Source organism: Balaenoptera acutorostrata, chromosome 15, assembly GCF_949987535.1.
Source record: "Balaenoptera acutorostrata chromosome 15, mBalAcu1.1, whole genome shotgun sequence".
NCBI classification, from domain to species: domain Eukaryota; kingdom Metazoa; phylum Chordata; class Mammalia; order Artiodactyla; family Balaenopteridae; genus Balaenoptera; species Balaenoptera acutorostrata.
Window position 1 is genome coordinate 45,338,244 of NC_080078.1, and position 120,700 is coordinate 45,458,943.

General features: G+C 50.5%; 1 protein-coding gene across 9 annotated transcripts; it reads left to right on the plus strand.

Moving 5' to 3' along the window:
• The first annotated feature begins 754 nt into the window (after positions 1 to 754).
• Positions 755 to 117,774, plus strand: SYNDIG1 (synapse differentiation inducing 1). Of its 9 annotated transcripts, XM_057529825.1 has the most exons (8): positions 755 to 881; positions 21,523 to 21,643; positions 22,388 to 22,479; positions 24,187 to 24,284; positions 24,393 to 24,550; positions 61,213 to 61,773; positions 83,626 to 83,763; positions 116,576 to 117,774. In XM_057529825.1, the coding sequence occupies exons 6-8, from the start codon at positions 61,291 to 61,293 to the stop codon at positions 116,732 to 116,734; spliced, it is 780 nt and encodes a 259-aa protein (XP_057385808.1). In that variant the 5' UTR covers positions 755 to 881; positions 21,523 to 21,643; positions 22,388 to 22,479; positions 24,187 to 24,284; positions 24,393 to 24,550; positions 61,213 to 61,290; the 3' UTR covers positions 116,735 to 117,774. The 9 variants fall into 9 exon arrangements, with proteins under 9 accessions (XP_057385808.1, XP_057385812.1, XP_057385813.1 ...); XM_057529829.1 differs by lacking the exons at positions 22,388 to 22,479; positions 24,187 to 24,284; positions 24,393 to 24,550 and adding exons at positions 35,559 to 35,733; positions 44,386 to 44,433; XM_057529830.1 differs by lacking the exons at positions 22,388 to 22,479; positions 24,187 to 24,284; positions 24,393 to 24,550 and adding an exon at positions 35,559 to 35,733.
• Positions 117,775 to 120,700: the final 2,926 nt, after the last annotated feature.

The window sequence follows — 120,700 nt, forward strand, 5'->3', positions numbered from 1 at the left end:
CTCCCGACAACCCAGTTTTCCTCTCAATTCCCACTGCCCAGGGCCAGCCCTGCACGCACATCAGACCGGTGTGACACTGGGTCGAGGTCCCGGAGTCTGGGCCCCGCGCCTGGTTTCACGGGGTTGATTGGCTGGTCAGGACCCTAGGAGATTCAAGCCTATAAAGTGGGTCCTTGGGAACCTCAGAAAGAACGAACCAGAGCCTGGGGAGGCCTTTAGGACCGAGGGGAGCCATTTCTTCTCCGAACCAGGCGGCAAATCCGCCCTCCTAGTCCCCAGTGGATGCCCCCTTCCCCCAGCCTCTGTCACCCACATTCCCAGACACCGGGCCCGGGCCACCTGCCAGACGCGATCCCCCGCGGGGCCCGGCGGCCTGGGGCAAAGTTGGCGGCGCCTTCGCGCGGAGCCATTCCCTCCTCCTCCTCCTCCTCCTCCTCCTCCTTCCTGCCATCCCCAGAGCCCGTGGCCGCCGCCTCCGGCACGCGTGTCTCCAGGCTCGGGAGCCGAGACGAGCGGCGAGCCCCGGGCGCCCCTCGCCCACCCGCCGGCCGGGTGCGCGCCGCGGGAGTCTCCTCTCACCCTCCTCTCCTGGTGGCCGGAGGGCCGGGCTCCGCCCCGCCGCCGCCGCTAGCTCGCTCCAGCCGCCGGGCCGCCGCCGCTGCCCCGCGCCCGGCGCTCCAGTACGCGCGGGGCAGCCGGGGGCGCGGGCGGCGAGCGCAGGGCCGAGCGGCAGGGAGTGGGCGGAAGGGAGAAAGCCGGGCGGCGTGGGAGGGAGCCGGGAGCAGAGGCGGGCGCAGCACACCCCGCGCCCCGCGCGCTCGCTGCCTCCGGAGACGCGCGGGCCGCCACCGGGCGCACTAGCGGGTCACCTTGTCCGGGAGGTGAGTCCCGACCGCCACGGCAGCGCGGGCAGCGGAGGGGCCGGCGGGAGCGGGGCGGGGGCCGCGGGTGGGCGGCGGGAGGGCGGGCGGCAGGGAGGCGGCCCCCGCGCGGGAGGGCGTCCTGGCTCCGCCTCGGAGCGCGCAAACCGGCGGCGTCGCGGCTCCGGGGTGAGTTCGGGTGGTCCGGGCGGCGGGACCGGGGAGGCGCGGGGTCGCCAGGCGCCAGGGAGAGCGGAGCGGACGAGGAAGATGTGGAGGAAGGGGCCGGGCGCCGGCAGCCCGGGCTGCAGCTTGGCGCCTCGCCACCCCAGGCGCCCCGGCGGCGCGGAGGCTCCGCTGTGCAAAGTCGGAGGGAGCTGCTGAGACCAAAACCCGGGAGCCCGGCGGAGCGGGGCTGCCCGGGTCGGTGGAGGCGCGCGGCGGGCATTGGCTCTGAGGGTCCGGGAGACCCCCTACAGCGACCCAAAGGAGACCGACTGGGGCTGGTGAGCGGGGCCGCCGCGGAGCTGGGGTCCGAGGTCCATCCGGGACAGGGAAGGGAAGCGGGCTTCGATTCGCCGAGCGGAGGGAAAAAGGAAGGCGAGGGTGCGAGCGCGCTGGGGATGGGGACTCCTGACCGACGACCGGGACGGAGACCGGGACGGAGACCGGGACGGAGACCGGGACTCTGGGAGCCCCTCGGTTCCGCGCGCTGTCTGGTCCCTGGCAGCCGCGACAGCCCGCAGCCCTGGGAGCCGCCAGCCACAGCGCGGAGAGGGGAATGAGTGGATGCGTTTGGGGTTCAAGTTCTGGTCACAATTTCCCTGGGTATGATTTCTGCCTCTTCGTGCGCGCTCTCCAGGTGCGGGGAGAGGGAATTGGATTACAGGCAGAATGGGGCATTTTTCCGGGGAAAGGGGCTTTGATCGCGATGCGTTTTCTGCGAGCCTCCAGTGGAGTGGGCGCTTACAGCCCTGCTTTGGGGAGGCTGCCAGCGGGGTCGCTTGGCTTTCCTGAAGGACTAGAGAAAGCGGTCTTCCCGTCGCCTTCGTCTGCTTGGGTGCCCCTTGCACGCAGGGGAGTGTGCACCTATCACCCAGACTTCAGGTGCGCGCAGCCCATCTGCGGCATCAGATGCGCTGGCGCCGCCAGGCTCCTGGCCGGACTCCTGTCTGCGCCTTCCCGGGCCACCTCCCGGGTTCGGGTTTGGTGCAGCGGACACTGGCTGAGGGCTTGGCAGATTTAGGGGCTGGGGGTAGGTGGCTCCGATTTGCAGTTAGAATCAGGCTCAGGCAGTGGGGCGAGCACCTTGGTCAGTGTATCTGTGGGTCCCCCTCCTGCTGGCCAGTGTGTTTGGTCAGAGCCCAAAGGGAGCGGCTTCTGCCCTGCGCAGAACTGCAGCCTGTGGGGCGAGCGGCCTTTAACAAACCCCAGAGCCAGCCAACTTTTCCTTGCTGAGGAGAGATTGCTGGGCAGTCGGCGCTGGTGCTGGGATGTGGTCTCCTGAGGGGGTCTGGCTCCCTAAATGCTCACAGCAGCCAGAGTGGAGAGCCAGCCCGGCGATGGGGGCTAATGTCCGTTCTGGCTAAGACAGGAAGTGGCTGGAGCAGATTTTCGGATGAATTATCGCATGCTGTGTGCCTGGTGGTTGCGTGGAGTGTCTTTCTGGAGATCAGACCACAGGTGTGGGCCTGTGAGACATTTGAGGGTGAGCCCTCCACCTCCCTCCCACCCTGTCTCCAATACCCCAGGGCCCCTTTGCCTAGAGCAAACGGTGGTTTGTCACTGATCTGGTGCCCTCTCCCACCCTGCCCCCACCTACCGCATGAAAATGGAATCGTCATAATCAAGAGGGCCTTGTTAAATAAAGGAAAAACTGGGGAAATCTATGTCTAAAGTATTTTACAGTGGAAAATGTCAGTGGTTGACAGAGGTGGGAAGAACAACGCACTGACCCTGCAGTGTGCCCCTCATCCACCCTGCTGCCCTTCCCTCCTGTTTACCACCCTCCTGCGAGTTTGGGAGGCCCGTGTCTGAGGAAGGATTTGGAAACTTATTCCCAGCTCACTTCACTGCTAAATGCGGCCCATGAATCTCCAGCTGATAACATTTCATTTCGTTTTCACATAACCATCAGCAGAAACAACTTCTTTGAATGATGCCATTAGAAATAGGTGATGTTAAAATAGAAACGAAGGTGCCCCCCTGTCCATCTGGGGGTAGAAAAGAAACCTGCTAACGTTCCTGGAGGCACAAAGAGGGGGTTGAAGGAGGAGAGGGAAATTCAGACCTTGAGAAAAGAGACATCTGAAACAATTGCATTTGACTCGTGCCAGCGGACGTGCAGGGGAGAAACAGATTCCAGCTGAACCGATACAAGCAAAAGAACATTTCTTTTTTGGTAGAAAAAAAACAAAAAAACTTTAAAACTCAATTCCTAAATCATAAGCAGTTCATTTCTTCCACATTTCGCACTGGCAGAAATTTAAAGTGCTGCACTGACTTGCCTCCCTCTCTCATTAGCTCTAACGCGTATTTTCTCAGGAGTTATTACTATTATAAGAGAATAAAAAGATATTTTCTTATGTAAGTTTTCTATGGGAGACACTAGTTGGTGCTATTCTGAGGCTCGTGAGAGTGCTGACATTTCAACTCTCAATGAGAGAACGTTTGATCATCACCTGGTCACATCTGGAGACTCTGCTCCCTCAGATGGGTTCCGAGTGTGGAGTCTCTTGGCTGGAGAAGGGAGCCTGGGACCGGCCTCCAGAGACTGTGGGAGCGGACCCCCATCCCTACGTGCCCCCCCCCTCACTCTGCACACCTCCGCACATTCTTTTACAGAAAAGCTGCTCCTAAAAATTGTCAACAACGTGCTTGGAGGATTTGGCAAACTTTTGAATACCTTGATAAGGTGCACTCTTTAATGGCATCCTTGGCCAGCCTCTTGTGATATGAATAACCATCCTGTAGGCCAGCACCTTTATGTTCTCCTTCCCCCAGATAAAATCAGCGTGACCCCTAGCTCCTCCTTTTGGCCTTTGTGGGGCCCGTGCACACTGGGGATCCTCACGGCCAAACGGGCCGATCGCAGGGCTGTGACCTATAGTCTCACCAGACTCACATCAGCAGCAGCACCCTCGGACTGAGGGGGCAAAGGTGCAAAGACTGAAGCATGGGGTGTTGGGTTGTCAGCATAAGCACAGCCTGGGGCTAATGAGAAGCAGAAAGGCCTGGTCCTTCGGTGGGAAGTCACATGAGGCCGTTTGGGGGGAAAGGTGCTCATAGGGAGCGACGCTAGAACCACAGCTTTGGCCCAGCATCCCTGCACTGGAGGCGTTGTGCCAACATGTCAAAAAACAAAACGTGAAAGGTGTTCAAATATTAAATATTCTGAGCATTGACCGTAGGCTGACCCAGATCCTGCCCATGTCAGCAGAATTGGAGTAACGTAGGTAGTAGTCGGTAGTTTAAACAAATGTGATTTTTCTACATTCTCTGTGCAATTTCAGATTTTTCCTGAGAGCTTATAACCATGTTTTAAACAGGAAGAGCTGTAACTCTTTTAGGCACTGGGCTACAGTTCAGTGCCCTCAACATGGCTTAGTTTAGATCAGGCAGCCTGAGGACCAAGGCTGGGAGGGAGGAGGGAGGGGGCAGGGGGGAGAGAGTAGGGAGGAGGAGGGAGGAGGAGGGAGGAGGAGGGAGGAGGAGGAGTCTGGAGACACAAGTGGCTGCCACGCCCCAGGACATCGTCTGGCATTCCCGTGCCAAGACAGGCCTCCATCTCCGGGCTCTTGCTGCTTACCTGTTGAATGATCTGAGACCACTTAACTTTTCTGAGATTCTCTTTCCTTCCATCCATGTTCCTTCCAGGATTTTGAAAACAAAATGTTTATGGTTGCCCCAGTTTTTAAAACGGGGATGACTCTGGTTTAGGAGCACTTTAGTTAGAGTCTTTGGATGTCTCCCTGGGTGAAGTTTGTGTCCCCATGGTTCTCAGGACACAGTGTGGGCCCCGGCCCATGCTTGCCCCTGCATCCCCCAACTTCTTGTTGGCAAGAGTCAGGGTAACGTCAGGGGCACCTGTCCACGTGGTTGTGTCCTCACATAGGAGCCGCCTGAGTGGTGTCAGCATTCCCCTCAGGTGGGTTCAGAGGGCATGTGTGGGAAAAGCTTATGAAAGATATCTCTAACACGACTTGATTTAGACTCACATCACATTATTAAAGTTACGTGATGCATGTTGTTTAGGATAAAACGTTTTAGAGCAGGTTCTCAACAAACCACAAAGCACCACTTATAATGCATGACGTTTTAAGTTACAAACGTTGTTTCGATCAAAAGTCTGAGTCATCTTAAACCGTGTTATGATAAATAACCTACTAAATTGCACAAAATGAAATAAAATAAAATACTTAAGGAAAACAAAAACAAATAAGAGAACCGTTAGAACTAAGAATAACACAACCAGGAAACAGTATACATGTGTAGAAAATAATAAAAATAAAAGCTGCTTCCTAAAGATCAACCCAGGGGAGAACTCTGCATATTGGCTTGCATAAAAGAATTTACCGAGGAGTTCAATTAACATTATTCCAGAGAGGTGGAGGTTTTGCTCTTGCGGGTCAAATCAACGTTCAGTGTAAAACATTTTGAGTTTTTAGTTCCCAGTTGGATCTTATGGATCTCATCACAGTCATTTTTAAACATAGTTCCTGATAATGCTGCAGTGACATTTAGGGGCTGTGACTCTGAAGGAGGGAACATGAGTGTTTATTGATTGCAAGTTGAGTCTTTCATGGAGGGCCTGCTTAGTTTAAATTCATAGTTTTAAAACGTATTACTTCTCAAACATTGGACCTCATGGAGTAACCACTTTTCAAACGTGCCTCCCATCTGTTCCTTTCTTAATCTTTTCTGTTGGGAAATGTCAGTGTCCAAAACAAAAGCAAAAAGCAAACAAACATTTCAGGCAATTAGAAACATAAAAGTTTTATTCCATTGCCTCAACTTTAAACCAAAGATACTTCTGAAGGGGACAAAGAATCTTACCTCAAATATGTCGAGGCTTCACCCCTGCTCAGGGAAGCAGAAAAATGAGCATGTGACATAAACTTCCCATTCTGCCTCAGGTACAATATGCAGTTTTTAACCGATTCTCCTGACCCTGGTCCTCCCACCTCGGTGCCACGGGCTCTCAGCTGTGCAGTGTCTGAAATAAGAGGGTTTGCTTTTGAGGATTCCAACGTGATTAAGTCCTAGGTCAGGGCTGGGAAATACAGCCCTGAGGGCTGGGCTTAGGCTCTGTTTAGCATCAGAGGGACTCCACGGATGCCCAGGTCAGGCCACCAAAGATTGCTACCGATACTTCTGTTTCTGCAGGGTCTCAGATTGCCTTTAAATAAAGTATGTGCATTTCTGCAGCCAACCTTAGTATCTGAAATCTCTGCCTCGGCCCTTTCCCAAGTGTTTCCCTTAGAGGGAACATACCCGTTCCAGTTGGGGTAAGGGACTACCCCTTAGATAGTCCTGTGGGGTAGCAGGAAAGGAGAAATGAGGCAGGTCAGCCGTGTACTCTGGGTCTGAGACACTGTCTGAGCACAGGGTCTGGCCCGTGCCTGTGGCTCAGGCATTGGTAGATGTGTTTTAAGAGCCAGGCGTCTGCTCTAGACTGTGCCCCGTGTGCACGCTGATGGTGGAGAGGGCCCCGTGCTGGGCAAGCCCACCCCTCCCAGCCCAGCCCCGAAATGCCTTCCAGGGCCTCTCGCCTGCACACGACCCCATCCCCACTTCTCTCTCCTACTCTCTTCCTCTCCCCTCGTGTCCTCCATACAAGCAGCTTCAAAACACGGGCCCTGAGCGGATGAACTAACATGCTCACTGCCTCACGGCTTTGCTTTTCTACACTAAACCCAGAGACACAGAACACCCGGCTCCGTTCTCCGTGCAGGGTCGTAGCCCCACTCCATCACCAAGATGGATTTCTGTTAAAAGCCAATTTTAAGTAAAGGGAAGTCATCTCTTCTGTTATTTCTAAGTTCATTCTCTGCCTTTCACTCTTGATATTTCTAAAGCTGTGGATGGAATGTGCCACCTGACACGTGGGCACCCACTTCCTTGTTCCCTTTGCTCAGAATGAGATCTCAAGACTCTTGCCGGCATCTCTCCTAACATCCTTTGGACTCAGCATGTACCTCCCGAGCGACCCAGAACAGGAGGGCTCCTGATGTGACCGCATCCCAGACCTTCTGTCGTCCCCTTTAACCCCACTTGTCGAGTCCGCTGCACAATATTCTTGGCAGGATTGCTGATCTGAATGTTCTGGTTACAGGTGCATTACCTGTGAATAGGGACATTTGGGTATATTTGGGGACATCACATTCTGTTCTAAAACCATGGAGGAAAATGTATTGTGGACTCAAAGTGTGCAGAATAATGCCCTTTCCTTCCCTGTTGCTGGACTTGAGCAGTGATTTGCCAAGTCCCTTTCCAGGAAGAACACATACTTCAGGCTCTTGGGTCACAGACATGAGTTTCTTCCCGGATTCTAGCCGTCTCTGTGTGTGTGCAGGACAGGCCCGCCCGCTGGGCGAGAGGCTGCAGTGCAGCTGTGAACGCGGGGCTGTGCCCTCCGCCCGCAGGTGTTTGATCGTGGTCCAGAGCAGGGAGGTTTTCACGTGTTCACGTACCCAGCACCAGCGCTCCATCAGGAGAGTGGACGCTTTGGAGGCACCTCCGCCCCCGCTTCTTGTTCACCTCTTTGCCCCCGGACTCAGAAGCTCCTCGGTGGGCGCAGGCTGCATCCCGCTGGCTCTGAGCTCATCCCCACTCGGAGCCGCTCTGCCTTCTCCGGCTGCTCTGTGTACCCAGGACTGCGGCAGCCAAGCTTCCAGACGTGCGAGCAAAAGGGCTTCCCGGTGACCTTGAAGAGGGTGGGCTCCTGAGCTGTGGCCCATATAGTGCTGCCCACGTCTTGAGCTCCAGCTGCTCCAGGGCTCTGGGCTCCCACACAGGTGTCTGGTGGCCTTCAGATAGTCCATTACCTCGTCCAATTTAGAAGTGCAGCCACGTCCCACTATGGGCTGGAGAAACGCTGCCTGGTGGGAGGGACCCTGGTCTGTCTGTCATCAGCTCTTCTGTTCTGCTCGGGCGCTGGGACATGGGGTGGGGGAGGAGGAGGAGGAGGAGGAGGAGGAGGAGGAGGAAAGGGGCCAACAGCTTTTCCTCATTGGAGCTATGGTTGTTCCCCTCTCTGCTGTCAGAGAGGCACCGGCAGATCCTTCCCCAGGGCCTTCCCAGGGCACAGCTCCCGCCTCCAGCCCAGGTCTCCCCACCAGCCTTGAGTGTCCCAGCTCTGTCTGCAGAATGGGAGTGTGGCCTCTGCTCCTGCAGCCCCCCTGACCTCAGGATCCGTGCTCCTGACTTATCCGCTCAACTTCCGGGAGAAATCGTATGACCTCTCGGAAACGTGTCCCCAGACCTGTGGGCGTCTCCCCATCCTCGGGGCGAGGGCCTATGGGCATGTGGGTGCATGCATGCCAGAGGCTGGGGGCAGCATGGGGGTGACATGGGCCTGCTTCAGGAGTGGGTGAGCACAAGAGGAGAGGGGCACTTGGGGTGACCAGGAGTTTCTGGACCATGGACATGGCGGCGGCAGAGCCCTGACCGGCCAGGAGGTCAGGGACGGTGAGTCCCATGGGCTCCTGCCCTCCTGGCCGCAGTGGGTCCTGGATGCCGGGGGAGCTGGCAGCTCTTCAATGGAAACGGGGCCTGTGGGATCAGAGGTGAGCGAGGCCAGGCCCAGGGAGGCCGAGAGCTGGCAGGAAGGACCCCTCCTGCATCACGGGTGGCAGGGGCTCCAGGCCCCTGGGGTCTGGACCCACCTGCAGGGACGCGGTCCTCAGCTTCCCTTCCCCGGGCAGTGGCCCAGCTCTCCATCCTCTCTCAGGTGGAGCTGCTGTGCCCATCTGAGCCGGTGCCTCACCCCAGGACTGGCCTGGCTGCACCAAGGGGACCCCACTGTCCAGTTTCCAGGTGAAACGAGGCGAATTCATGAACTTGGAGGAGTCGAGTCTGAAGGGCCGGGCTGAAGCTTTCACAGGTCATCTGCAGCTTCTCCAGGGCTTATTCCGGGAAACCCACAGGAGCTTCTCCTGTTTGCCCCATACTGCATCTCCCTCCCAGGCAGGAAGGGAGGATAATGGTGGGAAATGTGTATATCATTCCGTTTGATTGCGAGTCCCGATCAAACTTGATGGGGTGAACCCCGGGGGTTCCCAGCCTGATCTGCAGCCTCATGTCGCCAGAGGAAGGGCCCTGCGCATGGACCCTTCAGGGATCTGTTCGTTTAGTGTTTGTCTCAAGGTCACGTTTGCCCACCCCCAACCTGGCACTGTGCTTGGTGTAAAACTCAAGACAGCTGCCCGTCCTGTGTCATCACTGGACAGACACGCAGATGCAGACGTTCCATTCTGCAATAGAGGCCAAGTGGGACAAACGTAGCTGGGTCATCTGTCCTTCTGTATTTTGTGGTGGTTTCCTGGGAGGAGAGCGTCCATGCAGGTCACCAAACAGTGACCCAGGGTGAGCAGAAAGCCAGCTGTGGCCCAGCTGGGATGATGTGTGCCTGCAGCTGTCCAGGAGAATAGAAATCTCCTGCATGACACACCGCGGTCAGAGGGGAAACTGTTTCCTCTAATGCCACAGGCCCCGGATGGCACAGAGAACATCCAGATATATTAAACAGGATGGCAAGCTGCCCAGCGAGACCTCCTTCCCGCTCTGGGCACAAGGCTTTTCCCAGAAGATAGAAATGTCCTTAGATACTGCCCAGAAATGCTGGTCTTCCTGGAATTTGTATTCAGAGCTTCAGATATTTCAAAAATATATTTCAGTGAGTTAGACTCTGCCCATTGCTTCCCTTTCTCCTTAAGACTACACTGGTGCCTTTCTTGGAGAGTAAAGCCAAGATGAACCCAAGTTGTTTCTTGGGGGCACAAATCAGAGGTACCCTGTCTCTACTGAAGTTCAGCTCAGCCCTAGAAAACATCTTGGGAGCACAGTCCTGACCTACACCTCTCTCTCCTCTGAATTCTTCTTCCCCACCCTGACCTCCTTGTATTCCCCACCCTCTTGGCCAGGACGGGTGAGCCTGGCAGGAGCCCACTGTTTTCACCCTCCTCGTACTCTGACCAGCTGAACTGTCCTGGAAGCATCACGGTTCTTGACTTCAAACTACATTACAAAGCTATAGTAATCAAAACAGTATGATACCGGCATAAAAACAGACACATAGATCGATGAGACAGAATAAAAAGCCCAGAAATAAACCCATATATATATGGTCAATTAACATATGACAAAATAGTCAAGAAAATGCAAGGGAGAAAGGACAGTCTTTTCAATCAGTGGTGTTGGGAAAACTAAATGGTCACATGCAAAAGAATGAAACTGGACCGCTATATTACACCACACACAAAAGTTAACTCAAAATGAATCAAAGATTTGAATGTAAGACCCAAAACCACAAAACTCCTGGAAGAAAACATAGGTGGTAAGCTCCATGACATTGGTCTTGGCAATGATTTTTTGGATTTGACACCAAAAGCAAAGGCAACAAAAGGAAAAAAAAACAAATGAGAGTCCATCAAACTAAAAAACTTCTGCACAGCAAAGCAAACCATTAACAAAATGAAAGGGAACCAACCTACTGACTGGGAAAAAATATTTGCAAATTATATGTCTGATAAGGGGTTAATACCCCAAAATATATAAATGACTCATACTACTCAATAACAAAAAAAATCTTATTAAAAATGGGCAGAGGTTCTTGGGGGCTTCCCTGGTGGTACAGTGGTTAAGAATCCGCCTGCCAATGCAGGGGACATGGGTTCAAGCCCTGGTCCGGGAAGATCCCACATGCCACGGAGCAACTAAGCCCATGTGCCACAACTACTGAGCCTGTGCTCTAGAGCCTGCGAGCCACAACTACTGAGCCCACGTGCCACAATTACTGAAGCCTGCACACTCTAGGGCCCATGCTCCACAATGAGAAGCCACCACAATGAGAAGCCCGCGCACCATGACGAAGAGTAGCCCCTGCTCACCACAACTAGAGAAAGCCTGCACGCAGCAACAAAGACCCAATGCAGCCAAAAATAAATAAATAAATAGTTTTTTTTTAAATGGGCAGAGGATCTGAATAAAGATTTTTCCAAAGAAGACATACAGATGGCCAGCAAGTACCTGAAAAAGTTCTCAACTCACCAATCATCAGGGAAATGCAAATCAAAACCACAATGAGACATCACCTCACACCTGTCAGAATGGCTATTATCAAAAAGACAATAAATCAGGTGCTGTTGAAGATGTGGAGAAAAGGGAACTCTCGTGCACTGTTGGTGGGGATGTAAATTGGTGCAGTCGCTATGGAAAACAGTATGGAGAGTCCTAAAAACATGAAAAATAGAACTACCATACGATCCAGCAATTTCACTTTTGGGTTTATCCAAAAAAAATGAAAACGCTAACTCAAAAAGATATATGTACCCCGAATTCACTGCGGCATTATTTACAATAGCCAAGATATGGAAGCACTGATAAATGGACAAAGAAGATGTGATATATATAGCTGTAGAAATATACACATATATACACAATGGAATACTATTCAGCCATAGAAAAGAAGGAAATCCTGCCATTTGCAACAACATGGATGGAACTTGAGGGCATTATGGTAAGTGAAATAAGACAGAGAAAGATAAATACCATAGGATCCCACTTGTATGTGGAATCTGAAAAAAACACAAACTCTGAACTCACAGATACAGAGAAGAGATTGGTGGTTGCCACAGACAGGTGGGGCTGGGGTGGGGAAAATGAGTGAAGGGGGTCAAGAGGTACAAATTCCAGTTACAAAATGAATGTCATGGGTTGTAATATACAACATAGTGACTATAGTTAACAATACCATATTGTATATTTGAAAGAGCCTAGATCTTAAAAGTTCTTGTCACAGGAAAAAAGTTGTAACTGCACCTGGTGATAGATGTTAGTTAGACCTACTGTGATCATTTCACAACATATACAAATATCGAATCATATGTTGCTCACCTGAAAGTAACATAATGTTATATGTCAATTATACCTCAATAAAACAAAAACACAACTGTGGAAGGGATTGCTTTGCTGCTTCTGGTGCTCAGGAGAACCCCATCTCTGGGCACGAGCTGTGGGGTGGGTACCAGACGACCCAGAAGCCTGCCATTCAAGAGCCCAGGGGACGCGGGTGAGGCCACCCGACTCTGGTGCTTTCCCATCTGTAAAATGGAGAAGATACCTACCCACCTCTTGGAATTACTATGAAAATGCAAATAAAGGATGAAGTAGAGAGAGAACTTATGTAGGGGAAGCGGGGAGGTTCAGTCCTAAAAAAGAAATGAAGTTCTGGAGATCTGTTTCACAACAATGTGAATCTACTTAACAATACTGAACCGTACACTTGAAAATAGTCCATGTGGTAAATTTTATGTCGTGTAGTTTTACCACAATAAAAAAAAAAAGTATATTAATTGGAGCACTAAGGTTCTAATTACTAGCAAATAATTGACGTGGACTTTTTTTTTTCTTTTTTCTTTTTAGTTTATTTATTTAATTTACTTTTGGCTGCGTTGGGTGTTCGTTGCTGCACGCAGGCTTTCTCTAGTTGAGGTGAGCGGGGGCTACTCTTCGTTGTGGTGCGCAGGCTTCTCCTCGCGGTGGCTTCTCTTGTTGCAGAGCACGGGCTCTAGGCACGCGGGCTTCAGTAGTTTGGCACGTGGGCTCAGTAGTTGTGGCTTGCAGACTCTAGAGCGCAAGCTCAGTAGTTGTGGCGCACGGGCTTAGTTGCTCTGCGGCATGTGGGATCTTCCCCGACCAGGGCTCGAACCGGTGTCCCCTGCATTGGCAGGCGGATTCTTAAGCGCTGCGCCACCAGGGAAGCCCAACATGGACTCTTCTGATGTAGCCTCAGGAGTAACTCCTGCCACATCCCATCAACTATGTGTGAGTCACAAGTCACATTGTTTCTCAAAAGTATATTCTAGAATGTGATGCTATCTTAGGGCCATAGTCAGAAACTGGGGCATAGGTTAATAGCGCCAATTTTGCACAACACGTGTGTACATTAGTTATTACGTGAGTGAATTCTAGGTCTTGGGAATTTTGTTCAATTCCATCATTCTCCAGTGTTTTCGCTGAAGAGATAAAAGGGACAACTGAGAAAAAATGGAGAAGTTTCATGTCCTCGCAGGTCTATTAACTTCTCCAGATTTACATAGAAATCAGTGGCAAAGCTGATTTGGATCTAACTTTTCTGCTTTTTCACTTCTTATTTTCTTCTTTTCCTTATTTGTGTGCAAAATAAAAAGGCCTGTTTAAGTCTACGTTAGAACACAGGTTCTAACCTATGAACCTAGAAGTGAAACAGCAACAATGACAAAACCAGGAGCATGGGAGCTGAACTATGGGGGTTATTTTTCTGACACGATACGAGCCTGGAGGTGGGAGGTGCTGAGTCGGCACCTCAGTGGGGTCAGGGCTGCATCTCTACCACCTCCTGGTTCCCAGATGGCTGCTGCAGCCCTGGACATCACATCTGAGATCAAGGCAAGAGGTGGGAGAGGTGGACAGAGCCCTTCAGAAGACATTTGCCCACAGCAGTCTTTGGCCAGAGCTGTGTGTGTGACCACTCTTGGTTACAAGAAAGCCTGGGGTGAGGAGGAGGATTTAACTTTTCCAGCCTCCAGGTGAAGGTGGGCAAAGATGATATCCTGTGGTGGGTTCTCCACTCAGCCAGTGACTGTTGCCCACCTGTCAACGAGAGGAGTTGACAGGGATAGGGGTGGGATAGGAAGACCAGATCATGTGTACTTGTGAACACAAGAGAACACGGTGGTTTGGTGGTGATAAGTTGTGTGTAGTGTGTGTGGGATGGATGGCAGGCAGGTGGGTACAAGGGAGGTGGCAAACCTTGGACTTGAGCCAGGCAGCCAGGACTGAGGCCAAGCAGAGCCACTCAGCTTGAGTGACCACGCGCATCTCCTGGGGGCTGGTAAATGCAGGTTCTGGGACAGCGGATCACGGCAGGAGACCCTGCGTCCCCGCCAGGCACCAAGCTGTTGATGTTGCCTCACTTTGAGCGGCCCAGGTCCAGGTGCTTCTCAAAGTTGGCTGCACAGTAGATTCACCAGGGGATGTTGAAAATTGGTTTATACACAAATAACGTAAAGAATACAAATTGAGCTTAATAATGTTAAAGGAGCAGCTGAGTTGGCTTTTCTTGCTGAAACACCTGTTAAAGCCATGCTTGCCAAACTGTAATGCACACAAAACACCTGGGGGTTTGCAGATGTTCAGACCCGGGCTCAGCAGGTCTGGGTCGGAGCCTGAGCTCTGCATTTCTAACAAGTGTCCAGTGATGAGGATGCCGCTGGTCCCAGGGCGCACTTTGGGCGGGCAGGTAATGAAGGGCTGAGGTGGTGGGAGAGGGTGGGGGCGTGGAAGAGGAGGACGGTACCCTTTGTCCCTGGTCTGAGCCGAGGGAGGGTCCCCGCTGCTTAGTGGGAGATGCCAGCCTGCCGACGACAATTACCTGTCGGCTTAAGCACCTTAACGTAAACTTGCATAGCCTGCATTTGGGGTCAAGAAATAGAACGTGCTTAAAGTTTGTCTTATGTAATATTTGTTAAAAACCAAGTTCTTAGTGTCCCTTTAATTTACACACTTAGAGGTAGAAAACAAATGCTAGAGTTGGCGACTGCTGTGCCTCTGGGTTTCCTGGGGTGAGTGTTGCAGGGGTCGTAGCTATGACCTGGGCTCAGAGGGGCCGTCGAGGCCATCCTGCCATCTCTTACATTTGTGCTCTGCTCTCTCCACTTCCAAATTCAGACCAGTGCTGTTTTCTCAAAGAAAGTGATAGAATGTCTCACAAAGGGTCCAGCGCACCTCTTAGCAGGCAGCGGGCATAATAAACACATGAATACATGTCCACATGTATAGACACACATAGTGTGCCTGTATCCATGTATGCATGTGTGCACACGCAGCAATCATGCATGTCTCCTTCCTTCCATAATATTTTGCCCAGTGGGAGGTACAGTAGCTTGTTTGCAAACATGGGCGACAAGGTTCCTCTCATCTCCCCACACCCCCCATTTGCACAGTGACACCCCACCCTCCCATCAAGAGGGGGAGTCTATTTCTCCACCCTTGGATGTGGCCTGGCCGCCTGCCTGACTTTGACCAACACAGTGAAGTGGGAGGGTGATGTGCTGGTTCTGAGAAGCCCAGGCTTCTTCTGGACTCGTTCTTCTGGACCTTGCCAGGCTTGTGAAGGAGCCCAGGTCAGCACATGGTCCAGCCAACAGCTACCAGGAGCCACCAGCCATGCCGGTGAGGCTGTCCTGGGCTCCCCAGCCCCAGTGGAGCCCCAGTGACTGTAGCCTCATGAGTAACCCCCAGGAAAGGCCAGCCAAGAACCAAGTGGCCAAGCTCAGCCCACCTGCTGACCCAGAGGACTGTGAGCAAATAAAACAGCTGCCATTTTAACTTGCTAACTTCTGGGGTGTTTGTTACATAGCAAGTAATAACTGACACGTGTGGCTAGAAAAGACGGGCTGAAAATATCTCCACATAAAAATATGTTTGTACTGAATTCAACACTGCAGCCCTTGAGCAAACGTCGGATGGGAGTTCAGCAGGCCGTTTGCTCCCCTGCAGAGAGGAAAGGTGGGAAGTGACTCAGCCGGGAACCCTGAGCCCCTGCGGGGGACCCTGCCCCACGTGAGCTGCTGCCTTCTCGGCACCAGACCTGGCAGCCGGGCAGACGTCGCTCCTTCTTCACTCACACAAAGTGCTCAAAACAGTGCCTTGCCGAGCGACCTCCCCGTCGTCAGCTCTCCGTGTCCCTTGGTGACCTAATTGTGGCCTCACTGCCTGGAGCGGGTTGAGAACAGGTAGACCAGATGGATTAGCACTAGAGCGCGGTGGCAATAATCATCCAGGCTCCAGACCATCCCGCGGGCTCTGGGACCAGCTGAGGGGGGGGCCTGGCATCCTCTGTGCTGCAACCTGTGGACGTGGGTGCAGAGAGCCCACCCCGTGCGCACACTGGCTCTGCTTAGAGAGATGGATCCCCGCTGAGTCGGCCGTCGCTGAGGGCTTTGTATTCTGGGCCCAGGTGCCTTATCGACCAGCTGAGTGGGAGCAGATGTGAGGGTTTGCAGAACAGGAGTTAAATATGGAGGAAGACCCTCCACCAGGATTCTCAGCTAGAAGCACGGCTCCCGCGTTGGCCAGGGATGCGCCAGGGTGCTGCCGGCTCTGGGACGAAAGGGCCAGCGTTTGATCCCCGGGTAACATGTAAAAAGCCTTTCCCTGTTAGTCATCGTTTCTCCTGCAGTGACTCAGCCCTGTTCATGGTTTTGGCAAGTCTGAGCTGCCTGTGGAGGCCGAGACCCCTGCAGGTGCCCTGACCTAGAACTGGAGATCCAGCTCCTCTTAGAAGACAATATTGTCGGCAGACGAATGTCACGTTCCTTCCCCATTCCTTCACACACACGCACGCACACACAGACGTATTCACATGGACAACACTCACATACATACCAACACACACACACAGACATGCATGTGCACACACAGACATAGACACACTCACATACATACCAACACACACACGGGTATATCCACTTATAGAAACACACACACTCACACCCTGAACAGTAAACTCTGCCGCCATGAACGTCACTTCTGGAAGGAGCTGCTCCTGGGGGCACCCGGGGGGACAGCAAGCCAGAGGACATTTCTGGGGACACAGACAGCCACGTGCCTGGACCGTGTGAAGACACCTCGTGGAATGCTTTATTCTTCGCTAGGCGGCCCTCCCTCTAGTGCACCGGAGGCCCCGATTCGTCCAGCTGGCAGATCTGAACGTGGTCCCCAGGGGTGGGTCCGCTGCCCCTGTGCCCACAGATAACAGCAGAGGGGCGGCAGGGTGGGAGGTGGGCAGCCAGGAGCCTGAGAGCACATGTCGGGCGAGGACGTGGGCAAATCTGGGGCCCAGGCTTTTAGGTAAGCAGATTCTTTCCGTTCTGCTCCCGTGATGACCAGTGGCAGGCGGAAGCAATGGGGTTTCTTCTGCTGTGCTTGGTCCTTCTGTGGGTTGGTCTGTTTCCACATGGGGGGAAGAGAACAGTTCCTGGAAGAGTTTATATAAGGCTTGTCTTTGCAGCTTCTTGATTTTTATTTATAGAGTTATTTTACCTAAAATAGCAGTTATGCTTTGCCTATGAGCCCTCGGGATGGGGTTTACTTGTGGCATTTGGGGAATGGAGAGAGGCTGGGCCGGAGGGACGGTGGCAGGGAGGTGGTGGTGCAAAGGGGCTGTGCTGCGGACTCCGTTGTCCGCCTGCCCGGGTCTGAGCCCTGGCCTACACCTGGCCCTTGGCAAAGTTATTCAACCTCTCTGTGCCTCGGTTTCCCTATGAATGAAGAGGAGGCACCAGTTGCCCCCAGTGTTGTCTTGACGATTACCTGAGCTGAGACGGGGCAGCGCTCAGCGGTGTTAGCCGAAGTCGGGCCAGCTCCCGGGGGCTGGCGCTGCCTCTTATGGGGCCTTAACTGAGAGTGGGCTATGCAAGGGGCAGCCAGGTGATGCTGGGAACCTGGGCAGCCGGGGTTCAGGTGGGCACAGAGGAGGGGCAGGCAGATGCCAAGTCAGCAGCCCCACCAGACACTCTGTAAACTTGGACCCTCTGTGTGGGGCAGAGCCAGGGAGGAGACAAATCCCAGGGGATCCCGGACCGCTTCCCTGGCCCAGCAGAGGGGGCCCAGTTCAGGCGGTCCTGGACTTCCTCAGGGCCTGACTGCCGTGCAGACGAGGGTGGCCGTCAAGGACAGGTGCCAGGAGAGGGCAGGTGGAGCCCTTTGTAACACAAGGCTATGGAAGCACAGAGGTGTCCTCACAAAAGTTAGGGAAACCCTGACTATTTTGCAAAAATCACCCTCTTTCCAGTTGCTGTGAAATCAGTTTTGTTGGAAGAATTAATTATACCAGTAAACCTGACCACGCAATCATCCCTGCTCTGAGAATTCGCACATTCATAATTATCTGTAAACCTTGTTAAAGGTTAAATGAACTCACTTCCTACGACGAGTTCCCTTTGGGGCATGAAACCCACGTGTGTACACACTGCCGTGAAAGTTGGTTCCTGGTTTAAGTGGATTTATTTTAACTGGATTTTCCCCCAAATCAAATATCCTTTGGAAACAGTAATCTCTTATATTAAAATAAGTTCTGGAGGTTTTCAGACGGCCTTTCCCTAGAGTGTCCGTGCAGGGCTGAGGTTGGTCTGACCTCCTTGGTCACTTCTGTTGAGCTGGCACTCTGTCCTGGTCCCCTCTGAGTCCGAGGTCATGGACAAGTTGAAGCCAGGGCCCCATAGCAGAGGCAAGATGCCCACTCACAACCAGTCCAGGATGAGCAGTGACCAGTGCCTCCTTTCAGGCCCAGCAGTGGCTGGTGTGGTGGTGAATCGTGAACGAGCAGATTTAGGCAAGTGCTCAGGTGTGAAGTGATTGTGGATGTGAATCAGTCACCTGGGACAGTGTGGGCTGGAGCCTTCCAGAAAGACTGCTTTTTCATCCTGCCAAGAGCTGAGCGTTTTTATGAGCCAGGCTCTGATGTGAGTGACCTCACGTGGCCTCAGCTGTCAGGACGTGCATTCCTGGGTGGCGTGGGGACAGGCAGGCAGTCTAGACCGTGGAGGAAGCAGGCTCACGTGACAGGCAGACGGGCCATTGGAACGATCTATGTGGTGGACACAGTTGGCATCTGTAAGAAAACGACTTCAGGGCTGAGATCCTAAGGACAGGAAGGATCCAGCCGAGCCAAGACGTGCGCAGAGGGTGTGGGCACAGCAGCCGAGTTCCGATGGACCCACGCAGAGAGCCGGCCATGCTGAGGGAAAGGCGGGGCCGCAGGGCATCTCCAGGCGGAAGGGCCAGGGCCAGGCTGTGTTCTGAGTCCATCGGGACCCTCGCAGGTGGTTGGAGCAGGGGCAAGAGGCTCTGGTTCCTGAGGGGTCCGACTCTGCTGTGTCTGTGAAGGGGAAGCAGGCGGGCAGGACATGGCCAGGGACTCCTGGGAGGGACTGGACTGCTGGGGTCGCGACAGGAAGAGGCGAATGGAGGACGGCTCAGGTCTAGGACCACGTGGCTGAGGGGCTTGGATGCCCGCGAGGCAGGGCTCCTATTCGCTCACTGCTTGGTGTCCAGGGCCCAGAAGTCACCTGAATCCCAGCGGGCACTCCGAGCTGTGCAGAGCTGGGTGAGGGGTGGAGGGAGGGCGGGCTCTGCCTCGAGGCTCCGGGAGTCGGGGGCTTGGCCCCCCTGGGAGTGCCAGGCCAGCCGCCCGCTCAGAGGGGGCATGGTGGGTGCCACTGTGGACACCACCAGCATGTGGCGGGTACTGAGCCTGAGGACTGGCTGAGTCCACCCAGGGGAGAGGCAAGAGAGGGAAGATGAAGGTAGGCTCAGGAGTCATCCTGGCTTGTGGAGTCTGGAAAGGAGACTCGGGATCAGCCCAGGAAACGGGAATAAAGAGCAACACACACCGTCGGCTCGGCCCTGTGAGCTCTCAGGCCATGGAGGCCAAGGCTGGGGGGTCTCAACCACCTTCTTCACTTACCAGGTGGGGGGTCAGGGAGGCTGGAGGCGGGCAGGGGCTTCGCCAAGAAAGCACAAGGGCAAGGGAATTGTGTGTGTGAGTGTGGGATTGTAACAATGGATCAGAGATCACACTGTGGGATTGGGGTGTGAGGTGATCAGACAGTGAGAGATGTCAAGGTCCGTGGGTTGGAGCTCAGTGCTGGGGGCAATGGTGGAGGCTTGATGCTCCGGCAGGTGAGTGAGGAGGGGAGGGAAGCCCTTGAGAAGCCGGGGAGCTGGGTGGACCCTGAAACCACAGAACAGTGACATAAGAGGTGGCCGGTGGAGAGACGGTGGCAGGTGTGACATCGCCCATTTGTGAACGGTTCCTGCAGGTGGCAGGAGTGAGTGGGCAGGGCAGGGGCTGCCAGGACTGGCCACGGGGAGGACCAGGGGCCCCAGTCTGGTCGCTGGCCCCTCTGCTGTACAGAAGGCCAGAGTGGCTGTGCAGGGGAGCCCCCGCGTGCTGGAGAGGGGACCCCAGCGTGGTACCACGTGGTTCTGGCTCTCTTGACGCCCCTGGTTGGGGGCACATGGCAGCCCTCCTCCCCCTCCGAGGTGGACCCACAGATGCCCTTTATCCCACGGGCAGGTGGGAGGTCCCTCCCAGCGTGCTAAGTTTCTGTGTCTGTCTAGGTGCCCCTGTTAGGAATGGTGTACACTGCTCAAATCAAGGTCCCAGAAATGCCAGTTCTCATTTGCTACATAACACCGATCGGTTAGAAAGAGTTTCTATTTATTGGAACAGTCACTCATGCACCTACTATGATTGTGGTCATTGACATTGTACTGACTACACTTACACTGGATAAATTTAAACTAAGACAAGGATTTGACCTGGCAAAGGACCCATGTATCCGGGTCCTAGCAACTCCCCTGCTAGGATGGGATTTGCCAACTCAACTCTTTAACCTGTGGAGAGGGAGGGGGGATCCCTCTGAGACGCTGCAGATGACAGGCCTGCGTCTGTGGGCAGGAAACGTCCTTCAGACCCCCCTGACTGCTGCCCAACTTGCTGGAGTTCAGCTACTTGACCGCCTTTTGGGGTCCCCTCCCCATCACCTCCTTTTGGGGAGATACAAAGCACTCATCCTTTGTTTCCCCCACCTCCATTTATGTTCCGGGCATAACCCAGTTTATAATCTGAGCCCACATCTTTCCATTCCCCTCGGCTAACTGGTTCACTGAGGACAGCAAGCCTGGGTGTCACCTGGGGTGGGACCAGGAGGCAGCTTGGATGAGACTCACCCCATTGACAATCTCAGCCTCAGACAGTGTCGGTCAGGTTGGAAGAAACACGGTAGAGAACTTTCCTTTCTGACAATCTAGTGGGGATTTACTCAGGCAGAACTAGGGCCAAATCCTAAAACCTGACCCTCACTTTCTTCAGGCGTAAAATAGGAGCAATTCTGTGTAATCCTAAACTTTTGGGGGGATTGATCAAGATCACCTTGGTGAGGTATATGAACCCCTAGGCTAACAGTAACTGCCCGATAAATGGGATTGTTACTATTTTATATTCAGTAACCTTTAGGTGGACCTATGCTGCAGAAGCAGCAGGAGAGGAACCCTGTCTCTTGCATTTCTGTGTGCATTTTAGGGTAAGCTTGTCACTTTCTGCCAAAAACCCAGCTTTGTGTTGATGGGGTTGCATGGAAACTGCAGGCTGACCTGAGGAGTGTGGCCATCGCGACAGCGCTGTTTCCAATCTGTGAACGTGAAATGCCTCTGCCTTTACTTCGTTCTGTAATTTCTTTAATGGAGTCTGATAGTTTTTGGTGTACACATTTCAGCTTCTTCTGTTAAATGTATTTTATTCTTCTTGATTCTAAGAGTGTGGTATTTTATGTGATGGAATGAGGGTGGGCTTCCAACAGACCTGGGTGTAAACTCTGCCTCTGTTCCTGACCAGGTGTGTAACCAGCTTCTCTGGCCATCTGCTTCCTCCTCCATAAAGTGGGCATCATGTCCCATGCTGGGGTCGGCGAGGTGATCACCTGTTAATGAACGTGAGAGAACTCAGCACAGTGCAAGTAAATACTAGTTTTACTCCTTCCCTTACTGAACCTGCAGTGAAAATGATGATTTTTTTCCACCTATGACATCTTGTCCCCATACACTAAGTTAAAATACCCCCAACAGAGTCAAGGAAAAAATGATCTGTCTGCTTTTGTACTTAAGATATTTAAAAATATTTTTCACTCTTTTTTCTTTTTGTTGATTAAAATTATTAATGAGGTGGTTTACATTTTTTTAATTTTTCTTTTTTTTTTTTTTTTTGGCTGCGTTGGGTCTTTGTTGTGGTGCGTGGGATTCTCATTGCGGTGGCTTCTCTTGTTGCGGAGCACGGGCTCTAGGCGCGCAGGCTTCAGTAGTTGTGGCACGTGGTCTCAGTAGTTGTGGCTCGCGGGCTCTAGAGCACAGGCCCAGTAGTTGTGGCGCACAGGCTTAGTTGCTCCCCAGCTTGTGGGATCTTCCCGGACCAGGGCCCGAACCCATGTCCCCTGCATTGGCAGGTGGATTCTTAACAACTGCGCCACCAGGGAAGCCCTCACTCTTTTTTTCTTTTGAGTGATATAATTTTTATCTATTTCTAATTTTCAATTTCTCCTTATCCCCTACCCCTGAAAAATCCCTTTGAGTTTTTTTTGCCCTAGATCCAGCTTTTATGGGCTTACTAAAGAATCTTCTCTCTTCCAAGTAGCACTAATATAACTTTCGTCATTTACTATCTCATTGCTGGCTCATATTTTCTTAGAAGCATGGAATTTTTATAGGATGTAAGATCCAAGGCGGCATCCGTGTCCAGGCCCCGTGGGGCGTCATGCTTCAGACACGGCTTCACCGTCTGGCTCCGTGAGATGCTTGGGTAAGCACCGCTTTAAAGATGCTGACTCGTAACAGTGTGTCTATCTGAACATCAGTGCTGCTCCAGGAGGAGCACAGGACAGAGGACGTGGGATTTCTATTTAGAAGCCGCTGCTGAGGGAGATGCATTTCCCACAAAGCGGAATAAATTACACTCGTGATCTGCCGCTGCCAGTCGGGACATGTGCTCAGGACCCCCAGGTGGGACCCACAGGAGCATTTTCTAATTAGTGAAGAAAATGGAAAGCAGAAACAGATGGCTTACCAACTCTACCACACAAACAGTAAAAAACTGAAAAAGAATGAGATTTCCTCAAGCTAGCAAACATCTGGAACGATTTGGAGCTTTTAGGAAGAGAAGTATATGTATCTACTGATCTAGGTACATAGTATATTTGCAGATTTCATATATTTAAGTATATTATACATTCTATTTTATACTTTATGGAGTACTACCTATGCTTTGCTTTGAATATGCTTTTATAGATAATATACTAAAACTCTTCAAAATTATTATTTAATCGTGTTACGGGCTGAGTGTTTGTGTCCCCCAAAATTCATATGTCAAAATCCCAACCTCGATTGTGATGGTATTTGGAGGTGGGGCCTTTGGGAGGTGATTAGGGTGAGATGAACCCTCATGATGGAATTAGTAGCCTTGAAAGAGGAGGAGAGAGGTCTCCCTTCTGCAGTGCAGGCACCCAGGAAAGGCCGTGTGAGGAGGACACGAGGAGGAAGAGGCCGTTGCAGACTAGGCAGAGACCCCTGCCGGAAATACTGGCCCCTTGGTCTCGGATTCCAGCCTCCAGAACTGCAAGAGGATAAATGTCTGTTGTTTAAGCCGCCCTGTCTGTGGTACTTTGATGGCAGATCAGCTGACTTTGCGTCATCCTCGGCACCGGCCCTGGGTGACAGCTAAGATGTCGTCTGTGTGATGCAGATTCCAGCCTTCAAGTTTGTTCCAGGCCCTGAGCCATGCTGTAAACAGCCCAGCCGTGTCCATTTCTGTGCCTGGCTGCCTTCCTAATGGGGAGCTGCACAGAGCAGAGGTTGGAGACGGGGCTCTGAGGCCAGATGGGCTGGGTTCAAAGTCCACTTCGCACTTATCAGCTGTCTGACCATCAGACTTTCTGCCTGTGCCCCTCAGTTCCCTCTCCTGAAGGGGGTGGTGGCAATAACAGCGCCCACTTTACAGGATGGTGGGGACAGACCAAATGTGAGGAGCTTGCCCACCTTGCCCCCCTGTTATCACCCATCACACTTCGAGTGTACCCACGGAGGTAAACAAGACGGCCTCGCGGTCTCGTCCAGGAGTCTCGTGTGCAGGTGCCTCTGCACCCTCACCTCTGGGAGCCCAAGCTCCTTACAGCAAACACCTGCCACTTTCTACCCACCGCTCCTGTCCAGCAGTGGAAGCCCCCTCAGCCTGCACCAGGGCCGGGGAGTGAGGGCTGGGAGCGACCCTTGACCAGTGGTGGATGCGGGTTGGTGTACAGAGGCCCCTCGGGTGGGATAACTCTGCCTGCGGGTTCCGCACGGTCCCAGGGCTCCCCGGCAGGATGGGGCCAGGCCGCCAGCAGCAGAAGCGGCTTAATAGCACACACCTTCCTGGCTCCTCTCTTCCCCCTGCCTTGCTACCCACTACCTGCCCGGTGTTTCTGGAACCACCTCCCAAATAAACTGCTTACACTCCGGTCCTTGTTTCCAGCCTGCCCGGCAACCTTGGGCATCGCCATAGATGTGGAGTCGCAGCCCCACTGAGATGGTGGCACTGCTGGGATTATGTGCTTGTCTCCTGCTCACGAGGTGAGCTCTGTCCCAGGCCGGCGAGGGCAGGGGCTGGGGTGTCACTGGGAGGCAGTGTCCCCTTGGGAAACGGCCTTGCTTGTGCATAATGTCGCCGCTGATTCACAGAGCATCACAGCCTCTCAGGAAGAATCATCTCCCAGGCACAGACGGCAGTGAATCTGGAGGAGACAGAACCTCTCCGGATGCTCACAAAGGAATCTTCTCCTGCAGAGCCAGCTGGGAAAGAATGTGACTTTGAAACAACTATTCACTGGCCTCGGCAGGTATTTTAGTGACTTTTAAGAGAAAGCGTCAATCCATGGACATCCCATCCAGAATCTCTTAAGAACATGTAACTTGCATTTCCAGATCAAATGTACATCCCCACGTACAGCACCACTTGGTCAGGAAGGCATGAAGACCTGCCGGGCTGTCCTTGGCCATTAAAGGTGACAAAAATCAAAGGTCATAGAAGTAAGAAGAGCGTGCCAGCAACCGTATTACAAAGAAACATGCTTCTGGGGTGTCTGGAAAGCACCTCCAAGAGTTTTATCAGTATTTATATTTATTCTGCTTTAAACTCTGACTAGTTAGGGTCTTCTCTGGATATTAAATTAACTCTGATAAAGCTTGTTCCATGCTTCTTCAGAAGTCAGGGCATTAAGCATGTCACACTTGTGCTCCAAGTTTCAAGGACCCTTTATACCGGATGCATGAACCATCCTTTGCCCCAGATTCATGGTCAGGGTCTCAGAAACTCTGTGGCCTTGAAGCAAAGCTGGTGAGCAAACCACACTGTCCCCTCCTCTGAGCTGCTCCTTCCTGCGGGCCGTGGAGCGGGGCTGGCTTCCCTGAAGGAGGAAGGGCTGCTGATGGCTGGGAATCTACAGGATGGGTTATGCGTAGCCTCAATCACCCAGGGCATGACAAGGATGCATGGCAGTTAACAAGACTGATTTGCCAACTATCCAGCCCATCCATAGGTGATACTAATGAGGTGAAGAGAAAAAATTAGGGAAAAAATGAGACAGGACCAGGAGAGAGGTCAGTGCCCCAAATCCTATCATGGTGTCCAGAGCTGGCCGAGAGCTCACAGCAGCAGTGCAAAGAGGGAGACACCGTCAGCAGCATGACTCACGGTGTCCAAGCGGTAAAAATAGCCCAGGCTCATGCGCAGCTTGTCTATTTCTGCTCCTGAGATGAGATGCAAAGTTTTCCTGGAAGCAACAATGCACTGCCACGTGCAGTGTCCACCACACACCCCTGGGTGCCTCCCCACCCCGCTCCAAGGCCCCCTGCCCTGCTCCAGCCTGTCTACGGCTCCCACCCACGTCACTCACATCTGCCTCCCATCCTCAGGTAGAGCGTGGGCTTCACGAGGACGTGGCTTCCTCACGTGGCCACGACATGTGTCCAGCACCAAGGACAGCGTCCAGCCACCTGTGTTCCTGGCTGAGTGGATTGAAGAACTCTTCCTTTCAGCAGGTCTGATCCTTGCAAAGAAGAGACCGGCCTCCAGCCCAAGCAGCTCCTGCTACAGACATGCTTGGCCTGTGGGTCTCTGGTGGCCTGTTTAGTGCAATGCAGGCTGTGGCATTTCTAGTCCAAGGGTCAGATAAAGATGCCATATATAAAGGGACCACATAAAAAAAATGTTCAAGGAAGCCCATGGAAGGAAGCTAGGGAATAGAGGGAACTGAGACAAACTGAGGAAACCCATGCAGACCGCCTGTGGGCTGACCAGTCTCCACCTGGCCCCTAGGTCCCCACCTATGGCTGTGAGGCTATTAGGGGGCTGGTCCTCGGGGGGTTATTTTTCCCATTGTGAAGCATGGAAATTCTTAAGTTTGCAGTTTTCTTCAGAGTGGATCAAGACCCAAACTTGAAATCTGTAGTTCATGAAGAGTAACTTTTACTCCAAGGAAGTGAAAAAAGGCCAGTGGGGCTGGAGCACGGAAAGCTGGGTTTGGTTGGAGTTGAGGTGGAGAATTAGGGGTTGGCATGTGCTGGGCCTCTCAGGCCTTGGTCTGCATCCGGGAGTGGTGTCACTGGCGGGACTTACACAGGGCATCACCAGCAGCTGCCCTGGCCAGGAATGGGTATGGGAGGAGTTGGGAGGTGGCGGGGGTGGCCTGGGTCAGAGATGTAATCGCAGGACGGCTCAATGACTTGATTTTGACTCAGTGAGGAGCAGATGGCGGTAAAATAGACTCCCAGGTTTGGGGCTCGTACAGGTGGACAGATGGTGGCTGTTCACGGACGCAGGTGGGACGAGAGCCAGCAGAGGGCTTGGTGTGCATTGAGTCTGATGCTCTTGAGCGGTCCTGCTGGGGATTCTAGGGGGTCTGGTGGGCAGTGGCACGTGGGTGAAGTTGACACCAGGGGCGACAGGGAGATTACAAAGGAGGAAGGACTTAAACCCAGCATTTAAGGGCTGGAAGGAGGAGGTTGGCCTGGCAATGGGGGTGGGGAGACCTGGGGGTGGGGACAGAGCAGGAGAGGGGGCCGTCAGGGATATCTCGGGGAGATGGTCTGGAGGAGAAGAGGCTGTCGGGGGCTGTTTCTGGAGGTGGAGGTGATGAGGCATGAAAGCCTCTTCTTGGTCCATGGTGGGGGGGGGGCAGGACCAGCTTGGTCCCTGCACATCCATGCCCCAGATCTGCCCCCTCGCTCAGTCTCCCAGCTGGATTCGGGTGGAGTTCAGGCGGCCAGATGTCACACCTTGGGCTTTGTTTTTTGGCTGTGCTGCAGCATCATTAACAAAAGCTGAGTTCAGCGGGATCCCAGGCGGCCCCCACCCATTTTGTTGTGTCGCCCTTTGCCTCACTGAGCTGGCTGGGGTGGTGTGCTGACTTGCAGGACTCTGCGTTCTCCTAAGGGGAGCAGGTCTGGACATGAGAGCAAAGTGGGCTGGGGCTTCTGAGGAGGTCCGAAGGCCCAACATGGGAGGTAAGGGCAAGCCTTACCCGCAGCACCTGAAGCAAGGTTTTAGGCGTCTGTGGATGGTGACGTGTCATTCGAAGTTTCCCTCCTGCTAAATGCTGTGGCACAGGGGGAGCCAGAGGCTGGGTCTAAAACAACATGGCTAAAGGAGAGGCTTCCTTTATCGGTCCAGAATATGTGTCCCAGGATGGCAGAAATAAAAGAGGGGCTGTGACATAGTCTCAATGCTGATTCTGAGGGGGTGTGATTAGTCCCACCTGTCGAGCCCTGGCCCCAATCTACCTGCATTGTTCAGCGTGACACACCAGGCTCCGCTGATGGGTCACCTCCGGGGGGAAATCTTTCTAGGTGATGCAGCCGCGCTGGGGGCAGGGGGTGGGGTCTGTCAATCCAGGCAACTTGTAAGACCAAGGGCACGTGGGATGAGGTAAAGTTACACTTTTATCCTGAACGTGCCCAGTGTCCGAGGAGCAGTACTTCCACGGCGCAGGAAAGAAAAACACAAGCAGGGTCACAAGTCAAGTTATCTGGAAACCAAGCCAGGTTTAGGAGAAACAAAGTCCCCGGAGACATGAGAGCATGACAGCAGCTCTCCCTGATGCCACCAGGGTTAAGGGGGCCAACGTCCTGGTGTAACATCACTTTTTCTCCTAAAAGCTGGAGAAATAAAATCTCAAACTTAAAACTTCCCAAAATTCGGCCCTTGCCTCGTGGCTCAGTGGTTGAGAATGTGCCTGCCAATGCAGGGAACACAGGTTCAAGCCCTGGTCTGGGAAGATCCCACATGCCGCGGAGCAACTAGGCCCGTGAGCCACAACTACTGAGCCTGCGCGTCTGGAGCCTGTGCTCCGCAACAAGAGAGGCCGCGACAGTGAGAGGCCCGCGCACCGCAATGAAGAGTGGCCCCTGCTTGCCACAACTGGAGAAAGCCCTTGCACAGAAACGAAGACCCAACGCAGCCAAAAATAAATAAATAAATAAAGGCGGTCCTTTAAAAAAAAAAAAAAACTTCCCAAAATTCAAGTTTCTTGAAGTCGTGTAACATTAAGGGCTGGCAGGAAACGTCCTGATCCAGAAGCCCCAACGGGTCATAGCTGGAGAAGAGAGCAGTCCAGGCGTGGCCCTGCCTGCAGCAAAGGTGCCTGGTGACCTCACTTCCAGGGAGCGGCTCTCCCCGGACCCACCCAGCTCATTCTCAAGAGTCAGCCCACTGGCAACCAGGTCCAGTGTGCGGGGAGGTCACGGCACCTCGGTCCACGGAGCTGAGGCCACTCCTGGGCCACTGACTCCTTCCGCAGCCCACCAGACACCTGGACCAGAGGGTACCTTCTGCTGCTTGCCGTGATGAGCGCCTCGGGCATACGGGCAGGGGCCGTCCGCATCTGCAAATCCAGGAACGCAAGAACTTTTCCTGATTCTTCATCTTTATTTTCCGGTGGCTCCTGAGGGAGAAGCAAATAGAGGCAGGGTCAGTTTATCCCTGGCCGCTGAGAGCCTGGGCCTTTCTGAAAGATGCTGTTCAGAGCTCAGGCCTTAGGCCCCCGCTTTGTATGAAGGCTGCTCCTAGCCTGGCCCTCTGCACCAACAGGAACCCAAACTTGCCACGATCGGAGGGCTGTGAGCATGGGAGCCCCAGGGGAGGGGGCCACGGGGCCCAGAGGAAGCCCCTCGCTGCACCTGCTCAGCACACAGGGCAGGTGTCAGCGAGGTGGCAGGTCCCTCCTGTGGCTTCTGGGGACCCCTCTGCCGGAGAAAAGAAAGTGAGCCCCCGGCGGGTGTGAGCAGGGTGCCCACAGCCAGGCCAGCCCTCTCCACCAGGAGGGAAGCAGCCTGCGCTGGCCTCCTGCAGGCCGTCTGTCTCCTCCTGGTCTAGGACGCACTGGGGATGGTTTGCCCAAAACTCGTGGATCCCAAGCAAGGAGCTCAGCGCCAAGAAGGGCAGGGGTTAGGCAGGAGGTACGCTGTTCCGGCAAATCCAGGAAGCCCTAATCAGGAAGGTCAGCCAGCCGTGATCCCTCATAAGAGCCGCGGCCCAAAGGGGCCGCTCGGGCATAACTAGAGAGAAGGGTCTGGGTCTCCCTGGGGCACATGTGGGCCTAAAAGCAAAGGCCAGTAAAGAAGGAAAGAAAACTGCCTGAGAAGAGGAGGGGATAAAACAGACTAGGGAGGTGAGAAGGAGGTTAAGAGGTGACCCAATGGTTAACAGTGGGGAAGTGGAAAGTTAGAATTAGGAATGATATTTAACTGTCAGATAACTTAACTCTCCAAGGAAGAAAAAAGTCAACAAGATGAAAAAGGTTGAAAATAAATGTTAAAACAAATATAAAACATAGAGGCAACAAAATTAAGAGGAAAGCCTAGAAGTTAAAGATTGAAATTTAAAATAAAAACAAAAACCAAATGAGCACACAAAGGTTAAAACAAGACTAGGAATCGGAAGCTAAATAGATACAGTTCTTCAAAATGATTAAAAAAAAAAAAAAAGACATGATTGTTCCAGCTCCCAACCCCACCTACCCACAGGCATGCTCTGGAATACTTGTGAGAATTGAAGGAAAAAGGAAATAAATAGAGGTAGAAGTAAGGAGCCTAAAGATTAATTTAAAGAGTATTGCCACCAGGCCAATAAGAAATAAAAACACAATTGCCGGGATGCCAAGTCCCAAAACAGAATGCATTCATTGTGACTTAAGAAAGTAACACGACGTAAAAAGACCATAAATAAAATGTATGAAGGATTCCAAAAGCTTGCGGTGTAAATCTCTCTCCGGAGTATCACTTTACTGTGTGATGTCCCTGGGTCCCTGTAATTTTTGCAGAAACCCCTGGCACAGATGCCAGTCGCTCAGAATTTATGACCAGCTGGGCTGCAGACATGTTTTATTCAGCCCCAGAGGGGTTCAGCGATTCAGTGCACACGTGCACACACACACACACACACACAACTTCAATTACTTGTCATTTTAAAATAAATCTGGGTCTCTGGTTTCTTGTGAACTGTTTATTCTTTTTTTCTCCCTCAACTTATTTAAAGGTATACTTTTTATTCATATTGCTAGATATGACTCTTAAGATTTTAATGTGCATTCCTTAATGTACAAACTAGAGTTAGTGCTGTCATCGTCCTTCTCCTCAATGATATAAAGATCTTAGACTCCTCCTCGTGCCTTGCATGATTGTTCAGGATTTCTGTTCCCTCTCACTTTGTGACACCAGAATTCATCATTATTGCTGCATGGTTGCTGTCATCTTCTGTAGTCAATGCTTGTTAATGATTGATCACATTTCTCCCTTCCTTATGTCTTCATCTCATTTCTGCATTCTGCAATCAATTTCCTTTGGTCTGGAGAACATGCTTCGGTAGCCTTTTCAGTGAAGGTCTGTTGGTGGTTTATTCTCAGTCTTTGGCCAAATGCAGTTTGTTCTCATTTGTGAAGAATAGTTTAGTTACTGAATTCTAGGTCCAGAGTGTTTTCGCACTTTCTCTGAGGTCTTTTTTGATTTTTTTACGGTTTCTATAGCTGTTGTTGAGAAATCTACTCTTGGTTTGCCTTTTTCCCAGAAACAATCTATATATTTTCCTCTTGTCAGGATCATATTTTTTGTATAGTTTTACTCTAAGATGTATAGGTGTGGAATCACCTGCATTATGTGCTTCTGAATCTGCAAATTTACATCTTTCACTAGTTCTGATAAAATCTCAAATCTCTTTAGATGTTGCCTCTTTCCTTCTCAACGTTCTCTGGAATCCCCAGTCTCTTCCTGCAGTATTTCTATCAGGTGATTAAGGGACCTTCTCCTTTTATCTTCCTGCCTTCTCATCTGTGTTTCATGTTTCTCACCGTATGCTGAGTACAGGCAGTAACAGCACTGCCATATTACTGTTCCTTAATTCCCTCATCAGATACGTCCAGTGTGCTCATTAACTCCTCCGTCGTGTTTTAAATTCAATACATATTTTTACTTTAGGAAATTCCAATTTGCCTCGACTCTTTTGATAGCGTGCTTTTGTCTGTGTGGGTTTAGTGCCTCCTTGTACGCCTTGAACATCTTGAAAGCGACTTACTGTATCACCTCTTTCTTACTGTCCTTTATCCAAAGTTCGTGGGAGGCAGCTCCATCCGCTGACGCAGGCACATGGTGGGTTGTTTCTTGGTAAATTTTAAATGTTTATACTGTGATCCATCTCACTGGAACTCTGAAAATTCTGGCTAAGGATTTACTGAGGGGAAGGTGCGTCTGGCAGGTGCCCCGGGGATCCCTGACTCGAGACCATTTTTAAATGTGAGTTTCTCAGCTTGAGGGTTTTCCTGACCATGTGCATGATAACATTTCAGACCTCAGTTCTGCATGATGTGGAGTTTCCAGCAGAGAACGTGCCACAGTCTCAGGCCCTCACTGTACTGATGGGCAGTGATTCTAGGCAGTGCTTTCACTGCACGTGTCATCCTTCAAGGATCCCATCTTTATGTGGGGCCTCAGTCCCTACTCCTCCCGGAGGGACCACTACGACCCAAGCCTTGTTTACCGCGACTGGCCTCTCCCGAGAGAGGCAGCAGTGTCAGCTTGGGTTTCAGACTCTGTATTTCATGTCTGTCTTTAACATTTCTGCCCCTGAATATTTCCCTCGCTCTCTTGTGAGCTCAGCTCTGCCTTTTGAAGCATCTGCTGCTATGCAATGTGGTCAGATGCTTTGTTGCAGGAGGTTACACATTGTGTGCATAGTCTGCCTCAATGGAGAAAGCAGATTGCTCCCGAGAACTGAGATGATCTGGTGACACCAGGACTGAAATAGGCTAGAAATATGATCCAGCAATTCCACCTGTGGGTATTTACCCAAAAGAGAAATGGAGAAAGCAGATTTCTCAATGGAGAAAGCAGATTGCTCCCGAGAAATGAGATGATCTGGTGACACCAGGACTGAAATAGGCTAGAAACATGGGTGGGGCAAGTGCTCTGGGTTCAGCCTCTAATCTGTCACTTGGAATATTATCCTGGTCCCTGTGCTGGTTTGTGATCCAGCCTCATCCGGTGCCTATTTTTTCTAACTTTAAGGCTCACTGCATCGAAGCCTGCCAGCTAAGACCAGCAGGAGCACAGCCTGGAATCAAATGAAATCGGCCGTATTCAGCCGCTGCCACAAGTCAAGGGGGGCTGCGTAGGCTCTCGAGAGCATCCTCAGAGGACGAGGGTCCTGAGGATCGGGGCTGGTGCTCCGTGATTCTCAGGAGCAACTGGGGAGGGGGCAGCGATGGGGGTGACACTGCGGAGAAGCCCAGACAGGAACCTGTGTCCAAGCAGCGGGGCTGGGACGGCCGTTGGTGAGAGAGGGCATCACTCAGAAGCAAAGGCGGAGGCAGGTTTGTGGCTGCAGTGGGTTTCTTGTGAAGAAACAAGAATTTTTAACAGGAATTCTCCATGTCCTGGTGGAAACACTGTATCACCAGCAGGGCTGATTTTTCCCTTATCTCACGTCTTGGGGCTTAGCTAACCTTTCAGGGAAATGCTTTCGTCAAAGAGAAACCCCTTGTTCTGAAGGAAAGCTCGGCTCTTCTGAAGCTCCTGTCGGAGGAGCAGCTGCCCCCCTGGCCCTGCCTGCGTCCCAGCCTCTGGTTCCTGCCGTGTCCCGTGTGTGACCCACCACATACACGACCTGAGCATCCCCGAACTCTGCGTCTTCACCCGTAAAGCCCCGTCCACTGAACACTGAGGAATTCACCTGAGAAGTAGCTGGTTCCCGTCTGCTGCGAGGTAACAAAATTGATGAAGCAGCCGGTGACCTGCGATGAGGTCCCCACCCCGGCCTCCTAAGGCCTTTGCCCTCTGTTGTTGGTCCAGGCCGGCCCAGCGGGCTTCCTTACTCCAGTTGTGTTTGCTAGGTGTGTGGAAGCCGCCAGACTGACAGAGGGACTGAAAATACGCAGCGGGGAATAAGTCTGAGATGTCGCCCACGCCTGGGCTGAAAGGTGACTTGCTCTCTCTAAGGCAGACCCTGGTGGATGCATTTCGGCTACTGATGTCACACGTTTCTCAGGCCGAGCTGGCCCTGTGCTTCTCACATGAAGGTCCGGAAAGCAGCTTGAGCGTTTATTGTGTTAATTAATTAGAAGGTGGGCCATGGACCCAGTGTGAGATTGTGCTTCCGTTTCTGAATCCTTGTAATAAAGAAAGTGTGTTTCTGGGTTAAAGAAGCCCTTCGTTATGGGGAAAATGTGAGGGAATGTCATTTTTCGCTTTTATGCTTTTAGTGTATTTTAGCAAATCTGAGGTTTAGTAATACCCCATTGCATGGGAAAAAGCAAACCCCTCTCCCAGTCTGTTCTTGTGGGTCCCTGAGATCTCGTGCTGCCCCCTAAGCGTCTTTTTGTAGACGGTTTACGATGTGAGTGGGGACCTGGCCGTGTTCTCTTTCTGGATTCATTTCTGTGAATTTGGGACGGTAAGAAGCATGTCATTCTTACAGCTTTCTTTTTACCCTTTTCCATGAAATGGATCCTAGCAACAGCCAATCCACAGCCCACTTCTGTTTGTGTCTTCTCTGTGGAAATGGAGGGGCTGCGGTGTGCCTCCTTTGATCCTTTGGTAACTTTATTCCTCATGAAACTCTGGTCTGCTGGGTGCACAGTCAAGTTCTCTCTCCCTCTGTCTCTCCCCTGCGCAGCCACGTGTGTGTGTGTGCATGCACGCACACACACACATCCTTACCACCCCACAAAGCACAGGATATAACTACTGCAGGTGAAGCCCATCTAGTAACCAGCCCGCCCACAAAGATCTTCTGGGTAGATGTTGCAGTCTGAGGTTCTCTTTAATATTGTATTTCTCCAGTTCTAACAGGCACGGTCTTCACACTTTAATGTTTCTGAAATTTTGAAATAGGGATGCATCTTACTATCAATGGCTACTGAGACGTGTTGAAACATGACAAAGGTTTTCCCTGAGCATATCTTTATGTATGTGAGCAAATTTAAGTGAATATTGACTGCACAAAACAATAACAAAGTATTATGGCGTTTAAATATATATACTTAATATAATTATATATTTTTAAAATAATATTTTGTATATATTATATATATATGATTTTAAATAAGGGCAATAATAGTACCAAATTGGGAGACTGTAATCTGAATTAACATGTTCTAAGGTTCTTGTATTTTCCAGAAAGTGGTAAAAGAACTAATTTATATTAAACTCAAATAGCTTCAAATTTACTGTACCTTATTGGCTTGGACGCCAAAGTCACTGCTTCCTTTTTTGAAGAAAGTCATTTTTTTAATGTGGTTAAATGCACGTTACATAAGATTTACCATTTTGACCATTTTTAGATATGCAGTTCAGTAATACTAAGTATATTCACATTGTTGTGCAATCATCACCCCCATCCATCTCCAGAACTTTTTCGTCATCCCAAATTGAACCTTATATCCATTAAATAATAATTCCCCTTCCCCAACCCCCAGCCCCTGGTAACCACCATCCTGCTTTCTATCTCTATGAATTTGACCAGGAGGTACCTCCTAGAAGTGGAATCATACAATATTTGTCCTTTTGTATCTGGCTTATTTCACTTAACATCCTGTTTTCAAGTTTCCTCCCTGTTGTAGCACATGTCAGAATTTCCTTCCTTTGTAAGGCTGAATAGTATTCCATTGTATGAATGTATCACATTTTGCTTATCCTTCATCTATTGATGAGCACGTGGGTTGCTTCCACCCTGTGCCTGTCGTGATTAATGCTCTTACGAACATAGTGTACAAATATCTCCTGGAGACCCTGCTCTCAGTTCTTTTGGGTAAATACCCACAGGTGGAATTGCTGGATCATATGCTAGTTCTGTGTTTAATTTTTGAGGAACCACCAAACTGTTTTCCACGGTGGCTGTACCATTTTACACTCCCACCAGCAATGCACAAGGGTTCCAATTTATCCACAATAAGTGATTTAAAAACTATTTTTGTGGTTATTTTGGCTAGGATAACAAAGGCACAGTAAAATATGAAGTAGTAGACAAAAATAGCAATGAAAATTCCAGACCTCTTACCTTGAGTCCTAACACATCAGTCATACCCCCATCTTGCTCCCCAGATAGCCATCACCACACCTGTACTGCTGGGTGCATCTGGTTTTTTCTTGCTTTGTTAGCTTTAGATTCTGTCCAGTGGACTCCCTGCTTTGACAGGGGAGAATTTCGCTTACTGAAGGCTAGAATGAAGATCACTAATATTACTGCCCATCTCCTTCCACCTCCCCCAACCTTTCTGGTGTGTAATTTTGAGTTCTTCTGTCTGTTACTATTGTATCTGTAAATGGATGTGATTAAACCCCCATCTCCCATCTTCCTACCAGGCAGGAGGAGGCCGTGGGCGGCACACTTGCCCACTCTCCTTCCCTCGTACCATGTGCCTTCCTGTGAGCTCGGCTGTGTCCTGAATTTACACTGGGATGAGTGCATCTCGCTTAGTGGCTGTGAGTCAGATCGTGAAATCAGGCTTCCCGGCTGTGACTCTGGCTCTGCTTGCAGGTGAGGGCAGGGTACTCAGCCTCTGGGTGCTTAGTTTCCACGTTGATGGAATGAGGATAACGGTAATACCTACCTCAAGGGGTTATTTTGAAAATTAAACAGGATAATCCTTATAAAGATTTTAGCGCAGTGCCTGGCATTTAGGAAATGCCCAGCACTTCTTGGCCAAAATGATGATGATGACAGCTTGGTCGGGACTGGTAACCTTTAAAATCTGTTTTTTAATTATGTAGATTCCAAATGTTAAATTATTAAAGCTATCATCATGATTCTATACATATTACTGACTGTAAACTCAAGTTGTAGTGATAAAATACTATTTCCTCTGTACTAGTTGCCAGTATCAGACCTCCTGTACCAGAAGAAGAAATAGTCTTTAGTGTCCAGGTCAAAGGGGTTCTGCCCTTTTATGTTCCATAGCTGCCCAAAATAGTGAGAAATTTTATTTTCTTCGTATTTAGACACATGGAACTCTTGCACAGTTTTTCTGGTTGTGTGTTTCTCCTGCAGTTTCTAAATAACCTTCTTTTAACATTGAGGGAAGAACCCTGTGCCTTCTTCCAGCATCACGGGTGTCTTCTAGCACCGTGTTTGTTCTGTCTTTCCTGTTGTTGAGGAAACAACACAACAAACATAACTTGCCTTTGTGAAGCCCACAGATGTTTGTTATAAATTAAACAGATTGCTGCAAGAAAGCTGCTATACAGGGATTTCTTTTTATTCATTTCTGGATATTCACTGTTTCTTTTATCCCTGATTACCCACTTCTTTGGTTTTCACGATCACTTTTTTTTCTGGACTAAATGTGTGAGCAACTTATTTAGAGAGGGCATGTGCGAGGTAAATATTCTGAGTGCTGAAAATATTTACCGTTGTTGTTTGGTTTCCTTTTTGTTTTTGCTCACACTTGAATGATTGGCTTGCTGGGGTGCATAACTTAAAGTTTTTCTCCCGACTTTGAGGGCACGACCCCACTGTCTTTCCAAGCTGTGTTGTTCTAATGGAAAGTCAGGTGTCAGCCTGTGTGCCCATCCCCTCAGCCACCACCCATGTCCCCTCGGATTCCAGGCTTCGGCCACCCCGTCCCTTCATTCTTTCAGCTCTACTGTAGCTTTTCAAAATTCTTTAAGTATTTGTTACTACTTTCTTTTCTAGTAAGACCTTTCTTATTCTTTTTTCTTTAATAGATCTTTATTGGAGTATAATTGCTTCACAATACTGTGTTAGTTTCTGTTGCACAACAAAGCAAATCAGCCACATGCATACACATGTCCCCATATCCCCTCCCTCTTGAGCCTCCCTCCCATACTCCCTATCCCACCCCTCTAGGTCATTGCAAAGCACCGAGCCGATCTCCCTGTGCTATGCTGCTGCTTCCCACCAGCCAACTATTTTACATTCGGTAGTGTATATATGTCGATGCTACTCTCACTTCGCCCCAGCTTTGCCTTCTCACTCAATGTCCTCAAGTCCATTCTCTATGTCTACCTCTTTATTCCTACCCTACAATTAGGTTCATCAGTACCATTTTTTTTTTTTAGATTCCATATATATGCATTAGCATATATTTGTGGTATTTGTTTTTCTCCTTCTGACTTACTTCACTCGGTATGACAGACTCTAGGTCCATCCACCTCACTACAAATAACTCAATTTCGTTTCTTTTTATGGCTGAGTAATATTCCATTGTATATATGTGCCACATCTTCTTTATCCATTCATCTGTCGATGGACATTTAGGTTGCTTCCATGTCCTGGCTATTGTAAGTAGTGCTGCAATGAACATTGTGGTACATGACTCCTTTTGAATTATGGTTTTCTCAGGGTATATGCCCAGTAGTGGGATTGCTAAGTCATATGGTAGTTCTATTTTTAGTTTTTTAAGGAACCGCCATACTGTTTTCCATAGTGGTTGTATCCATTTACATTCCCACCAACAGTGCAGGAGGGTTCCCTTTTCACCACACCCTTTCCAGCATTTATTGTTTCTAGATTTTTTGATAATGGCCATTCTGACCAGCGTGAGGTGATACCTCATTGTAGTTTTGATTTGCATTTCTCTAGTAATTAGTGATGTTGAGCATCTTTTCATGTGCCTCTTGGCCATCTGTATGTCTTCCTTGGTGAAATGTCTGTTTAGGTCTTCTGCCCATTTTTTAACTGGATTGTTTGTTTTTTTGATATTGAGCTCCACGAGCTGTTTGTATATTTTGGAGATTAATCCTTTGTCTGTTGTTTCATTTGCAAATATTTTCGCCCATTCTGAGGGTTGTCTTTTCATCTTGTTTATGGTTTCCTTTGCTGTGCAAAAGCTTTTAAGTTTAATTAAGTCCCATTTTTTTATTTTTGGTTTTATTTCCATTACTCTAGGAGGTGGGTCAAAAAAGATCTTGCTGTGGTTTATGTCAAAGAGTGTTTTTCCTATGTTTTCCTCTAAGAGTTTTATAATGTCTGGTCTTACATTTAAGTCTTTAACCCATTTGGAGTTTATTTTTGTGTATGGTGTTAGGTACTGTTCTAATTTCATTCTTTTACATGTAGCTGTCCAGTTTTCCCAGCACCACTTATTGAAGAGGCTATCTTTTCTCCATTGTATGTTCTTGCCTCCTTTGTCATAAATTAGGTGCCCATATGTGTGTGGGCTTATCTCTAGGCATTCTATCCTGTACCACTGATCTGTATTTCTGTTTTTGTGCCAGTAATACTGTCTTACTTACTGTAGCTTTGTGGTATACTGCGAAGTCGGGGAGCCTGATTCCTCCAGCTCCGTTTTTCTTTCTCAAGATTGCTTTGGCTATTCGGGGTCTTTTGTGTTTCCATACGAATTGTAAGATTTTTTGTTCTAATTCTGTGAAGAATGCCATTGGTAGTTTGATAGGGATTGCATTGAATCTGTAGATTGCTTTGGGTAGTATAGTCATTTTCACAATATTGATTCTTCCAATCCAAGAACATGGTATATTTCTCCATCTGTTTATGTCATCTTTGAGTTCTTTCATCAGTGTTTTAGAGTTTTCTGAGTACAACTCTTTTGCCTCCTTAGGCAGCTTTATTCCTAGGTATTTTATTCTTTTTGTTGCAATGGTAAATGGGAGTGTTTCCTTAATTTCTCTTTCTGACTTTTCGTTGTTGGTGTATAGGAATGCCAGAGATTTCTGTGCATTAATTTTGTATCCTGCAAACTTAGCAGATTCATTGATTAGTTCTAGTAGTTTTCTGGTGGCATCTTTAGGATTTTCTATGTATAGTATCATGTCATCGGCAAACAGTGACAGTTTTACTTCTTTTCCAACTTGTATTGATTTTATTTCTTTTTCTTCTCTGATTTTGTGGCTAGGACTTCCAGAACTGTGTTGAATAAGAGTGGCAAGAGTGGACATCCTTGTCTTGTTCCTGATCTTAGTGGAAATGCTTTCAGTTTTTCACCATTGAGTATGATGCTTGCTGTGGGTTTGCCATATATGGCCTTTATTATGTTTAGGTAGGTTCCCTCTATGCCCATTTGCTGGGGAGTTTTTATCATAAATGGGTGTTGAATTTCGTCCAAAGCTTTTTCTGCATCTATTGAGATGATCATATGGTTTTTATTCCTTAATATGTTAATGTGGTGTATCACATTGATGGTTTGCATATATTGAAGAATTCTTGCGTCCCTGGGATAAATCCCACTTGATCATGGTGTATGATCCTTTTAATGTGCTGTTGGATTCTGTTTGCTAGTATTTTGTTCAGGATTTTTGCATCTATGTTCATCAGTGATATTGGTCTATAATTTTCTTTTTTGTTATATCTTTTTCTGGTTTTGGTATGAGGGTGATGGTGGCTTCATAGAATGAATTTGGGAGTGTTTCTCTCTCTGCAACTTTTTGGAAGAGTTTGAGAAGGATCAGTGTTAGCTCTTCTCTAAATGTTTGATAGAATTTGCCTGTGAAGCCATCTGGTCCTGGACTTTTGTTTGTTGGTAGATTTTTAACTACACTTTCAATTTCATTACTTGTGATAGCTCTGTTTATTGTTTCTAATTTTTCCTGGTTCATTCATTCTTGGAAAATTGTACCTTTCCAAGAATTTGTCCATTTCTTTGTGGTTGTCCATTTCTTTGTGGTTGTCAATTTTATTGGCATATAATTGTGTGTAGTAGTCTCTTATAATCCTTTGTATTTCTGCAGTGTCAGTTGTGATTTCTCCTTTTTCATTTCTAATTATATTGATTTGCATGTTCTCCCTTTTTTTCTTGATGAGTCTGGCTAAGGGTTTATCAATTTTGTTTATCTTCTCAAAGAACCAGCTTTTAGTTTTATTGATCTTTGCTATTGTTTTCTTCATTTCTATTTCATTTATTTCTGCTCTGATCTTTATGATTTCTTTGCTTCTGGTGCTTTGGGTTTTCTTTGTTCTTCTTTCTCTAGTTGCTTTAAGTGTAGGGTTAGATTGTTTGAGGTTTTTCTTGTTTCTTGAGGTGAGATTGAATTGCTACAAACGTCCCTCTTAGAACTGCTTTTGCTGCATCTCATAGGTTTTGGGTTGTCGTGTTTTCATTGTCATTTGTTTCTATGTATTTTTTTATTTCTTCAGTGATCTCTTTGTTACTTAATAGCGCACTCTTTAGCCTCCATGTATTTGTGCTTTTTACAGTTTTTTTTTTCCTGTAATTGATCTCCAATCTCATAATGCTGTGGTCAGAAAAGATGCTTGATACGATTTCAATTTTCTTAAACTTTCTGAGGCTTGATTTGTAACCCAGGATGTGATCTATCCTGGAGAATGTTCCGTGTGCACTTGAGAAGAAAGTGTATTCTGCCACTTTTGGGTAGAATGTTCTATAAATATCAATTAGATCTATCTGGTCTATTGTGTCATTTAAAGCTTGTGTTTCCTTATTTATTTTCTGTTTGGATTATCTGTCCACTGGTGTAAGTGGGATGTTAAAGTCCCCTATTATTATTGTGTTACTGTCAATTTCTCCTTTCATGGTTGTTAGCATTTGCCTTATGTATTGTGGTGCTCCTTTTTTGGGTGCATAAACATTTATAATTGTTATATCTTCTTCTTGGATTGACCCTTTGATCATTATGTAGTCCCTCCTTATCTCTTGTAACAGTCTTTATTTTAAAGTCTCTTTTATCTGATATGAGTATTGCTACTCCAGCTTTCTTTTGATTTCCATTTGCATGGAATATCTTTTTCCATCCCCTCACTTTCAGTCTGTATGTGCCCCTAGGTCTGAAGTGGGTCTCTTGCAGACAGCATATATATGGATCTTGTTTTTGTATCCATTCAGCCAGTCTGTGTCTTTTGGTTGGAGCATTTAATCCCTTTACATTCAAGGTTATTATCAATATGTATGTTCCTATTACCATTTTCTTAATTGTTTTGGGTTTGTTTTTGTGGGTCCTTTTCTTCTCTTGTGTTTCCCACTTAGAGAAGTTTCTTTAGCATTTGTTATAAAGCTGGTTTGGTGGTGCTGAATTCTCTTAGCTTTTGCTTGTCTGAAAAGCTGTTGACATCTCCATCGAATCTGAATGAGATCCTTGCTGGGTAGAGTAATCTTGGTTGTAGGTTTTTCTCTTTCATCACTTTAAGTATATCCTGCCACTCCCTTCTGGCCTTCAGAATTTCCACTGATAAATCAGCTGATAAGCTTATGGGGATTCCTTTGTATGTTATTTTTTGTTTTTCCCTTGCTGCTTTTAATTTTTTTCTTTGAATTTAATTTTTGTTAGTTTGATTAATATGTGTCTTGGTGTGTTTTTCCTAGGGTTTATCCTGTATGGGGCTCTCTGTGCTTCCTGGACTTGAATGACTATTTCCTTTCCCAGGTTAGGGAAGTTTTCAACTATAACCTCTTCAAATATTTTCTCAGACCGTTTCTTTTTCTCTTCTTCTGGGACCCCTATAATTCGAATGTTGGTGTGTTTAGTGTTGTCCCAGAGGTCTCTGAGATTATCTTCAATCCTTTTCATTCTTTTTGCTTTATTCTGCTCCTCGGCAGTTATTTCCACCATTTTGTCTTCCAGCTCATTTATTCATTCTTCTGCCTCAGTTATTCTGTTATTGATTCCTTCTAGTGTATTTTTCATTTCAGTTATTGTGTTGTTCATCTCTGTTTGTTTGTTCTTTAGTTCTTCTAGATATTTGTTAAACATTTCTTGTATTTTCTCAAAACGTGCTTCCATTCTATTTCCAAGATTCTGAATCATCTTTACTATCATTACTCTGAATTCTTTTTCAGGTAGATTGCCTATTTCCTCTTCATTTATTTAGTCTTGTACGTTTTTACCTTGCTCCTCCATCTGTGACATATTTTTTTGCCGTCTCTTTTTTATTATTTTTTTAAATCGGTGGGATTGTGTTCCTGTTTTACTGGTTGTTTGGTCTGAGGCTTCCAACATTGGAGTTTGTAGGCTATTGGGTAGAACTGGGCCTTGGTGCTGAGATGAGGAACTCTATGAGACCTCACTCCAACGGATATTCCCTTGGGTCTGAGGTTCTCTGTTAGTCCAGTGGTTCCGACTCAGAGCTCCCACCACAGGAACTTTGGCCCAACCCCAGGCTCAAGAACCAAGATCCCACAAGCTGTGTGGGGCAGCAAAAAAAAAAAAAAGAACAATAACAAAGTAAAAAATAAAATTAGACTAGGAGACTATAAGATATGTTAAAAGAATGTAAAAATAAAAATATAGATGAATAAACTGGAAGGTACATCAGTACCACAATAGTAAAAAAGAGGAGGAGGGAAAAGAAAAAAAAAGGAGGGGGAAAGGCCGTGACCGTGGATGGCAGGGCCTAAGCAACGGCAAGATTTGGGCAGTGGGCAGGGCCAATTCTCAGGACCCATAGCGCTGGAAAAGCCCCTGGGGGCTGTAGGGGGTTGGGCTTGGGCTCAAGGAACAGACGGGGCCCAGGTGTGTCCCCCACCCCTGGTCTCAGAGGGCAGGGGACCTCACCTGGGAGCGCAGCAGGCTTCCTCGGCTCGAGTGGGTGGGGCAATCACCCTTGGGTCCTCTCCCGCTCCTCCCAGAGGGCCCCCTCCTGCCTCTCCTGATCTCCCCAGCCTCTCTCCTATGCCCCCAAGACCGACACGACCTGGATGGGGCTTTGGAGGTGGGGTACCAGCTTGGGAGCTCAGCAGGCTCCCCGACCCCAGTGGGCCAGGCGATCGCCCTCTGCTCCTCTCCCGCTTTTCCCATAGAGTCCCTCCTGCCTGCCTCTCCTGATCCTGTCTGGCCTCCACTTCTCCTCCCCCCTCAGTCCCGCTACATCCTACCAGTTCACTTTGGGGTTCCTCCTGTCTCCTTGGGCGTCAGAGTCCCCCACCAGTGGCCAGCAGGCACCCTAGTTGTGGGGAGAGGCTAACTCCATGTCTTCCCACACCGCCATCTTGACTCTGCCTCTCTTATTCTTTCAGTAGTATTTTAATGAGATCTCCATCCAGGGTCAGAAGCCTGGCTTGGTCACAGGCACCCAGCCTCTCATCAGGGCCACCAGAGGGTTTTCCAAAGAACAGACTTTGGCTTTGCTGGTTCCCTGTGTTGTGCCTCTGCTTTCTATTTCACTATTTCTGCTCTTATCTTTATTACTACCTGTCACATGTATTCTTTCCCTTTATTATTATTTTGGCTAATTTATTATTTGGATGTTGACTCATTATGTTTCAGCCTTTATTTTCCCAATATATGCATTTAAGGCTATCTCTTTTCCTCTAAGTATCTCTTCACCTGCATCACTAGGTTTTGATATGTAGTTTGTTTTATTTTTTATTTTTTTTATTATTATTATTTTTTTTTTGGCTGTGTTGGGTCTTCGTTGCTGCGCATGGGCTTTCTCTAATTGCAGTGAGCGGGGGCTACTCTTCGTTGAGGTGCACAGGCTTCTCACTGTCATGGCTTCTCTTGTTGCAGAGCACAGGCTCTAGGCTGCGCAGGCTTCAGTAGTTGTGGCACACAGGCTCAGTAGTTATGGCATGCAGGCTCTAGAGCACAGGCTCAGTAGTTGTGGCGCACGGGCTTAGTTGCTCTGCGGCATGTGGGATATCCCACTTCTGGGGCCAGGGATCGAACCCGTGTCCCCTGCATTTGCAAGCAGATTCTTAACCACTGCACCACCAGGGAAGCCCCCATGTTTGTTTTAATATGTAGTTTTTTCACTGTGATTCAGTTCTAAATAAATTTATATTTTGTTATGATTCTTCTTTGGTCCAATGGTTCTTAAGAAAGTGTTTCTTTTTTCTTCACTACCAAATGAGAGTGGTTTTTACTAAATGTATTGACTGCTATATCAACGGTGCTGTGGTTAGAGAACATCGTCTATAAGATACTAATTATGTGAAATGTGTTGGTACTTCATGGCTTAGTACTTGATCTACTTTTGAAAGGGAGGGAGGAATGGACGGAGGGAGGGAAGGAAGGAAAACTAAGGAGAAACAGAGAAAAAAAAATACATGTGCCTAGAAGAATCTATTCTTTAATTGCTGGATGCAGAGTTTTATATATGCTCATTGCTTAAAATTGCTACTGTTGCTTTTTGAATATTCCATGTCTTTTTTATTTTTGGTCTATTTCTTAACATAATTTAGAGAGTGTTTTGAAGTCTCTTGTTCTGGTGGTGAAGATATCCCATTATCTCTGTAATTCTACCAATTTCGCTTTGTAGATTATGATATGAATTGATTGTGTGCACAGAAGTTGATCATTGAGCCTGGTGAGTTGAACCTCTTACTATGTATTATCTATGTTGCTATGTAGTGGCATTTCCTACTCCTTGGTGTCTACTTTGTTTTAGATTCACTAAACTGTGCCAGGTTTATTTTCTGCTTAGGATTTTTCTCGTATACATGTTTTTCATCCTTTTGCTTTCAATACTTCCATGTCCTTATGCTTTAGGTGTGTCTCTTATAAATAACATATGTCTGGATACTGTTTTGTATATTTATTTATTTTTAGAGAGACAAGTTTACTTCTTTCTTTCCATTCTTTTTTTTTTTTTTTTTTTGGTTGCATTGGGTCTTCATTGCTGCGCATGGGCTTTCTCTAGCAGCGGTGAGCAGGGGCTACTCTTAGTTGCAGTGTGTGGGCTTCTCATTGCAGTGGCTTCTCTTGCTGTGGAACACAGGCTCTAGGCACGTGAGCTTCAGTAGTTGTGGCACATGGGCTCCGTATTTGTGGCACACAGACTTAATTGCTCCATGGCATGTGGGATCTTCCCGGACCAGGGCTCAAACCCATGTCCCCTGCATTGGCAAGGCGGACTCCTAACCACTGTGCCACCAGGGAAGCCCTGGATACTGTTTTAAACCCTGAGTAAAAATCCATTTTAACTGGCATTTTCAACTAATTAATGCCTATTGTGAATGCTGATATATTTTCACTAGTTACCTCAATTTTTTATTTTTATTTTTGTCCTGCTCTATTTTTTTCAGTCTTACTCACTTTTTCTCTCTCCTGATTTGAAATGTGTATACTATTTTTATTCATTTCGTAGTTATCCTTGAAATTTACCCAGGCATATTTAACCTAAGTCTAAAACTGAATAATTTAAGACATTTCTGCAACATTGAAAGGATCTTAGTATCACCCACCTCCTGATTTACATACTATGGTTTTCCAGTGTTTAAATTTTTTAGATGAACCTCACAGTTTAGAGGCGGGGGTCGTATATCCTCATTATTTGTTTGGATTCACGAATGTGGTGTTGGTTTCTCTGTTCACCAGTCCTTGCCTCCCAAGCTACCTGCCAGCATCGTTTCTCTTCCTCCTGAAGTGCATCCTTTAGAATTCTTTTTGGCTTAAGTCTCTTCTTTTCTTGATCTGTCTTATCTCACTTTGTTCTTGAAAGACGATTTTATTGCATACAGTTAAAGTTGGCAGCTACTTTTGATACACTGAAGCTCTCAGCCCATCTCTGTTACCTGATATCGGTTGTCATTCTGATGTTTGTTGCTGAGTAAATTATCTGCCTTTTTCCTGCGACTGCTTTTAAGGTCTCCTTGAAGTTCACGTTTATCAGTTTGACTACAGCATGTCCGTGTGGCATTTCCTGTGTTTATCTGCCCTTTCTTCTCTCTTTCTGGAACTCCTACTAGAAGTGGTTGAACCTTCTTATTCTGTACTCCACACTCTTAACCAACATTTTCTATTTTCTATCATCTCTTTTTCTTTTAATGATGCATTCTGGGTATTTTCTCAGATGCATCTTCTAGTTGTTGTTTTTTTTCAGCTGCGTCTATTTTGCTATTTTAATTCTTCTGTTGTGTTTTTCTAACACAGTAAATATTTTCACTTTTTAAAATTCAAACTATTTTTATTTTTTCTGTTTATTTCTGACAGTCTCTTGTGACTTGCTCATCTTTAAATATTTCTATTTCTTTCATAAATATTTCACAAATTATTTCAATAATTTTATAACTCTACATGTCTACAAATATTTCTGTAAATATTTTATAAACAGTTATTCTATCTTCCTACTATTCCCATATCTGAAGTCCTTGATTGTCCAAAGTGTTTTTTTTTTTTTCTATTCATTCTCACTCACAGGGACATGCAGTCTTTGTGTATGGGGAACTTTAATTGTCAGCTCATTGCTTGATCTTATTATGTGCTTAAATTTGGGGGGCTTTCCACCCTAGAGTTTTGATTCTATTTCTGCCTGTGGCCAGGGGTCATCACTTACTTGATGCTATGTCAGAATCTACAGAACAGTGGGTCTCAAAGTGTGGTCCATGGATCTGCATCCCCATCCCACTGAATAAGAAACTCTGCTGGGGGCCTGGGAATCTATGCTTGGACAAGGCCTCCGGGTGACTGTAGTGTGTGCTTGCACTGAGACCACTTCCATCAAGAGTCTTAGCCGAGAATAGGGGTCCAGTATCAACTTCATCATCTTGTTTCTCTACCAAGGCTGCATAACTCACTGTCATTGTTGCATTTGTCATCCTAAATCAGTGCAACTCTGCCCATCCCAGTAGTTCTTTACGGAATGGCAGTGATCTTTGGTGATTTTGCTTCACAACCAGCACGTCTCTGAGAGTGTTCTACTGGGTTTTATTTTGTAGTAAGAGAATCCCTTGGAGCAGCTTGTCAACTTTAATGCCAGAGCGGACAGTCTGTCCATTGAGGTTTTAATTTCAAAAAATGTAAATTTTTTTACTTTTAAAGTTCTAAGTCCTGCATTTTCAAGCACAGTAAGCATTTTTATTCTATACCTTGTATCTGATGTCAATACCTGCAGCCAGTGTGATCCTGGTCGTGCAGCGTTTGCTTGCCCCTGCTGACTGGGGCTTATTTCCTCAAGTGCTTCATCCCAGACTCAGGTTCCAGAGCATGATCTGTGAACATTTTCTGAGACCTGTCTTTAGCACATTCTTCCAGAAGGGATTTTCATTTGCTTCTGCCAAGAATCGGGGCAGGCTGGGGAGGAAGTTCCCAGCCCGAGACACTCCAAGCTGAGTGTTCAAGGCACACGGAGGGTGAGGACTCGGGGTGTGAGTGCAGGCTTGTGGCTGCAGGTTCACCCACAAGATCTCAGGGACAAGAATACTTACTTGCAAGGCTTCTGTCTCTCTCACTCACTGGTGGGGAAGAATATTCTTGCTTGATTCTGTGTCCTCATTCACAGCCTTTTCACGGGATTCTTTGACCACGTGGGTGGTCTCCACACCTTCGAACCATAAAGTGGTATGGTTGGCGGGGGTGGGGTGTCATTGCTCTTGATGGTGATGGTAGTGACAGCATCACTTGTGCTGATGGTGGTGGTGTTAGTGGTGGTGGTGGCATGGGAGGGGTTGTGGTCAGGAATCAGTCAGCTTTTCCTGTGAAGAGCCAGATAGTAAATACTTTAGGCTTTGCAGACCATATGGCCTCTTATTAAAGGTGCTCAACTCTTCTCTTTTAGTGCAGAACAGCCAGAGGCATATGTGAATGAATGGACGTGGATGGGGTTCAATAAAACTGTATTTATGGACACTGACTTTTGAATTTCTTAGTTTTCATGTATCATGGAATATAATTCTTACCTTCAATCATTTAAAATGTAAAAATTTTTCTTAGCTTGCGGGCTGGATTAGTCCTGTGGGCTATAGTTTGCCATTTCCTGGTGGTGGTAGTGATGTGATGATGAAGAATGTGATGATGAGGGTAGAGATGTTGATGATGAGAATGTTGATGATGAGGGTGCTGGTGGTGATGGTGGAGACTATGGAGATGGTGGAGATGGTGGTGATGGTGGAGATGGTGGTGATGGTGGAGATGGTGGTGATGGTGATGGTGGTGATGGTAGAGATGGTGGAGATGGTGGAGATGGTGGTGATGGTGGTGATGGTGGTGGTGATGAAAACCTGGAGGTTGTGAAGGTGGACATGGAGGTGCTATTGGAGTGGAAGGCTCTTCTCAGGACATCTTTAAGACTGAGATGGAGACCCATAAAGCTAAAGGAAGTTGACACAACTTTCACAGGCAGCAGAGGCCCTGATACGCAGGTTTTCTCACTTCCGATATCACAGCATTTCCTCTTCACATTCATGAATCAGACTCAGATTCCTGTGCTCTTCCCAGAGGTGCTGTGACAGAGACTGGCTCCTGGCAGGAGTCTGGATCTGCTGTGTGAGCAGGAAGTTCCAGGCCACCAGAAGTGATGAGTTGGGGTGATACAGCATTTTGCAATTGTTACATGCCATTTAAACGTTAAATAACAATAACTGATCTGGTTCTGAATGCTTCATTAACTATCTCCAGTGCCAAATCACAGGCTTTTCTGTGTGTTTGTGTTAAAGGCAAATTTTAATTGTTTTAATAAGGATTCGCAAGCAGATCTCTTCTCTCGACACTTGGGCATTGGTGGGAACGCATCTATTATTTGCTTAGCAGGAGGGAAGTATTGCTGTTGACACAAAAGGCGTCTGACAGTGTTGGGGTTTAGGGAAGACCCCGCATCTGGTGCCCTCCTGACGTTTGCTGATTGAGCTGCATGAGGGCGGATTGCGTGAGGAACAATCCAGGCCTGTCACGTGTCCCAAGTGTCGCGCTAAACGAATCTACTAATTAGTTTCATTTTCCCCATCAGCTGCCTAGCTACTTTGCTCTATTCTCTTTTGCCTCAGAGATGCTGCTCTAAAGGTGATTTTATGTGTTAAATGTGACTGTTGCTGCACAAGATCTTTGGCACATAAGGGTCTTAATTAGCCACGGAAGCACGACATCAGGTACTACTTTGTGAAATTCCTCCCCCTCAACACACACACACATAAACAAGCCCAGCAGTGCAGGGCCTCATGTCTTCCTGTGGAGGTGGGGGTGGGATGAGTGAGGGGGTGGGGCAGGAGACACAGATTTTTTTCAAAATCTAGCATTGTTCACAGGCTCAGAGAAAAGGACAACTCATAGGAAGAAGGTTTAGTTCTTCATTTGTCTTTACTTCATTGCTCATACCTGTGTTTGGAAATTATTACACTTACAACGCTGCTTCCCAAAACTTTCTTTTGATTATTTCCTAGTTACTTCCTCAGAGCAGAGCATCTATGAAACATTAGAAACAAGGTTGAGAAAAATACAACCTGGAATGTATAATCCCAGTTTCTACACAGAGAGGTCCATGTATAATTCTGCCGTGTTCATAATAGAGGATGCTGGTGGAGCATGTGTGTAGCGGGGCGAGATGCAGATGGAGCTCAGTATCGCTCAGACCCTGTTTCTGGTGAGGGAGACGGGGCTGAGGCTGCAGCCTGGGCTGTCTTGTTCTGAAGCACCTGCTGCATTTCTGCATCTCCGACAGAAAGTCGGAGCTTTCTGTCCAGTGAGGAGACAGGCCCAGACCATGGTGTTCCCTCCATCAGCAGGTTGCATGGCCTGCCTGCCTGTGGGCTTTCTCTGGTCCAGCTGATGCAGGGGAGGCCCCGCCTCTGCTCGCCGCACACCTGTGGCATCTGTCACTCTGTGTTCTGGGCTGTATGTGAAATGCCTTTCCCATACTCCAGAGGCACAGACTGAGGGTTTGTTTTGCTTTCTTCTGTTTTGAAGACAGTTTTATTCTATGTATTTGCCAGAAAAAGAAAGCTGAATTTTATCAACCACTCAACAAGAGAGATGCAGTCATAATTAGTCCAGTATTACACAGTATCTCAGTGAGAACACCGCCCCATCCCCGAACAAAATGCCATACAGCCACACAACAGATGACCACTCGGCCATGGAAGGAAGGAAGCACTGACACGTATACACATGATACACCTTGAACACATGCCACTCAGTGAGAGAAACCCGTCAAGGAGCCCACATGTGTGATTCTGTTTATGTGAAACGTCCACAGTCATCAAATCGTAGACACAGGACTTCCCTGGTGGCGCAGTGGTTAAGAATCCGCCTGCCAATGCAGGCGACACGGGTTCGAGCCCTGGTCTGGGAAGATCCCACATACCATGGAGCAACTAAGCCCGTGCACCACAACTACTGAGCCTGCGCTCTAGAGCCCTCGAGCCACAACTACTGAGCCCATGTGCTACAACTACTGAAGCCCGTGTGCCTAGAGCCCATGCTCTACAACAAAAGAAGCCACCGCAATGAGAAGCTCGAGCACCGCAACGAAGAATAGCCCCGCTCGCCGCAACTAGAGAAAGCCCGCATGCAGCAACGAAGACCCAACACAGCCAAAAGTAAATTAAAAAGAAAAAAAAATCCGTAGACACAGCAGGCAGACTGGTGGTTGCCAGGGGCCGGGAAAGGGGGCAGTGGCTGCTTGCTGTGTAGGAAGTGATGAAAATATTCTGGAATTAGATAGGCGTGAAGGTTGCACAACTCTGCGGATATGCTGCAGCCCTTAGAATTGTACACCTTAAAAGTCAGGTGAATTTTATGGTGTGTGAATTATATCTCAATAATGCTGTTATTTTTTTTAAATGAACAAAATTACTAATTAAAACAAGAGAGAGCAACAGAACCTCTTCAAACACTACACGCCCCTCAGATGTGAGGGCTGACGATGGAGTCCACAGTCTCACGAGCTTCCCCAACTTTCTGGGTGACACGTGGGTGTCACTCCAGCTGAGCAAGGAGACAGTACACCTTGGAGTCAGACGTACCTGGTTCAAATCTCACCTATTCCTCTTCCTGGCTGGAGCATCTTTTCCGTTTGTATTTAGATCAGCAGCTGTGATGACTTTGGACCTTGTAGAATTTGAAAGCCACCACCTGAGACATGGCCCCAGGCTGAATCTCTGAGGCCGCTGGGGGCGTTCATTTTCTTGGCGAAGAGTCGGTGAGTCCGGGTCTCGCTCTGGGCCTCAGAGGTCAGGAAGCCTAATCGTTTCCCAGCTCATTGTGAGAGAATCTTTTAGGGTCAACTTAAATGATCCCGCCTTCTGAGACTGTCCTACGGAACCGACCACCAGTTTATCAGTTGGCAATGAGCACGCCTCCTCCCCGCACACCCTGGCCCCATAACAAGGCAGCTTATGCATTTACAGAGAGAATTAACTGACTCCCAGGCAGCTTTTACTTTTTGCTTTAAAATGTGCTCATCTGAGCCAACGTGTTATCCTTCAACCTTGCTGGCTCTTTGGGGTGGCCTCTGTTTGGGACGGGAGGGAAACATGTCCCCTCTTCTCCAGGTCCTGACAAGGGGAGCAAGCTGGGGTCATTAGGTGACACGGAGATGAGGTCTGGGGACACACGAGGTATCTCGCTTGGTTTCTTGTCTGTGCAATAGCAGGGGAGGTACCTCACGGGCCTGGAGGACACGAGCCTGCTGCATTGGGTTCCTTCCCCAAGAAGCAAGCCCAGGACAGGGATTTGGGGGGCACAGCAGTAGCGGAATAGGGAAGTGAGACAGGGCGCGACAGGCAGCAAAGCAGGCTCTGGGCACCAGGGTGCCGGCCTGTGGGATGGTGTGCAGGACCCTCCCACCCAGGGACAGAGATGCGGGGCATTTGTCCATCTGTCATTGGCTGGAGCTACACCAGGGCCTTAACCCCTCTGACCTGGCCTGTGTGAGCCAAGACAGCGCCATAGGGATGGTGGAAGCCAGGGTCTGGGGCGGGGCACCTGTGAGTCAGCCCACCAGGGAAATGTGAGTTCATCACCGTCCCCAACTTTCCCAGATGCATCCCCCACCCACTGTTTCCCACCTTGGCAAATAGCACCTCAGTCCACCAGGGCTTGGGGCAGGAGCGGGGAGCGGGGGGTGCTTCACCCTCACGTTCTCCATGCCCCCTTTTATGCATGTTCAAGGAGCCCCAGGCCTGCCGACCCTGCCCCCTGACACCTCCTGGGGTGCACTTTGTCCATCCGCGCCCCATCCTGAGGTCCAGCTGCCCGGACCGCGGCCGGGATCCCTGCCTCCAGCTTCTCAGATGCCCACCTGGGCCCCTCCTCTCCAGCCTGCCCCTCGCTGCACCCCAGGGCTGTCAGGACGCACTTCCCACACTCTCGTCTCCCCAGCCCTCTCTCCATCCAGCAGCTTGTTCCCTGCCTCCTTGTTCTCCCAGCCTGTCCCCTCAGCCTGGAACACGTCCCCTCAGCCTTGGCTCCCAACTCCGGCCCCAGCTTCACGTCTCCCCTAAGTGACATCTGCATAGGAGGCTCTTTCTGAATCCCCAGACCCAGCTACTGTGTTCATTCCCTCCAGGCTGGCTTCTCCTGGTCTGGAGCCCCGGGCTTACTTCCATACTTGCTCAAAGACCATCTTCCCCTGCACTGTGTGCAGCGCCCAGACCAGATGGCCTTCTGGCCCCCCCGCTCCACCCCCCCGCCCAGCACACTGCCCGCTCACCATCGGTGCCCACCAAGAGCCTCTAGGTGGATGCACAGAAGTGCCCCTGCGTGCTCCCCTCGCCAGGTACTAGGTGCTAGATTCCTGCTGACTTGCTTCCTCCCCTGGTTTGGGGGGCAGGAGTTCAAATTCCCTATTTTGAAACTTTTATAGGTGACGTTGCATTGGGGATTAACGCCACCTCTGCTCAGGCCGCCGTCCACTCTGGACAACTGGCTTTAGTCCCCTGGAAGCCTGACTCCCCACCCCCGGGGTGGTTTCCACTTGTACTGAGAGGGGATCGTCACTGGTGTTGGGGGGCGTTTGCTGGTGCAGGTTTAGAAAGCCTTCGACGGGCAGAGTCATAGGAAAACAGTGCTTCTATTATCTTTAGGCATTATTATCTTTAATTAAAATAGGAATGAGGTGGGAGTCATTGCCTGGATTAAGCTGGATCATAGACATTTGCTGCTCTTTCCCACTGGCGTCTGTGCAGACACCTGGGTGGGAACAGAATGATAGGTCTTTATGCCAAAGGAAGTTCCAGGAAGTTGCTTGATGAACGTCCAACCCTCACGCCAAAAGTGTAGGACTATGCTTTCCCCTTATGACACAGAATTTCCAGCTGGAATGGCTTCTTCCTAAGTGAAAAGTTTATTTATAAATCAAGAAAAGCCACTAGCATTCAGTAACTTGGTCTAAGGTCGGAGAGCTTTTAGGTCACCTGTCTTTCCAAGTTAGTGACCAAGCAAATAATTTCTCCTGATTGAGGAAGAAGGATGATTTTTGTCTTCATCAGTGAGGTTCTTGTCACCGTATTTGAGGGTCCGGTTGTGGCCTATGTTGGCAAACAGCCTTGGTTACTCATCAAGCGTTTGTGGGGACCATGAGTGACCCAGGCCTCGCCATCAGAATTGCAAGTGGGTGGAGCTGGTCTCTGACCCAGAGGAGCTCCAGGCCTTGGAGGCAGAGTCCTGTCCGAAGTGCATCTCAGGGCAGCGTGGCTGGTGGTGTCAGAGGCCTGGCCAGACTCTGCTCCACAGGGGAGGTGACGTCCAAGCCAAGGCCGGTTGTGGAGTCAGGGCAGCTTTTGGGGGGTGCAGGGAGGGGTGGCGGTGGTGGGAGAGGTGGGCCCAGCATCTGCAGAGGCCAGTTCAGAGCAGACAGCTGGGCATCTTGAGTCTCGGTGTGTGGGGTTAGGGGGTGGGAGGTGAGCTTGGACGGGGCGGTCGCAGCCGGGGGCCCAACCCGAGGCCTGGAATGTGGGAGCGGGCACAGGAGAGCCTCTCGGGGTGGGGACGGGCTCAGAAACCCCAGCATAATCCGGACCGTCCTGCCAGCAGCCCTGGGGAGGGATTTGCCAAGCAAATCTCATGGACTCAAGGAGCACCGTTCATAATTTTTGTACAAAAATGAGTGAACAGGAGTAAATTTGGGAGATTTTTCATAAAATCTCCATTTTCAGCATCTTTTAAAAAATGAGACATGGCAACATGGAAACTGGGTGAGGCATAGGCAAAGCAGGGGTAGGCTAGCGGCCGTGTACCCAGTCACTACGCGGGGCCCAGGCCTGGCCTTGAGACCCCCCTGCCCGACCACCCGCCGAGGGGGCTTTCTGGTCACAGGATCCAAGGGGCATATCTGAGGAAAATCAACAGAATCGGTGACTGGACAGAATGGAGGGGGAGAAATAAAGGGCTTTTGAACTTGGGGGACCAAAGGGATGAGCCGTGTGGAGAGCGATTTTGAAACCAAGTTTAACACAACAGAAGCACCAAGAGTCAAACACCAAACAAAGCAAAAAACCAATCAGAAATGGATGGGGGTACTAGCTCCACGCCCAGCTCCTCCCAGCCCCCCACCCCATCTTTCTCCTTCCTGTTCGACTGATTCCTCTTCCTGGGCGGCTCCTCAGCCTTGCAGGCTGCTCACAACTATTTTCTGTGAATTGTTCAGAAATGCTCTCAGGTGGGTCGTCCTGTCTGGCCTGAGCAGCCATAGGAGTCCGGCCACTCTGTCGCCTTTACCTCCTCCTGCGTGAGCCCCGCTCAACCCGCCAGTGACCCTGGGCTCCCAGGAAGACGCTGCACTGAGCAGACAGCGCCATGCGATGCTCGGAGGCCCGGACTTGGCCGCGCCTCCCCTCGGGGGGACGTGGCCCCCGCGTCCAGTTCAGGGCTGTGCAGGGAGCACGTACACCCGCCCAGGACCCTCCCCGGGCCTGTGTCCACGGCTTCGGGCCACACGGCCACTCAGCTCTAGAAACACACAGAGATCCTCGCCAGGTGACCCTCTTGGAGTACAGCCTTGTGGACACTGGGGACCACCCACAGCCTGGAAGGGTGAGTGAGTGAGAGGACGGACGCATCAGTTACCCGGGAAGGACCGTGTGTCTCCCGGGTGTCCCCGCAGGCTCTCCAGGCGCCTGTGTCCCCCAGGAAGCCCTCTTGTCCGGTGGCAGCAGCACAGGGGCTGCCGGTTGTGGAATCCCCCGGCCACTGCCCGGGCTAGTCAAATAGCCTCTTTACAACTCGTTTGTCAGAGACAAAATCACAACAACGCTCTCCTGGTTCGTGCCACCCTGAGGTCCCTGCAGTCATCGGCCTCTGGCTGCCCTGGAGCAGCTGAGCTGAGAGGGGCCCCCACTGCATCACAGCCACGTCCCCGTTGTCCCCTGGGCCCACTCCCCATGCTGCCCACAGACCCCGCTGCCCTAGCAACCTCCATGATACCACATCCACTCAGGAGCTGATCTTCAGCAACGCCCAGAGTTTATCACAGTAAATGCTTTATGTGCAGATGACATTCAAGACCCTCCAATCAAGGCCCCTGCCCTCCTCCCACTTGACCCCTGGCCCCTCTGCTAGGTGTCCCTGCCTCTTGGCTTTTGTTTCATTCTGTTCCCTCTGCCTGGAACATCTTTCTTACACATCTTCATCTGTTGATTTTTTTTAAACTCTTTGTTATAGAAAATTTCAAACGTACATGAAAGTAGAGAGACTCGGATAATGGACCCCATGTACCCAACACCCAACTTCACTGATTATCAACCCAGAGCCGACCTTGTGTTCTCTGTACCCTACCCAGCTCTTCCCTTTCCAGATGATGTTTAAACAAATCCCAGACATTGAATCATTTATTTCATCTGTGAATACTTTAGTATGAATCTCTAAAAGTAGGTAGCTCTTTTTTAATCTTCATCATACACCTTCCAAAAATTAACAATACCTAAAAAAATTACAAGAACTCCAGCCAGTGTACTCATTTCTCCAATGTCTCAATACATAAACATATATAAATGTGTGTATAAACGTAGAGAGTCATTTAGTATGAATATGTATGTGTAAGTATATGCATGTGTTTGTGTGTACATACATGGGCACGTGTGTATATATACATGTACATATATATATATACATACAAAAAATTGAATCAGATCCAAATTAAATTAATACATGCAATTAATTCTTATAAGTCTCTTTAATCCATAGACTCTTTCTCTCTCTCTCTGTTTGACAATCCTTACAATTCCTGGGTTATTTTTCCTGTAGAGTTGTCCACATTCCAGATTTTGCTGGTTTCATACACCCATGATGTCATTTGACATGTTCCTCTGTTGTCTGAATTTCCTAATTGGTAGTTAGATGTAGAGATTTGATGAAAATAAAGCTGTGTTGTGTTGTGCTGTGTTTGTTTGGCAAGAAGGTTTCATGGGTGATGGCACATGTTCCCACGAGAGGCGTGTAAAGCCCATCGTCTTTGTCTTTGTCCTGCTTGTAGCCCCTGACCCCTGCCAGCCCTCACGCCCGCCCCTCTGGTCGTCCATTGTAGCTCGTAGCATCTGGATTCCACAGGAAGGCCTCGTGAGACCCACACTCCTCCTGTCCGCTCACCCACTGGCTTTAAGCTCGGGGTCAATTTGAGTTGATGTAAAACCTTTGACTCAAGTCTCCCTGCCTCTGCATCTTCAGTGTGTTACTCCATTGGCTTCTGTTCTAAAGCATTTTGTGGACCAGCCTGATGACAATCTGATTTTCTTATCCTTTTGAGTGACCCAGGTTTTTTTTTTCCTGGATAACCAAAGGTGTTATGTTTGTTTGTTTTTCTTTAACATTTAGTAAAGTGACTGTAACTTACATTGGGCTTAGTCATTCTTGGTCTGTTTCTCTGGGTGCTGACTGAACCCGTTCAACATTCACTTCGGGAACATTTTCTTAAATCATAGTTTTAGTGTTTGCTGTTTTCCATTGTTTATTTTCTTCTCCGAAGTTTCCTTTTATATGCATGTTGTACTTTCTTTGTCTTTATTCTGCATTTATTGCTGTCTTTCACAATAGTTACAGCACTTTAAATGCACACAGTGAAATGCACGTCTTTGGCGTTACAGTTTGATTAGCTTTGGCAAATGCAAACCTCCGCCATAACCCCTGCCCTACCAGGATACTGAGTCATTGTATCGACTTAGATACTGCCCTGTGCCCTTTGCACGAAATTGTCCTTCCAACCCTGATTCAAACAATGTTCTGATTGCTTCCACAACACAACACTCTGCTAGAATTTCATATAAATTGAAGTATTCATGTTTTTTTAATTTAAAACATTTTTCTGTTTTCCATGTTCTGTTTCTTTTAAGGGACGATCCATTGTGTTTATTAGCTCCTGTGTCCCTTCTGGCTTAGCCTTGATTTCTGAAATTATTTTCTCTTTTATTTCTAATTCTTTCCTGGGTTCTTTTCACATCTCTTTCTAGTCTCAAATTCTGTTGCTTCTGATTATTTTCCCAATCCTGATTTATGTTGTTCTTCACGATGTCTACCATTCTCTCCGTTCCTTGTAGCTCATTCTGAAACATTAGATTTCAGTTTCATTGTTGATGTGACTTTCCGACACGTTCGTTGTGTAACTACTGTTACACTGGTTTATGTAATTGTTGTTCACTGGTTCGGCTTTTAATATTGGGAAGTCATCCTTCTGTCTTCAGCGATCACCTAACACAGTGCCTCGCAACAGTAAGCAGTTGACAAATATACACCTTATTGAACTGAAGCCTAGCCTGTTATGGTCAGTGTGAGGTTTTTCACCACCTTGTGGAAAAGCTCCATCTGACCCCATAAAACCCCAAGACTCATGGGCCATGAGGTACAAATAAATCATAGAGCGGAAGGGACCTTAAAGCTTTTCTCGCTCAACTGCGTTATCAGTAATTCCTCTTCCACGAGCAGCTTGCTAAAGATCATAGACAGGAAGTAGCAAAACTGAGGGCAAATCCCTGGTTTCCTGACTCTTAGTTTCGTCCTCTTATATCCTGACAGCCTCAAAGTAAAGAAAAGTGTGTTTCTGTACAACGCAGAATTTGTACAGCTGTTGCCTGTCTGCTTGCTGTCTGTTTTCTTTCACAGCCCCCATCAGTTTCCTTACCTGCCTGGTGTTCACCCAAACCTGTGGGGGGGAGGGCTCTCTGGGCTGTGGTTCTGAGAGAGAGAACGAGGGAAGGAGGAGAAAGGGGATGAAGCTCAGGCACCAGGAGACCCCTGTTCATCCTCTCCCCTCCCCCGACCACCAGCATCAGTAATGCAGCAGCTGTAGCACGAGTGACCGGCTTCCTCTGCCAGACTCGTAAAAGCAGACTGCAGGGCCTCACCCGGAGGACAAAATTGGGAGCACTTGATGCAGCCCAGGAAGATCTTTGTTCACAGAAGGCAGGCAGCATCCTCGACAGAGCGGAGGCTGTTCAAGCAGAAATAAAGATCGAGTCAAAGGGTTTCCTCTTCGCAGCTGCTGGTTCTGAATATCATGGACTGAGAAAAAAATGAAGTATCATTTGTTATATAATATAACCGATTATATTACATAATTTTATGTCTGTTATAAAGAGCCTTGGAGGAATGGCACTATCATGGGTAAGACCCCAGTAAGCGTCGTGAGGATGCTGGAGGAGACCCCAGGCTCTGGCCCGGGACGTTTTATCTCAGAGCCGCTAAACTCGGGCTCGGGAACGGCTGTCGTCGGGGAGGAGTGGGTGGAAGTAAACATAGAGGAAATGAACAAATAGGAATTAGGGGTTAGAGACGATGACAAGCCAGTCTGTGTTAGAAGAAATAGTATTGAAGGATGCTGAAGTGATAAAAATAAAATTCCACTCATTTCAGCCCCTTTACCTCAGGTGTAATCATAATTTATCATACTCAATGTTGGAAAAATTCACTCCCAGAAGAAAAAAAAGTTCTTTAAGAATGTAAATTGCTGGGGAATTCCCTGGCGGTCGAGTGGTTAGGACTCCGCGGTTTCATTGCCGAGGGCACAAGTCCAATCCCTGGTCGGGGAACTAAGATCCCACAAGCTATGCAGTGCGGCCAAAAAAAACAAAAGGTGAAGAATGTAAATTGTTGGATATATTTGTTTTAATACTAAAAGAAAGGATAGTAAATAGCTGTAAAATCGAGCCAACAGCCAGAACTCACACTATTCACTACAGAGCAGGGCCCCTCCCTTCAAGGTGCAAAATAACCCTTGTGGTCGTGTTAATGTGGATTCTGACTCAGTAGCTCCAGGTGGTCAAGACCGTGCCTTCCTGACAGAATCCCAGGTGGTGCTAATGCTGCAAGTTCTAAGCCGACTCTAGATGGAGACTTAAGCTTTGCCTGCCTCAACATGCCACGATTTCGACCCACTTTGAGGCTGGTGCAGCTCAAGGAGATCCCTACGTAGCGTTATTCCAATCCCATAACTCTTGAGACTGTTCATTGAGCACCTGCTGCATACCAGGACCAGAGGGGCGAAGGAACCGTGGTTCTTTGGTCTCAGGCTCTGGGCAGGGCAGGGGCTGAGGAGGAGGTGACGTGAGTAGCTGTCACGCTGGCAGAGAAGGACGCACAAGGAGGTATAGGAGAAACCGGAGCCCAGCTGCCGGGAACACACCAGAGAAGGGAAGGTCACTCTGGCTGAGCTGCAACAGGAGGCTCTGTCCAGGAGGAGGAATTTGAATAAATGTAACCAAATGTCTTTTGTAAGATACTCACTTCGAATCCAGGCAGGAGATGAGTCGGAGAAGCCTAACTGAGTTTCAAGAAGGTTATTCTGGTCTTGTTGGTACATCCAGCCCTGCATGAGGGGCCCAGAAGCTTCGCTGTGGAAGGGTGAAGATCAAAGAAGCTGGGTGTTTGCACCAGAAACGCCTGGATGAGCTTGGAAGGTGACTGGGTACCGAGGCGATGCGCACACATAGGACATGCTTCGCAGGTGCTCAGAATCAGTGGTTTTAGTTCTCGGATTGTGACTGGGCCCCAGGGCCGAGGGCTTCTTAGAACCACGGCAGCAGAGCCCGTACTGTGTCCTGCTCTCGGACATGTGACACAGTGTCATAGTGGTGACACCCAAACCTCCCAGTGCCTATACTGCCCTCGACCGGTCAATTGTCGACTCAATTAAACTGCTATTTTCCAGCTAGTCGCAAGGGTGTCTTCTCTCTCTCCTCCTCTGCTCAGTCTGAAATTTTGGATTCCTGTAGCTACCACCAAACCCAGCAGTTATAATGTAAGAAAATTCTTAAATCTCATAGAAAACCAGAGCACCCGAAAGCCCCAAGAGGGAATGTTTTCCTACATATTAGTTATTAATTTGCAAAGAGGAAAAGCTGTCTCCCAAAATCTTAAGCTTGGGTATCTTCTTTTCTTTTTTAACATTTGAAACCCTAGAAAGGAACATGATCTAGGGAGAAACAGTTTAGAAGACTTCTTAATTGTATCCCAGATACACTGATGTTTCTCTAAGCCGAGCACCACTGAAGCAAGGAAATTTCCAGTCTGCTTCCTGGGACCCTGCTGAAGGCCAGTGGCAAGTGTGAATGTTGAGATAATTCTAACACAAGGAAAGAACATACTAGAATGTGTGTGTGAGATTTCCTCAGCCAGGGAACTTAGTCCCTGTACAGCACTAACATGTAGGTCTTCCTATCACTTCTAAATCTGTGTGGGGCGTTTTTTTTGTTTTTTGTCTTCTGTTTTTATCACACAGAGGTATTTTATTGTAAGTTATATGCAAAAGCAACTTAGTTCTTTGGAAAAAAACTTTTAAATAAAATAGACCAATATTTAAGATACACTGAACCAAAAAAAAACTGAATGAAGATGATAAAGATAAAAATGTATTACTCAAAAAAAATCCTTGAATTTATTAGAATATAAAACTTTAATGTCCCTCTAGTCAAAATTTTATTCACAAGAGGTCGTAGGTTGGTTGTTTGTTGGAAATCTGTTTGAAAAGTTCAAAAATTAAAATAGTTGCTTTATTTCTTTGTTCCATTAGTACTAAGTCACAAGATCTTTGTAAGTCAACCCTCTCTTCTTTGGTGTGAGTTTTCTGCTGGGATGAGGAGCCGTGGGCCTGGGAGAGTTGGACGAACTGCCCCACTTCCCCTGTGGTCGAGGCTGGTGAGGGTAGGCTTGCCTGTGGGTTTCAGGAGGTCGGCTGAAATCATGAGTTTCTCTAGAGCGGCAGTGGTTCCAGTTCCTGCAGAGTCGCCTTCATTTGGAGCAGAGACTAGAGTGTAGAGATGCAAGCAGTCCATCTCTGGCTCCCTCTGGCCGCTGCCCCCATGGAGCCTGTCTAAATCGGCAGAGTAGGTGGGCTCGGAGCAGCGGCTGTGCACCCCGGCGACTGGGAAACGCTGAGACAACCAGGGTCTGGCTGATGAGCAGCTTTTCAGGCATGATTTTCTTGTCTCATCTCTGTTTCTTCCTCCCCCAGGAGAAATGGACCCCCTGAGGCAGGCGTGACCCTCAAGTCCAGCCCGCCAGCCCGACGCCCGGCCGGGAGGACAGCGCCATGGCTGGAGTCGTGGAGCAGAAGAGCGGGCTGGTGCGCAGCAAGCTCGGCGAGGCCGGCAAGAGGAATGGCCTGATCAACACCCGAAGCCTCGTGGCTGAGAGCAGGGATGGCCTGGTGTCCGTGTACCCGGCGCCCCAGTACCAGAGCTGCCGGGTGGTGGGCAACGCGGCACCGGCCGCCCCGGACGGCAGCAGGAACAAGCCGGTCCAGCAGCTGCTGGACCCCAACACCCTCCAGCAGTCAGTGGAGTCCCTGTACCGGCCCAACATCATCCTCTACTCGGAGGGCGTGCTGCACCCCTGGGGGGACAGCGTGGCGGCCGACTGCTGTGAGACCACCTTCATCGAGGACCGGTCGCCCGCCAAGGAGAGCCTGGAGTACCCCGACGGCAAGTTCCTCGACCTCTCGCCCGAAGACATCAAGATCCACACGCTCTCCTACGACGTGGAGGAGGAGGAGGAGGAGTTCCAGGAGCTGGAGGTCAGAGTGTGTGTTTGTCACGGGCCTTCGGGAGCAGGGTGTGGGGCTCTGGGGGGGATACGAGTGCCAGGCAGAAGTCGGGGCGTGAAGCCAATGTGCGAAAGTGCAGGGCAACCGAAGCCTTCTGGGTGCCCTTCACTCAGAACTTTTGTGGAAGATGCGGGGACGGAGAAAGAGGTGAGGACCAGGACCCGGGGGGCTTCAGCAGAGATGCTGGTCAGAGAGGGCACAAGGTCACAGCCGTCGGGACAGGGCTAAGATGGATTTAACAGTTGACAGTGCTGGCAGGGGGTGGGGCTCTGCTGACACCCCGCCCACAAGGGAGACCGATCACTGGCAAAAGCGAGCAGGGGAGGGGGGCTCATGGTTCTAGGGCCACACAAGGCTGGAAGTACACGTGTGGGGACAGTTTGGGATGTTTTTGCTGCAACGTGTGGTTTCCTTAATTTGACATTCCAGAGTGTCTACTAAGGATCATTGGAATAGCTGAAACCTGCTGGAAGAAACAGTTGAAATTGATAGCATAAGGGGCAGACGAGCTGAATTATTGCAGGGTCCCGTCTCCCGTAGGGCAGGCACAGGTGTCGGATCACACGCCCAGAAACGTGCGTGTTGGCCAGGGTGTGACGCACGGCCGCCCCCGTGGAGGGCGAGGGTGAGGCTGCAGGGGTCTGAGCCCAGGAGGCCAGCGCCCAAGCGGGGGGACAGTCATTTTGCTGCTGTGAGACTAGAGGGGGTTCCTCTAGGACATGCATGGCAGGGAGAGAAGGGCCAGTTTCTGTCAGTTGGGAGGGAAAGACCTTTAGGAGGAAGCGTGTGGTCAGAGGGAAAGGAAGTTTGTTTCCTACTTTGATAGGTGAGAACGTTTTGTGGGTGGAGGGAAACGTCCAGGGCAGAGGATGCCGGGGGGGGGGGGGGGCAGGAGTTGGCGTCCAGGCAGAAGTCTGGTCTTTCTCAAGCAGTCCGCACAAGGCTTGTCTGAGAAGGTTAACAAGTCCAAGTCCTCTGGGTGGAAGAGGATGGGATGAGGGCCCACGTGGGGGAGGGTCATGGAGCTGGGGGAGGGTGAGGACCCTCAGGGCAGTGACTAAGGGAAGTGACCATCCTAGAAGAGACAGCCAGCATGGGGGGGGGGGGGGGGGCGGGTCCGTGTGCAGGTGTGGTCAGGCCTGAGCGCTGTGACCTTCCCCGTGATGGGCGGCCGCCCTTCAGCAGGGGAGGCTCAGGGCAGAGCAAGCTCGGGACTTCTTGCCTGCAAGCTGGGAGAGGCAGGAGAGAGCAAGGGAGGGTGTCTGGAGTAGACTCCGCCCCACCGCGGGGGCCCAGACTGGGGAGAAGGTCAGTGAGGTCACAGGGAACTGATGGGCCCAGGAGACCAGGGGCGTCAGGACCGGAGGTAAAATGAGAACCAGAAGCAGCTGGAGAGATGGTTTTAGTCTAAACAGATATTCAGAAATGGAAAACAAAGCGTGCTTTTGTAGCAAACCCTGTGAACAGAGCCCCTGAAACCAGCTGATGGGGAGTGGAGTGGAGGGCAGCTGTCGGAGGCCGTCGGGAAGACCAGCACACCCCGGGGACCCCGTCAAGGGGCAGAGCAGGGGTGAGCTTGGGCCGTGCTGAAATTTGAGAAAGTTGGGCGAGTGCTTTAGCTGCCATTCAGGAGCTTCTGTTCAGTGTCCACTTTTACCAAGGTCTGGGGTTTTGCCTAAAGCCAAAGTGTAAATGCTGCGTGGAGTTTAGGAAGCAGACATACAAAGATGCAATTTCAGCGAAACGCGGGAGTTATGGTGATGGAAACCCGCTGCTCCGAGAGCCTCCGAAGGAGAGGCTGAGCCCCCGAGCTCAACGTGGGGCTCAGGGGTGGCTGCAGAGGAGGCGACCGGTTGCACCTGGCCGGGGAGAGAGAGACCCTCCGGCAAGAAGGTTCGTCGGGGAAGGGGGTGAGAATCAAAGGGACGTCGTGAACAGATGACACACAGAGGTGTCCAACCTATGTCTGTGGGGACAGCGAGGGGTTAGACCTGGTGGGGCCGGGAAGGCAGGACCAAGAGGATGCGGGATCCTGTCCCTGAGGACCTCACTGCCGTCTCGGGGAGACTGGATTTCAGGCGGGGACACAAACCCAGAGGCTTGGAGACAGGAGGGACAGTAATAGGGTCAAGAGGAGCCCCATGGAGGGACGGGGCCGAGACTGGGAGCCCAGCCTATCTGAAGCTCCAGGGGTGCCGCCGTGCAGGCTCGTGTGTAGGGGATCCCAGGGGGATGGGGGCGTTTCAGGTGGGGTTGCATCGTCAGAGCTGCTCTGGCTGCAGAGCAGGACGAGGGGCCTGTCATAGAAGAGGATGAGAGAATCAGGGCAGCATTACAAGTGAACAGATGCTCAGGAAGTGGTACCTGCCATTGTCTGGAGAAGATAGGAAGGAAGGGTTGGGGCCTCTCTGTGCCCAGAGGGTCCCAAGCCCCTCATTGGCCAGGCTGGCTGGCACAGGATTTTCAGCTTTGTCACAAGTTCTTAGAAATCAGCTCCAACACATAACATCCCCAGCAGTGAAAAGTGTGGGACACTTAGTAGACTGAAAATGTAGAGGTAGCTCCTGCGTCACTCATGTGGGCTTCAGGCCTCCCCTCTCTCTGGTCACATCCTACATGCAGGAAGTGTTCTGTTTTCCCATACCATGAAAAAACAATGGGCATGTACGCATTAGCATTTGCTGTGTAACAAATCTCCCCCAAATCAGTGGCTTCTAACAGCCCTGTGAGCTCGTGATTCTCGGGGTCAGCATTCTGCAGGGATCTCAGCTGGACGGAGGCTGCTCTGCTGGGCTTGCCGGGTTCCCCTACTGGCCTGAGCCTGAGAATGTGGGCTGGGCTCTTGGCCCAGGTGACAGAGGTGACAGGACCACATGCCTCTCATCATGTGGCGGCCGTGGTGGGGATTCCGGGAGCAGAGAGCGGGGTGAGCAGGGAGCCAGGGCTTTTCAAGTCCCTGCCGTGAAGCACACGTTATACATCTTATCTTCCAAAGCAAGTCACATGGCCAAGACCAAAGACAGTGTGGGAGGGGCTGCTCAGGGTGACAGGATAGGAACATGCCAACCACAGGGCCCGGACTGCAGCAGCTCCCACAGAGCAGGCATCACTTTTTAAGATCATCGAATTGAACAGAATGAGAACAGTCATGGTCGTATTGTAACTCAAATAAAAAAAACATGGTCCGTATTGATGTGGGGCTCTTCCCAGAAGGCAGCTCTACTTCCGATAAAAGGGAAAATGTGGTTTCGACTCCTTGGGGAGTTCCATGGCTTCACTCAGTCTACAGCAGATCGATTCTGTTTCCTGGAAATCAGTTTTCAGAGAGCTTTGCCCTGGTAGGAACAGGGCCTTGTCACCGGAGCCTTTCCTCTGCCCCCATCTCTGCCCGGACAGGCTTGCCCAGCAGTCGGAGTGGAGATGGCCTGGTCCAGACGGGTCCGCTCACCGGGCGCACATCTGTAGGAGGTCCTGCAGCTTCATTTGCTTCTGGGGCGGTGGTGCTGGCGTGAGCGGATCTGCAGCTAATGCAAAGCATCTTGTGGAGAGGCCTCGGCCACGGCATTTGCTGTGCGCTGCCCGGAGAGTGGGAGCCCGTCACAGCGGAGAGTTGGCCTGGGGAGTTCCAGGGGTGCGCGGGGATGGAGGGTGACCAGGCAGGCGCCTCGAGGGCCCTCGGGACGTTCTGGGTGCACGACCCGGGGCCTCCTCCTGGTTCCCGACCGCAGCTAAAACCACAGCTCACGGGGCCCCAACCGCAGGAAATCACACCTCCTTTTCACACAAACAAACTCAAGCAGAGAGATTTCAGTGACAAGTAATAAAGCAGTTCTGCAAAATATAAAATTTGAGCTTAAAGTTATGAAATTAAGTGGGTGCAGGTCAGGGCTGGAGGGGCCTCATTGCATGTTGAAAGGCTGATTGTCACCCTTTTGTGACAAAGCCAAGCCTCCAGCATCCGTTGGAAAGCACATGGGATGTCATCACTGGGAAATAGTGACACGGGAAGAAAGCAGAAGGTGACGCGTGTTTCTGGAGCATCTTCCTGTGCCATCCCCTCTGCGCACCCTGCCGTCTGATCCCGGCAGCCACGCTGGGCGACAGGCTCTGTCCCTAACGCTGCACATGAGAGGTGGAAGCTTGGAGGGGTCCCAGGTGGCTCTCCTGGCGTCAGACTCCTGTGTCCTGATGGTGATACTCTGTGGTCCCTGAACGGCTCTTTCAGACACAGCCACCTCCTCACGTCTGAGCCTTCACCTGGGCTGTCCAAGCCCTGAGTCTGCCCTCCCACGAAAAACCGGAAACCTATTGGGAGAGACAGGGTTTCACACTCAGGGTAGCACCTTGCAGAGGCCTCCTTCACACACAGGAACAAAGCAGGGAGGACTCGCAAACATTTGACGAAAACCCCGAAGCGTGAATGAGGCAGAAGAACAAAAATAGAAGAGTGGACCCAGAGGAAACTGAAATCACTCAGAAAATAATAGGCAGTGTTTTAAACACGATCTTAGTGTCCTATGAGGATGTGAGAGGCTGCTCTGGGGTGGGGCGGGGAGGCCAGGTTTGGTTTGGTTTGTTTGCCTTGCTACCTGGGCTGGACTCTCACGTGCGCTGGTGACAGAGGTGGGGAGTGGGGGTCCTCGCCTCGCTCCTGGTTCGGGGTCAGTGCTCAGACTCAGATTAAGGACCAAGTTCTTGAGGCTCTTAAGCAGGTGCAGGGAGCAGCCTTTGTCAAGACTTGGTCAAACAGGAGTATTTTTAATATAAAAACTGGGTGTTTAACTTTGCCAAATGCTGGGAATTTTTGTCCTTTATTGTATTTATATGACCTATTATATTAACTGATTTTCATATATTAAACCATCCTTACATTTGGGGATAAATCCCCCATGGTCATGGTGTTTGCTCCTCTTTAAATATTGCTGGATTTAATGTGCTAACAACTTGGTAAAGATGTTTATTGCTGTGTCCATGAGGGGTCTTGGTCCTTGACAACTACAGCTTTCTTTTCTTGTCTTTTTCTGGCTTTGGTGTCGGGGTGACCCTGGCCTCATAGGGTGAGTTGGGAAGTGTTCCCTCCTCTTCTCTCTGAAAGACTCTGCCCAGCATTGGTACTTTTTCTTCTCAGGTATTCGTTCATATTCACAGTGAAGCCATCTGGGCCTGGGCTCTTCTCTGTGGGAAGATTTTTGATTACTGATCAGACCTGATTTCTCTACAATTTTAAAGAAAATTTTTAGGTTTTCCTTTCTTCTTGACTCAGCTTTAGTAATTTGTGTCATTCTAGGGATTTGCCCATTTTATCCAAGTTACCTAATTTGTCAGCATGACATTGTCCATAATATTCCATTTAAATCTTCTCACTTTCTATACAGTTGGTAATGTCTCCTCTTTTCATGCCTAATTTTGGTGATTTTCCATTTCTTCCTTGCTCAGTCTAGCCAAAGGTTTATACATTTCCTTGATCTTTTCAAATATCTGTCATCTGTTTCCATTGGTTTGTCCTTGCTTCTCGGTTTTTCCATTTCAATGATTTTCACTCAGATATTTATGATCTTTTGCTCTTGTTTCCTATGGGCTAAATTTGCTCTTCTTTACCTAGTTTCTTAGCTATTGATTTGAGATTTTTCTTCCTTTGTAATATATGTATTTAAAGCTGTAACTTTCAAACACTGTTTTAACTGCCTCCTATAAATTTTGATATGTTGTGTTTTCATTTTCGATTTAGTTCAAAATATTATCTAATATGCACTGTGATTTATTTATTTTACTAATGGGTTACTTATAAAAGTGTTGTTTAATTCCCAAATTTCAGGGATTTCCCACACTTTTCCTATCATTTACTCCTAACTTAATTTCATGTGGTTGAAGAACATAGTTTGTATAATTTCTCTTCTAAGTTTACTGAGATGTGATGTGTGGCCTAACGTACAGTGTGTTTTGGGAAATGTGCCTTGTGCATTTGTGAAGGAACTTGTATTTGTCATTGTGTGAAGAACCCATGAATGTTTGTTGAGTTGAGTTGGCCATGCTGTTCACGTTTTTTCTCTTTGTTGCTTATCTTCCTGGTCGTTTCATCAGTTTTGTCAGTTTTTGCCTCATGTATTTTGGGCTCTATTGGTTGGTGCATGTACATTTATAATTGTTATATCTTGCTGGAATATTGACCATTTTTATCATTATAAAATGCCAGTCTTTGTGTCTAATAATATTTTTTGTCTTCAGGTCTATTTTGTGTGACATTAGTATAGCTGCTACAGCTTTCTTATTATTACAGTTTGCACGAGGTATCTTTTTCCATCATTTTGCTTTGAGTTTATTTTTGTCTCAGAATTTATAGTGTCTCTATAGAAAACACATAGGTCGGTCTTGTTTTTTTAATTGTCTTACAATCTCTGTCCTTTGATTGGAGTATTTAATCCATTTGCATTAACTGTAATTTTTTATATGGTTGGATTTACGTCTGCCATTTTGATTTTTGTTTTCTACATGTTTCTTGGTTTTGTTACTATTGTCTCTCTTTTTCTTCTTACTGCCTTTTGGTGGCAAATATGCATTTTCACAGTCTCACATCAGCCTGGGATGTGAGGAGAGCTCCCCAGGCCCCTGTGGTCCTCTCCTTTCCAGGAGCTCCTTGTTAAATTCTTGAGTTATCCTGCTGTCTGCCACTTGGCCCAACCAGGACTAGAGCCATAGTTTGGGAGAGCTGCAAGATTTCCAATTTGTACCTGGGACTGGAGTTTCCACCCTGTGCTCCCCAATCAATTCAGCTCCTTCTAGCAGTGAAGCTTCTGGTCTCCAAGGGTAGCCCCATCCTAGCAGAAATACTTCGTGGCCAAGCTGGTGGTGGATTTGGATCAGCCCAGAGCAGGAACACCCCAGACTCACACCATTCTGACTCAGAATTTAGCGGTGGTTGGTAAGCACACACCCCTCAGTTTATTGTTGGCCCTGGGTCAGTGCAGAGTGCCCTGACAAGGCTGTTTTGACAATTCTGTTCAGTCATTTCTCAGGGACAGGATTTGCCTGCCTCCTGGCTCTGTTATACCAGAAGTTTTGCAGGATATTATTTGAAGTGCTAGATGCATTTTCCAGCAGGCACTAGACATGGACAAGAATATGTTCAAATGCCCACAGATGGCTTGTGGTTAGGTTAAGAATTTTAATCGAATTAATTATCTTTAAATAATATGACATATATCCACTTACAGCATTAGGAAATTAAATTACTCATTTTCCTCCCTTGAGACAGTCTGTAAATAAAGAAATGTATTTAGATATTCCAGTTTCTTTTGGATCTATGCGTGGATCATTCACACAGGAAATCTGTTTTATTTCCTTATAGTCACATCTTATCTAGCACTGTTCAAACTGCAGCAAACACCTCGTCCTGTAAAGAGGCCTGTGGGAATAACTTCTCATCTGGAAATTAAATTTACCTTTCCGAAGTAAACATTTTGAGGGTGTCCTACATACTTATGATTTCCAAAGACAAATTCAAAAAGATTGTGTGAAATATAAACATGACTGGAACAGCAGTGTGCTATTTACCGGTTTAATTTTCTATGTCAAGGAAAACTCTCATATAAATGTGGGACTTGCGGCATGTTTCTTACAAAATAAAAATCAATAGCTTTATATTCTCATCTCACATGTGCCAGGAAAAGGCACTGGAGCATGTAATTATAGCCGTTTGATGAGGAGAGAATCTCTGAGGTAATAAATCCATCTGTCATAAGAACACAAGGGGATCATTCGTCACATTTCCCTGAAACACTTTCCGATAAGCAGAAGGTTGGGACATCAAACCAAATTTGTATGCCAAGGAAATAAAAGCCTTTTTACTTGTTCAAGCTCACACTGATCTCTCGGCTGCGGCTTTTGAGCCCCTGCTCAGAATTGCAAGTGGGAGAGAGCTGTCCTTGTATCTGTGGCCACCTGGAACTGGAATCTTTCATCGTTGTAAGACTGCAATTATTGTAATGAAATCAGCTTTTACATATTTACAGGTAGCTGTGAGCTGAACGCGCTAACACGGTAAATGCGGTTTGAATAACAGTGAAAGGCGGGCCCATGACTTTGGTGAATCTCTTCCATACTCAGTTTTGAACAAATACCAGTAAAATGTGGTTTTCTAAACCAAATTGTGGTTTAATAAATTTTCCCCAAGCTTAGCCAAAGGTCCACCTATTTCAAGCAATACTCATGTGAACAAAACCCAGTACCAAGAGGATCCTTTGGAGTCCTCGAGGGGCAAATTTGCTCAACGGTGCATGAAACGTGTCTCCTCACGGGCCTGCCGCTAACTCCTGCGTTCAGTGACCTCCACGCGTGCAGAAAACGCTCTTCATGGCCTGGAGCCCAGGGAATGCCATTTAACCTTGGCCCATGGTAACAAAAACCATCTCCCACCTACCACATCATAATGTCATCAGAAAGTGACCATCAGCATTCCAGTTTGTTAGAAGAAGCACATCCTTTGAATTCAAAGTATTGGTGATGACCACATCCTTTTTAAGGGACTCGTGGGAAGTGTCGCCCCATATTATGGTCTGTTCAGCTTTCTGTCCGTCCTGCTGCTGGGGAACAGTGGCAGAATAACCACAGAAATCCAGGATGAGCCCAACTTCATGACTGCCAATATTTTCCATTTTTTCCCTAACAAACCATTTCACAGCGTTTCCTAAAAACAGAAGGAAAAGCTCACAGGACTGACACAGAGCTAGTTTGGGTGCATTGTGAATTCTGAGATGCAAAAAGAAACTAACACTGGGGAGGGGGTGCAGGTGGCTGGCACTCGTGGGCTGAGGTTAAGCTAGATTTTTGTAACAAGAGGCATTTGGCTGGTGTGAGGATCATCAGATTGCTCAGATCGTTAGCAGGTGAGGGAGACTCCATCATTCCGGATGGAGAGCCTGAACGTCTTCCTCGTGGCCCCGGGCAGTGGGTGCTTGGTGCTGATACTCACCTGGAGGAAACAGACACGGAGGAGGCCAGAAAGAGGTCTCACTGTGCAAAGTGCTGAGGATTCCTGTCAGGCTTGTCTCCAGGGAGGGTGCTGTCCCCGTTCACAGGTGGGAGGAAGCAGGATGGTCCCACCTGGCCTGGCCTGGGTGTCGGCAAGGGTCCCAGAAGGAAGGTTGTTTCCTCCTGGATAATGAAAACCACACTGTGCACCACAGCCCCGTCACCGGAGAAACACGAGGCCAAGTTAGGAAAACAGCCTTTGTCCAGTTAAAGAATAAATCCACACAGCAGGACATGCGTGCTGTTGACAGCAGTGATAGCTGGAAAATGTTCCCTTTGCACGGTTCATCTGAGGCACCTGTAAGTCTTCATGTCGTATGAAGCAAAATGTACGCCAGCCTGCAGTGGTGCCGTGTGGACAAGTCTGGAAAGGTGAGAACCGCCAAGGTGTCTGGGGGACGTCTGTGTAATCATCAAACAGGTAAAACTGAGAAGTCAGGGAACATTCCTCAGAGTGGAAAGAAGTATATTTAGAAACAGAACATGTTGCTTGGAGTCATACCCTTACATAAGACGTTACCCAGAGAGGTCTACACTGTAAAATGCAGATTCAGGAAGGATTTAGCGGAGAAAGCAGTGGTGTTTCAGGGAGGCTTGGTGGTGGAGGGTCAGGGATGCAGTGGGGGGGGACAGCTGTAACTTGAGGTCAGATCCCAGAGGATACCTGTCTCTACAGCAAACCATCCCGTACTCTGCTGGCCCAGGCTGCGTGAAATCTGGACGTGGTTCAATATGGTAGATTGTATGGGATTTTCCTCTCGTGTTTCTTCTAGAAAATAGGGAGATTTTCAAGCCTTTGGTAAGCTAGTCAGTTACTGTGTCTCCTCTTCTAGTACTTTTGCTTTGATCCCTTTGATACATCGCTAGGTAGCAGATCACCCAAACTGAGTTAAATAAAATGCAGACACGCGGGGGCCCTGTGAGCAGTCGCCCACCCCCGTCGCCTCGCCTCTCGCTCTGTCCCCACCACCTCCAGCCTCCTGGTCCCCCTCAATTTCCCAGCCCCCAGGCGGCTTTGCAGCCCCCCCGGACCCAGAGTGTTCTCTCCTCCCCTTCACTTGGCTGCCTTCTCGCCAGCATCCAGGTCGCAGTGCTGAGATGCCGTTGTTTATGTGTGTGTGTGTGTTTACTTGATGATTTTCTGTCGTGTCGGACACGGCCGAGCCATTTTAGGCTGAGTTTCCCAGAAGCAGACGCAATGCGAGGATTCATGAGCACGTGATTTACTAGGAAACGTCCCCTGGGAGACCAGCCGGTCAGCGGGGGGGCAAGGGGCAGGGTGTCGAGAAAGGAGGGGGTTTCAGACAAAGCACAGAGGGGGCCCAGCCTGGCCTGGGGACCTGAGGTATGGGCGGTGCCCCCATGGCCCCGGGGGCTGTGGGTGAGTGGATTTTAGCCTCCTGGGAAAGGAGCAGAGACAGAAGCTCCTGGATACACCCCCAAGCTCAGCACCGAGTGGGCACCTAATGATCCTTTGTGCTGATTGGTTTCTTAGTAAATAAATGACTGTCAGAGGAGCCCCCCTGGTCAGTGTCATGCTTTTCTCAATAGAAATGAAGCCAGACTCTACCTGTGTGAGCACCCAGGCTCCTTGAGGTCTTCCTGGTGAGCATTTATGTGACCTTGACTTTGTTTAAGGAGGTGCTTTAAAAAGTCTCCCACGTCAAGTGCACGGAGCAGACGCGGGACCCGGGCCTCTGGTACTTGGCGCCCCGTAGGCCCTGCGGCAGCCCCAGGGCCTCCGTGCGGGGCGTCCTGGCAGCAGCTGACTCTGTGCTGAAACACAAGAGCAGACCACGTTTCCCACAAACCACAAAAACAAAGACAGGCTCCAACTAAGGACTAAGGAGAAAGCACGACATGAAGACTGTTATGAACACAGGGCCATTGGCGTTTCATTAGAAAAGAGAGAAATCGTGAGGTCATTCTAGCCGGACAGAACTGCCCCATAACTGCAGGGGGAAGGGAGGAGAGGAGCCGGTGCCCTGACAGCCCTGCTCAGCCCCCGGCCGGTCCTCAGTGTGTCCGTGGGGTCGAGCGGGAGCGAAGCGCCCAGTGACAGCCGCGCCATCCCTCTGGGGAGGACCAGCATCGGGTCACAGGGACGTAGTCAGAGGTGCTTCTTACGGACGAGGACAGAGAACAGAGGGAGTGACAGTCAGTTTGTCATCGTTGTTGTTTACTTGCTGAAGTGGACGCTTGTCCAGAGGTAGGTAGCAGGGCAGATAACCGGGGACATTCCTGACACACGACGGTGGAGAGACACCGCCCCCCCGCCCCCAGCGATGGAGCATGCCCCGTGACTCCCCGTCCAAACACCCTCTCCTGAGCCTGGCAGCCTCCGTGTGGGCAGGTCCCGGCTGGCTGGGGTGGGGCCTGGGCATCTGCATTCCTGACGGCTCCCAGCAAGGCCGACACTGCAGCCCCTGGACCACACTGTGTGAGCAGTGAGAACAGAGAGCTCTGCTGACCAGTGGTCCAGGCGGCTTCTAACCCACTTCACAGACAGAGAAGGTACAAGACTCACCCTTTCTGGAAACGTTTCCCTCTCTAGAGATGGGCCGCCTCTTGTACCCCTTTGGATGCCCGAGGACCCATCTCTCCTTCTTCTAAGGATGGCCTTTAACACATGGAGACAATGCTCACCCCCAACCCTGCCCTCCCCGGGGTCCCGCCTCTTCCCGGTAGGGCATCGCTTTACTCTCCTCACCATCCTGGTCGCTCTGAATCCCTCTTGAAATGAGTCGAGAAATGGATAATCCAGAGGTGATCTGCCCCCTGTGAAGCAGACTGGAGCTCCCTGACCCCCTTTCTGGACCCTCCCTCCCCGAGGCCGGCCGGCGCTGCCAGGCGGCACCTGCACCACTGGCTGCCTCTCTCCGGCCCCCTCCCCCGGCCAGTCTCTTTCCATGAGTCCTCACTGCCTCACGCTTAGCCTCAGGGTGGCGGGGGGTAGATGAGAATGGCTTGAGATCCTCTACACCTATCTTCTAGAAATGCAGCAACCGGTGCAGCTTCACAGAGGAGGCAGGTGAGCTTCTAGCTGGGTAGCTGCTGGAGGCTTGGGCTATGTCCTGGCTTCGGGCCGTGTGCACAGGAGGTCAGTGTGCTCCTACGGGCTCACAGCTCTGTCCTTTGTTCCAGCTGGAACTGTGCCCCCATAACAGCCCCATCTGCTGTCCTCAGCACGGGCTGCGTGCCCACAGGAGGCCAACCACTGATCTGCCAGCTTTGAGTCCCTTCTCGTAACCCCTGGAGTCCACGTGGCAGGCAGAGCGTCTACATTTGGGAGGCGGAGCTAAGGTAAGGGCGACAGGGACTTGCGGGAGAGTTTGGATGGAGCCAGCTGCCACGTGATGGAGAGAACCGGCACTTCACCAAGTAGGAGATACAAATGGCAAATAAGCACACGGAGATGTTCAACATCACTACCTTCAGAGAAATGCAGACTAAAGCCAAGATGAAAGAGCACCGCACAGCCCTTAGGATGGCGGAAAGCCAAGACCTGACACCACCAAGTGCTGGTGAGGAGGCAGAAGCGGGAAGGCCTCTCTGGAAAGCAATTGGTCATTTTCCTGTAAAAAAGAACCAACACCGAACAACCCAGCAACCCCATTCCTGGGTATTTACTCTAAAGAAATGAAAACCTATGTTCACACAGAAACCTGCATGAATGCGTCACAGCCTTTATTAGTAAGAATCAAAAACTGGAATGAAACAACCTTCGGTGGACAAACGGACGAACACACAGCGGCCCCTCCCTATCGTGGAAAATCACTCAGGAACAAAACAGAGTGAACTGCTGACGCCCCCAGCAGCCTGGTGACCCTCGGGACCTCATGCTGAGGGGGCTGGTCAGGGGTCTTGCACTGGACAGAGTCGGTGTCCTGATTTAGGTGCTGGGTCATGCTTATGTAAGAGGTGGCGGTCAAGGATGTGGAACTCTGTTCTATCTTTGCAGCCCCTACAGGAACTCTGCTCTATTTTTGAAACTTTTATGTGAGTCTAAAATTGTTTCAAAGGGTGTGTGTGTGTGTGTGTGTGTGTGTGTGTGTGTGTATACACATATACATCTCTGTGTGACCTAGACTTAGTTGAAGAGTTTTTAGATGTGACATCACATCTCACACACACACACAGAGTGAAATAATCTATATGTATACATACATACACATATTGTGTAAGGCCATCTTTAATGAATTTTAATACTCTATAATCTTCAAACTAACTAATATATAATTTAAATATGTGCTTTCCTTTCAATAAAGCAGAATATTTCAAAACAGTAAAGAAAATTGGGAAATTAGTGATTTTTAAAAACACGGCTGGTATCTGATGACCTAGAACAGCCCAGCCAGTGCCTTGACATACAACCAGAGGTTTTCTGTAATGGGATCTTGCACAGAGGCAGCCCTTGGTTTAGAAGATATTCTCATTCTTACAAACTAGGGAGCCCACCTGGGCCATAGGCGCATGCAAATGTGCAGGGCAGTGGCCATGGTCAGTGGCGAGGGGCTGAAGGGGGGCGGGCTCTGGGGTCCCCGCTCCCAAGTTTCGGGCAGACGGCTTTCTCCTTGCTGCAGAGATGGGAGACGTAGCTCCAAGGGCCTCACACTGTACAGGGGCTGGTGCCTTTGGCCAGTACCTGACGCTATGAGAAGATGAAGAGACATCAGACAAGCCAGGCGGGGGATCCACAGTCTGCCCTCACCGGAGCAGCACAGACGTGACTCCCACTCAAGCCAGAGAGGCTTCTGGAGCCTAGGGTGGAGGGCAGGCGAGGGTCCGTGGAGGGAGGTGGCCGCCAGCCTCTCAGAGGAAGGCACGTGGTTCCCACCTGCCCCTCCCGTGGCACCAAGTAGCTCCTGCACTTCCTCGGGAATCAGGGCCTTTCTGGTGGGTGGACGGATGGGTGAGGACGGGTGGGTGGAAGTTGTATCCCCACAGCTTGTTCCTGGGAGGTGTGTGCTCCACTGAGCCCTCCACCGTCCTCGCCTCTCAGCCGAGGGCAGCATCCCTGTGGGCCCTAGTGAGCCACCCGCTGCCAGGTTCGCCCGGGAGCCCTTTGCCACCTGGGCCCCAGTGGTGGGCACGCGCAGCCTTCTGACTGCTCAATGCCCCAGCTTTGTTCCAGAAGTCGCCTTTGGCTCCGCAGGTCTCTGAGCTCCTGAGGGCAAGTGTGTGACATCCAACACTACTAAGTAGCTTCTCTGTGGAAACATAAAAAGGACGAACTTGATGAAATACCAGTGTAAAATGAATTATTCATGTGTCATGAAAAGAGTGAATTTGATATTTTTTTCATTTTTCCCTGCAACGCTCACAGTGTTTCCATTAAAGCATAATGAAAAAACAGGGAAAAGTATATGCAATTTTTAATCCCCAAAAGAAAAAAATTCAATTTAAAGTATAATTTTTTTCCTCCTAAAATAGCACATGTGTGAGGGGTTTTTTGACTTTTTATTTTCAAAATAATTTCAGACAGAAGAATTGCAAGAACGTTACAGAGAATCCCTATATGGTTGTCACCTGGTTTCCTTCAGTCTTGACAGTTTACCATGGATGCGTTACCATTCTCTCAACGTACATATGTTTGCCTGAGCTCTTCGCAAGAAAGTGTCAGACAAGATGTCCTTTTACCCCTAAATGAGCCAGTTGTATTTTCTAAAAACAAGTTCAATTATAAAAGTCGGGAAATTAAAATCGTTACAATACTGTCATCTCATCTATAAACTTTATGTACATTTTCCCAGTTCTTTCAATATTGTCCTTTATAGCAAAAGGAAAAAAAGTCAGGCCCAGAATCCAGTTCAGCAGCCCACCTTGCATTTTCTTGCTGTGCCTCTTTAGTCCTCTGTAATCTGGAAACTTCTCTGTCACCACCCTCATTCCCTTGACATGCTTGGACAGTACAGGTCGGTTATTTCACAGGGGAACCCTCCCTCTGGGTCGTCTGGTGATCCTGCTGCTTGGATTCAGGTGACGGCGCTCTGGGCAGGACCGCTGTGGAGGAGACGCTTGCATCCCCATGTCGTGTCGCTGGCGTGTCCCTGGTGCACGTGCCCGTGACCAGTGGTGACTCCATCCCATGTTGCAGGCGGTGCCTGCCAAGTGTCTCCTGGCTGAGCCACGTTTCTCTGGAATTGATCAGTGTTTTGCAGGAGGTGCTGTGTGAGGATGGGCCATCCTGCTTGTCACTGGTTGTTCACCTACTGGTCTTAACGTCCTTCACAAGCTCCTAACCCCACCGTTCCTTCTGTATTTATTAGCTGGCATTCAGCTGTGGGGAAGAGTTTTCCCTTCCCCCGTATTTATTTGTAGGCATTTATTACTTCATTTCAGGCTGGACCATTGATTCTTACTTTATGTGTTCCTGTCCATCCATTATGGTGTTTACTGTGTGTTTATTCTCACTTTGTTACAGATTTGACAGCAGACACCCCTTCTGGTTGGCTCTGTGTCCTTTTGACACAGCTTGTCATCCATTAGCCATTTTATCATTATTTCCTGTGCAGAGAGCTGTACCAGGTCTGTCTCGGATGTTGACAGCCCTGACCCTGAAATCAGCCGTTTCTCCAAAGCACCCTGGCTCCTTGTGTTGGAGAGCCGTGTCTAGAAACCAACGTCCGGGCGCTGGGTCTTCTCATCGCCTGGGGGGTGGGCGCGTTGTTCCCAGGCCCTCCGGCAGACCGAGCCAGGAGAAACATGTAGCACATAGGTACATAAACACATCTGTGTAACCATATGTGTGTACACAGACATACTTATTTTTTATCTACTTATAGATAGATAGAAACTAACATCCTCAATCCAACCCAAACAGCTCGCACCACGACCACACACTCTTTTTTCACCTGCGCTTTATCCCATGCGGTAGATGCCTCATAGTTTATGTAACCACTCTCCTTCGAATGGGCATTTAGGTCGTTTCCAATATTTTGCAATTACATACTAGGTTGCCATGAATAACCTTGAGCATATGTATTTTTCTATTATTGGAGGTGAATCTTCAGAATAATACCTAGAATTGAGATTACTGAACCAAAAACTCAGCACGTATTTAATTGTGTTGCATGTCGACAGATCTGCTTCCTAAGGTGTCACCAATTTGCATCCAGCCAGCCTGTGTGCCCACAGCCTAACTGACAGGATGGCTGGTTGTGCTTTTTCATTGTTGACAACTCGATAGGTGAAACATAGTATCTTAGTGTGGTTTTCATTCTCCTTTCTCAAGTGAGGATGAACATCATTCCACCTGGACCAGGTGAGGCCAGCAGAGCACCCAGGCCATGAAAGTTCAGATACTGACCCTGCACTCACGTGACTCTGAGAGTCAAGTCCTAGTTCAAACCAATCCAAACCCATGGTGCCAAAATTATCAATAACTTGGACTTTCCATCTGCAAACCGTAGGTTACCCTCTGGCAAACGTAACATAAAGGGGAAGCAAGAAGATCTAAAGAAGCGACCACCACCTTATAGAGTTGTACATGTAGCTCTTAGGTGCAGAATATCACACGTGGAAATAATGCAGGTTTGAGGCAGGGATTCACATTTAGAAACTGGATCCGCAGGTGATAAATCGACATGCCAGGGCTGGTCTCGGTTGTGACACCCACACCTGTGGTTGGTCCTAGAGGACTGTGTCTGTGTGTATTTCCTGGTTTCTTGTCTGATGTGGGATAAGCCCTGGTCGCAGCAGTGGAAAGCGGCCCGCAATCCACACGGTCTGCTGGGGGCCCCTCTCCCACACCAAGTCCGCTCACTCCCTATAGCTCTGCATGTGTACAGTGCTCATTCCCGGCCCAGGGCCTTTGCACATGCTGCCCCCACGTCCTTACTGAGCAAGGGGCCTTCAGAGGGGAATCACAATTTCTTGGACAAAATCTGAAGTCCAGTGAACAACCTGAATATATCCACACTGTGAAAACAAAAACATGAGAGTGAAAAAATAATATAATTTCCAACATAGGTTGATTGCTTGCTACATGCAGGTTGGTTTTACCTGATGCGTGTAGTGTTATTTTAAACGAGGTCTTCTGTCTTTGAAAACGCACGATGTGTATTTGTTCTTTGTGCCTGTTTATTTGGAGGTAGATGGGATTCATCATCCTGGATGTCCACGTTCCTGTGCGTCCCCATCTTCTCACCCTCCCAGACGTGCGCTGAGTGTGGTGGTCTTGCCCTGATTGAAGTTTTAGGGTGCCTTAACCCCCCAGTTCTTCCACAGCCTCTGCAGCGGATGCTCTCAGCCCACCCCCAGGTATCACCCCTGCAGGAGAAGCCCCCTGGCCTGGCCTCTGCCCACCTGAGGACCTTCTCTGGGCCCTGAAGCCTTCCCTGCAATGTGGGAGAACCTCTGCCCCCAGGCACTCTCCAAAACTGCCAGGAGGTGGTTCCCCGGGGGTTCCCCCCACCACATGGCCCCCGTGGTCCCAGAGGGACCAGGCTCCAGGCGCCCACAGAGGACCTGCCTTGGTAATACGCCCTTTACTGGCTCTGGTCTGGCCACGTCCCACCTCCCCTCTTCCCTGCCAGCATTTCCCGTGGTCCTCTACCAAGAAAACAAGTGCACACAGTCCTTGACTCAAGATCTGCTTCTGGGGGAACTAAACTAAGACGGGTCCTGAGAACGTTTTGTAGGATTGTCCTCAGGACCCCTGAGCACTTCCAGATCACAAGAAGGGCAAGTCTTAGAAGGAGCCTGTCATCGTAACCCAACCATCAGATTGAAGACCATAGCTGGTGAGAAAACGGTGTTTAAATTAATTCAGGAAAGTTGAATAACAGCCTCCTGGTAGAATTTAGGGCACAGCGTGTTTAGATACTAAAATATGTCCCCCAGGTTCCATGTTGTTGAGCCCCCAGACCCCTGCACATCTTTGCATCTGTGACCCTGTGTGAAATACACAGAGTGGGTCCCCTGCAGAGTCTGGTTTTGATTGATCTGATTCCGGGTAAAGGAGAGGCCAGTGGGCCTGAGGTGCCAGGGGAGCCTGGGTCAGAGGATTCTGCCGAGTGCTGAGGGATCTGGGCTTCCATAGCTCACCTGCCCATGGAAGACTCCCAAGTGGACACAAGTGTACCAGTGGGGTTACCTCGACAGTGCAGGTGAGGGAGTATGGCCCAGTGCCCTCCCTGCAAGGACTCAGGGCTCACAACCAAGACAGTGGTCAGGAGAGGCACTTCCGTCTGTGGCTGTGGAAGCTCCAGGTGTCAGCAAAACTCACCCACACTCCTCACTCCTCCTATGTGGACGGGATGTTGCACCCCCAGAACATCTGGAGGGTCTGTGACCGACACGAGGAGGATGGGGGGCTGTGTCCACCTGCCTTTGTCCTCGGTTCTGTTCATCAGCTGCCCTGGGTGAGACAGCCTTGAACCTGACCGAGTCACCATCCTCCCACTGTGGTCCCACCTGAATGGACGGTTAGGACCCTAGGGCTCACAGGAAGGAGAGGAGCCTGGGGCAGCGGGGCTGACTGCCCACGTGGAATGAGGGCCCGGTTCCTCCCATGCGCTCGGGGCAAACCCTGGAGGCTGGCTGCTTCTCAGGTGCTGTCCGTGTCGGCTAAGGGCACTTGGGAATTCTTCATGCATTCAACACGTGTGCTGTTGGTACCTGCTATGTGCAGTCTGTGTGCTGTCCCGTGTGATGGACACTGGCCACCTGTGCCACCTGAGCCCCTGGCAGGTGGTAGGGTGGCTGAGGAACTACGTCGGGCATCTTTGATTTGGGTAATTTAAGTAGCTCCGTGGGGTGGTGGTGCCTTGCTGGTCAACACAGACGTGGGCTCCGTGGGCTGAGGCCTCTGATCTTGACCCTCAGTGACCTGGTGGGTCTGACCTGCATCTCAGGGAGCTTGGGTGCTGTGCTGAGCTCCTATCCTGCTCCGCCAGCTGCTTCTTGGGCCCCCGACGCAATATCTCCAAGCAGGTCCTCAGGGAAGCCCTGAGGGATCCCACTCCACGGGAGGACGAAGGGCGGGGGGACCCCCCACCTGTCAGCATGTCTGCGTCTTGGTGAGTTTCATTGCCCAATAACCTTGCTTATTGTAGAAAAACTATACCCCAGAAATGCAAAAAGAAAAACAAAAACAAAAACACTGATGTGCCCGCCATCCAGAAGCATCTTAATTTCTGACTTTCTGGAGGAAATATGACTTCTTCCACTTTCTACCCTGGTTTTTCCCTCGGTTATTACACGCATCTTTCCAGGGCAATGAATAAACATTTACGTCGTCATTTTCCATGACCACGTAGAATTCCACGTAGAGTCCTCTGTGATGTTGCATTTTTGAAGCGGTGTTGTCGGGAGCACCGTGCAGGCTCCACAGGGAATCCCGTGGAGGTCATGGACAAGGGCAGACTGTGTGGGCAGTGGGGGGCTGGGGGAGGAGGACGGCAGCCCCTGTACTGCTCTGCCCCCTCGTAGCGTCTGTTCCTTCAACCACGTGAACTGTGAACATCTCTGGAAGCGTCCGCCCTGCCTTGCAGATATTCTAAGCTAATGCCCCACGAGGAGGATTTTCAGAAACAGCTGCTGTGCCTGGTGTGTTTTCTCTACTTGGTTCGATGGTGTCTCCGTCGCCACCCGCCCCCAGGGTCCTCCTCTCCTCTCCTCTATCTGGTGGTGCGATGCCCATGGCCACTTGCACCCACAGCACTGCCGTGGATGGGAGGGAGATGGTACAGAGAGCTGGGCTGCTTTTGTCTGCCCTGTCATTTGTCTGAATTTTTCAAAACCTATTTTAATGAAAATTGACTAGTTGTTTTGGTGCCAGGTAGCCACAACTTTGCAGTTTACAGATGTGGTTCCCTTATGCTCTAAAGAAAAATCTGTGAAGATTTTGTGGGGGGAACCTTTGCTTCACAGGCATGGTGGTGTCATATGAAGCTGTTTCCAAAGATGGGGGTCGACGCCCAGGCAGCCCTGTGTGGTTTGTGGCCTCAGCTCACACCACGCTGCTCTCTGATTGGGGAACTTTCCACTGACCACTCTGGCCACTGGCCACCAACAGACCAGTCGAGAAGTGGTTATCAAAATCCCGGGGCCAAGGGGTACAGAGAGGACACCCCAGCTTTAGGCAAGAAGGAACTAAGGCCAGTGGGGTTGATTGGTGGCCAGACGCTGGTGGCCAGACAGCTGACAGCACAGAAGTCTGGAGTAAGCGGCCACTGGCCAGACGGTTTTGCGGTTTGGGGACACTGTAACCGCCCAGATCCCAGCAGTGTCCTTTGTAAAATAGAAATAACACGAGAAACAGCCACAGCAGCTATTTCCAGATGTGGAGTCAGAATCCAGCCAGTCCAGGTATTTAAACCCTTAGGAAACTAAAACAAAACCAAAAAACCACAGAAGCCAAAAGCCTGAACAAGTACCCACAGACAGAGCTGTCGCTTGGGTGCAGCCAGACCCGTCGCATGACGCGCATCCGCTGGGGGGGTCTGTCCTTCGGCCCCGTCCTCCGTGTTTCTCGGGGGCCTCAGATCCTGCCCTGCAACTGTCACTTCAGGGTCCCCTCCCCAGACCCCGTGCAGAGGGCCATCAAGGGCAGGGTTCTGGCCTCCCTGCGGGCCGGCAGATGTGCGTCTGCCCCTCAGCCCTCAGTCCCCAGATCCCACCGAGCGAGATTCCTCCCTGAGGGCTGCTCGTTCCCTCTCTGCAGCAGTGAGGATGGGCCTTTCCCTCTCCCTTATTGTTTGGTAGGTGATGCTGCAGAGGAAAGACAGGAATTCCGCAGACCTGGCCCAGCGGAGGGGAGGCTGCAGGGTCCTGGAAAGATGACCCCAGGGACCGTGACCAACCAGGGCGAGAGCCTGCCCTGCAGGAAGGAGCTGGTCCTCACTGGGAAGGGATGCCTGGGAGCTTGGGACCCATGGGGTGCATGCATGTGTGTGTCTGTGTGTGTGTGTGTGTCTGTGTGTGTTTGTGTGTCTGTGTGTGTATTTGTGTCTGTGTGTGTTTGTGTCTGTGTGTGTTTGTGTGTGTTTCTGTGTGTGTATGTCTGTGCCTGTGTGTGTACGTGTGTGTGTGTGTGTATGTGTGTGAGTCTGTGTGTGTCTGTGTGTGTGTCTCTGTGTCCGTGTGTGTATCTGTGTGTGTGTGTCTGTGTGTGTCTGTGTGTCCATGTGTGTTTATCTGTGTGTGTGTGTGTGTGCACGCACATGAGGAAGGCAGCTGGGTACTGTGTGGACAGTGCATCACCCACTTCCATCCTGGGCCCCTGGAGAAAGTCGCTGTTTGTGATTGGGGTGAGCCCCTCCAAATTCACCTGTTTTCTCTCAGATGAGACACAAACAGTCCAGCAGGAAGCTTCCAGCACAGGCTGAGTAGAGGCTCTGATTGGCAGTTTTACACGTGTTTGATTAACCAAAACAGGAGGGACACCCTGGCTTGAGACCAGGCCCAGTGACGTCCTTACTCAGATCAGAGTCTAAGGCAAGAAGGGGGTTCAGGGCAGGTGCTGGCCCCGACACCTGCCCTGCCTCGCCCTGAAACCAGCTTGAAGTCTTGGAACAAAGAGTGAGCTCCAACTCTGCCTGTGTGCTTCCCACCCAGCCCCGTCCTCCGACGGTCAACCCTTCACCCAGCTGTCCACACCCCATCCCAGAGATCCGCGGGGTCTGTGAGGTTTAATCTCCCGTGGAACAACCCAGAGCCCGTCCTCGGGGTTTTTCTCTTCCTGTGGGGGACACACACTTGCCAGGAGGGCTTGCCAGGCCTGACCCCTGCTTCGGGGGATGATGGAGAGACCCCTGGTAACCCCGCTCTCCCTCCCCATCTCTCCGGCAGAGCGACTACTCCAGTGACACAGAGAGTGAGGACAACTTCCTCGTGATGCCCCCGCGGGACCACCTGGGCCTTAGCGTCTTCTCCATGCTCTGCTGCTTCTGGCCCCTGGGCATCGCCGCCTTCTACCTGTCCCACGAGGTAAGGCCTCCCCGTGGATCACGCGCACGCGGCTGGCGCACCCAGGCCATCGAGGAGAGCCCGCTCAGGGGCGGAGGGCCACCTGGGGGGACCGGGCAGGGGGGGCCCAGCCTCACCCCATCAGGCCTGGGACTCATCCTCTGACAGCGGCCACTGGGAAAGCAGCGGGTTGGGAGCCCGCCCTCCACGCCAGCGGGACTGACCCTGTGTTAGGCGCGGACTTGGTACATAATAGGAACGGAGGCAAAGTGGGTTTGGTTTTCTTTGTGAAAGGCTCACACGTAAAATAGAGTCCAGTCTTGCAGTGCCTGTGTGCTTATCCCAAACTAAGGTTCTGGAGGAAACGGCCTGTCTTGGTGGGTAACTGTGCCCTCCGTGCTTTAAGAGGGTCGATTCCCAGGCCTTTTTCACAGCAAACGTCCTCCATGTGCCTTCACGGAGCCCAGGTTTTGAAAGATTTCCTCTTGCAAATGGGGAGCCTTCATTCAGAAATCATCTACATTCCCGTTTTTATTAATCAAAGGAAGATGTGTACTTGCCAATTAAAGCATGAGTTTCAGCATCACCCGTCATCCCCACCAGACGGGAGAGAAAGGCAGCCCCTTCCGCTGGCCCCAGAGCCCACCGCGTCCTCAGGACACCGGGCTCCCTTTCCAGCGTCCAGGACTCTCGGGCCTACCGGCCAGGTCTCATGCTTGAAGCACTGATTCCTCTGGGCTTGAGAACAGACCCCTGGCCTCTCACTGCTTCTTGCCGCTGTCTGTACTGATTCGGTTTTTTGGGTGAGTGGAGAGTCCCTTTATGCGTGTTCCTGTGTCCCCTGCCCCCCCCTTTCCTGACCCCACGAGGAGCAGGGGGAGAAGAGGACCCACTGGTGGCCCCCTGAGGGCAGGCACCTCTTCACAGGGACACTGAGAGGCCCCAGAGGCCCTTCCAGGGGGACATGGCAGGGCCGCTGCTCTGAGGTCCCGTCTCTGGAGGATGGACGGGTACGGGGAGGGGTGATGGGGACCGTCCTGCACCGCTGGGGTTGGGTCAGGTGGCTGTTCCACGTCCAGCTTTGACCTGGAGGATCTGTCTGAGCTTCTCTTTTGTGACCTTGTCCCACACGTGCCAGAGGCCTCTGCTCTGGGGGCACAAGCTGCAGAGCAAGACTCCGGGCTGTCAGGGGCCTGAGCAGCTGTGGGTGGGGCGAGGCCGGGATCTCCCAGACCCAAGCAGTGGCCGTGGTCACCGCGTGCACCAAGGATTGGGACGCACAGCGGGACCCAGACTAAAGCACATGGGCAGATGCCCTCGATGTGCAGACGGTGTCCCCAGAAGACCCCAGGCCCAGAGCCCAGCGCCCCGTGTCAGCTGCGCCCTGAGCCTGGGTTAATGCGCTGCCAACAGGCAAGAGGGTTTCACCAGGAGAAGGAAGTTCAGGAGGACAGAGCCCAGAGAACCAGGGCCCAAGTGTAACATCAGCCTCCCCCTGCATCCCAGTCTTGACACATCAAGGGGTGAAGGGGGCGGCCCACCCCCAGCCTCCCAACCTGGCCTGCTAACAAACCCCATCACCCCCAGGGGATGCCCTCCAAGCCAGAGCTCCGTTCTGATTGCCAAGTTGTAGAATGGGACTAATATTTTTACCATGGATTCCACAGGGCAGATGCTCCCTGTTCAGAGAGATGCAAGTGGACATTGGTGTCACTTGTCACCTGCCGACAGAGGCCAGGTGAGCCCTGGATAAGTGGGGGCTGGCGGGGGGTGCCCAGGAAAGGTTGTCTACGTGCCGGGATGCAGAAGTCACCCCTGGTCTCGGCTGCTCCACGTACCCATGGGGAGGCCTGTCTCTGGAGCAGGGCAAGCCGTGCACAGCATCCTTGTCGAAAAGATGGTAAATATAATAAAACTCCAGCCACAGTCGAGGAGACTGGCATGAGATCCTCCTTCTCAGAAAGTAACGTTACCCTTCACACCTTAAGAACCTCCTAGACCCGGGCCTGCTGAGTCAGGATGTTTAATACCTTTGATGGGAAAGGATTCTGATCATCTGTTAACAGCAAATGAAACAGTCTCCGTGGAGGCCGCTGGTCACATTCTCAGGGGTGAAGAGCCAGCGTTTTGAGGCCTGCGGGGTTGCCTTTGCTGTTGGAATTAGAGAAGGGGCTCTGGGGTCCCCGGCTCTCAGTCCCTCTTTTTCTTGTGCTGTGAGCGTGGACTTCCCCTCGGTGGACACATCTCCACGGGAACTCGCGGCTGAGACCCTGGCACACGGGTCCCTGCAGGGTCAGCGTGGTTCTGGGCTGCACTGCAGGCCCAGGAGGCTGGCAGCCCCGGGCACATGGTGCTTCAGCCCAGCCTTGAGCCTGCCAGACCTTCTGTTCGTGCCTCTTCAGCCTGACTGTAGACGCAGGAAATCGGAATTGTCGGCACACACGTGGGTCCCCAGGTCAAGGGACGCCTGGAAGGAGACGTGGGATCTTTTCTCCAACAGATTTTATGATTCGAAAAAGGCCTCAAGTAGCAGTAACAGTGGTGGTAAAAGTGTCAGAAAGGTGGGCAGCACCTGCGCCTCTGGGCCCTGGCCTGCGTTGAACACCGCACACCTGCCTTCTTGGGTGGTCCTGGCCAGCAGTGTTGACACCCCCCAGCTCAGTTAGAAAGGCGTGTTGTCTGGCCCACCAACCCGCTACATCAGAGCCACTGGGGGGGAGGGGGGGCGTGGAAACGGCTTTTGAACAAGCCCTCCCCCCGCTCCTGATGCTGCCGTAGTCTGAGCAGTTGCACACGCGTGATCTCATGGGAAGTCCGTGACAGGGCACTGCCATCGCGTCACTTTGTGGCCATGGGATCAGGGGTCAGTGAAGGCGATGGCGTCCTAAGGCCAGACCTGCTGGCGGTGGGCCTGGCCCCAGGCCTCAGTGTGGAGGCCTGAGTGCAGCGTTTGTCCACAGCTTCATTTTACTCCAGTGCTAATCATTTGGTCCAGCTCCCAATGCAGGCAAGTTTTATACACTTTTTATAGAGGAAAGTGTTGTGTGTAGTTTTGGTGGGTCCACCCAGGAAACAATGCTCTGAATGATGTGGGGGACAGAAAGGAACCCAAATTTGCTGCGTGATGGCTGTGAGCTGGTTGATGTGCCCACTTTATCTTATTTAATCTTGGCAATGAGTCTGAAAGGTGGGAATTTATTATCCCCATTTTATGGATGAAAAGACTGACGTTTCAAGGGATTAAATAACATAGAAATCAGAGAGGTAGCAAGTATGGATACATGATGCAAATATCAGTGCTTCTAACACTTCAAATCAAATTTCCTGCAATATAACTTTGACTTTTATCTGCAAACAAAAATAGAAGCACAGTTCTCGCTTCTAAGTCTTCTGTCCTCACCTGCTTGGAGCATGTTACAGTGAGGAAGAGAAGCCTTCTAGACGGGATTGGGTGCTTACCTGGACACCTTCACCAGCGGGACAGGTGTGAGCTTGAGACTGGAGCTGGAAGACCCTCTCCGACTCCCCAGCCCACCCCCGCTGCCCCGAGGCCCTGGGTCTGGAGCTCGCGCTGGCGCAGGAGGCCTGAGGGCTCTGTGCACTGCGTCGGCCTCAGGCATCTTCTACATTTGAGCATCTATTATGTCTTGATTTCATTTCCTAAAATGTTTCTTTCCTTTCTTAACTGCACTTTTATAACTATAATTAAATGAGAAAAGGGAATTAAGAGTCAGATTATGAATTTTATGAATAGCATCAGCGTTTCAAAGTATTAATATTTCCTAAAGAATCTGTAGCTGTCTTCTGCAGAAGGGTCACTAGTGGTATCATCAGAAGCAGAAATCTATATTTCTTCTACAGAGACTGTGTTCCTCTTACAACAGAAATGTTTTTTTAATTAGAAAATTGAAGGCTGGGTTGAGGAACTTAGATTTTCTGTCACTTGAATTCCCGTTCCTTCCAGCGCTGAGAGGAACTTGCCCTGGCTCTTTGCATGAGTGGCCTAGTGCAATGGGACAAACAGAACAAAGCCCATGGGAGCCTTATTCAGACTCAGAACTGGCATCGCCGTGTGAATAAAGGATGGAAAGCCCCAGGCCTGGCCCTTCGAAGGGCTCGCCGAGTCCCGGCTGCATGTGTGTCTGATGCAGAGACCTGCACACCCGTGTTCTGTTCAGTCATTTCGTAAAGATGAACCATGTGGCTTATAAACGTGGCATCTCCTGAGGGTGTCCAGACCCAGCTGGGAGGAGTCACCATGACTCAAGATCAAGTCAAGCTGCTAAACGCTCTGGGCACGCGCCCTACGCAGGGCTGTGAGCGGCCAGCACGAACCCCTTCTCCTCTGTGCTCCCTGGAGACAGTGCCGAGCTCCCTCCTCTGAGCTGCCGACCAAGGCGGGGCTGCCACCAGTTGTAGGCTGAGGGCTCCCCCCAGGAGGAAGCAACAGAGACAGAGGTGACCTGGGGGGCCAGGGAAGACAGGGCAGGGCCAGAGAGTCTTGAACGCAAGCTGGAGTCGGTCTATTAACTGAGCGTTTTAAGCCAGAGAAGAAGGGTGGGAAATACAACAGCATAAAGGGTGGTCAGAAGACACGGCACGGAAGCAGCATGCTCTGCAATAGAGTCAACTGAGGGCAGAAAATCCTTTCACAAGGAAGCAAGCAGACACGTGTGTCAGGCACTGCGGGGCCTCTGTGGATTTCTGCTGCGCAGCCTCGGGGTCGCATGAGACAGATGGAGCAAGACGGGCCCGTTCACCTCCCTCCGCCCTCGCATCCGCCAGGAGCTTAGTTACAACAAAGCCTTGCCTGGCAGATGCCTCAGATGTTTTTAGGCTCTGTCACCTGTCCATCTCTAACCATTCATCTCACCAGCGAGACCGGCATTTCCACGTTCTCCTAGCTAAACCTCGTCACAAACAAAGACAGATTTTTGAAATGCTCATTTTTTTTTTCAAAGTTGTGTGCTTAGAACAGGTGCATTACATAAAACTGGACCCCGTGTCCTCCACACACTGAGTGGTGTGGTTTATAATCATCCATAGGCCTGGGGGAAATGTATGCATGTCACCATGTACCTCTTTCGTCCTCAAGTTCATTATTCTCGGACGCCCCGTGATTTATCGTAAGTTGAGTACCGCCCGGTGACTGCGTCTGTAAGCACTAGCAGATTCAGAATTAACACAAGACCCAACTTCACACATGAGAGTCACGGGTCCTCTAACAGGTGGAGTTATCGTCCGGTTTAGCAGAGTCACTAAGTACTAAAGCCATGAACTCTGCTGGAGTCACAGAGGAGGACCTGGCAAAGCCCGTTCCAGCCCCAGGGGGTGTGGAGAAGCAGGAGCGATGGGACCACCTGGGAAGAAAGATGCTACCAAGCGGGAGAGGGGGTGGGAAAGATTTGGACCAGGCCTACCTCTCCCCCACCCCAGGGTTATGGTGAGCGGACGGCTAGGCTGCAGGAGCCCCACCAGGCGCGGGAATGGCACTGACTTTGCAGAAATGGGGTATAAACATGACTAGAAGGATGGCCCAATATATCAGATGGATATATTTTAACCTGTATCAGGAACACATGCAACGCAGCTTAATGGTCATGGAGTGACCACCCTCCCCCTCCCCTCAGCCTTCTCCCTCCTCCCCCTTCTCTCTCCCTCCCTCCCTCCCTTCCTTCCTCCTCCCTCGCTCTCTCCTGCCCCATCTCTATCTCCCTCTCCATATGTGTATTTGATATGCTGATTGTAGCTTCTGAGAGCTGTTTTGCAACTTCTGGATCTAAACAATTCTGTATAAATATTAATGATCCGGTGCAGCCAAGACAAATCAGATTTCTGATCTATTTTTCTTCCTCTGGAATGCATGCTGGAGTTGAGTCACTGATCTCAGCTTGTTTTGGTGGATAGATGAACAAATGCATCATATCTGTTCTGTTCCCTGGAGGGTATTAGATGGATTTTTTGCAGTTATAGTTTATGCATTGTCTCAGTAATTAGTATCTTGATTTTGTGATTGTTTGTCTGGAGAAGAGAAACCCGTGCGTTGATCGTCCAAGGGCAGAGCCCACACGGTGCCCGGGAATCCAGAGTTAAAATCCCAGCACGTGTTACATTCTTCCCTCTGGCCTCATGCTCACCTCAGATTACGTTTGCAAATGCGTGATCTTTTTGCTTTTAGATGATGTATCTAAAGCTCTGAGGACATAGCCCCTAAAAGCATGGTTGGTCTTTTCTTTCACATCTCTTCTGAGATTGAGGCTCTGCACAGGTCCTATGACATCCCGAGGACCAAACAAAAGGTGCAGTCCCAGGAGCTCCTGCTTCTGCGCAGTGGCCCCGTGGCTTCCGTGGCTGTGCCTCTGAAGGCTGAGTCCAGCCTGCCCAGAGCCTAGACACACTTAGCTGAACATGCCCTGGTCCATGACAGACACCAGTCTCACCACAAGCGTCCCTGGATGCGGCCACAGGGAAGGCCAGGCCACTGATCCGTCTCACTGTCTGCAGCACGAAGCATCACCTCACAGGCAGGACAGCACCTCCTGTGTCTGGACTCACAAGTATAGTGATGCCAACAGAACATAGAAATTCAGGAATAGTTGTGATGAGTCACTGGTTGATGAGCACATCATAGATTCTCGTGGGAATTAGGGCCATTTGGGGTACATCTCTGATGTTTTGATGTTGACAATAATGGAATTATAGTCTTTCTCACTGAGAGACCCCTCACTGGACTACCTCACCCATGGGGCCAGCTAGCTGTATGTGGGAGTTAAAAGTACTGATGACGTTACACCTGCACCTTGGCTGTAAAAACTGGTGCAGCGAGAGGACGGGACCCTGGCTCAAGACTCTGGGCGGGCTGCTCTCAGCAGGGCCACTCTTTTCTTGCTTCCTTGATGAGCTTTGGCATTTTCTGGCACTTGAGGGTTGCATGAATCCCAGACATAGAGCCTAGAAGATGCTGAAATTAGAGCTGGAAAATTACCTTGAGCACAGCATGTACTGTGACCTGCAGAGCATGTGTGTAAAGCTCCTCATTCTTATTTTTCCTTCTCTCCTTTTAGACAGGGGATTCTTCATTTCTAACCTTTGATTTTATTTAAATGATTGATACATATAAATAGGAAGGAGTCCTTGAAACACAACTGCAGCACGTGTTTACTTTGGTCTGAGCTTTGCGTTTCGGTGATGTCCACACACACACAAGGGCAGGGTCGAAGGAGCCCCACGTGCTCAGCATGAGCTGGTTGGGGAGAGCTCCCTCAAAAGTAATTCAAAGATAAATGATGAAGCAGCGAGTTCTTAGATGACGTGACGCAGATTGCTTAGGGGATGCAGGAAACAGCAAGACGTGTAGGCGGAAAGTATCCTTTAGAACTGGCCCTGCGCTGGGAGACAGCAACATGCAGGTGGTGAATTTGGCCCTGGACCCTTCCCATCCCCCATCCCCCATCCCGGCACGTCCATGGTTCTCCAGGAAGTGCCACAGTTTGGGTCCACTTTGGCCCATCTCAGTCCCACGTGGACAGCATCACCCCTCAAGGCCCCAGCACTGCCTGCTTCATCCAAACTGCATGGGGGTTTCAAAGCCAGCCTGAACCCCAGAGCTTCCCCATTACCCCCATTCTGCCATCACCCCAGCCTCCTGCCACTCCTGCCTCCCCCCAAGACCACTGCCCCCATCCCAGGCCCACACTGCCCATCACCACCAGACTGGGTCTCTGGGGGTCCCTTCTTGGTCACTGAGAACCACAAGAGCTTCCAAGGTGTCCGGGATGGTTTACAGGCACAGAAAGTACCAGGAACAGACTGGCAGTACTTTGTGGTCCTCTCTGGAATCTAAACACAGTGGAGATGTGGTAAGTCCCTCTTGAGACCCTGCCCCTAGAGCTCGATTCTAAAATGATTCTCTGCATTCCTGAGATGATTTTGCATCATTTTGCCTGGTCCTCAGAGGTGTATAAGGTGCCTTGTGTTCCTCTGGAAATGACATGCAGGGTTTGAAAACCAAAATGGAGCTTGTAAGTGAACAAATCTTCATCCAGAGCCATCTGTGTCCACGTAAGGATTCCTGGGCCTTGCCCATCAGGGGTGCTGGGAGTGCATTTGTGCCTGTCCCATCGCACAGGGGGCAAGTGCTGATCAGACCTGGGAGCCTGAGTCCGCAGCAGGGAGCCTGAGTCACGCTCTGCCCACAGAGGGTACACCTGATCGCTCTGGCTCTCAGGCTGATTTTCAGGTAATTGGCAGGGTGTCTTGCAAGGACCGATCACAGTGAGGTTTGATTTATTATGCGTGACTGTTGCGGGGAGGTGATTTATTATGTGTGAATGTTGGATGGGGGGTGGGACACAGAGTTCGGCTGACGCTCTGGAGTCTGAAGGAGGCCGGAGCCCCAAGGGTTGCAGGTCCCCTCAGTACATGTGGCCACTCTTCCCGAAGCTGTCCTGTGGCATCCCCGGAGGCCGGAGCCCGGGGTGCAGGGAAGTACCCTCTGCAGCCTTGCCTCCCAGAAGTGTGTCTGTCCTGCGGCTGCAGCTGCAGCGGGGGCAGGAGCTGGCGGCTCAGCTCCGTGGTCAAAGGGCTGCTTCTGTCCTGGGCCGGCTCTCAGGCACGGTTCCTGGAGGAGTGTCTGGAATCTGCTCCCGGGCCTGGACCTGGAGATGCTCAGGGTGTTCTGGGCACCTCCATTCTTGGCCTGAGAGCCTGGCATGAGAAAGGCCAATTCTTTCTGAAAATTCTTTGGTACTCCTTGTCACCACCTGTGACCAGGGAGGCCCGGAGTAACCGGGTTCATTTCCCCAGAGGGCGGCCCTTCCCCAGCAGACAGGAGCCATCTGACTCCAGCTAAGGACTTGGGGGTGTGGGTGTGCTGTCTTTACTCAGGAGAGAGGACTTAGCCCTTTGGCACCAGGACAGAATCAGATGTACCCCCAAACACCCCGCCGTCTAACCGGGAAGACTGTGACTCTCTGCCGGGGCCCACCTGCTGCCCTGGTCTCCCCGCAGGAGCGGGAGGAGGTGGGACGCCCCGGGCTCCCGGCAAGCTGTAAAATCGAAGAACGGCCTGGGCAGCAGGACATAAAAGTGCTCTTGACGCAGCCTTCACTAACCTGCAAGATGATTAACTTTATTTCCCAGTAACTTAACAGAATTCAAAAGCCAGGGGAAAGGCTTAAAGCAGAATCAGCTTTAGCTATATTTCTAAATATATCTAAACTCAGAGCTCTTCCCCCTCAGCTCCCAGCATAGGATTGTAGTAATCGTTTGTCATGGTCAGAAAGCTTGGCTGAAGGGTTTCAGCTCATGGTGGTCTGTGGATGGAGCACGTTGGCCATGGGGGTGCTGCAGTCTGGCTGCATTTCCAGGATGTGGTGTTCGTGGTGTGTGGCCTGAACAGGAGTTTAGTAAACACACTCTGTCTGCTTGGTTGGCATAAAGACAGAGACAGGGGAGCAGGTCCAGGAACCAGAGGCCTGGCCAAGAGAGCTCTTCCCCAAACCGCCCGTTCTTGGCTGAAAAGAGGCGCTGTGAGAGGGGCTCATCCAAGTTCCTAGGCTGAGATTCTGTGGTGATCAGGGCAACGAGTCCACTGAGACCTCGGGAAGCAACGGGGAAATGGGATGAGGAAGGGCTGCTGGCCTTCGGGAAACAGTCAACCCTCCTCGGTCCTTCTTGGAGGTGGTCAGGGAATAAATACGACAGACCCACGGTTAAAGTCCTAACTGACAAGCTGCTGTCGAGGAGGAGTCCTGCTTCACCCATTTAAATGCTCAGAATAGAGTTCTTTATTACACTGAGATTAATGTAACCCAACGGGCATGTCGGGGAAAGCAATGAACAGAAGGTAACAATAGCTTAGAGTTTGAACCGTGGGGAAAAGTCCTAAAGAGCGTGGATCCTCAGATATTTACACTGCAGCAGTATTGCTCCCAAGGACTTCTGTCCCCTAGAAGTTAGTGGTTTATTTTCAAAGGAGTTCTTTCAGTGGCCTCCTTTAATAAACAAAAGCATATAGTCAAAATTAGCCAAAGAGCTGTACGCATTTATCAAATTCTTAACGACGTTAGTATCTTAAGTGGGTGAGACAACTTCCTCGCTGATGTTTTAGCATCTGTTTAATTGGCCACACCTCAACACCCTAACTCCAAGGGACAGAGCTGGGAGGACACCTCCGTGGGGACAGAGCACCTGGAACCCCGATGAGCCCGCACGTACTGCTTGTGGACCCGCCGAGCCGATTCCTCCCCTCCAGGGTCTCCCCTCCCGGCGGCTGTGCAGCAACACAGGACACAGTCACTCCCACACACCGTTCCCGAGATAGGCACCCACTTCCACCCACCTTCACCCCCGCCTCCTCCAGTCCCCAGAGTCCTGGACGTCCTTTCAGCCCAGGGAGCTCAGACACCTGGATCGTCTTCCCCTCCCTGCCCCCCTCCTCTGGGGGGAGTGCCTAGACCCCACGAGGGCAGGCAGGCCATCTGGGACATCCACGGGCTTGGTGGGAAACAGGTTCATCATGATTTTCACCAACTTCTCACTGAAATTTAGCATTTCTCCTGATTGTGAATGTGGCCACCAGCCCCAGGGGAAGACTGTTTATCTCAGGGGAACCAAAAGGGTGGTCCCAGGGGAGCCAGAGAGGTGGTCCCAGGGGAGCCGGAGGGGTGGTCCTGGAGTGGGGTTGGAAAGGTGGTCCTGCGTGTCTCTGCAGGTCAGAACACTGGGACTCTCTGGCACCAAGGATTCAGCCTGTCTCCTTCTCTTTCTGGGGTCATTTCTGACCCACAAATTATGCTCCTACCAGCCCGTTTCTCTGCCAACCCACAAAGCCCCAAGGAGAAAAAGACATCATCCCAACAGCAGTTTCATTACCTTTATATTTTACTCTCATCTTTGAAGCTGGAAAAAGATGCCCTGTATTAAAATGTTCCTTCCCGCTGTGCGTAATGCTAATGTCCTCCACATAATAAAGCTAAGGGAATATTTTACACGCTGAAAGTAGCCACAGTGACCTTTCTTCTTCGTGAAAGAGTCTCTTCTTTCCCTCTTGCTCCTTCCCCTCCTCCTTCGCTCTTTTTTTCCCCCTTTGCACGTCAGCTCTCAGTCCCCTGTAGCCAAGTGACTGGGGCGTCTTGCGGAAACAACAGCAAAGAAAATTATCAAATGACGCGGAGGAAAGAGACACACTTCTTTCCTCCAGTTATGGCCTCTGCAAAGTCCTAGATTCTTTCAGGAGGAGATTGAGACCTTGGGACGTAGCTGGGAGTGCAGGTCATACCCCAGCCCAGGGCCCTTGTCTGAAGCCCCCTGTTACTTAGAACTGCCAGAGGGTCTAGAGGGAGGCTGTGGTCTTGAGTTTATCATTTTTTCCAGGTTTATTGAGGTATAATTGGCAAATAAAACTACATATTACACTTCTAGGAGGTGATGAGAGAAATAAGACAGAGGTTGGCCTGCTTGTACCTGACCCGAAGGTGGGACCCATCAAAAGGAATTGTCTGGAAGGGGTGGGAAATACGGAAGAGCAAAGTTCAGACTAGTCTGTTGTTTCTGACTCCCCAGCTAGAAAGGCACTTTTCTCCTAGAGATTTTGCTTGTTTCTTACAGTGGAGAAGAAGGTGGTAAGAATATTGAGGCTTCCAAAAGGGACAGACACACACAAAAGGAAGACCAGAGAGAAAGTGTGTCGGCCCAAGACAGCTCTCCCCTTCCCTTCTCTGTCTGCCCTCCATGTGTTCCCATCCACAGACGATCTCATGGGAGCTGGTCTTTACACAGCATAAACGGGCCATGCGTGTGTGTGCACACACATGCACACACACACAATTTAAGGACCTTACCCATACCTTGTACTTATTTTCAGTGTTTGTAAGTCAGATAGATATCGTGTTGTCACTGTATAATAGTATAGCCCTTACTGGCTACAATACTTTCATTAGCTTATCAGACTACAAATCTGCAGGGATAGAAGGATCATCTCCTAGACAGTGACCAGAACACACCTTATCCCAAATCGCACGTGATGTGACCCAGCCTCGCTTTCTTGTCTAACTTCACAGAGGGTAGATTTTCCAGTTGAGCAACACCGAGGTAGAGAAGGAGTGAACCCTAGCCTTCTTCATTCAGACCCTGCAGGGGCCAAGGAACACCGTCAAGGTCTGCACATGAGGAAACTCAGGCCCCGTGTCTAAGTGGACTCGTTAAAAGTATACCAAGAAATAAGAGGTACAAACCCCAGCCTCCCCAGAGAAATGCCCTCAGACTTTTACGGAAGGGGTGAATCCTGCTGCCTTGGGGAGCAAACTCTCACAATCGCCCCGTACTTCCTCCTGCTTCTGCAGTGAAGGTGTTTTGCACACCACACCTGCTCCTGGTTTTCTGATAAACCTCTGCATTTTATTTTGGGTGCTGATCCAGTTATTCCTGCAAGGAAAACTGCCCTGCACCTAGTGGCATGAAATGACCTTTTCATTGTGCTCATGGTTTCTTGGGTTGGGATCCGGGAGGCGCCATGGGGAAGGCCTGTCTCTGCTCCTCGATGTCTGGGGTCACTCGAGCCTGGAACATCTGCAGTGTCTTCACACCCATGTCTGGTAATTGATGCTGGCTGTTAGCTTGGACTTTACCCAGAGTGAGCACAGGGGCACCCAGTACCTGGCCTTTCCACGTGGTCCCTCCACATGGGTTAATTTGCGCTTCCTCACAGCATGGCGGCTGGGCTCCCAAAGCAAGTGTCCCCAAAATACCAGGGCAGATCATGAGACCTTGTTATGACCCAACCTCTGAAGCCATGCAGCATCACCTCCGCCAGACCCTGCTGGCTGAGGCCTTGGTAAAGGTCTACCCAGACCCATGGGAGGAAACATAGAGGTCAAGGCTCTAGAAGAATATGAGGGATGGAAAACACTGCAGCAGCCATTTCAGGGAAAATATAATCTGCCACAGCTGCGTTTACAGGGATGAAAGGAAAGTATACACATAACATGTTTATATTATTAGGTTCATTGGAAAATGAATAATGAGAGAACAACTTTCTTTCCTAAATACTATATTCAGAAAGAATATATCAAATTAACAAAACCTCTGAGACCTAAAATGCCTTCTAATAGTTTATGAGGTCATGACATGATTATAGTAAAAAGTAAAGGGCATTTTTACTCCAAAGCTATTATACTTATCAAATACACACTGGCACACATGACAGTGATGATAAAGACATTGTCTAGTGAAGACAGAAGGGCTGAGAGTCTTGCGAATCTTCAGTTAACAAAGCAAACAGCATTGTGATGGTAAGGCTAAATGACAGCATTAAATATTCTAAATGATTTTTAAAATAAGCTAAGTTAACATATTTCTTCAAATATCTACAGCCTTACACTATGTGTGTGTACAGGAGAGGAACAGAAACTACCTCAACAAAAGAGACCCACCTTAAAGCATTTGTTAATCTTCAACATGCATCTCATTTGTTATCCTAAAAGCAAAGTGCTGCAGGGTGGTCTCTGGCAGGCTTTTGATGGGGGCGGGGGGAGCAACCCTACTCTGGAGGAGAGACAGAAAGACCGTGGAGTTCATCCCTCTTTGTGGAGTGCACCCCTGGCCCACTGTGCACTCCAGTTACAAGACTTAGAGGGTCACAGAGTTTCCCCTCCCCCATACCCTTCCACCATGTGAGTATAAGCTTCCAGTATGATAACAATGGATGTGAGCTGGGGGGCATGAGATGTATACTCTGTTTGAGGCACAGTACACAGGGAAGCCCCAAAGCCAAGAGGAAAGACAAAAATAAAGACATTCAAAGAGGTATCTAAAGCTACAACAAACTTCAAACATGCTCCACTTCTTGCCAGCTTAACATAAATTCTCACACTAAAGCCTATTTACTTTAATATCTACTGCCCTATAAAGATGTCTTTATTGCAAGGCAAGCCAGAAGTCAAGAAAAGTCTGAAGAGACAAAGCAATCATTAGAACCAAACTTGATTATGACTCAGATGTTGGAATTATCAAACAGAGGATTTAAAACAACTGTGTCCAATATGTCAAAAGCTCTAAAGGAAAAGGTAGACAACATGCATGAATATCTGGGTAATGTCAGCAGAGGGATAAAAACTGTAAAAGAAATGCTAGAAGTAAAAGACAGTAACAGAAATGAAGAATATTTTGTTGGTAGACTTGACACAGCTGAGAAAAGCATCAGTGAACTTGAAGATGGGCCAAAAGAAATTACCCAAACTGAAACAGAAATTGAAAAAAGTGAAAAAAAAAAAAAAACAAGAACACATCATCCAAGAACTGTGGACTGCAAGACCATAGGAAATGGTGTAACATGTGTAATTGGCATACCAAAAGAAGAAGAAATATTTTAAGAAATAATATCCAAGGGTTTTCCAGTATTAGTGACAGACACCAAATCACTGTTCCAAGAAGCAGAGAGACCGTCAAGCAGAATTAAACAAAAAAACAAAAACAACAAGACCTAGATGTATTATATTTAAACTGTAGGAAACAAAAAGAAAACTTTGAAGATTCCCCAAGGAGAATAAAACACCTTACCTACAGAGGAAGAAGGATAAAAATTGTGGCCAACTTCTCATCAGAAACCACACAACAAAGAATGCAGTTCAACTCAATATTGAAAGTGTTGAAAGAATAAAACAAATAAACAAAAACCTGCCAACCTGTGTGTATATCCAGGGACAATATCCTGAAAAAGTCAAGGATAAATAAAAACAATCTCAAACAAACAACTGGGGGAATTCACTGCCAGCACACCTGAGGTCTAGAAAAATATTAAAGTTCTTCAGGCAGCAGGAAAACGATATGGGTCAGAAAACTGGATCTACATTGATAAAAAAGAAGAGCAGCAAAAAATGAATAAATAAAAGTGAGATGTAGTCTTTTATTTTTCTTATTCTCTAAAAGATCGCTGTCTGTTTAAAGCACGAATAGTAACAGTGCATTGGGCGATTAAGGAATATGTAAAAGTGAAAAGTGACAACAGTGTTGAAGAGGTGAGAGGGAGGATTTGGGAATATTCCATCATAAAGTACCAGCACTACGCTTGAGACAATATGGTGCTATTTGAAAGTAGGCTTAGCAACTGAGATATATATTTTAAATGGAAGTATAAATGATAAGGCAATAGAGGAGATAAAATGGAATCACATAAAATGCTCGATTAAAACCAGAGAAGACAGGGACTTCCCTGGTGGTCCAGTGGTTAAGACTTTGCCTTCCAGTTCAGGGAGTGCGGGTTCCATCCCTGGTCAGGGATCTAAGATCCCACATGCCTCGTGGCCAAAAAACCAAAACATAAAACAGAAGAAATATTGTTACAAATTCAATAAAGACCCTAAAAATGGTCCACATTTAAAAAAAAAAAAAAACAGAGAAGGCTGAAAAGAAAGAAAATAGAAACAAATACAACAATATACAAAGATGGTAAATATTAATCTGATTATATTAATAATCATTTATATGTCAGTGGTCTGAACACACCAGCTAAAACACAGAGATTGTCAGACTGATTTTTAAAAAAAGGAGACCCCACTATATGTTGTCTACTTATAAACTGTATACTGTCTACATTTAAAGAAACCTGTATATAAAGCCCAGACAGATTAAAAGTAAATATTAAAAGTAAAGCTATGGAAAAAGATATACTATGCTAACACAAATCAAGGTAAAGCTGGGGTATCTTATGTTAATGTCATGCAAAGCCGACCTTAGAGTAAGGCATATTATGGGGGATAAAGAGGTGTGTTGCATAATGATAAAGGGGTTAATTCTCCGAGAACAAATAATCGTAAACATAAAGTGAATGCACTAACCACAGAGTTGAGATATGAGGCAAAACTACAGAATTGAGAGAAGAAATAGATAACAGTTACAGTTGGAGACTTCAGCCACCTCTGTCAGTACTTGATAGCTCAAGCAGACAGAAAATCAGTAAATATATAGATGACCTGAACAGCACTGTTAATCAGCCAACACTGCAGAATACACATTCTTCTGAAGAGCACAGGGGGCATTCACCAGGATAGGCTGTATTCTGGGCCAAAAAAACAATCCTTAAAAATTTTAAAGAAAAAATACAAAGTACATTCTAGACCACACAAGAATTAAAATAGAAGGCAGTAACAGAAAGATAGCTGGGGATTTCCCAAATATTTGGCACTTTAAAAATGTACTTCTCAGGCTTCCCTGGTGGCGCAGTGGTTGAGAATCTGCCTGCCAATGCAGGGGACACGGGTTCAAGCCCTGGTCTGGGAAGATCCCACATGCCGTGGAGCAACTGGGCCCGTGAGCCACAATTACTGAGCCTGCGCGTCTGGAGCCTTGCTCCGCAACAAGAGAGGCCGCAATAGTGAGAGGCCCGCGCACCGCGATGAAGAGTGGCCCCCGCTTGCCACAACTAGAGAAATCCCTCACACAGAAACGAAGACCCAACACAGCCATAAATAATAAATAAATAAATAAATAAATAAATAAATAAATAAATAAATAAATAAAAATGTACTTCTCAATAACCCATGGGTCAAAAATGTCTCACAGGAAATTTAAAAATACTCTGAACTAAATGAAAATGAAAATAAAACATCAAAATTTGTGGGATGTAGTTAAAGAGGTGCTTAGAGGGAAAATTGTAGCATCAAATGCATGTATTAGAAAAAGACCCTAATATATGCATTTGATGGAACCTAAGCAGCCACCTTAAGAAACTAGAGAAACAAGAATAAATTAAAGCAAAAAGAATGAAGGGAATAGTTAAAATTAGAGATGAAATTAACTAACACTGAAAACATGAAAACAGTAGAGAAAATCACCAAAATCAAAAGCCAGCTATTTGAAAAGATTTGAAAAGACAAAAAACCAATAAAACTTGAAAAATCAATAAAATTAATAAACCACTAGCCAGGCTAACCAATAGAGAGAGAATGAGATTACCTAAAACAGGAAAGAAAGGATCATCTCTACTGATGCCCTGGATGTTAAGAGAAGAATAAGAGAATTCAACAGTGTGAAGAGCTCTGTGCCCGTAAACTCAATAACCCAGATGAAATGGACCAATTCCTTGAAAGCAAGGAGCCTTGACTCCCCCGGAATTGCCATCTCTCTGTGCAATCAATGGTTCTCTCCTTGGCTGCATGTTGGAATCACCTGGAGACCTTGAACAGCTCTTGTTGCCTGGGCCCCCTCATAAGCATCTTTCTGTAATCGGGGTGGGGCCTGCACGGGGCCAGGACACTCAGGTGTCTCCATGTTCTGACATCCTTTGAGCAAAATGGTGTTCCCTGCTCTTATGAAGCCTTTCTCTTGGTGGATCTTCCAACAGCTAAAAGCATGACATCTCCCCAATCCCAGTGCCTGGAGCTGACACTGGTTTTCATCTCCAGGCTTAGAAATGGAAAACCTTAGATTCTCAACAGCAAGATGCTTTGCTCCCAAAGTGGAAGGGACCTTTGTGAGCCTGTGTTTGATGCCGAAGTGAAGGAATCCTAAGGAAGGGGCCCCTCAGGACTCCAGGCCCACCCCGGAAGCAGGACACCCCTGTAGACAGTATAAAGGCTCACAAAGGGTAAAGTGTTCACGTCACTGGGCACGGAGATCCTCGGGGCCTGAGAGCAGAGATAGTGATAAAAAATGGAAGAATGGTGCTCTCGGCTGTGGCGTATCTTTAGATCTTTTATTCATATCGTGGGTGTACAATGTGGACGTTAAACCATTTTTGATGGTTTGTACTTACACCCGCGAGTGAGAGGGGAGTGGTCCCCACTGGGAACCAGGGAACTGAGTGAGAACAGCTGAAACGGGCGAGTTGTGGGTACAGCTTGCCTGTTCCAGCTCCCAGGCCGTCCTTAGCTGCTCAGCCCCCATCCTACGTAAAAATCCCTTGGAAGGAAAGAGGAGAAGAATTAGCCCTGGCTTCCAGGGCACGTGGGAAGCTTTCCGGGGCAGCCAGGGCTCTTCTGAAGAGAACACGGGCCATGAACCCGGAGTCTGGGTGGAGTGGAGCGTCTTCCACTCGGAGCCCCATGTGGCTCTTCCTCCTGGCCTGTGTGTTGGTGGGGGGCCATCAGTGGGGGTCGCCCCCTCAAGGCCCATCGATTTATAGCAGAGGAAACAGAAGCCATCCACGTAAAGGTCGTAGTCAGTGCACAAAGGGCACGTGGAAGTGCATGGACCTGGTAGGGTGTCCGTGCCTTGCAACTGCACGATGCTTTCCTCTGGGCTCTGGCATCCGGAGCCTGGGGTTTCAGAGGTTTTAGGTGTTCTACCTCCAAGCAAAGGAGGACAATGGTGTGTGCACAGAGAGACCAGTAGAATCCGTCGGAAAGGGGATGACCGGCCGTGGCCAAGTTTGCTGTGCCCACGGGGAGACACCCAGCCCCTCACCCGCCCTTGTTCTGCCTGACGCACTCCTGTGCGGCCCTGGCCCTCATCTGAAGCTGATCCCCAGCCCAGCGCTCCGGGGACAGCTGCCCGAACGCCCCACGTCTCCACCCCCCATTTTATTCACCTGCTGGTGGGGACCCCTCTATAAAAACAGTGACATGGAGACCCTATAAAGAATGGCAACAAATCCATAATGAAACAGAGACCTTTGTCGTTCGTGCACAAAGGAAGGTGCACGAAGGACCAGGGAGCCCAGGAGACGGGCTTTTGATCATTCATCTTCAGGGGAGCACAAAGGAAAATCAATGGCACACGCAGCACCAAGTTCACGTTGGAATCACTGAGTCCACGGGCTGGGACCCTTCCCCGCTGTTGGGAGTGGAAAATGCTGTGATACTTTCTTATAAATGTCAACATCCATCTCCCTATTTTGCACCTAGACATCTGCCCAAGAGAAATGCACCCACGTGGCCACAGATGTTGTTCACGGCAGCATCCTTGGTCACAGCCCCAAACTGGAACAACCCAGGAAAGCCGGAAGCAGCCAGGGTTGATCTCAGGGCTCCTGTGGATGGAAGGTGGTTTACCAGGCGGGTCAGCTTGGTTGGGGCAGCCTGAGCCCCTCGGTTTCAAGGTCAGCAGAACCCCCTCTGTAGCTGCAGTGGCGCCCACGCCCCTGAGATGTCGGTTCCTGGAAGCCCCTGTGCTGACCCTTCAGAACCAGTTCCCTTCATACTCTTTGGGCCACCCACGTTGCAAGCACCACCTCTCTCCCATTGCTTCTAGAAGCCCTGAGTTGTGGAATCTCCTGGCCGGAAGGGTAAGTGGTTCTGAAGCAACCAGTTGCAGTGATATTAACACCAGACAAACAGAATTCAAGGGAAAAGCCATAAAGAGCGACAAAGAATAACTACAAAGATAAGAGGACAGCAAGAAAGAGCCGTGATTAAGGTACAGAAGAGTAACTAGCGTGGCTGCTGATATGAAGGGAGAAGGGTTTACCGGGGGACGTCACGGACCCGCGCCCCGTGTCATCCACAGGGTGATGCTGAGAATTAAATATGCCCCTAAAGGCCAGCCCGGGGAGCGTCTGTCTGTGAAGTCAAGGAAGGCTGGAAATCCAGGAAGAGATGTGCAGTAGGTGGCTTTAAATCAACATTTGGGGAAATCGGAGAACAGACTCAGAATTTCTGGGCAGTGGGCCCAGGTCAGGTTGCAACCATGACCTGGCGTCAGCCCACAGCTCAGCCATGAGGGGGAGAAGTTAAGCTACAGTGGGTCTGGAGCTGAAATCTCCCCGGGGGTGCGGGCCGTGAGGGCAGAGGTCCAGCAGGGGGTCACCGGGCCTCGCAGCTACCCGCGCCTGCAGACGTGGCCTCCTGGTCTCATCCAGAAAGCCACACCATCGTTCACCGGCCCCCAGGACTGTCAGCCTCAACTTCAACATTCCTTGGTCTCGAAAGAATTTACCAAAACAGTTATTTTCAAAGAAAGAAGGTGTTTTTGCCTCACAGACGAGGAGGAACACAGTGAGTTGGTTAGAATTATGCTGGACAGACCTCAGAGCACCAGTCACGGTGTAAGGTCTTCTGGGGTGTCTGGACGTTGGGGGGTCCCACCTGCAAAGGAGCAAGTTGCGAAACTGGCATGAAAAGCCCTCATGCTTCCTGGTGTCTCCGGCGCCTCCCCCGGTAGACAACACGCAGAACCCTGTCCGGAGAGGTCAGCGTTGCTTTCAGGGGCCCTTGGAAGAGTTGTAATGACACTAACCTGTACCCCACTGTCGCCTGTCTTTGATGGTGGCGTGCGGTGTTGACGGTTTCTGAAACCCAGGACCCAACGTTCTGATAAGAGCTTAGATTTCTAGAAGTTTCGCCAACCAGGACCCTGACCATCCAACACATCCCTGTGGTCTTATCCTGTGCGCTCAGACCAGACCAGAAGAGCCCTTCATTTTCCAAATGTGTGCTGGGGTGGCGCTGCCAGCCTGGGTGGGGAGGGGCGGGCAGTGAGGAGATCACTGGAAATCAGTTCGTTTTAAACCTTTCCAGTCAAGTGGAGCCCCTGCTGCCTGGACGAAGCACCTAACTTAATGACATTATCACACAGGGACAGTGTGCAGATCACTAACAGCGTCTTCTCAGTGAGATTTTATCAGAACCGTCCCAGGGACTCGGGTCCCCTCTCTTGTGCTTTGTAAGGAGTCCAGGCAACAAGAGGGTAGTTCGGCCGCTGGTGAGGTGAGCTGGGGAGAACAGCAGGACGCTGCCCTTTCTTTTGGATATTTTGTGAGTGTTTGGGGGAAAGAGGGCAGCAAACAGCTGTGCCTTCACAAGGAAGCAGGTCTCCTGTAGCCAAGAGGACGAGGGTGTGGGAGACACGCCCGGGCTTTGGGAGACAGGGCCTCACAACTGTCTCCTCACTTCTGGAATAAATGTGTCAGAAGCCATAGCATGTTAGAAGGCCCTGGAGCATACACCATGGCTCCTGTGAAGTTTCTTATTTTCTTCTTGGTCAATAAAGTTGCCATTGCCTTCCACAGCTCAGAATAATCTTCCCCATCATTTCTGGTGGTTCTTCGTGCTCTGCTCTGGTCCTCATCCCCTCCAGAAACTCGGGAGCAAAGGATGGATCGCGGTTAATGTGAACATGATGTGCTTGGTGGCCTGCAGCAAGCTCCTTGCCATTATAAAAATTCGGTGAATAGGCAGGCCTGGAAGTTGTCTCCCCCTGGTCGAGTTCACCTCCAGACCCAGCATACCTTTCCTCTCGGGTCTAGGCAGATGTCATCACAGCCCGACGTGCAAACGAGGGATCTTGGCTCTTCACCGTCTGTGGGTCCACCAGTGGTTGCCCCCCCACCGGGCTCTGCCACCCGACTGGCAGCCCCTACGCCACTGCCACCTGCCTTCCTCCTGACGCCACCCCTGGCATCCCCTTGTTCCCAACCCTAAGTACCTCCACCAGAGGCAGAACCTGCCCTCGCTTCCCCTCCCATGACTGAGAGGTGGGAGCCAATTGCCAAGGCTTGTCAAAGGGCTTGAGAGACACACCCTCCTGACCCGCCTTGGGAAGACAGGCCCTAAAAGGGAACAGAGATCACGGCGGAGCTGCAGAACTGCCCTGCCGCCCACGGCCAAGGACTCTGCCCTCAAGGCCTTGGGAGCCTGCTGGTGGCCCTCACCTGCTGTTGCAGGTGCGAAAGTGGATTTTTTAAAGGAATGACAATAACTGACAAACGTGCAAATACGTTAAGAGCAGCGATATGGTGGAAGGTAAAAACAGAAGTGTATGTTTTTTAAATTCTCCACTGCATGAATATCTGCAGGTGCGCTTGCTGCCGAAACAAACCAACCAACAGACTAGCCGAGGGAACTGCGGGACGGGGGCAGCTGTCAAGATAAACGGTGGATTAAGTGTGAAGCCAGAACTCCCGCTCTGATGAGAAAGGCTCCCCTGGGGTGTATGACCCTTCCTTTCCCAAGTCCACTGAGCGAACACACTGGGTTATTTATGAGAGACGCTCAGGGCAGCCCAGAAATGTCGAAGGTCGAAGGCCACATTCTCAGGCTTGGCACTGAGAAGCTCTGAACCCAGCCGGAGGGCCACCTGCCCTCGTTCTAGGCCTACTCCCTCCAGGGGCTCCAGGGCCCAAGAAGCAGAGGTGGAACAGGCGGGGTCCCCACACCAGGCCGACCCAGGCCACGTGGGAAGGTCAGCACAGCGTCCCACGTCTGAACCTGGAGCAGCACAAACGGCGTCTCTGTGCGGGCGCCGTGGCCGCGAGGCTGGGACAGGTTCAGGAGGGGCTGGTAAGCAGCCAGCGAGAGCCTCATCTCCAACGGGGCCCGGACCAGGCCCCAGCCGGTGGCCTCCAGCCCCAAACTCAGCGACCGTGTGGGTTTATGAGCCATCAGGGGCTGCGGATCAGGCCTGAGAGCAAGTCTGGGGCAGAGAGATTCCCCCCAGACCCAGGCACCAGGCATCAGGCTCAGGGGGTCCCAGCACCTGCTGTGCTGAGGGGAGCTTGGGTGTCACTGCCCTGGGGGGCTTCCTCCCCACGACCAACACTGACTCCCCAGGCTACACACACTGGGAAGGGTAAACCGAGGCATCGGCCCGATGGGAAATGACACCTGTGGGATCAACAGGTTTTTCCTGTTTACCGGCACTGAAATTCTGGACAGCGAATTAAACTATGAAGAAACAGGGGGAAACTCAGCATTTACATTTAAGACTTTGGTCTGTTCCATCCAATCCTTTTTGTGTGCATTATTCTCTGTATAGGCAAGATTAGGGTTTAAAATATGCCTTTTTGTAACCAATATCATGAGTACTTGTCATGTGATTAGTGATATTTGTGGTGACCTCATGTCTCACCATAGGGATATAACACGGTTATTTAATTATTCATCTTTTAAAGCATTCAGATTTTCTCCCAAATTTCCAGTCTACTAGGTGACACTGAATTTTTTTCATTCTTTACTTAAATCTTTGCTTCTTAAGAAACAAGCTTTTCTTAATTTCATTGGAGCAATATAATTCGTGATTATCTAGTGGCCCTGTCATGGGAAGACTTTTTAAAACAAGGGTGTTTTGTTTGCTGTGTGATTGGTTTTCTGTGACATGAACTGGCAGGAAAATAAAAGGACCATCACATCACCCGTCATGTAACAATTTGAGGAAGCTTGTTGTGCACAAGACAAAGCCCAGTCATGGGGGCTCTTCTGCAGGGAACATGGGGCGCCCACAGATTCTGCAGAGGCACCGACCCAGCACCTGACAGGTTTCCGCTGGCACAGACCAGCCACCACACATGTGCCCAGGGGTGTCACACACATGGTGAAAGCGGCCACACACATGGGGCAGACATCGGCCAGCCTGCGTCCACTGTTGGGTCCAAAGGGCCCAAACCTTCATTCTTGTTCCTAAAAATTTTTCTCATCCCCAAGGGATATTTAAAGAGAAAGGTCTGATTTTTTCCTCTCCTGGGTTTTAAAATCTTTAATCTCCTCCTTATTTGTTTCCAGAAAGGAAGCAGGACTTTTGCGTAAAGAATGAAATGATGGCGTAGTTTCCGTTCGTGGGCACCTGTTAGGATCCAGGAGGCAGGTGCTCTGTCACTCGACACCGAACCTGAATTCCCCATCTCTCATTCTCCGTCAATGGAGTCATATGCAGATGTGCTTAGCAGGGAGTGCCTGCAACTTATCCTGACATGCATCCAAAAGAAAAAAGATGGGTTGATGGATGGATAGAGAGCTGGATAGATGAACCTAAACTGAAGGGGTTGATATGTTCACTGCAGGTTCTTTTACCTTTTCTGTGCGTTTGAACATCTTCCTAACACATTGTTATATTAAGGGTACGTGTATGGAAACCAGTATTAACAACAGTCATTCTCTGTGGTGTCAGGAAGGAGGAAGTAAGGCCAGGCAAGTAAATTGTCGGCATGGAGCTCAACATGGAGCAGTAAGTCAGGGTGTCCTGTGCTGACATTGTCACAACACCCACTAGACACTAACTCTGCTTTAGGGAGGAAAGTAAAATCGGACACTCAGCAATAGCGAGTAAGTAGTTCAAGGGCCGAGCGAGTTCCCGTCAGTGCTGGGTTTGAGCAGGTGTGCCGGCCCCTCCCCCCGCCTCCCCCCAGGTTCTCAGGGACGGAGCCCGGGAACGTGCCCCTGCACCAGACAGGCCTCTCACCTGCCCCATCCACACCCTGCCTTTTAAATAAACGGCTTATCTCAGACCAGTTTAGCTCTGCAGAAAATGGGCAAAGGGGTGCAGAGCTGGTGGCTTCCCTGAGTCCAGTCACCCACCAACCCCCATCAACATCTCACGTTGGGCTCGTCTGTCCCAGGTAAAGGCCAGTGTCGCTGCACCATTGTATTCTAAGTGCTCTGTCCCGATCACCTTAGCGGTTGCCTGATGCCCTCTTTCTGCCCCTGGGTCCCATCCAGGATCCACGCAGCACCTGGCGGTCAGGCCTCCTCGGGATCCTCTGGGCTGTGACAACGTCTTAGGCTTCCCTTGTCTCTGATGACTTTGACAGCTGTGAGGAGACCTGGTGGGGTACAGTGTGGGATGTCCCTCTATCGGGACTTGTCTGATGCTTTCCTCCTGCTTAGACTGGGGTTACGGGTTTGCGGAGGAAGAGCATGGAGGTGAAGGTCAGTGCTGCATCCCATCAACATGACCTGTCACTGCGGATGCTGACCCTGGTCACCTGGCTGTGGTCGTGTTTGTCGGGTTTCTTCACGGCAAGGTCACTCTTCCTCCTGCCCTCCATTCCGTCCTCTGTCCTAGGAAGTCACTGTGCAGCCCACTCTCAAAGGGTGGGACTTGTGCTTTACTTCCCTGAGGGCGGAGGACCTACATAGATTATTTGGAATTTGTCTATATGGGAGATTTGTCTATTCTCCACAGTGAACTGATTCATCCAATCATTTATTTACATCAGTATGGACCCTTGGATGTTTATTTTACACTTTGGCTTATAATCCAATACTACATTATTTATTTTGTCACTTTGGCCATAGGGAGCATTTCCTGTGTCCCCCTGACATGTCCCCATCCTTTTGATCTTAGAGTATTTTCCCTTTTTTGTACTATAAAATGCCGCCCCAGGCTCATCTTGTATATTACCTGCCTGAGTCCTAAAATCAGCCACTTCCCCATGGAGTTCTGGCCCCTTTTATTGGAAAATGGTTTTAGAAACCACTATCTGGGCACTGGGTGTGCTTGTTGCTACTGTGGTATCATTGATTCTGGGTTTGCTCAGTAACAGAGCTAGGAAATAGGAAATACACGTGTGTGTACTCGCATGTTATTAGTTCTATATGTAGAAATACATGGGTCTACATCTTTATATATAGAAATATTTCCATACGTATAATTATTTTTGTATTATCCACCTGTGCCTGTATGAAGCTAAACGTGAGTTCATACTGATTAGTCACAGGAGAAAACCAAGGCAGGCTTCTCTCCAACAGAGCCCCATGGCCAGCATAGGGGGGAGCCCTGAGCTGTGGGAAGAGGAGCCCTGGGCGGGGCCTCTCAGGAACCGCGAGGCCTGGGGCTCCTCTAACCTCAGTTGGAGGATGGAGTCAAGGTCACTCAGGCTTCTGCGCAGGATGGCACAGGGGCCGTTGCTCCTGTTGATGTTTTTGTTGTGTTCCCTACAAAATGACCTTGATGACAGGGGCCCTCAGACACCATCATGGGTAACTCCCCCCCCTGCAGTGACTCAGGCCAAGGCCAGGTGAAGGGGCTTGGTGCTAGCACCCAGGGGAGCCTGTGCTCCCATCGGGTTTTACCCAAGCACAGGGGGTACGTTTGTTTCATAGCTGATCTGTCTGCCATTCAGACCTAACTCACAAGGTTTATTTTTTTTTCATGGCTTAAAATAGAAGGGTTGCTTTAAAAGGGGGAGGGGAGGTCATAAAAATGCTCCTGGAGCTAAACCACGTAAGGAAAGAAGCGTGCATGTGGGTCTGAGTGAGCCCTGGCCGGAGAGGCTTTCCCTCCTCCCCATGAAGCCTGCTAAACCACCACACGGCCCCTCCTCCAGCGCAGCCCCGCATACCCGTCAGCACACAGCAAGACGTAGACAGTCATAAATAAGGGAAATAAGCTTTGCAATGATGCAAAGAAATGTAATCCAGCCCGGCAGATATTGGTGCAGGAGGAAAAATGAGCCATAAAATACCCAGAGTGCTATAAATTTCCAGAGAGATAGTTGTGGAGGTAGAGAGGGTGTCTGTCACACTCCTCAGAGGCGGGGGTCTGGCTCCAGCCTTTGTGTTCTGCCGAGGCCATCCCGGCTGTGCCGGGACCCAGCTCCTCGACCAGAGCGGGACCACGTGTCTGTGGAAGACGTGGATGTGGACTCCTCCGACCTTAGCGATTCCTGCACCTAAAATAAGCGACCGTAAGAAAAACAAAGCAAGGGGAATTCCCTGGCCGTCCAGTAGTTAGGATTCAGCACTTTCACTGCCGGGGCCCAGGTTCGATTTCTAGTCGGGGAGTTAAGATCCCGCAAGCCACACGGCAAAAAAAAAAAAAAAGAAAAACAAAGGAGGGATATATTGCAGAGAAAGTCATGTTTTTCCTGAAACTCAAACAACAGTGGGTATTTTACAGCCAAAGGAAATGAGGACTTGGGCAAAAGCTTGTGGTAAACTCAGTCCAGGACCAGACCCTGGGAGCATCGTCTCCCAGGGGCCGGGGGAGGTGTCCCCCAGCAGGGGTGGAGCACAGGACCTTGCCACATGTCATGGAGGCCTGGGGCCCAGCATCAGCCCCTGATAGGTTCCATCTGCGAGGGATGCCAGTAGACCCCAGACCAGGACGCCCACTCCACACCCCGGGTCCAAAGGCCCCCCTTCATCTGCAGATTTCATGGGCCTTGCCTTTTCACAGGGTCACCCCAACCTCCTTCATCTCCACCTGACACTGAGCTACCAAAATAAATTCACAGGTAAATGCACAGAGGCAGGTGTGTGTGGAGCAGTTTCCCGGGCGCAGGGAAACCCCCGGCCCCCCAGCACTGATGCCTGAACCACCCTGCAGGGTTTCCACCTCCTTTGGGTTCATCCCACCCACCGCACCCCAGGCTTCTTCTCCTCCCTGCTCCCCGTGGGACTCTCTGCCCGTTTCTCCTGGGTCTGTGCTGCCCACCATGGTGGCCCCTAACGTTTGGCTACTTATGTTTAAATTAATTAAAATTAAATGATATTAAAACTCACAGTCACACTCGCCACATCCCAAGTGCTGAGTAGCCATAGGTGGCTCGGGGCCACCACGCGGCACGGCACAGGTTAACTGCCTCCATCGTGGAAGCACTCCCCTGCCCGGCAGACACCGGCCACCCTCCTGGCTGCTCTCTCTCCTCCTTCCTGGACTCCCGAGGACTGCGGACCCCTCCCCTCCATCATGCAGGCACCACGTCCTGCCCAAACTGGCCTCCAGGTCCTTGAGGGTGCCTGGCAGAGCCACCCCAGCAAGGAGCTGTGGTTGTAAACGCTTCCTTCTCGGCTACGCCTGACGCATATCCTCCTAATCAGCTCGTAGACTCTGCGTAAGACCCGCGATTATCAGCCGAGGGCTTCCTGGACATGCGGATGTTTCTGACCGAAGCGTGTTGCCCTCGAGAGCTGGAAGGAAAGGCCGCTGGGCCTCGGTCATTAGTTCACTGAGTGGTCCTGCGCGGAGCCCGCGAACCTGCAGTTGCAATGCTCCATGGTGAGCCTGGGATGGAGACTTGGGGGCCCCCGGGGGCCTCCCCACCTCAGGGGGCAGGGACAGCCCCATGGACATATAATAGATGAGTTAGGGGTGAAAATGGTGTGAAGGACGATCAAAAAGGCCCAGCAAATGCAGAGGCAGAGAGCAGTGTGGAGAGGAAGCCGGCTCTCGCTCACTGAATCTCACCTGCATCCGTGTCTGTAGGAAATCAGCATCTTCCTTTCCTTTTCTCTTACTTTCCTTCTCTGGTTCTGATATCAAGATTTTACTAGTTTCACGAAATGGGTTTCTCTATTCTTTATAGATGGTTCCTATTTGTTCATTTAACTCTTGGTAGAATCATTTCTAAAATCATCTTAGGGTGTAAAAGTAGATTTTTTTAACTGTGTTTTCTTCCAGTTGCTGACCCTCCCCAAGGACACCACCAATCTGGCTCCTTTGCCAACAGTGTAGATGACTTTGGCCTGTTTTGTACTCTATGCAATAGACTCCTGTGTCTGGCTTCTTCTGTTCAACATCATGTTCCTGAGATTTATTTCATTACCGTATTGGGTACCATTGTCATTTATCCTTTTACTGTGGTTAGATGTTGGGATGACTTCCAGGTCAGGGCTCTGATGGTCGGTATGGCTACGGACATGCTTGTAGGTGTCCTTGGTGCACAAATGCATCGTTTCTGTTGAGTATTTGCCGGGAGTGGAACACTTGTATCGTGTGTGTCTATATGTCCAGCTGTAAGCAGTGTTGCATTTCCCAAGTAGTGACAGGATTTCACACTCTCAGCAGGACCAGATGAGAGTGTGGATTTCCACTGTGTCTCTCTTCCCTTTGAGCCATTCTTGGGTGGCATGTAGCACTGTTCTTTTACAATGTACTGAGTGGGGTATGCCTGAGCCGTTCCTGGGAATGAGGGGTGTGGTCTCTCCCCACCCCCAGGCTGCCACCACGGGATCTGCCACTTTGGGGTGAGGCATGGCGAGTGGAGACAGATGGGGGTAGAAAACTCTCACCCACTCACATCATCATGGGGGCCCCATGCCTGCAAAGCGTGTGCAGCTCTCTTCCTCATCCAGGCATTTGGCGGGTTCTCTGCAGACCCCACACACACACTCGCACACTCTGCATCCTCGACTAGAGTTTGGAATTTTCCTTGGGGGTCTGCTTGCCCCTCCGTTGGGCTCCGTCGGACACAGTCTACGACAGCTTGGGCAGCCTGCGTCTGCCCCAGGAAGTACCCACTCCTCCTCCCCTGACTGACGGGAGGGCCAGCCCGTCCCCCCCCCCGAGAGCGCTGACCCCGGCTCCCACCCTGACGCTGCTGCCCAGCCCACCCCCGCCTTCTGGATTGTCCAGGCGGGAATGGTCTCCTGCCCTCCATGCAGGGGGCACACGTCAAGACAGATGCCCAGTGTCCCGTCGGAGCTGCTCTCAGTGGGACTGAAGGGGGAGGCGGCGCCTACGCCCCTCATGGAGAGAACCCGGACTCGCATTCTGGTCCCTCAGATCCCCTCCCTGCCTTCACACACCCGGACCTTTGTCCCCTCGGGGGGCAGACGGATGGAGGGCTTCAGAACCTCTAATTCGGTTCCGCTCTCGTTTTGGAAATTGGCAAACGCGGCTGTGCGGCCCTGTCGCCATCCTGGGCCGTTGTCTGTCGTGATGTCAAACCTCTAGCTGTTGCAGGTGAGCAAAGGAAGGAAGGAAGGAAAGGGCTGAGGGAGGAGTAAGGACCTGGGCCCCCCGAGCCGAGGGCCAGACAAACCTCTCAGGTGAGCCGGGCCTCAGGTGGGAGGGAGGCAGCACGCACTGGGAAGGGGGCGAGGATGGGCGCAGGTCGGGGCCAGACTGGACGCACCAAAAGCACCAGAAGAAAGGGGGCCTGGCATCTGTCAGACCAGGAGACAAGCCTGCTATGAAACCAGCCCCTAAATGCTCTCAATCGCCACAGAGGGAGGAAGTGTCAGAGGATAAGGGCAGCCGAGGATGTGAATTTGACTCATTCCCCTGCAAACTGGTCATTTCTCACCCTAGAAACCTGCCCAAAATGAGCTTGAAATGTGTCTGAGGACCTTCCCGACTTCTGATGGCCGGCTCCTCTGCGTGGGTGCTTGACCTAGTGGCCGTCCCAGCCTCAGAGGCTGACGGGGGCAGCACCTGGGACGGACCTCACGCTATATCTGGATCACGGCTCTGATGGTCAGTTCTGGCCTAAGCACATTGGTCCCAGCTGTGCGTTCTCTGTTTATATGATTTTTATTTCCTCCATTTAAATAACACTTCATTCAAGGGAGGGAGTCAGTGTTTCCATGAGTTTTAGCACCAATATTTTACTTTTGCTCTTGAGTTTAAAGTTGGGTTTTCTACATAGCTTTAAAACCAGGTGAGTGAGGGTAGTTATTTACCTAAAGAACCAGAGTGCATGTTTGAACGTGGAATATCCCAGTGGGCTATGTGTGAGCTCAGCGCGTCCTGGGTGGGTTGGAGGACGTTTCCCCAGGTCAGGGCAGTGGCAGCACCCAGTGCCCAGCGAGCGGTGTCTCGGGGAGCCAGGCACTCCCTGACTCTGACCTCCAGCTCTTCGACCTGAGTTAAGACTCTCTCCCTCGCCTGTGACTTATACTCCAAGCAGCATCCATGAGGGTGGACGGCACACTCTCTGGGTCCCTCTGAGTCCCTGGCGCACAGAAGATGCTACTCAGAACCAGGCCAGTCACCTGCACTTGGTTTTCTGAGCAAAAGACCTCAAAAAAGAAAGGAACGAACTTCACTTGGTGATCTCTGGCCAAAAGGGCAGGGAAGGAAAACCAGCCGCAGGGACGTTCCCAGCCTGGGGGGAGTGGGACGGCCGTTTGCAGACAGGGCCCGAGGGGCTGTCCAGTGACACATGCCGTGCCCCTCCCTCTGCCCAATGCGGCAGCCCTGGGGTCGGTCTCTGGGGTCACAGAGGCCACACGGACAGAAAACTGCCCATGGGGACCCCCTCAGGATGAGCTTCAGCGGGACCCCCATCTGTCACTGCCCCAAGGCTGCACCCCCCGGGATTCTGCTCCTCCTGGAAGGAGGGGCCACCCACTGTGTCGTCCTGTGTGTGCGTCCTTCTTCACAAGAGTTTCCTTTCAGCTGTGCAAACGTCAGCCAACCCCCAGCCGCAGCCCCGCTTCTGTGCAGGGGCCCCAGGAGCTGGTCCCCAGAGACCGTGAGACCAGGCCGCCGTCTGGGAGGGGACCCTAGGTGGACCTGAGGGCTGCGGGGCCGCAAGGAAGGAGCGGGCGGGTCCCGGTAGGGGGACGCTGTGAGCTCCTGCCTCAGCCCACAATGCAGCCAGGACATCAAGAGACTGCAGCCCAGGCCCCTCCAGGCCCAGGTAGAGTCACCCACCGAGGGGCTCCCAAACCCCTAACGCCAGAACCTGGGAGAGGTTAGCGGCTTGTTCTTGATTTAAGCTGCCCGGCTGGGGATGATGTAGGTCAGCAGAGGACAGTGAGCCCACCCGTCAGGAGAGAGGATGGAGCGCCCGGATTCGGTCCCACGCCCACGGGTCAGGCCGTCCAGGGCGGCCCTCGGGGAGCCCAGCCGACGCAGGCATTATAAGCAGCTCACCGGGGCTTCCAGCCACTGAGGGTCCCGAGTGCGTGCATGGACCCGGATGAGACGGGCAGCCCTCGGAGTCGGGAGCTCCCTGCGGAGTCCGAGTGCCCGGCCCGGCCTCCTGGTCTGTCTGTCTGTCTGTCTGTCTGTCTGTGCGTGGCTCCTGCAGCAGAGCCCCGGCCGGGCTGGGGTTGGGGGGCCCAACCTGACAGAGGCCAGGGGCCGGCAGGGAGGGGCCTGGAGAGTTTGGGGTGAACTCAGCTGAGACGTAGCTACTGTTGTCCTGGGAGCTTCCTGCTCACGTTCTCTTCACTCTGCTTCATCAAAGATCGTCCACAGGGAACCCCCAGGCTCACTTCCAAGCCCAAAAATTGGGGAGGAGGACATAAAACTGGCCCTCAAGAACCAGAAGTTAGAGGAAAAAATAAAAGGACACGAGCGGACCGGAGACCCTTCTCCACCCGACGTCTCATCAGGTCAGGGGCAGAGCTGCGGAGGACGGAAAGTCATCTCCTGGTGACCTCTGAGTCTGGGACCTCGGTGTCTGAGTAAACAGGATGCCACCTCCCATCCTGCCCACAAAAAGTAGAAATACGCTCAACACGCATGGAAATGGGATCCAGTGAGAGTCCGGTTTCTGGAGATGTGTCCTGAGGGGGTCAGGACGTCCCACACGGGGAGTGAGCTCTGCCTTTGCCCTGACGAGGAGCACCCCGCCCTGCCGGGGGTCAGCCCTCCTCAGCGCCCCATGACGCTCCGGGGGCACCTGCCCTGCTGGCCTCCACCCTCATCTGCCATCACTCGGGGGGCATCAGCCGTGATGTCACAGCTGGATCACATGATGGTCCCCACAGCCCGGGGCCTCCCTTGTCGAGGGGACACGGAGGAGGGGGCTGGCCGTGGTGGAGGTGGGCTCCATCACAAAACGCCAAATCAGACACAACACCCGAAACCTCCACGTTCCCATCTGCTTCATGACCCCGAGGTCATGACCCCGAATCTCACTAAACTAACACCTCGCTATGCAATCGGGTGACCAGAAATAGAGGCGCTGGTCTCACCTCGAGTTATTTCACTGGTGGATGAATTTTCCGGCCCCGCCATGGCAGGGAGGGGGCATCGGGCACGCAGATTCCCGCGCCGCCGGCTGGGGAGTGGAGTCTCAGTATCCGCAGTCCACTGAAGGAGTTTACACCTCGGGCTCCTCTCCGGGTAACGAGAACTCCCGTTTCCTTCCCCACACCGCCGTACGCTGTAAGGATCAGAGGAGGTAAGTGTGAACACACTTTAGAAAACTGTTCACGTATCTTTACCGGGCAGAGGGGGGCCACTGAGCTGTGACGTCCCCGCCCTCGCGTCCTGGTGCCCAAGACCCGGGACTCCCGTGGCTGGTGCCCAGTTGACAACTGCCAGCCTGGGTATCCCTGGGGCTTCGCTTTCTTTCATTTAAGCTTTGACTGCCTTGCAGGGCAAGGGGGAGCAGTGGTGAGCGACAGCCCCCCGCCTTCCCTGCACAGCTCCCCCTCGGTGAGTCCCCTCTCGGTTCGCCTTGCTCATCTTGACCCCCTTTTTCCTCTCCCTCCTCCCGCTGCAGACGAACAAAGCCGTGGCCAAGGGGGACTTTCACCAGGCCAGCACCAGTTCCCGGCGGGCCCTCTTCCTGGCCGTGCTCTCCATCACCATCGGGACCGGCATCTACGTGGGCGTGGCCGTGGCCCTCATCGCCTACCTCTCCAAGAGCAACCACCTATGAGCCTCCCCGGGCACATCGCATGAAGAGCCTGGGCCAGTTGTGTGCGGGTGCAGAGGAGCGGGGCTGGCAAGGGTGGACACACAGGTAGACACACCTGTGCGATGCTGTACAGTGTAAGTCATCGCCAATGACGCCATAAAGCCCTGGGATCTTCTGCCCATGGATTCCTTTTGTTTTCACCCTTTCATATCGTTTTCACAGCACTGTGCAGAGCATGGGACAGATGGGCACTGCTAACCCTTCCAAACGGACACTCCAAAGATCCCGACCCTCGCGGCTGTCTCTGGATGGATCCTGGTGGATTAACGCTGGTGCCAGTGCCTGGAATGCCATAGCATTAGCAATAGACAAACAGAAACATGTGTTTACTTTTATGGAATATGGTGCAACAGGCAGAGGGCAGGGGACACGTGCTCTTCTGTCTGTGGCCCCACCTGACTCCTCTGGCACTGCTCCCCAGTCCACGTGCCTTCCCCCGCAGGAAGGCAATGGGCTGGGCAGCAAGAGAGACAGAGCAGCTGCTGGCAGGACCCCCAGGTGTTACAGCTCTCCAGAGGGGTCCAGCCCTGAGAATGCAGAGCCAGAGTTGTTCCCAGGCCCAGAGTGTCACTCCCTCCACGCTGCCCCCAGCCTAGGAACATCAGGCCTCCTCTGGAATGTGTCCATGCTCCACAGCCACCATGCGGCAATATGCAATCCTGGGGCCTCGTTGACCTGGGGCCCGGGGCAGGCCGGCCCCTCCCCAGACTCCTCCCAGAAGGACCAAGGTTTTCTCCAGGAACTCCAGGCCAAGGAGCCAAGACGCCCCCTCAGTGTAAGGACGAGCACAGGAGGATGCTTCTACCCGCCTGCGCTGACATTCACCTTGGTGATGACAGTGACACTAGTGATCTTACAGAGGACACGAACCTTCTCTGTCAACTAAATGAATAGCTATTTTCTTGTCATTTTTTTTTAAGTGCAACTATTGCTTCATGCTGTTTCAGTTATCAGATGAATGCTGAGAAATACGTAATCACAGACATTTTACTACCATTTCATTGCTGTTTCACGAGTGTTCATTATTTAACAAAAGTTATCTTTTAGCTTTTTTGCTTAAGACTTTTCTTTCTGATTAATATCAACCCTTGGGTTTCACTAATACCTTTTCCTTGTTGTTAAAGTAGCTGCAGAGCTGCCAGGGCTCAGCTGCTGAAGCAGTAGCAGGGTGTCCTGAAATGAGAATCACAACATCCCCAGCTTCTGACTTTCCCACTTGAACACATTAGTAAATATTATTATCCCGATACCCTCAGTAGACACAGAGGCCGTCTCTCTAGGGCAGTGGTTCCACCCACAGCACTTATAACATCCCTGCTACCTGGGTCCCAGCCCCAGAAATCTTATGTGATTGATCAGGGGTGCAGCCTGGTGATTACAAAGTGCAGCAGAAATTAAGAACCACTGTCCTGGAATAAGGACTCAGGTTTGATCCCCTCACTTGCCTCTCTTCTCCTTGACCTTAAACATCTAATATTCTGAAAATTATTAGCACTGCTTTCCTGGGTCAAACCCGAGATCCATCAGGCACTTGCACCTATGGATGCCCCAAAAACACGCTCTAAGCAGGACACAGGGAAGACGCCCAGACATCCCGGGATGAGTCAGAGGAACCTGGTGAGAGAGGGTGGATTTGGAACCAAACCAATCTGGGTTTTAGCTGTGTGATCCTGGGCAGGTGGGCGCACTTCTCTGGACCTCGTCTCTAGGGGAGGGTGACTAGTTAGGCCGCCTCCTTGGACAGCCGGTGAGCACAGCGGGGAGGCCAGGCCCGGCCGCGGGCATGCAGAGATGGGTGGTCACGGTCACTCAGGCCCTGAGGGTACGTCCACTGGCTGGTTTGTGCCCTCCCGTCTATTCAGCCCAATCTCTTGGGTTTATTCATCGTGAGCCATTGTCTGAAATGGTCTTTGTATGTGTCCTAAATTGTCCATTTTTAGTTCAAGAGGTGCCCAACGTTGCCTATCTTTGGATTTGATTATGTCCTCTCCCCCATCTCCTCCGCCACCAGCAGGGGGCTCTACGCCAGCCCCTCTGGGCTCCTGCTGGACCCCCTTCCTGTCTCCCCCCAGCCTCCGTTTAAAAGGTTTAGCCCTCCCCATATCCTCTCAGCTCCTCCAGGCCTCCCCAGGACCCGCACCACGACCACACGTGGTGCCTTGTGGCCATGAGTGTGCAGGGGGCGGGGTCCAGCCTGTCCGAGGACAACTGACCGGCCACGTGCAGCCCCGCAGCTCACTTGACAGGTGGACACGGCACGGCCCAGCGCCGCCACCAGCTCGGCCTCGTCGGGGCAGTGGCTCTGTGGGTGGCCGCTGCCCACACGGCATCTTCTAAGTGTTTTGGGGCCACCGTGCGCCTCCCTAGGGCCACGTTTTCCCACTGTCACTGCAGCCACCGCAGACGAGGCACCACCTAGGCAGGCCCTGCCCCAGGCCCTGGGCCCAGTTTTCCCACAAAGTCCCGAGAGCCCCGGCAGGTGGGAGTCAGAGCTGAGGGTGAGAGCAGGTAACTCGCCCTGCACCACCTAAGTGTCGTCTGGGGAGTGAGGACAGGCCCCGCCCGGCACCCACCCCCCAGGCCACAAGGGGCCTGGCGGAACCGCAGGCACAGCGTCCGCGCTGCGCCCGTTGCATTCTCGTCAAAACACTTTCTGCAGCGGAGACCCAGCGCCTGTAATTTCCCCAAAGTCGTGCTCCCCGGGAACAGCAAAGTCAGCTGCCACCCAGATGGTCAGACCCTAACCCGTCACCCCCTCTTACGGCACGTGGCCTCAGCCGTGGTTTACCAAAAAAGTGAGGAATCGCATCTGCGCCCAGACGTTAGTGGGTCAGGACTCTTAGGGACCCGAGAGGACTTTGGTTTATGTTCGCAGCCCGTCTTTGCCAGTGGGTGGTGGGGCGAGTGGGGAGGGGGCCTGAGGCAACCTCCATCATGGAAGTGTCGTCTTGGCAAAGGTGGGTGTCTGATTCCTCTGCATAGCAGAGGTCCGCCCACATCCTTGCAGACGCCACTGGCTGCCGGGCTCCTGCTGCCCCGAGGCCCCTCTCTGCCCCTGCTTCCCTGGACATCCTGCTCCACCGGGTGTCGCCCCCCACCAGGTGTCCCCACCTCACCAAGTGTCCCCCCACCAGGTGTCCCCGCTTGCCCAGCTATTCCAACTCTCCCCAGGGAACTACCCCGGATCCCGAGGGGAACCCTGTCAGGGAGGTCACATCCCTCAGTCACTGTGCCATCAGCGGCTGCCAGAGATGCCACAGACAGTGGGGCCACACAGCTGCCTGGGAACGGGGTCCCACTGACACCAAAAGCCAGGGCAGGGTGTCTCTCACCCCTGCCAGTCACCCTGTGCCCCTCCGGATGCTGGAGGCCACCTCTCATTCAGGGCAGCTTCTGGGTTTAAAATCATCCATGAGCTGCCTTCCCGTAGGCCAACAGCTGCTACCACTTCCGGACACGAATGCCCAGTGGTCATGGCACTGAGCTGCCTTTCCAGGGCCCCTGAGGCTTTATAGGGCCTCCCAGGGGCCCCTGTGGATTGGCTTCAGCTCCAGCCCTGAGGACAATCTTGTGTCATCCCCTCAAAGTCCACCTGCCTTTGTTGCCACGGGTGTTGACATCTGTTGACCCAATTTGCCAATAAAGAGTTAAGTGTAGATTCAGACCCTGAGCTGACACTGACCTCTCGGAAACACACCTGTCCCGTCTCTAACCAACTAGAGGCCAGGCTCACGTCTGTGCTCTGCTGTCAATGACCTTGGGAGCGTCGGGTGGAGCCGAAAGTGGTGTGAGGCTGTGGCTGTGATGTCGCCCCCTTGACCTCTTGAAAGCCCCTCCCTGGTCTTCAGGATGAGCTGAGCTGCCCGGAGGGGGACAGAGGGAGGGGCCTCACCCCCTGGGAATCTCACCTGAAGATTCTGTGCCTGG

Coding starts and splice junctions, on each gene's coding strand:
- SYNDIG1 (XM_057529825.1), top strand. CDS start 61,291: ATGGCTGGAGTCGTGGAGCAGAAGAGCGGGCTGGTGCGCAGCAAGCTC. Junction 61,774..83,625: donor AGGAGTTCCAGGAGCTGGAG/GTCAGAGTGTGT, acceptor TCTCTCCGGCAG/AGCGACTACTCCAGTGACAC. Junction 83,764..116,575: donor CCTTCTACCTGTCCCACGAG/GTAAGGCCTCCC, acceptor CTCCCGCTGCAG/ACGAACAAAGCCGTGGCCAA.